This window comes from Erpetoichthys calabaricus, chromosome 1 (assembly GCF_900747795.2).
Source record: "Erpetoichthys calabaricus chromosome 1, fErpCal1.3, whole genome shotgun sequence".
Classification (NCBI taxonomy): Eukaryota; Metazoa; Chordata; class Cladistia; order Polypteriformes; family Polypteridae; genus Erpetoichthys; species Erpetoichthys calabaricus.
Window position 1 is genome coordinate 280,039,955 of NC_041394.2, and position 115,038 is coordinate 280,154,992.

Sequence of the window (115,038 nt, forward strand, 5' to 3'; positions counted from 1 at the left end):
AACCTAAATACAGTAGGAAAGGTATGTTGAGTGCCCACTGCTGTACTGATGCACATAGTACATGTCCTTCATGTGATCCATTTTGAAATGGTCACCAAGGCACAGTCTGAAGCAGAAGATACTGTACAAACTTTGTTAATAAACTGGATATTCTCCATATTTCTACTGAACCTTGGGAGCCTGTCCATGAAAATCATACACACGAGGAAACAAGAAGTCCAAAATCTACATTGAAGAGCAAATACGTAAACACAACACTCGCTCAAACTGGCCTGGCTCTGCAGCTTTGGAACCCTCATCCTCTTACAACTCCTTCCAAAAGATATTAAAAAGAGTTTCCACTAATGTGTTTTGTCCACACTAAAGGCCAGGTTTGGCAAACTGCCATCCACTGTTCAACAGCCAGGATGGAACCCATAATGCACCTCCCAAATCGGAGATTCACCTATTGGACAGGGGCCTCCATTTCAGCAATGGTTTTCTCAGGGAGGCTGCTTAGTGCAGTTAGTCATTAACTGGTAGACCCTTTTATAGGATCAGTATTGTCACACGTGCAGAGGACACTGAAAACCTGTGCTAATCAACACGCAACAGTTTGCCACTCTCTGGCTCAGGGGTCTGCAACCTTCACTATGAAAAGAGCCATTTTGCCCCCTCTTCCTCCAAAGAAAAATAGTCTGGAGCCGCAAAACATAACACAGCTGATAAACTTTTAAAAGTATTAATCTTTTTTAAGATTTTACATGTTACAACCACGGAATACAACAAACAGAAGTGCAGTGTGCATGTGTAGGGCTACTTTGAAATAAATTAAACTGAACTATGCAGGCCTATTTGGGTCCTTCCTATACCTGTGTAAAATTAAAATAAAAACTAGCCCACTTTAATATAAATAAAACATTTAGCTGTAGCTTAGCAGCTTTAAAAAAGTAAACATCAAATTCCATTTCAGTGTGCTGAATCAACTGAAGCACCTGAACATACAAAAAAACCTACATCAGCTCCGGGTCCGAAATGAATGTGTTTTGTTTTTCTGAAAAATAATAGCTTATTAAATGCTATTGTTGTCACCTGTTTAAAGTGACTTCTGTTTCTGAAGTTCGCTGCTGATCATCTCTATGTCAGGGCTGTACAATGTGACTTTGACCTTCACACAGGACTGCAGGCTCATGTGTGAGGTGGGAGAGATATTTGGACTTTATGAAGTTCATGCTTGAGAAAACTTGCTCACTTAAGTATGTTGAGCCAAAGATGGACAGGACTCCAAATGCATATTTTTTCATGTTCATATACGTTTCGGGAATGGCACTCCATGTGTCGAAAACAAATTTGTCGGGTTTGGAGAGGTTTTAAATATCACTCCATTTGTGCTCTTTAGCGAGAGTAGCCTTCTGACGGGTGACTTCTTCAAGATCCGCTGTCAGGCATTTGAACTTGGACACCCATTAATCTTTATCTGCTATGTCGTCCAGTTCAATTTCTAGATCGGGCTTACTCCTGTGAATGAGGATGTGTTCAGCAGGGATGGGTCGACGTCCAGGGAAGGAGAGTGTGTTTTTTTCCTTTCTGAACTCACTGAATCTTTCTCTAAATGCAGCTTGCATTTTCTGAACAATTTCCCGTTTGTTTTTAAAGTCGGAGAATAGATGCTCTGATATTTTTATGAACGATTCTTTCATGTATTCTCCGTCTGTGAACGGCTTACCCCTCCTTACGATCTCTTGAGCTGCCACAAAACTAGCAGCTGTAGTTGACTGTGTAGAAGTGATCCACTTTTTGAAAGTGTGTTTGCTCTGTTCAGCTTTCCGTTGCAGTTCCGAAATTGCTCTCTTTCGCTTATCTTCACTTGGGTATTTTTCAGTGAATGCTGAGGGCTTGTTTTGAAAATGTCTTTCAACGTTACATTTTTTGTTGTTCGATAATTTATCGCCACATATTAAGCACACCGGTAAGCCAGCGTCGTTGGCGGTGAAGGCAAATGCTTCTGTCCACGCAGAATTAAACTCTCTAAATTAGATGTTAAAATGTATAACAGTAGTAGTAGTAGTAAATAAACATATATATATATATATATTATATATATATAAATACAATTTAAATTAAGAAATTGCCATTATTCATTTTCATGGTTTTTATTTTTTTGTCAAGGCCAAAGGGAGCCACTACAGGGAGGCTGAAGAGCCGCATGTGGCTCCGGAGCCGCGGGTTGCCGACCCCTGCTCTGGCTAAAACATCGGCCTTTCATACCTGAAATAACAACTTTAACCTCAAAGTTCGATTTCTAATAGGATGCAATGGAAAGTTAATGTGAAAGTATTTACCACTTTAAGACTTTCCACATTTTATTGTTACAGCATCGAAACTTGTTGTATTTAACAGACCCTACAGGGGTTTATGTAAAAATGTACAAATTTTAAAGATTTTTCCATATAAATGAATGGCAACAAAGGATTTAACAACAGAAAGGCAGGTTTAGAAAGGGTACAAAATGGGAGACCTAAACTAAACCCAATATATCAACCCAAATCCAGTGAACAAGTGCCAAGCCACTCTATCATGTTCTCTTTCTGAAGATGGGAACCGATACTCCAGTCCACAAGTTCAAATACATTGTACCACTCTTCCGCACAACACTGAAGAGGCATTAGCCAAAATACCCCAGCACAATATGCAGTGCTTTCAGCATTTCTGGTCGGCTGTCATCCACCCTAATCACTATTGCAATCATACTCACAAAGATGGATCCAACCTCAACAAAGTCTTCTGGCACGGACTCTCCCAATGTGGAAGTCACCACCAGGTTTAGCAGTTCCTCCCATCTCTCAAAAGAGTCCCTAGTTGAGGTCAATGTCTCCCCACCTCTTGCTGGCAACAGCCTGTGCAACATCCCTCCACACTTTCCTAAGTCATTGAATTATTCACTGGAACCTCTTTGAGGCCATCTGAAAGTCATTCTTGAAGTACTCAGCAAATCCTCCACTATATGTGCCACTTTTTTTGGCTTATTTGTGACTCTCAGACAAATCTGGAGCCCCTCTTGCTGATATTACACTGAAGGCCATCTTTAACTTGACAGCTTCCCTTACTTCTGGTGCCTTAGTTAAACCCATTTAGACTGTACATCCTTGACCCCTCCCAAAATGAAGAATCAGCAGTTCTGGAGGTGTCACTTCTCTAAACTAATAGGTGATCCTCCAGTTATGGGTACAATAAAAAGCTGGTCTGGGGTTGGCCTGACCCCACAAAAGGTGAGCTGGAAGTCAGAGATGCACAGAAGAGTTTCAGACAAATGACCACAGGGAGGCTTGAGATACCTTGGACTCTGGAAGTATGTTGGACATTATGAGCACACTCTCACCACCTGTTGGGGTCTTCCATATGTGTCCAGCCAATGCTTCACCCAACCGAGCCAGATGACAACCAAGTTCAATTTGATTATGATGTGTACATGATACCATTATATTTTCTATAGTTGACAGTTTCCGACCTCTCTTTGCCAGACTTCCCAGAACAAACGGCCTCAAGTCAGATGGCACAACTACTAAAGTCAATTATGACCTTTGGTACTCTGACCCCAGGCAAACATATAAGGATTGTTGTGTGTAAAAATTGTTAGGAGCACAAAAATACAGTGGACAAAACGAGATGAATTGTTTCTGGAACAACCACCATTTGTACAGCACCAAGCTAGTGACTTGTAAATATTACTACACCCACCCATCACCTCTCCCATGGTGAATAGAAGAGAGAAGGACAAACCTTCATCAAGATGTTAGGGTCCATAGACAGTTTTATGTATGGATATCAGTAATTACATCCAGCTGGTGTTTTTCCAAACTCTCACCCCAAGCCCTGGCTCATCTGCCAGAAAAGTTATATTCTATGTGCCAAGAACAACAGGCATGGCACCTGACAGTCAACCTTTGCCTTATGGGTGATGAGCCCACATGGTGGTTCTGTGAAGCCTGATCAGACTGCATAAGTCACCTGGCCATCAGGAGCTCATTGGCGAAAACCTGCTCCAGGCAAGGTTGTCTTCTTGTTCAAAATATTAAGGTGGTTAATTTAGGAGTTACTCTTTGCCAACATTAGACGACTTTGCTGTGGGTAACCCAGGGAAGAGCAAATAATCCCAGCGAACACAACTTGAAAGGTCACTGTGGCACAAATGACCTCCCCACAACCACCCTAACAGGACCCTATTAAATAATTACTGTAAATAAAATAGATTTAAATTATTGTATACTACAGTTCCATACTTGCACACCATCCCAAAGTACTTTACCATGAAGTGTGAGGCACTCCCAGTTACTGCTTTCTTCTTTCCTTTGAGAATTAAGAGAAATGACAGCAATTCTCCACCCCCTAGCAATTCCAAATGATTCATGGTAATGGAACATGTCATTTTTTGCCCTCTCAGCAGATGGCCTAGATGCCATTTCTTAAATGTATGTCCAGCTAGCCATGGTCACAGAGTGGACTTGAATTACTGTGATTCTCTTGGTCCTCAAATGAGGCACTTGGTGCCACTGCCCTACTGCCAAGTTGTTTTGTCTGCCTATGGTGAAGCCATCTCTGATGAAGGATTGCAGGAATCATCAGGGACGGGGGTCTTTTCAGCGTATTGGCTGGCCCAGTGCAGTCTCAGCTGTGGAATGGCCAATAGGGGGAGGCAGCTTGATGGCCAAGGTCTCCAGGACTCTGAACAAATCCAAATGGTATTACAGTACGTGATATCCTCTATTGACTTCTGCTCTGTACTTGTAATATTTCTATTGTAGTGAGGATTACTTGTGTTCTGTTCTATTCTGTGTATTGTATTGACCACATTTTTTGACACCCACTGCATGCCCAACCTACCTGGAAAGGGGTCTCTCTTTGATCTGCCATTCTCAAGGTTTCTTCCATTTATTCCGTACAAGGGTTTTTTTTCTCGTCTTTTTGGAGGCTGGGGGGCTGTCCAAACGCAGGGCCTTTTAAAGCCCATTGCAGCACTCCTTGGGTCATTTTGGGCTATACAAAAATAAATTGTATCTTTGCCTGCGTTAAGTCTATAACTATTCTATTCTTTGCATTCAGAACATACAACTTAAAAACACATGCATATTAATAGCAAAAAGGTAAATATTAAAAATGTAAATATAGCAATAGTTTGCAAAATATGTTCTTAAAATACAATTTGAATTCACTCATTGTATGATGCTCTGAGGTTCCCACCACATTGAGGGTTGTTGAAAGTGTGCATCACATCCCTGATTCACTGGCCTTCAGCCATAAACTATCATGTACACTCAAGTGAGAAAGCGTATAGCCCAGGCTAAAATAACTTCATTAAACCCGTCTTGAAAAGGTGACTGTCATTATTTCACATTGTATATTGTATTCAATGTTTGCAAACGAAATGAAAATAAAGAGGACACGATGAAACAGGAAGACACCCACATGATAGAATCTGCACACACGCACAGAACCGTGACACTGATGTCAAACAATAAACTATGAGAACAGGACACTACCAAACTGAGATATCAGCCTCAACTTTCCAAAGGTAGTGCAAGAATGAATGATTTATAACACCTATGCAGTATCAACAGCTCCTTATCATTTGTATTAATGGGAACCTTTATTAAAAATCTCCCAAAACACAAAACATATATGTTCATATGAGAAGAGAATGAGTAAAACCAAACACCACTCACAGATGCCTCTACCATGTACATACCTGGTTGGATGAAGCGTTTAAGCGGACACTTTTATTGTCTCAAAATACAGACATCACTCCAAATTTGCTTAGAAAATTTAGTAATAAAAGTCAAGCTGAAGAAGAAAAACTACAAGCATAGACAGATAAGAGATTGCTTAAAAGAAGAAGTTCTTCCTCATTGCTTTTACACAAGACCAAAGCTGTTATAAACACACAGCTCTTTGTACATTTGATGAAAACTACTTAAATACTAATAATACATTATGTTCCACAAGAAGTGCAAGATACCATTATCTACAGTACATACGCAGTATCAGCAGCTCCTTATCTTTTGCATCCATGTCAGCGTCTGTAGATTACCCACCCATTGTGCCTACATGTTCAAAATGTATAAAGTTTATTAGTTGACTACACCTCTATAAACGCCAATCTTTACATTACAGATCTTAAGAAACCCCACCCACAAAGACTTAAAACCTAAAAATAAAGACACCTCTCCATTTCCTTCATAAAACTACAATATTTCATTGATGCTAACCACCCTTACACTGAAACAATCACAATTATGAGCAGGTCAAGAAGAAGAAAAACAAAAACAGACAGACAGACAGCTGGCAGAGAGATTCAGGAAGGAAAAATGTACTTCTGAACATATTTTACACAAGCCTGTCATAATGTTCCAACATCAAATGACATTCCTTGTGTTTACGACTAACAAATAGGCAAATGCCAACAGAAACAGATTTAAACATTTACTCCAAAAAAGAAACTGATGCCTATTCATTTCAAACCCTGATGTAGATCCGAATATCTTCTATTCCCTTTTATTGGAGAACGAGGTCCACGTGATGGGTCTGTGGTTGGGACTGGAGCTAGAGGGGAGTAGGATGGCCACCATACACGGACCAGACAGGAAATAATTTCTATAGTTTGGGATCTAGAAACACTTGATTAAAATACCAGAGCAGAGGATGATATGCCATCAGTGAGTGGTTGTCTATTTATTAACTTGTGTCCCCAAAAACAATTATCCTATGGTCATGAAGAGGGGACAGTGGACACCTTGAGATAATGGGCTGGGAGTCCTCCGGGCAAAAAGGCCATAGCAAAGGGATTGTCTCTTTTATAGATGGACCTCTGCTGTGCATCAGGAGATTGCTTGTTCCTTTTAACAAGACCTGAGGACTATAAGGAATAGGAGAACCTTGAGCTGCTATAGGTAGCCCTGAAGGGATGGTAGCCTTTAACACTAAGACTGATCTTTTTATTACAGCTTTATAATTAGACTATTTGGTTAAAAATGGTTAAACAAATTTCTGCATCCACACCTATAATGACTTAGAAGTAGGGAGGAGGAAGAGAGAAAAATGTTTGTGTGGGCTCGGCAATATTTACATCGCCCATATACAGGCATATGATTGCACTTGTGAGCCTAAGTCTCTTTTAATATTAAGCCTCTGTTTATTACAGGCAGTGTGGGATAGTCATTAAGGCTTTGGACTTCAAACCCCAAGGTGGGGGGCTCAAATCCCACTACTGACACTATGTGACCCTGAGCAAGTCACTTCACCTGCCTGTGCTCCAACTAGAAAACCAAAAGAAATTAAACTGGATGATGCATCTCTAATGTTGCCACTTTGATAGAGGCATCAGCCAAATTATTTAATATAATAACTGAATAAGTTCTCTCTTTGGGTGTTCTAAGTTGTATTATTTTTGAAATACTTTTAGGCAAGTTATGGATAATGTTGATCACAAAATGAGGCAACTGGTCATATTTAAATGTACACATGTGGTAAACAGACTGGGAGCTTCCCGAATTACAACATTCAGTCAATAAATCTAATTTCTGAATCCACTCTGATAATGTACCTTGATTTTACTTAACAGATTACATATTGTCCAATAACTATCCAATATCTCCTTTTAAAAAATCATGATGTGTGTTAGTGTAAGCACATATTTTGAATGATTTTTTTCTAGAAGCTTTACTAAAAATGTAAAACACCTTTTTTTAAAAGCAATGTCTTTATTTTAAGGATCGCTACAAACACATTATTTTTGACAATATAAATAGCTCAAATCATAATAAAATGATACAATGATTATAATAAGTTAGCTAATTATTTTTAGAATTGACAAATTAAATTAAATCCAAACATTAAGAGGACTGAATATATACATCTTCTGTGTAATGTATCTTTAACATTATTTTAGAATTACAGTGTGTTGTGTATATAGAATTTAGTAAGTCACCAACTAGGAATAAGGTGTCTCCAGTTCTTCAATAAAACACAAATGGTTTAAATAAGTGGACCAAAAAAAGTGAACATTTCCCAAAAAGGGATCATATTTACACAGGAGGCTGACCGTGATGTCGAAGTCCAGTGTAAGGCCATAAAAGCTGTTGTATCGCTACCCAGGAGTCACCTGTCCCGACGGGGGCAGCATCTGCAGCTGGCTGCAAGGCAAATCCTGCAATAAGGCCAATAAAGGCAGCAAACAGCACAATCATAAACAGAGAGATCCAAAGTCCTTTGGTGGGTTTAGTGAAATTCTGTCTGTAATCAGCGATATGTGAAAACAGGCTGCTATAGCTGTGAAAAGAAACATTTCATTAGGTTACTGTGTTCCTTGTAAAGTTTACTATTTTTAAAGATAAAGCTAGAAAGCAGGAAACCTCAACCAGGAAAAAAAAGCAGACGGCCTTTGGGTTTGTTAAGTCATGTGAGCACACCGCATGGCTCACTTCCTTAAGTCAGAAATGGCAAATCCCACAGTATGCTCATATTTTAAAGGAGGAATTGAAAAGCTGTAGCTAGTCATAAGTCAATAGCTTCCAGTCACAAGAAAAACAAAAAAAAAGGAAAAAGCAGCTGAATCAAGCACCAGCAAACTTCCATTCTGCAAGCTTTTTATTCAAAGCAGAGTGGCGGAAGAAAGTATTTAAAACTAACATTGTGGAGGCAATTGATATTTTATTCCCCTTTTCTGAGAGGCTTGCTTTTCGTTCCTGTACTTCCTCTCGCTTTTCCACTCTCGGAGTGATTTCTGTTTCTTGTTCAGGCCTGTAAACATATTGGTATTTGACAAACAGAATCTGTTATTCTATGATAACCTGCTTTACTTGATTTTCATAGCAAAAAAAGTTTAAAAGTAAGCTGCCAATCTAAGTAAGTGGGTATAGACTATTCCACTTGCACATTGAATGGCACTGTTAATGAAAAACCTAGCTTAAAAATAAAACAAAAATATGTTAGGAACTGATAAGATCATACACTACAGCGAACATGCTGAAGGGATGCTCATTCAGCCCATACAGGTCAGCACAGAATTCTCAGCCTTACATTTTTATACGATTTAGCTTTTAAAAAAACTGCCATAGAAAGTGCTTAACAAGAACTACAGTATATGTTTACAGATGATCACAGCCTTCATTTTCCACTTTTATTGTGATCACATTGTACGTCTTGCTAGCTTACACAGTTAGCACTTAAGAAAAGCAAATACTCTGCCTTACTCTTTAACAAAAATCCTTACCCTTTGTTTAAAGAGAGCTCATCGGCCTCTGCCCATGTGGACGTGCTAATGAATCGCTGTAATGTGGGGCGAGTGTATTGCTTTCCACCCAGCCCTTTCCTGTAATTTAATACCAAATATATTAATAAATATGTGATATGCAAACAGCAAGGTGTGCGTTATAAATAATCGTACAAGTAAGCATACTGAAGTGAAACTCTCCTTGCTGTTAGCTATTTACAAAAATAATTAGGGGTTCAGCTACTCCTCGTACTCCAAGAAGTGACCAAAATAAGGCAGCCCAGCCCTTTTGGCCGTTTCATTTCAAAGGGACTGGCAGCCTTGAACATATAGACTGGCGATGCCCCCTTCATATGATTCATTAAATCCTGCTTTGCTCAGGGATAGACCGCTAACTCCAACTGGGCAAAGCAATCTGCAAGATTCCTTCACTTAATTTGAATTTTGGCAGACTTCCAGTTTCAAAACTCTATGTCGGTCTACACTTGTGTCTGGGTTCATTATTCTTATTATCTTTTGCTTACATAAGAATGATGTAACCCAAATACAGTACAAAGAATTTTAATACTTAATTTCAGAAGCAAATATTGAAAATGTAAAACAAATGAAAACAATTTGTAACCTACACAAATGTTTTTGTAAATTTACATAAAAAGACTGGCATGCACTGGTATTTATGTAATCAGTCAAATTCTATTTTATGCAACTCTGGGACACCTACCATGTATGAGGCCGTCTGGACTGCACATCTCCTCCTACAGTTTCATGGAGCTTAGGCTTCAAGACACAAATTTTGACATAGATGAAAGTTAGAAAGCATACATTCAAGCAATGAACTTCATTCCGCAACTAAAGTCATCATGATTCTATAGTGCCTACTACATGACATACAGAGGTTGCCAAACAAAAGGAAAATGATGAATAAAATTGTGTATCAAATGCTACAATATGCATGTGTGTACTTTTTCAAAGCAATGTTAACACTACGTTGAGATGCATACTATATTTGGATTCTGAAAAATAAGGATTTGCAAACAAACATGGAGCCTAATCAATAATGATAGACTATTGCAATGGAACTGTTTGTGGATGTAAGTGCAGTAAAGGGAGAACCTTGTAGATATAAAGATGGCTATTTGATAAGCCAGCTTTTATTTTTTTTTTATATAAATTATTTAAAATACTTTTCTATGTATAAATATATACACACACCACATATAATTTTTTTATATACATATATTTTATATATACACACACACACACATTTATATACACTGTATTAATATATTTTTTTATGAGTCATTAAAATTACCTAAACAACTTCACTATCTTTTACTTTGACAAGCAGTATTATCAAATATAGGCTAATTTTAAACCCACCAGAGGTGTGTAGTAACTATTAAATAATGGCTAATACTCATGTTGCCTCATAGATCTGACATCCTGGGTTCCTGGATATTGGACCCCACCTGGTCATCATACCATTTCACGCCTTGCACCTACTGTAGTGCCACCAGACTGTTAGATTCTGCCCCCCTTGCCCCAACAGAACCAGACCCAGAACAGGATAAAGCAGATGTGAGAAAGGTATGTTTGTTAAAGACACAAACCAACTTCTGATTAAGAAATTGGATTACGGCACTGCAGGATCACAACTGAACACTGCTGAGCATAAAGTGATCAGCAATTTAGTGAAACTGTAACAAGGAAGTTTTAAATGCAAAGCTCATCAGACTGTTCTCTGTGAACCTGGCTGTGGTTAACATGCATCACAGAAAGCTTCAACATTTTTCTGAAGGCTTGTGACTCCCTCCAAAATCCAATGTAGTGAAGTTACAGAGGTGGCAGCATGAGGATTTCTCCAATATTTTAAGAAACCAAATTGGAAAAATGATTTTATTAATATTTCTTACAACTAAAGATTTCAAAGGCCTGAATGTGTTTTTAAAATACAGTGTAGTGTGACCCTACAGGTATGCATTTGGACAGCAATGGGAAAATTTGTAAATGTTGGTGGTACAGATTCAGAAGAGACAGAAATGTCTCTTCAAACAGAGAACAGTTGCAAGAGAAAACTAAGCAAGTATTCTGCATTACAGGAGGACATTGCAGGCCTTCAAATAATCGCTTGACAGTATTATGCAAATAGGGACTGACAAGCAATCAAGGGCTGAAAGGCTTGCTTTTGTCAAAACGTCCTTATGCAAACCACAAAGCTGCCAGTTCAGTCTCAACACTTTTTGTGCAACTTAAACTGCCATTGCTGCAAACACACACACACACACACAAAACATTTTTCTGTGAACAATGCTATCATGTATTTACTTTTATGCACAGTAACTCACACTGGTTAAAAAAGTATAGGTCATTTCAAGTTTGTTTTTACTTATATTTTACCATATGTAATAACTTCCTGTCTTGAGTATGTGTTGCTTTGTTTAAACCAACACAGAACTCAGATTAAAATAAGTTGGTTTAAGCAAAAAAACTTATTTGCAAGTACACTTTACCTTTTACTAAATAAACATTCAGAGATATCAGAGAGCTGGGCAGGAAATCATTTTAAGGCATCTGAAAATATGGTTCAGACATTTTAAAATAGCTATGTGCATTTTCTCTCAGAACATACTGTATATTAGGAGATCATAAAATGCATTTAAGATATGAGACTTTAAGATAACTTAACAAAAGTTCTAAATGTAATTTGGCTTGCCATGCTATCTGTCCTTCATACATTACAGGCAACATTAACACTATAAATGAGCTGCAGTTTTAAGGAAACATACTGCTCACTTGCTTACCTAAATTTGCAACAAAATCAAGATATTTTATTATAACAACTATTGTATTGTGAAAGATTACTGTTATGTAACCCGGCACTACCTGAAAAAAATTAGCTGGTATTATTGATCCAAATACTTGAAAGTGAAGAAAAACCTAATCAGATCAGAAAAGTTGTATTCACATTACTCCTAATTATAACTGTTACTTTATAATTTTACAGAGTCATTATTGTCACACTTACCAATAGTGACAATTTTATACATCAAGGCACAGGCATGTTTCTGCTCAGTTTACTTACTCTCCAGCTGTCCCACTACTTGTAGACCCCATCCCATGGTGCCTCCCTCAGGCTGTCTTCTGCTCATTTAAATTTTGGTACTCACAGATTTCAACATCACCTTACTCTACAGAGTCATATCTTCCCCCACATTTAAAAAAGCTCTCATATAACACCACTGCTCAAAAAGCCCCCACTTGACCCAACAGGACAGTCCATCCATCCATTTTCCAACCCACTATATTCCTAACTACAGGGTCACGGGGGTCTGCTGGAGCCAATCCCAGCCAACACAGGGCACAAGGCAGGAACCAATCCCAGGCAGGGTGCCAACCCACCGCAGGACACACACAAACACACCCACACACCAAGCACACACTAGGGCCAATTTAGAATCGACAATCCACCTAACCTGCATGTCTTTGGACTGTGGGAGGAAACCGGAGCGCCCGGAGGAAACCCACGCAGACACGGGAGAGAACATGCAAACTCCACGCAGGGAGGACCCGGGAAGCGAACCCAGGTCCCCAGATCTCCCAACTGCGAGGCAGCAGTGCTACCCACTGTGCCGCCCAGGACAGCCTTATGCCTTTATATTTAAAACTATTGAATGTGCTTTCTAAACCCAATTTTCTTCTTTCCTTTAGCAGAAGGATCTGTTAAGTTCTAACCAATCATAGTTTAACAAAAGCCATTCCATTGAGAAGACCTGACCACTGTAGACACACTACAGCTAGCTAGGGCTGCCAGTATGTTTGTCTGTTCTCATCATTCTCAACTTATCTTCTATAAATTTTATTGTAAATCACCAAATCTTTCTTGTACTCTTTTCTAGCCATAACTGAGACTGCTCTGATATTTTGAGTCATATCTCTTGGACAGATCCTATCGGGCAAGGTTATGAGGTGTCAAAGTTACATTAGACAAGCACGTGTATAACACCAAGGATCAGTACTAGACCTACTCCTTGTATAGCTCCTCACTAGAACCTATTACCAAGTCATATGGTTGCTTATATCACTGCCAAAAGACAACACATTCTTGGCTAGAATCACTTTAATATCTAAGGAGACCAGTTTTCAACAGATTGATGACTTTCATTTAGCCGGAGATAACCCTATCATCCCACCCTACCCCTTGATTCAACAGAGTATCTTTGCAAAGCACAGCTCAATATCATTAGCTCCTACCAAGGCACCCTGCAGCTCTGGAGAGCTGACCGATGACCAGCTAACTCCTATTAATACAGATTCACTCTGAATGATATCAATAAGATCAGACACATCCGACTAAAATATGCAACTAACCTTCTTGTCCAAGCACTGGTTATGGTGTGATTTGACTACTGCAACTCCTTACTGGCAGGGTACCTTCACATACTATCAAGCCATTACAGATGTTCCAAAATGCAACTAAGATGAGCGCATGCCACTCTCAGAGCACATGACTAGCTCCCTGTAGCAGCATCCATCAAGTTCAAGTCATTGATGCTTGCTTGCAGTTTATGTTTCTACTTGTAACTATTTGGAAACCCTTATGACATCCTATACTCCTTCCTGCCCACTGAGGTCTGATAATACATGTCATCTGGTGAAATCAAGTCCACAAAGCATCAAACCTCAATCCAGGCACTTTTCATTTACAGGCCACCACTCATGGAATGATCTGCCCATACTCAGCTGTACACCTGGCTCCAGCAGTGTGAGTTTGAAGACTTTCCAGTTTTGTGAATACCTTACTAATTTCTAATGTTTTGATGTGAGATTTCCTAAGTTAAGGTAAGGCTCAATGGTCTTTTGCTTTAATTAAAGTAAAAGTTGCCTACCTAAATAGGTTTACAGCATTTGTCAGTTTTTGGGTCAACATTTGTAAAGTAGTCTTGTTACAACTCTTTCAAAACAGTTCCCAAGCCGATGTTAATTAATTTCAGTTTTGATATTATAGTTTTAATTTTATTTTATAAAATTAATTTTTATTTTGTTCTAGTTTTCAGTGGAGTCAACAATTTTTATTTTATTTAGTTCTGTGTTTAAAATTTGTTTGTTTTATTTAGTTCTGAATTTTTTTTATTTAATATTAGTACAATTCAATGATATTTTAATAACAAAAACGAGAACTAGAACTAAAAATAGTTTGTTTTACAAGAACGAGAACTGAAATTAAGGCAGAGAAACAAACTAAATGTAAATAAAAATTATTGATAAGTGAACGAACTAAAATGAGAATGAAAACTGAGTAAAAACGAAAAAAACAGCAATAGCATTTTCGTTCAATCGTGCATAGGGGTTGTTTGTAGGTCGTTTGTTTCAGTCAACAAAATACACTCACAGTTCATAATGCCGTTAAACACAGCTTGACTATCAATGATATATGATATTATATATATATTTTATACCCACAATGTGCCTGGCCGGTTTGTTGCAGTTGGGAGGAAACTGCAATGGTATTAATAGAGTAATATTTTGAGATCTCAATGTTTAGTTATTCCTGTTCAAATACTACATATTCTTAGTTCTACCTGGGTCTGGGGCTGCCATTTTGTTTGGCACATTGTTATAAATAAGCTTGTTGTCATCTGCAATGGGAAAAGGTGGACAAAAAGGACAAACAGAAGAAACCATTTCTGTCACACTTGCCATGATGCTGGATTCAACTGACATACAGTCTGCTCTGTTCAGGACACAGGCAGCATTTGGCCAGTTCCCTATTCCACAGATTCTTTAGGCACAGTTGTTATTGTTGGTAGTTTCGCAAAGTTCTGTTGTACCAGTTGCTTGATTTGGCCACTTCACCTCTACTTGCTAACCTATGGACATTTTCTCGCATTCACCAGTCTGTTAAGTGTAACATTACACGATGTTACACACCAGTTTTTCACCTTTTCATTTAGTCTAAAAAAACACTTTTTTGGTGTGTGGGGTTAGCAGTACTGTACAATGATACTTTATAGAACAACCCTCGTTTTCCAAAAAAAATAATTTTTAGTTAGCTATATGAAACTTTCTACAAAGGCAAACTTGAAGTGTTCACTCATCATTGAGGTGGTCTTTATCTTGAATAAATGACACTTATTGGCACTATTATAAAGCAGAACTTTACTCATTCCGGTGAAATTTTTTATTACTGGCTCCATGTGCAAGTCTTCAGCCTTACTGTTTTAACTACGTATGTATCCTTTGCTTTTATTGGTATTTCATAAGTACAAAGTGGAAAGTGAGCAAAAAGTTTTGCAATAATAAGAACAAAAAATTTACAGTGTTATTAATCTTAATCATATTATTAAAAATATGACCATCAAAAGCCACCCTTGAAATTTAATTGCTTACCAGTTCAAAATGAACAGCATTTCCAATATTTCTGGGAATTGCAGCAATGCTCACTCGTCTTTGAGAGTTAGGCTGTTTAATAACACATAACAATGTTAAATACCATCTTAATTCCTATAAAGAACAACTTCCTAAAACCATTAGGAATGTAGTCAATAAGTAGAAAAAGATTATAAAATAACTTACTTGGGAATTCTATTTTTCACTTAAATTTTATAGTATTTAGAAATAGGAATCACAAACTTAATACTGATGTAATCTGTCCAACATTGGACTAATTTTATTCGAGTACTTAAGCCTGTTGTTTGAACCACTTCCCACCGTAAGGGTGGTCATAATGGCAAAAAGATGAGCAGATTCCCTAGTAAATTCAGGCTTTTCTGGAATACCAGGTCATCAGCAAGTTATTTACTTCCAGACTGCCTGCATCTAAAGACATACTCAATACGATTCTCAATGGAGCTTCCTAATAAATACGAATCACTTCAAATGCAACCTCACAAGCTGTGGGAGCAAAAGCTCTACTGCATTTGGAGATACTCCTGGACAGTGGAGCTGCTTAAATGTTAATTTTGGAGTGCTTGAAAGTAAAATGCAATTTTTTGGTCACTACCTACAGCTAATGACCATATTAAAGGATAAAGATGCAGACTGAGTAGTAAACTGTGAATTTCTATTGAAAATTGTGATCTTGCTTTACAGTAACAATTGCAGCCACTGCTCCAATCCATTTGTTCATCTTTGAAATCCCCCACAATTCTCAGTGATGATCATACTTTCAAATTCAAAAAAAAAAAAAACACAACACACTGGAAATGCACAACTGTGCAACGATGCTTCAGGGAGCAATATCTCACTTTCCAGACCAAAAAAATAAAATTTTCTAGAAAGATAAACTTGACATGTTCACTCATCACTACTTTGGGTGTCCATTACTCCAGTAATTACCCAAATAGCTTCATGGATACATACCATGCAATTGCATGGAAACACATCGAAGGACAGCAACAAAATGATGTTGTCAACATTTTTCATTCTTGCTCAGCCTTGCCCATTTTTTAGCAATATCTTCAATTCGTACACTCAATTTCTTCAGAGAAATTTCCCCCTTCCCCCCCAAAAAATATACTTCATCCATGAAAATAACATGCAGTACACAACAGACTACACATATACAAAAGATAATTAAGATAAAGCTGTGACCTGCACCATATTTAAAATCTATTCAGATAAAAGTTTTAAAGCAATAATAAAGACACAACTCAAAAAGTAATTTATGCAGTCCTAAGAAAAAGGAAATGTGAATTGACTTGCCTTGTTATACTGAGAATTTGGTAATTTCTTACCCCCCAGATTATCTGCAAAATAGATTGAAGATGACATAGAATAACAAATAATGCAATATTAACCCTCTCTCTCTCTCATTCAAGCATGTGCACATTGTGTGGACAATTTCCTGCACACAGGAAGACAATGGTCGATTTTTGGTTCACACAACTTCAGTTACCTCTCTCTAAGTAGGAGCCAAATGACCTCTCATTCTCCAGAAGATTCTGTTTCAGCTCCTCAAGTTCAGCATGCTCCTTTGCGTACATTCGTTTCAGATTCTCCACATGCTGAATCATGATTTCCACAGCTTTGCTGACTCTGCTTTCCTGAAACCAGAATAACCAAAAAAGCATAAATAATAGATAATCAGAATACCCTCCTCTGATGCGTATCATTTCTGCAGCTAAACTCTAGCTTCATATTGACAAAATGAAACAGGATCAGATTTTAACAATGAGGAATATAACTATTAATATCAACATGTTGCTATTCTAAAGATTACTAAAAAACACCCAGGCATCAAAATGGCATATTTATGTAAACTAATGTCACCTTTCCAAGACCAGTAGCAACAAACAATGATTAAGCCTAAGTGACAAATTACTCACGAACTTCCCTTGCTACACTGAAATGGGTTAGTTCTAAAAAAATGTCATTATGACTGACACAAAGACAACATTAAGTGGTAAACCAAGAGGCAGGTCATACAGTACATCTGTTGATTACCAATAGAAATGACCAGCACTGATCTCCAGTTTGTTTGGTGACAGCCGGCGCACCATATGTCTGTGTTCTTTGAAAACTTTCCTGGACTTTATATAGTTCAACTTTAGTAATAACGTTTATGCCTTAACTGGGATGAAACTTGCTCTGCAAATAGGATTACAATTATATGAGATTCAGCAATTAAGAGAAGTGTATTTTGCCTACAATAGGGTTTGCTACCTGGTGAATTGCTCCAAGCATTTCAGAGTTTGTTGCAACTCGATTCATAGACTTGATAAGAACATCAATGTTTTTTTGGAGTCTGTCAAGGATTTCTCCAGTCTGATTGTTATCCTTACAAAAAGGGGCCAGAGCCTATATAATGAGAATGAAAAAGCAGGTTAGGTTAAAAGGAAAATACATGTGTATTATACAGTCACTCTTTTTCCTGAACAAATGTTTAGCAGCATTTCCATCCAAAAAAAAAAAAAAAAACTGCAGTAACCCCATTCATTCAGTTTCATAGGGTCACTGTGAAGCTGGAGCCTGATCCAGAAAGCATCTGGTGTAAGGCAAGAACAACCCCTGGACAGGATACTAGCCAATTGAAGTGTGAACATTCCCACACACACTCACTCTAACTGGCTTGTCTTTGGACTGTGAAAGGAAACCCACACAGACACGAGAACATGCAAACTCTACACAGGGAACACCTAGGACATGAACATCCGTCTCACTCTCCTTATTGCTAGGCATCAACGCTACAATGTTGCTGCCCTACAGTACTACCATTTAGATTACATGCATATAAATGTTGCAGCAGTAAACAAATCTTTAACTATTAAACATTAGTGGTTTCATTTTTATGTCTAGGAAAATGACAATCCAGTTTAATCCAACTTTTATTGAGACTCATTGAAGAGAAGCAAGGCAAACGGCAGCATTAAAATACCAAAGTAGAAGTAGAACAAGGCAAGTGCTTGAAACACACTTATTTTGCTTACAGAAGATTATGACCTTACCTCAATTAATTCTTTACAACTGTTAACTTCTTTCTTCAAATTCTCTTCAGCCAGATACCTAGATCTTTCTTCCAATCTGAACCTCTTCTCCAAAGTAAACATATCACACTTAAAACCCAGTGATAATCGATGAAATTCAGCCTGAGGGGGGGAAAAAAAAAAAACAACTAGCAAGTGAAACTTTCCCAATTTTTCCACAAGAAAATCAAAATTCTAAGAATCTCTGGAATCATCTTGATATGGACAGTCACTCACTTCACCAAGTTAATGTTGTTATTTAAAAATACAAATGGATCAGGTTTGATGGGGTTTAAAAAAAATCTCTAATATTGGCAACTGATGCTACAGCAAACATAAAAAAAAGTTATCTTAATTCTCTTTTTCAGAGCATGAATCGCTTATAAGAAAAGGTTTCTGAAGTTTATTGTGCACCCCATCACCATTTTTACCTTTTCACTGCAATTATCCATCTCAGGAGCTGTACTTTATTTATTAAAAGCTACCATTGAGAGAGGAAGAGTATCTATAATACATACACATATATTCATACACATGTACACAAATACAAGAAAATGAAGACAACATAACAGAAAGCAGTCAATACTGCGCTTCGCTGGCTTCCTTCAACAATCAGTCTAAATGATAAACCAGGAAATTGTAGCAGGTAGAAGGCTGAAAATAAGCAAACAATCTGATGCTAACTCACAAAGAGCATTAGAAGCAAACTTTTAAATTTTCAGTAACCCACCAAGTAGTACTAGGGTGCTGTACAGTGTTAGCCATTATGAATGTAGAGAAAAGCCAAGCAAAATGACACCTTTTATTGGCTAACTAAAAAGATTACAATATGCAAGCTTTCGAGGCAACTCAGGCCCCTTCTTCAGGCAAGATGTAATCATGTAACCCACCAAAAAATAAACTGCACAATTTTCACACACACAGGTTGTTTTAGAAAAATAGAACAAGCAGCTTTCTGAAAACCACTTGAGGGAGTAAGCCTTACAAAATTTTAGTTTTGTATTCCTCAAGTTTGAAAAAGACTGGATGCAATTTAAAAGTAAAAATCACTCACCTCAATTTCCTTGTCATTGAGGTCACTTGGAGATGCACTAGAGAGAAAAAACTGTTTAATCAAATATTTTTCACAAAAAATAATAGGTTTTTAAATTAATATCAGGCATGAGTCATCAAAATATAGTTAGGCATCACTTACACTTATGTATTAAAATGTATGCACATGAATTATACACATAACCAAAACAGGATGTGGACTTAACATGCAAGATTTTACACAAACCTATCAAGTACATTCACCAGACAAAAGTTTAGCTCCAACAGATCTTGCAAAAACTAGTATTCAGTTTCTTAAAATCAGGGCATAATATATAGGACCCAGCCCACCGCTCCAAAAAATGCTGACCCTGTTCAAAGAGTTACCTATCAAAATGTACATGCTATTATGGCTTTAGATTGGCTTTAATACCTAGGAGTATATAAAAGGAAATACAGTTAAAGGGAAAAAAACAGCACATCACCACTAACATTACAATGAACTCTTTCTGCATGGCTGTATCCATAAAAACAACAATGAAAGTCGCACAGTTGGTTTCTAGTAATGCCTTTCAGCTCCAGAGTCCTGGATTGGAATCCTGACAAACAGCTTGTGTGGTCACTCATTTTTCTGTGGAGGCATTTCTCTACTTTTTCTCCCCCACAGGATAGAATATTGGGCAACTTTAAACTACCCACATGTGAGTAGCAAGTGATAGTGTGCCTTGTGAAATAACTACTTCCCTCGTCAAGGTAAGTTCCAGCCTTGTAGTCTGTGCAATTAAAGTGATATCTTATTTGATAGGGTTATCATAGCCTCACGTGTGCTACTGTCTTGCTATTTTTTGAATGACAAGTCAGGCAATTGCCTGGTCCACCAGTAGCTTCAACAAAAATGACTGATCTGTGGTACTTTTATGAATAAGTATAGCACATAAAGTAGTTTTCATAATATAAAAACATTAAAAGGAATCAAGTTTTTTTCTCTGTTATAAAAAGAAGAGAGTTATTTTTATATTAAATATATTCTGAAAAAAATATATAAACCTAAAAATTAACAATCATGAAAGCATAAACTGAAGAAACCTCCTACCATTTCGTAAAAAGAAAATTTAAGCACAGAGCAGCAAAAGGTTAAGTTTTGATCTGAGAATTAAAACATGCTGAATATACTGTAAATTAAAATTTTTACTTATGGAATTTGATTTTATTTGTGTTCCCCACTCCCATATTGTCTACCATTTACATGTGAATTCTAATATTATTGGACTTAATATTGTCATGATTTATGTTAATCAAAATGCAATTGCTAGGTTTTATTGTGTATTTAACTTATTATTTTTTAAGTTTTTAAATAATGTATCGTTTAACTCTGTCACTGCATTACAGCTGGTCTTTAAAAAGCAGCAAATTTGGTGTACAGGCCATTCAGTGCTTTTTTAATTCTATAGTGCTATATTTCAAAACATAGTACTATTTGCCATTTTATATCCTTTACCGTGTGAACTGTGGAGTGTAAAACAGGATGGTTTTCAGATGGCCAGTTTTAATTTTTTTTCACTTTCTACAACTTTGTTTTAAACCTTGGGCATTGCATAGGCACTTTTACTTTAATGAAAGAGAATATAGGTGTGATTTAAATGGCTGCTTTAATGCAATTTCTACGAGGGTTGTAGGTGTGAAGCTTTGGGATTGTAAAAACCAATTGCGATGCAACTATTTTTTCAAACCATGGCATTCAGAGGCTTAATGGGCTGCTTGCCATAGAGCATTATCAAGGTTTCTTCATTGTTTCTTTTGAGATACTAAGAACAACAACAAAAGAAGGGCAAGCCTAGAGGTGGCAATGGTAACCCAAAATCTAATTTGTTTAGACAATCATGAATGTATTATAATTAAGGTGGTACGCAAATAAAGCAATTTATTGCTGTAAGTTTAGAAGGCAGCAAAAAATAAATTGACAAGAGTTGAGAAATAGCAGAATAGTTAAAAGTCTATTTATTGACCCAAGATTAAATTAGACACATACCATGTAATACAGTAAGCATAAACTATAACAGCAGCTACATGATTTTCTGGAACTGGACTGACAGTTCAATTCATAGGCCAGTATGAACAAATCACCACATGAAATCAAAGAATCACAAACAAATCGTTTTTTCATACGATTTGATGGCTGGAATCCATGCCTCAATTTTCTTTATCTGACAGCAAAATGGCCTAAGGGTGTTAGTCAATCTCAGAGCATAATCTTTCTCTCTTACATGCTCACACATATGGAGTAGAATTGAGAGATGCCTATCGACCTGACTTGCACATCTTTAACAGGAAGAAAACCACAATACTTCAAGACTGACCAATGCAAATGCTAGGAGAGTGTGCACACCAAATGTGACAATGAGCAAGTCAAGATTCAAACCCAAGATTCTGGATTAGTGGGACAGCAGCAGAAATTTCTATACCTATGCCTGCCTCTGTGCAACTTTGACATAAATCCATTATTGAAATAATGTTTCAATTATTGTATCAAATATAGCATTTTACTTGCCTCCCATTGTCATTTTTCTTTGATGCAGAAGCTTCATTCTGAGTTTCATTTTCAGTGACAGATGAATCTGAAAGAAAATGTTATATAAAAAAAAACATGACTGTTACTGTAGGACCAACAAGCTTAAAAGAACAACAAGTTGGAACATTCATACAAACCATCTCATAAAATGAAATGCACACCAGCTGAATACTCAAGCTGCTGGCAGAGCAGTGTCATTTACTGTAATTGGTGTTAAAGGCTGAAAAACATTAACAAGGGTAATCCCACTGGATTGCTTTTCCAAGAAAAATTTTAAGAATGAAGTGGCTGTTGCTTTTCGCTTTGGTACAAATCTCTATTGACAGATGCTTCCAAGACAACTAAATGTCACTGATGTGATGACTAAAATGTGCAAGTTAACTAGTGATGTACTAGAAAACTTATGGACATGTACAGGTAGTTAAGCTCCTTTACACAGATTTTATGAACCAAAAGTTGTATAGGATGAGACTTCTTTCTGGAGCTCAATCAATCCTGAAAATACCAGTTCCTCGAAATTAGGACTGTGACAGAGACCCCTTTGGGAAGCAGGAAGGACAGGGCAGCTGAAGCACAAAAATCTCCAAACTAATACTATTATTACAATCATTTTTGATAGGGAACATTAGTTTTAAATGGGCCATTATGGATTTTTTTTTTTGTTGTTGCACAGAAGGAATCAAAGATTTATAGGAACTTAAATTGCATTTACACTGCTATTACTCATTGAGTATCGTGAATTTTACATTTTTTAAAAAGGCCAAGTGCTCATTGACATGCTTCACTTTGGCCAGCAAACAACAAACTGATGAATTCATTCGAGAGGAGTGACAGACTTTGGCCTTGAAGCTTGCAAATGAGCTCTCAGGATCAAAGGTTGTATGAGCAGCACTACTAATGTCATTTGATATTAAATGTACTTACATGTTCAGATTTGCTTTCTCATCACAAAGCTGAGGGTGAAAATTTTTTGTTGTGGATCGTCACTGGGTATGAAACTTTGCTTCATCTATTAATCAAAGGGATGAATCTAACTATATGGAATGACATCTTCCAAGCTCTCATTGGAAAAGAACATTTAAGGTTATCCCTCCAGCAGAGAGATTCATGGGCTCAATTTTTATGATCCAGAAGTTGTGATTTTGATAAACACAACACTATTACCTCAGATCTGTACCATTAAAAGCTTAGTTTCAGAAACTTTTAAGATTATATTATATATATATATATATATATATATATATATTACACACACACATATATACAGTGCATCCGGAAAGTATTCACAGCGCATCACTTTTTCCACATTTTGTTATGTTACAGCCTTATTCCAAAATGGATTAAATTCATTTTTTTCCTCAGAATTCTACACACAACACCCAATAATGACAACGTGAAAAAGGTTTACTTAAGATTTTTACAAATTTATTAAAAATAAAAAAAATTGAGAAAGCACATGTACATAAGTATTCACAGCCTTTGCCATGAAGCTCAAAATTGAGCTCAGGTGCATCCCGTTTCCCCTCATCATCCTTGAGATGTTTCTGCAGCTTAATTGGAGTCCACCTGTGGTAAATTCAGTTGATTGGACATGATTTGGAAAGGCACACACCTGTCTATATAAGGTCCCACAGTTGACAGTTCATGTCAGAGCACAAACCAAGCATTAAGTCAAAGGAATTGTCTGTAGACCTCTGAGACAGGATTGTCTCGAGGCACATATTCTGGGGAAAGTTACAGAAAAATTTCTGCTGCTTTGAAGGTCCCAATGAGCACAGTGGCCTCCATCATCCGTAAGTGGAAGAAGTTCGAAACCACCAGGACTCTTCCTAGAGTTGGCTGGCCATCTAAACTGAGCGAATGGTGGGAGAAGGGACTTAGTCAGGGAGGTGACCAAGAACCCGATGGTCACTCTGTCAGAGCTCCAGAGGTCCTCTGTGGAGAGAGGAGAACCTTCCAGAAGGACAACCATCTCTGCAGCAATCCACCAATCAGGCCTGTATGGTAGAGTGGCCAGACGGAAGCCACTCCTTAGTAAAAGGCACAGGGCAGCCCACCTGGAGTTTGCCAAAAGGCACCTGAAGGACTCTCAGACCATGAGAAAGAAAATTCTCTGGTCTGATGAGACAAAGATTGAACTCTTTGGTGTGAATGCCAGGTGTCACATTTGGAGGAAACCAGGCACCGCTCATCACCAGGCCAATACAATCCCTACAGTGAATCATGGTGGTGGCAGCATCATGCTGTGGGGATGTTTTTCAGCGGCAGGAACTGGGAGACTAGTCAGGATAAAGGGAAAGATGACTGCAGCAATGTACAGAGACATCCTGGATGAAAACCTGCTCCAGAGCGCTCTTGACCTCAGACTGGGGCGACAGTTCATCTTTCAGCAGGACAACGACCCTAAGCACACAGCCAAGATATCAAAGGAGTGGCTTCAGGACAACTCTGTGAATGTCCTTGAGTGGCCTAGCCAGAGCCCAGACTTGAATCCGATTGAAAATCTCTGGAGAGATCTTAAAATGGCTGTGCACTGATGCTTCCCATCCAACCTGACGGAGCTAGAGGTGCTGCAAAGAGGAATGGGCGAAACTGGCCAAGGATAGGTGTGCCAAGCTTGTGGCATCATATTCAAAAAGACTTGAGGTTGTAATTGCTGCCAAAGGTGCATCGACAAAGTACTGAGCAAAGGCTGTGAATACTTATGTACATGTGATTTCTCAGTTTTTTTTATTTTTAATAAATTTGCAAAAACCTCAAGTAAACTTTTTTTCACGTTGTCATTATGGGGTGTTGTGTGTAGAATTCTGGGGAAAAAAATGAATTTAATCCATTTTGGAATAAGGCTGTAACATAACAAAATGTGGAAAATGTGATGTGCTGTGAATACTTTCCGGATGCACTGTATATACACACATATATACATACATATACACACACACACTTTTTAGTAAAATTATACTTTAGCACTAGTATATAAGAAACAATCCTAAGATACTTCAGTGTATGTCTAAAAAGAACACCACAGAAAATGGAAAAATATTGTAAATATTTTAGAAGAAAAACAGGCTGTTCCATCTATTACAGGTCATCTATTAATTTTTCTAAGCATCATAAACTCCCTCATCCATACATTTTCCAAACTTGCTTTACCCCGAGCCGAGTCACAAAGATTTTAAAAATCCAAGCCACTCCTGGTAACTTGTTTTAGGCATCTTTGTATGAAAACAAAATGTAAACATTTCAGATAAATCAGTTGAAGAGCTCATTACAGTGTAGCAGTTTAATAGAAATGATAATTTAAATAAAGGGAGTTCAGTCTCATTTGCATTTTAAATCTGAGACTTACAGTAGTTTTAGACTTTCTTTACAGAAAAATATACATGGATACGCATTCAGAGAAACTGGTTAAATTTTCAAATGTATGGATAATGCTATAGCTACAAAAGAAACGGAACACTAACTGCTCTGCAGCCATAGATAATCATCAAAATTTTGGCTGCTTAAAGCCTGTATTACAGTACAGTATATAAACATCACGTGATTCAGGGGAAACTTCAAAGCTGATAAAAAAAAAAAAAAACAACAAAACTAATAGAATAACTGAAAATTAGAGAATAGCATTTTAATACATATGGCAAAGTTTACACACAATTGAAGACTATGAGGTTCAAGTGCAATAAACACAGATGCCTCCTTACCAGACAAGAATAAGGCCTTCTATGGCTCTTTTACCAAATAATGCACAAACAGCTGATGAAAACAAACGTTTTAGGTAAACCAGGATGAACTACAGAGATTCCTGATGAGAGTGAAAAATCACAAAGCTGCAGATACAGAAAGCATCACAAACATACATACACACACCCCTACATACAAATGCTTCATATGCATTTGCTCGACACACATATGATCAATTTCACAGAGTGTTCATAGCTTGGAATAATTTTGACATAGACACCAACTATTACTATACAAGAAACATTAAATAGACATTCAATGTATTCTGAGAGAAAAGAAAACTAATTCAAAATAAAACACACACCTAGTAATTAGAAAATTATTCACGCCTTAAGTTTACAAAAAAGACAATAGAATCAGGTGGGGGAAAAAAAATGTACAAAAATCATTCTTCTTAAAAAAGGCAATTGGGGTGCTCTGAAGAACTAAAGACCAATCAGCTTGTGTTCATATACATGTTACCTCCATGAACTGAGAAATTAGATTTTTGCAAGTTATTATATTCTACAAAGAATATCAACCACTACTTTGACTTACCTTCACCAACTTTAATAGGATCAATTCCTTTTCGTACTTGTTAGAATACATGAAATTCTACATCAACCCACTTAAATCATAATACACAAATGAGACATACTAAAAAACACTGCACTTGCAGTGACATATGGACATAAAGCCAGGGTAATAAATGCTAAAAGAATACAAAAAAAAAAGTCACTCCAAGAAGAATGGAATGACAAAATGCTCAGCATAACTGAGGTGGGAAAAGGAATACGCGGGTCTGGAATTTGACAAAAGTATGCAACATAAATAAACAAAGTTCTCCTTCCTTGACAAATCACTACAGAACAACAATTTTAGATTGTATACCACATCATCATCAGTTTAACAGCCATTAATGGAAAATAGAAATATCAAAAAAAAAAAAAAGAAAGAAAAAACCTGCTCAAATATCAAAGTACAAAAGCTTCAGCTCTAAAATCCTGCAGCACATCAAAAGACAGTTGGAAAGATGAGGCCACAATTTTGCACTACATAAATTCAGGCTTGTATGAAGGTTATAACGATTATTATATTATAAATATAGCACAGAGCCAATCTACATTATGATACTTTATATAAGAGGGTCCTGCATATTGTGTGATAAAGTATGGTCCTTACAGTGACTCAGCATAGTACCCAATAATATAATATATAAAAATACTGAGATATCATTTAGCACTGTTTTATGTGGGTGTAGAATAAGAGCTTGTGAGGATGCAGTGAATGTCTAATGCAAGAGAACATGCACATCAAGAAAAAACAAAAAAACAAAATGTATTTCAAAGATTTAAGCAACAATGAAAGAGTTCAATCTTTCTTACCTTGCACAAACAAAGGAACATTAACAGAAAAATATAACACTCTTATTACAACTCTTAAGACAAAGGCAAAATTAGCCAAATTAACATGTTTGCAGTGAAGACTCCGCAGTGATTTGAATCAAACAGAGTGTTCAGAAAGTGAGTTAGTTTGGAACCAGTTATTTTGCAGAGTTGTTAAACTTGTTAAATGTCCCTTGGAACATTTATTTGACTCATTGTTGGTTTTTAAACCATTATTAGAAGTGGCCAAAAAAAAAAAAAAAAGAGTTAACAATAATAATTAAAATAATGAAATAAGAATACGCAACTAAAACGTAATGCAAGATTATACTATTATATAAACAAAAAAAAAAAAATTTTCTGCTAAGAGAATTACCTTTATCTGAAATAGAAGAACTCTCGCATATTTGTCCTTCATTCTCCTGAATAGCATCCATATTCTTTACCATTGCCTAGAATAACAGATTTACCATAAATTTGTACAGTTTATACTGTTAATTGCTCACTCCATAGTTTGCTTCTTTCTGATTACAAGTATTCTGAGGTTAATTAAAGAAAAAAAAAGTGGCTCTTGTGTCTCATTTTACAAGATCAGTTCAGTTCATTTTACAAGTTAAGGACTCATTAGGTAAATTACTCCAACTTTAGAGTTTCCTGACTGGAACTCTGACATCAAAATCATTATGGGATGCAATATAAAAAGTGAATTACCAAATTTATTTTAAATGTAGTTTGTGAAGCCAGTTTTTCTGTGCTCACCATGCTTTTATCAGGACTTTGGAGGTCACCATCAAAGAGTTGTCTGTCTCCTTAGAACATACAAGACCAAAATATTTATATATAAAAAAAAAAAAAAAAAAATTAACAGAAAATTAAAATTTACAAGCAATGCATATTTAATCAGTTTCTAGTAAATATTACAGAGCAGGAGCAGCTGAAAAATTACTAACAAAACAGAAATGAGCTGTCGTGATAAATAAAGCATTAGAAACACTTTCTCTTGTTCTTCACTCTTGACGGTTACATGCAGAAAAGTAAACTAAGTTAACTCCTGAATCCTTGTAGTCACACTATATATTTGTAATCAGTGGTTTAACTTATTTAGCACACATGCACCTACCATGAAACTGTGTGCTCACTCAGGTTATAGCATATGCACAGACAATGCAATTTACAGCCCAGGTGGTTGCACATTCATACACTTGGGAAGAGAGTAAGTGATATTAAAAGTTTAAGTTCATTTAAATGTGATAAAGCAATAGCTACTAGACGCTCAACTTGAACATATCAGGACACCATAACAGGTGTACAGAGAATAAAAAATAAATAAACAATCCAGCAAATAGCAGTCCTGTGATCAGAAACACCCCGGTTATAAAATGGGCCAACAGTTTGTGTAGCAAAATGGACAAGTTGTGATCCTTCAACTACCTTGGCTACACCTTTGCTCAGAGAGGGTAAGACACAGACAGCTTTAATGACTTACAATGCAAAATCGGGAGTTGATTGCAGTGAACTGTGCATACTGAGGAATAGGAAAGAAATTGCATAGCTTCATGAAAAGCTTTGCCTGTTCATACTCGAGGAAGACCAGGATACAGAGAAATAAATGACAAGTTAATCAAACCATTGTGCTTTTTATCATCAGTACAGGTAGAGAGTGGTAAAAAATAATAAAATGACATAATAAAATGTATTTTCTAGGCACACATCAGGTCAGTTGGCATAATTAGTAACATCTAAGTTCAATTAAATATCTAAACCAATGGTTCCCTAACTCGGTCCTGGGAACCTCGTGGCTGAAGGTTTTTATACCAACCAGATTCACAATCAGGGATAATAATCGATAACTGACCTAATTTTATTAAATGTCTTTAAATGTTTAAGTTTCTTGTTTTCCTATTATTTTCCCCAATTGTTTGTGTAGTTTGCTCTCTTTATTTAACCCTAATTGTGACAATTAGCAACAAGCAAAGAAGGCTGCGACTTCTTCAGAGTCAGACCCACCAATTAGTAAATAATGAATTAAATAACCAGAACACCTGGAAAATCAGGATGAAAATACTCTTAAGTTAAAAAAGCCTAAATATTCCCCATAGAACTACCTAGTACATTTTAATACAAAATTTGCCAAACTTAGTTTTATCATTTTTACATTGACCCCAAAACGCAGAAACTAGGTAATGACGACTCTTTTAATTAGGCCATGAGTTCGATTAAAAATGGAAGTTAGTTGGAACAAAAAATCTGCAGCAAGAGGGGCTGCCTGGCACCAAGTTTGGGAACCACCGATCTAAGCAGCAGATTAATTCTCCATGCCACACATATACATACATATACACACACACACACACACACTAGGGGGTTCGCCTCCTGCTTGCTTCGCTCGCCAATCCCCATGGCCTGCGCTATGCACCAGACACTTTGCGTCTGCCACTCGCATTGTGAAGAGGGGGCTGAACGCACCCCAAGGTGAAGCGGTTGCTCCTCCAAAATCCCCTCTTAAAACGGTAATACAATGGGAAGAGGTTTTTTTTTTTTTTTTTAACCTCCTCTTTTCTCAATCAGCTGCTTGCTGCACCTTGTGCGGCGCTTCAAACATTTAACAGCCTGCACAGCAGCTGTCCTACTGTTTAACTTATTTCCGTCCCAGGGCATGGTTAAATCTTTTGGCACAAAGTCTCGTCTCACAGGAAATTTTAATATATATTATATATATTCAGTTTGTGCTGCCAGACTGAGGAGTAACTTGTTTTTAGGTAGGTGTGCAGGGTAAAGTGGCCATTTATTGTATGTGAAAAAGAAAAAAAATCTCTGCCCTTTCTGATAATGGTTTATATCCTATCAGTAACATCTTCTTAATTAATGCATGAAACTACTTATAAGGTTTTGCATTATTTTTTGTTTCTAAGGCACTGATGCTTACTCAGGACAGCATAGGTGTTCAAATTCATCAACAACTAATTATGTTTTTCTTACAAGAAGGTTGTGCTGGCTCAACAACCACATTTAAAACAGCCAAGTATGTCACTCAGGGACAGAAGAAAGACTAATTGGTTCTGCTTTGTTCTCAGCTTCAGACACAATCATACTCAACCCAATAAACTAAAATTAATCAACATGCACAATGCCAGAATGAGGTTCTAGAAGAAACAGAAGCAATAAAAAAATATAAATCAATAATTCTGTTTCAAAGTACTGATTCTGACTCATTATTCAACAACCTCCAAGAGAGAGTTATTAATGCACAGCAAACCACCCACCTAAAGTGTAAAGCCGCTAGTCTATTTCTATACCTTTACTTTATAAAACTGCAAAAGTCAGTAATCACCAACTGTCTGATGAGGGTGTGTCATCCCCTGCAATTGGCACCCCCTCATGATGTTGTGCCACTCTCTTCATAATCCATCCATCCATTTTATAAACCCACTTCCCCCTAAGCAGGGTAACAAGGAAGCAGAAGCCTATCTCAGCAATCAACTGTAAAGGGTGGACAATATAAAGACATTTTCTCCCACCTGAAACTTCACCTATTCCAGCATCAACTTCAACTTTATTTCGCACGGAGGCTTCTTCTGGACTGCCACTAGGAAACAAAATAAGACTTAGTTACAAGTTAACAGTGAAAAACCCAAATTTGCGGGCAATAACACAGCTGCCACGTCATCATACAAACCTAGTGATCAGTAGCTCAGCATCACCCATGTGATCCAATTTGGTTTCCTGAAATTAAAAAGTTCATACTTTGACATTTAAACAAAACATTCTACATATAAGTTAGTAGATAAAGGGATATAAAACAGAAGAGGCCCTTTAGGCACATATGGCCGATAAATGAGAAATCTTTGGTCTGTATATACTTATCTTAGAGTTCCATCTTATCTTTGCATAAATCTGTTTGATGTTTAAATGTTTCACTGTTCTCATTAGGTTCCCGTACAGCCAACTTACAGAATATTCTGCTTATTTTTGGTTATGAAATAGTACTCATCATAGCCCATTATAGAAGTGTTGGGCACATTAAAAGTGACTGACTCTTTACAACACAATGCTTGTTTAATGAAGTACAGTCAGACTTTGCTCTCAACTTGTTTTCGGTGTGTTTTTTTGTTTTTAAACTTTGTAATTCTATCCCTGCTGTTGCCGCTCCCAAATTATTTTGAAAACACAGTTCAAACTGTGCAATGACAAGGTAATTTTTGCTCTTCAGTAACAGAATATCTTAAGATCAGATGGTTATATTTGAGCACAGTTAAATTCTTACTTTCATGTATTAGTCAACATGAAACACATTGTTAAGCTACTGGGTGTGGATGCTGGTATTGTTCTTCATTCCCAGGCAGGTGATATGTTATAGTAATTATCAAGAGAAAATTGAATTTTGGTTTGATGTTACATGCTTTTCACTTACCTAAGATAATTTACAAATAGTAACAGATTTAGTCCTCAAAGCTTGTTTGGTTATTGCTAGAATGGCCTAATATCTCATCTAGATGGTTAAAAGCCACCAAGGTCTCAGATTGAATTACATTACTCAGTAGTTTTTCTTCATAGTCTCATGATCCTTAATTTGAAGAAGTGCTGTTTGGTTTCCATTTTGACCACACTTCCCTCCTTCATTTACATTCATGCCAGAACATGCTATTTAATAACCTAATATCCTCAAACCTGCTTAAGGGTTGCAGAGGAGTGGAGCCAATCCTATTCAGTTTAATTGCACAAAATATAAGGGGAGATTGAAGTGCATTTCTACCTTTGGATTACCTTAATTTTATATTTAAATGTTTAGGAGGCATACAAGAAATATGTGCAAAAATAACATGATCCCGGATTGTCAGCCTTTGCCTCTATGCATGCACACACACACACACACACACACACACACACACACACACATTACAGCTGTCCCTGCGGCTCCGCCCATGTAGTAGTGAAACAGGGCAAACTTTAAAAATCAAAAAAAAAAAATGAATGTGATTCTGGTGAAGCAGAAGGTATGCATGTTATAATGTTAGCACCATATCTGATCCTTTTCAGCTCCGACGGGAGAGCATCCCCCACATGGGGAGAAAAGCACGTGGCCATGATATCTCTGGCAATCAGCAGCTACCCTAACTCTGATCTCTCTCTCAAAAACGTCAAATGTTACTCCTTAATCTGTAGCTGATAATGTCTGTTAAAGAAACAGGTATCGCTAGCTAAGTGGAGGCAAGGTATGCTCCAACACGTGGAGAGATAGACCAACTTGAACAGAGGCTGGTGCGTGAGTGAGTGAGTGCGCCAACACCCCCTTGGCCTGCAGCCGATCACATTGATTCATGCAAACAAATCTGTACTGTAAGCGAACTATGATACTTAGCGCAATGAGAGAAATCACAAAATCAACTGGAATGTTCAAGCAAATACAGATAAAACTAACTACACGATGCTACAGCACTAGTGAGTCGCTGGCACTCCGTTCACAGATTGTTCCTGCCTCGCGCTGTATTCTTGCTGGTGCTGACGCGACACTGGAAGGATAGATCGATAGAATAATTAAATACGCACTACGATGTTCCTTAAGCTTACGGTGTTCTAAGCTTACAGATGGCTTAACGTTTATTACAGAGCCAATTGAGTGGCGATTGGGTATTTGGAGAAAAAAGTAAGGACAGGAATTGGAGGTTAGTACGTTTGAAAGACAGTACTGCTACAATAAAGTATTTCATCAAAGGTCACGCACGGCGCAGCAAGCATCTTGCGTGAGACATGAACAATCACTGCGCCATCTTGTTCCCATGTTTAATAACTTGCTTTAACTCCTATCATCATGAAAATGATATCACATATACATCTCAGTATTTTAATTATTCAGACAGCTGTAATATCACGAATGTAATGGATTCTGTGTCCTGTCAGAGGAAGAGAAAGCCCGGAAGCACGTAGTGATTCACACACAGAGCACATAGAAGATCAAATACAAAAAGCATTTAATGTGCCACTTTAGTTACGGTGGGATTGAGAAATTAGTAAATTAAATGATTTTAAGATGAAGTTTATGATGTTCTACTTTAATGACAAAATAAACTACGTGATTAAAGTGGAAATTTAGAGATTAAAGATGACATTTCATGCTTTTCCCCCCCACTGTGTTCCTTTTTTTTCCTCTGTACCCTAATAAGCTTTCATATGACACTCAGACGGTGGGCCACGACTCACCTTTTCACAGCGACTTTGATATGTGACAACTTGCTTTTTTATTTCGGGCACTGTGCGACTTTGTGAACGTGAGCTTTCGAGTTTCTCCAACACGCTATGTCACTCGATCAACTTCCTTTTGTTATTTATACCACTGTTTAAACCAACAAATAGTAAGTTGTTCCTTGCCTCCACTTGGTATTTGCTGAAATTCTTCTATTTTCCCCTCTTGCTTTTGCCATTGCCTTTTCACAGAAGGCTATTTATATTGCTTTGCATATTTAAAGAGGCATAAATTCTGGGAGGAGTTGGGGGCGGGACAGAAGGCACACGCACGTGCGTTACTTTTCACATTGACCGGGATTTATGGAGCGGAAGAACGTGGATGTTGGCAAACGCAGATTTATGCATCTGGATTTTTTTGTGCGTAAGCACATTTCCACTTTTGTGCTTACGTCATGTTATACTGTAGTGCGAATTCTACGCATGGCGTTATGCATGAGGCCCCTGGTGATTGGAGTGTTCTACAGACCACCAAATTCTGATAGGTTAGATATTATTTAATGAAATAAGATATATGTGCAACAAAGACAACATAGCGATCATGGGTAATTAACTTTCCGATCTTTGATTGGGAAGCCCCCATCAAAGATACAAAAGAGGAAACTGAAAATGTGCAGATGGCAAATGACTTTTTTTCACCCAGTTTGTCTCAAGCCCAACAATTGTTGACTCCTGTCTAGATCTCAAACAATAAAGAGTAACAAGAACAGAAGTTAAGGATACTTTAAGCAAACAGTGATTACAACATGGTAAAATTTCCTATAAGCTTTGAAAACACACAAATTAAAATGAAAAATGAAGACTTGAGGAAAGCAGACTTCGTGTGAATGAGGAAATATTTATAAAACATTAAAATGGGAAAACAAAAAACTCATACTATAAAAGGCTGTTGGTTCTGATTCAGGTACAAAATAAATTTATTCTGAAAAGCAATTAAACAAGACTAAAGATTCAGCCAAAACATATAAATATGAGTAGTATTAAAATGTAAAACTGTTGATAATAAATAACATAGAATACTGGAGACTATAACAAAAAAGAGAATTTGGGAGCATTCGCTGATAGATAGCGTGATGCTGCACCCACCAAACAGCAAGAAATTATCTATATACTGTATTTATATAAAAAAAATAATAAAAAAAAACAAAAAACACCCACTTTAGCAATTTCTATTTTGGCTTCTCTTGATATTTTTGAGAATCCACATAAGCAAGAAAATTTTTCAGTATTATTCCACTAAAAAGACAATATAAGAATTTAAGGTGGCTTTATTGTGGAAGCCAAAATGAGCCCACACTTCCACTCTGTATACTGCTGCAGCAGGTTTAACTCTCTGGATTCAGCCATCGCTGGGTAACATCACTAATCAACTAGGTTTGTCACTACCTGTGTTGCCTACTGATCTGTGCATGCATGCGTACTGAAAGCCTACATACAGTACGTCAGCGGTGTGTACTTGCGTTACTTCCGGTCTCAGTTTACGTTACATTAGCTGAAGACAGATTACAACACTGCTATCTAGCATTCAGGGGTTTAAACATAACATGAAATGAACCCCAGTGTGCCTTGAATTTCTGCCTGTAAACTAGTAATTAAAAAAAAAAATCAACGTTTTTGAGAATCAATAAAATATCACAAACTATAATATTGCAATACTTAAGTGTATCTATTTTTGATCCCTATATTTCAACCAAGTATTTATAAAAGGAAGAAACAAATGGAATGCCTCATGAGGAAGTAAAAACAAACCGAGTTCATAGATTTTAAAATAGAATTTTATGTGCTTCAAGCCCTCAACATATTGAAGACGAACAAAACTCCTGGACCTGATGGGATCTTACCAACTGTATTGAGAAGAAGTAGTCACTTCAGAAAGGAGAAGTAAGTACCTGTGGACTGGAAAGATGCAAATGTGACGCCAATCTACAAGAAGGGAGACAAAATGGATCCTAGCAACTACAGATCAATTAGTCTTATTTCTGTGCCATGCAAAATTAAGGAAACTATAACAAGAAATTAGAAAAATTAATTAGAATATTTTAATCTATGTAACAGCCAGCATGGGATTATGAGAAGAAGGTCCTGCTAAACAAATCTTTTAGATGTTTTTGAAAAAGCAGCCAGCATACAAAATAATTCATCTAGACTTTCAAAGACCACCAAAGATTAACTAGATTTCAAGTTGGTTAACAAAAAAAAGGGGGTTTGTCATCGGACCATTACTTTTTCTATGTTATAGTAATGACACAGATTCTGGTATAGTCAGTAAACTTGTCAAATTTACAGATATTAAAATTGAAGGGATGGTAGACACTGGGAAGACAGCAAAAAGAATTCAAAATGACTTTGACAACCTTCAGAACTGGGCAAACTCTTGGAAAATTCAGTTTATTGCAGAAAAGTGCAAAGTGTTACACATGGGCAAAGGGAACGTCAATTACCAATAAAAGATGGGAGACACTGTCATATGGGAAGCAACTTCTGAAAAGTATTAAAGCTTATATAATTAAAGGCGGCAAATAAAATGTTAGGTTATATCATAAAAACTGTAGAATTCAAGTTAAGGGACGTTATGCTCAAACTATAGAATGCACTTGTACTTACTGGAGTATTGTGTGCAGTTCAAGTCACCACAGTACAGAAAAGACATAGCAGCACTTGAAGCTGTGCAGAGGAGAGCAACCAAGTGCATCCAAGGACTTAAGGACATGTCCTACTCTGACTGAATCGGAGAATTAAACCTAATCCAGGTATTTAAAATCCTCAAAGCCAATCCAGGAACGTCCTTTCAGGTTAAGGATGAATCACATACTCAAGGTCATCAGAGGAAATTAAAGGGTGAATTGCATTTAAAACTAAAGCCAGGAAGCACTTTACACAAAGGTTGTGGGACTCTGGAGCAAACTACCAACATGTCACTGAAGCAGAAACCTTGACAACCTTTAAGGAGTATCTGGATGAGATATTGCGACAGTTTAGTTATTAGCTAAACAAATGGGCTAGATGAACTAAATGATCTCCTCTCATTTGTCAAATTTTGATTCCCTACTGTTTAATACAACCTGTTAGCAAAAACCATAGAGTAGTCATTTGTAGCACTGTTTAGCTGTTATTGTAGAGCACTCTAAACTACTTTAAAATGTGTGAAATTGTGTAATACAAACTAGCTGTGTTACCCAGCTTCATCTGTGAAATTTTGTAAAACAATGGGCCTCAGTTAGTGTTGTGTTAATCAGTTGTTATCAAAGTACAATGTAATGAACTAACTACAATAGTATACAATATTTGTAGTTTTTTTTTCTTTTTTATATAAACATATTATTGGCAGGAAGTGTGTTGTAGTGGTTAAGGCTTCGCTCTTTAAACCCTAAGGTTGCGATCTTAAATCCTGCTACCAACACTTTGTGACCATGAAGTCATTTCACCAGCCTGTGTTATAAATGGAAAAATAAAACAAACAATTGTATCTAAAATGTTGTCACCTTAGATAAAGGCATCAGTTAAATAATAAATAGGTTACTGAAACTGCTTAGTCTTGAGTATACTAATTATTTGCATAATTGTCCATGAAGAAAACACACTTCTATTAGTTTAATTCCTGCTTTTTTTCCAGCTTTTCCTAGTCACTTGACTTCTATTGATGTTCTTGTAAAATTGTTTTGCAATGGCCATGTATTCTTTTGAACGGACAATTGGTAATCAGTAAGAATCATGTGAGATCTGTGTATATACTGTATTATCAGATGTTTACAATTTTAAGTACAAGATTTTTCATGTTTTTTGCCAGTTGTATGTAGTTCCCCTTTAAAGTCCACAGACATGAATGTATAGGCAAAGCAGTGCCTGAAGTGGACATATGCAAGCATCAATACCCAATGTGATAGGTTAACGTGAAGAGTGACAGTAGCGATTTCTGTTTCTTCCCCATTAGAAATTCCCATGTCATAAAGACAGCCATTGGATTATTTCACTCTTAAGGTATCACAATTAAGTAGTGGGAATTCTCAGTTAAATTTTTCTTAAATGCTGCAATCAAAGAGTGGGTGTGCAAAAGGGCGGGTTGGTCGCTCTTGTAGTTTTCAGTGCTGTGATGTGGGCCTGCAGCTTGACAGAGGAACAGACAACTAAAATAGGAGCCAATATACATCTACAGTAAGAGTGCCAGTAGTCAACAGCAAAAAAACAGCACACTGAGTTTTACATTTTCTTTGAGCTTTGCTAAACTTTTTCCAGGACACACCCCCATATTCTGTCTATTGGTTAATGGTGCTATTTGCATGAGCCGCTTCTACTTTGTCTTTTAAATAAAGTACAGTGTCAGTGCAGTGTATGTATGTTAGCATAATATTAATAAATACAGGCAAAACACCCCTAGACTAAATGTTCTTTTTTCTATAACATTGCTAAATTTCAATCAAATCAAGGAGACTAAAAAGAATAAAAGATGCTATCTTTTCCAACTGTTCACATCAAATGGCTATCAAAAGACATTCATCAAACAATGCTTACATAGGAGATGCCAGAGACCTCAGCAAACAATATACTCTAACCTGACCACCCCATCCCACACTTTAATCATGGGGTATCAGAACGTACAGTAAGTATCCTTTTCCAGATCAGACTTCAAAATAGCACACAAGCCTACAAACACTCAGCGCACAGTCCTTCATAATGCTAAATGTAAGAAAATCAACAGCAGAGACACAGAATGTGGTTTACATACCATGTGATTCATGCCCAACTGTATACATGGGACAAACATCAAAAACACTTGCAACACAAATGCAGAAACATAGCAATGCTGTTTGATTTACACTCATACAGGTTCAACGAGACATGCATTTAAATGGGACTCAATACAAGTAAAATTCTAAAAGTGCCCAAGAAAATGCCATTAACATACATTTAGACAAAAATTCCGAATATGCAGGCTTGAAAAGAAAAACATACACAAGACTTTATGACCAAAACCATACCTCATTAATCCCCCCACCAGCACATTTTCCTTTCCTCCCTACCTTATTTGATATATATTGGCTTGGATTCCTGTATGTCTAATCATTTTACTTGGATGATAACTCCTAATAGGAACGGAACGCTTAAGAATAAAAAACTATTTTAACATACACAATTCATTTTCTTCCTTTGTGGATTTTCAACTACAAGTATTTACGTATGTACACACACACACAATTTGTTTACAGTACTATTGTATAGAAAAATAAATATTCTCTGATTCCTTTGAAGGATTGTGCCTTTTTAGTAGTAATGGAATGGTTTTAAAATATTAAAAATTCTAAGATTTCACCCCCTTTGTCCTTGCCAGCATGCATTTCAAATAAAACCACAAAACAAACCTGTTCTAGATTGAATTGCATTGCAAATAAATAGTACTGTCCAGAATTACAAACCAATTTAGAAGCTTCCACACTAAAAAAAAAAATCCAAATCAAGTAAATGCCAAATCACTACCAGGAATAACTAACTTATTTGAGTATAAGGCAACTTGAAAATTAAATAAGTCGGTACTGTTTCCGATAGAAGAAAGCAAAAACAAAATTTAAAAAAAAAAAAAAAAAACACCTCAAATCAACTAATTATCTGCTCAACCTGCCAACCTACCATCTACCAATAAATGGCGGCTTAAAGCACATACAGTCCTACATATCATTGTTGACTTCAGAAAATACACAACCAAGGCTATTATCCATACAGTAAAAACACAATAGACTAGAAGACCTCTCAGGTAATACAGTATACCAACAGAAAACATTTCCAGAGAGAGTAATTGGTCAAAATAAGCAAATCCAGTTTGCATGCTGTTCCCCATTGAGGTTAACCCTTAAATAAGTAAATATATATGTGTATGAGAAAGCCAAAACATTTTTAAAAATGGCAGTACCACCTTTTAGAAACATCAATAGACAGGAAAAAAAGTGCTCACCTGGGAATCCATTTTGCTGGAAAAGCTCAGGTTTTCAGCATCAAGAGTGTCCAGGGATAATTTAACTTACCAAAGAAAAAAAATATTCCTTTACAGGAATACATGTTACATTCAATACTCTTACATTAGAACTGATAACCTTTTTCCCTTTCAAAAACTAGAATGTTAAATTTAAGCCTCTAAAAAAGTATGGAAGATGAAAAAGAAAAATATTCAAAATCTTTATTGTTAAACTGACACCCAGCAACCGACCTATACAAAGAACTCACAGAACAGAAATCACTAAGTGAAAATACTGCTTTGCATTGCAAAGGTAAGGAGAACAGCAGGAAGTACAGTATGTAAAAGTTTAACCATCACCAGTTCCAAAGCCAAGGGTGAAAGGGCCAGATGACAGATAGTTGTGTATGTTTTTCATGTTACATACATTTACTTGCATAAACGTGTATAACAATTTGCATTTACAGATGTACTTGTAAATCATGCATACACACAAGTCTACTACAAGCTAAACACGTGCAAACTCATAACCGGCCATGTTACATATGTAATGAACTAAATGAGCATGTTATAGTCTAACTTGTATACACTGATACAAAGGCCTGTGGAGTCAGTACACAAACATTTGACTTGGACTCCAGCTCAACTAATGGTACCACCAATTCAGACTACTCAATTTGTAATTTAAGCCAATATACAGTGCTGGTCAAACGTTTGGGGTCACCCTGAAATGTGTGTTTTTTTGATAGAAATATACACCTTTATTAAGATACCACTAAATGGATTTAAAAATCTAGCCAATGCACTACTGCTATTAATACTTGAAATGACAGATTTTAAACTTATTATTCTTATATGGCTACAAAGCTCCCTTTTCAGCAGTAATTCAGTGTCCCAATGTTAAAATTACTTAGTTTATCCTTAATAGTCATGTGTTAATGCTACCTGGTTATTAGAGAAACCTTTCTAACTGCATTAGTACTACTGAAACCCTTAATTATATTCACATGTGTTACAAGGTACTGGTATTCCTAAAGTTGGTTCAAAACTTCATACTAGGTTCAAAAATGGCAAAAATGAACAGCTTTCTCAAAAAATATGTTATTACTTTTTTGCAAAACGAGAGTTCTTTGATGTGACAAACTGCAAAAAAACTGAAGATTTCATACAAAAAAGTGTCTATTACTGTTTTGAGAGAATGGGATGAACTGGATCTAACCAGTATAGAAAAAGAGGGGAAATGCTCAGAATGGCAGTTGTATAAGAGGACAAAAACAGAGTATAGTTTGAGAAACAAACACCTACTTATCATTAAACAAAAGACAAAGTTACAAAATTTTTAAAAATGTTTCATCATAAAGTTGGAAGAAAAAAAATAGTTTACTTGTATTAGTATATGTGAATTTGGAAAATACATTATATTACAATTTCCATTTAGACAAAATAAGTACATTTTTTCCCCAACTCCAGTAACCCAATAATTGCTTCAAACTCCAACTGAACAGACCTATTGATATATATATATATATATATATATATATATATATATATATATATATATACACACTTTTTACTGAAAAAAAGTAAAGTAGGTACACTAAAAAAGTAAGATACACAATGTTATAAAAATAAAAAGCAAGTTTTAGGTATGTACAATAACAGAAAACTACACTAACAAAGTAGGTAGGTCTGAAATGTTTTTATATTTCTAACATCAGAATACTAGCTCCAAAATGGGCTATAAAATGTTTACATTTTTTAAAAATATAATATATACATGTAAGGACAAACTTGTGTGTGTCAGTGCAAAGACCCATTTCAACATGCTACAATTCAATAAACAAAGAGCGGTAATTTTTGGATGAGGAAAAAAAAAAAAAAAAAAAAAAAAAAAAAGAGACCACCACCCACACCATACTAACCTAAAAAGTATTAATGACAACACCAGTCTTAGCTCTGATGACAGTGGAAAAGTCTATTTGTCCTCATTTTTTGGCCAGCCATATTTGGTGTAGTGATTCTTAAACTGGTCATGGTTTTCACTAATAAAAGGTTCATGTCATGGACCCTTTTAGGTATTGTAAGGCCAATGCAGCTACAGGTGTAGATGATGGTTTTCCACATATTCTCAAAATGAGCAATGCTAGTGATGTTAAATTGGTACAACTGGGCAATTAGATTCAAAATAAGAGGGGGGGGGGGGGTGGAAGGGAACAATATATTGATTTTCACACTGGCTTGTGCATATGAATGTTGGTGACATTTAAAAAAAAAAAAAAAAAAAAAAAAAAAAAAAAACACAAAAAAGAATTTCCTCTTTATTTTAATGCATCTTATGCATTTTATAGTATTAGGTGTGGTTTTTTGTTATCTGAATTAAGCCTCTCTGTTCTTTCCAGCATGATTTTTCAAGGATTACTGCAAAACAATTGTCTTCTGCAACTTACACGTATTAAATACATCGACAAAATTAATACTTGGGCTCACTGACAAGATAAATTGCTTGTAGGTTTTTCCTACAATGTTAACATTCAGAGGTTCTTATATAAGTAGTTTATCATTTACCTTTATTTATTTTTTTTATAATATTTGAGAAAGCTCAAATTTCAACATTACTGAATCTAAATTTAGTGATCAAAAATGGAGGATAAAATTGTTAAATTCATATTAAAAAGAGAAATCTTGAGTGAACATTCTCTGCATCTAAAAATTCTTCTAAGACTGCTTATTCAGTGGGTCACATTCACTTTAACGGAATACAACTCCATCAGCAGGTGTGGAACACTCCTTCGTTCATACAAAAACAGGTCAATTTAGATGCTTTATACGTACGAGAGATTTTTAGGTACAGGCTGCTCACTGGAATAAATGGATGAGAAAAAAAAGGCAAATACTGAGTTTTTCACTTTCATTTCCTGGAAGGAAAAAAAAAAAAAATCACATTTGTACACTCAAAATGCACTCCAATTCTAAGGATCACAGTTGTGTATTCTGCTCAACTATTAAAACACTATAATGGCAAGAACCTAGATTGTTTAAGATGTAAAATGCAAATCATCAGCCATTACAAGACACTTTCTCCGACGCACCACTACTCTGACAAAGTGACAAGAGTAAATCTCTAAGGATATTCCTGTCAAAGCAGAACACGCAGAACTACTTATTTGCAGTTCTCTCAGCAATCCAGTGCATTTGCAGAGCCGTGAACATGCATCTATCATTTAGTGATATCACTTATTCCAACATTAGGGCCAAGGCAACCCAGCTGCACTGAATACAAGATGTAAACCAGCTGTGAATGTGTTACTCAAAAACTGACTCGCTCTTCAAACCAGTCTAATTTAGAGTCACCACTTTAAAGTAACTTTTACATACATCATTAGGATGTGAGAGAAAGTTAGTATACCTGAAGATTGTGACCAGGGCAGTATTATGTTATGCCAATAACTTGCACAGAATATGAAAATGATATGCAGGCAAACATGACCTTGTACCTAAATTTACTTCTCATGAACAGAAATTTGTCAAATACATAAAAACTATAGGGATGCTGACCTATGTAAGAGACATTTTTTTAAGTTAGCGTGCACTTAAGAGTTTTACAATTAGACGAGACTGAAAAATACATTATTAATAAAACATAGTATATTATTGCCTTGCACCAGGATTTAATTTATCAAAAATAAGCAAACTTTATAGGGAAATGAGTGGACAGTACATTTGACTGGTTAATGTCTTTTAGACAACAACTTTTAACACAAAATTTTATAATATAGAACAATATCTGCTGTTCTGACAGGAGAGTAACACACATAGGTCAAAATAATGTTTTAATTTTCTAAGTAACAATATTGTTCTAGAAGGTGATATAAGGAAAGAGTGCAAAATCTGGGCTTACATTGATGAAGTAAAATTTACAGAGATAACAGACATTTAGGCATAAACCTGAATGATTGGTCACCTGTCATTATCTTACAGGAAACCAAAGAATCATATTTCCTGGATGTAACAAATTTATTGCCATCATAGGTCCTCCTTGATGTACTCCAAGCAAAGCCATTTAACTGTTGTGGCTAAAGAAATATTTTAAAACATAATTCTGCCACCAGATTTTCACAATATCAGACATTTTTAGCTGTGAATGTAAAACTAAAATAAAAGTTAAATAAATACAGAATACAAAAACACATTAGCAGGTCTAATTTTTCACCAGTTGGAAGACTCTACTAAGCTACAGGTAGGTAGGAGAAGAGAGGTTGCCAACTCAGGAATTTTACAAGGTTTGTATTGCTTCGTTGTTAAATGACCTTTAATGACCCTTGTTGTTAAAGTGATTATTCAGCAACAATATGCTGATCTTTTAGGTTGACCTAGACAGTCTCTCGATCAGTGCCACTATTTTCAAAAAGGATTTCTTCTGTGCGAAAAGGCAGGTGAATTATTGTCAACAAAACAGACACCTGAGAAATAAACAAAGTGGATTGCTTTCTGTTGTAGAGTAGAAAGTTACAAGGGTTAAAGACATTAATATATTTTAATTAATTTTGGAACCCCTGAAGCTCAGGTTAGCCTTTGTGTATGTATGGTTAAGAATATTTACAAATAATATTTTTCGTTATTTAAAAGTAATTTTTTCAGCTACTTTAAAATGTGTATACTTTTAGCTTTTTTATTTCATTTTTTTAGTTAACTATTTTATTTCAGTGAATGAAAATTTTCTTCATTAGTTGGTTTTGATTTTAGTTTTCGTTAACTATAATAACCTTGCAAAAGAACACATGGGAAAATGGTGCCATACAGCATGCGTCCCATTTTTAATTGTTGACCATACTTTAATGGTTTGTTTCTTATTATACAGAGAGAACAACTAGGAAAAATCCTTACAAGTAAAAAGAAAATTAATGAGATACACCTCTCATTGTATTTTACCTTTGGCAGTCTTTCCTAGTTACATGTTTTGAGAATGTGGTTTAAATAAATCCACTGTAGCGGCAAATGCCCATACTGCTACCTGAGCAAATGCTATCAGTATTTTAAGGATGATTATTATTAGTGATGGTTGGAGATTAGTTTTTTACAGGATGTGACGATCAACAAACAAAGTAGGATAAGTGTGGAGTGACTCAAACAACAGATAGCTGTATTCCAAAAAAATCTATTTTTTAGTTACCAGATGTTACAAATAAAAAGAATAAAAACCAAACAGTACTACTTATGCTGTATATTTTGTTAAAGCCATCATTTTCATGATATCTTTTCTTGGCACACTAAGCTAGGATGCTCTCCATTGGAACTTCCTCCAGTTCCTCCTAAGGAATTCCCAGATGTTCTGAAACCAGTCCCAAGATGTAATCCTTCTATCATATGCTGCCGATATACCTACACTCTCTCCTATTACTCTGTGCCTGGCATAACTTGTTTGGTATGCTCTTGGAGGCACCACCTTCAAAGACTTCTGTTATTCTGGAGTAGCCTTGGTTGTACTCAGGTATTCTGGAACTGCCAAGCTCCTCTCCCTATTACAGCAACCCTGCATAAGACTACATGTTGGCCACTTGTACCCGTGATGTTTATTCTCTCTCTTATCGTAAGCAAAAAAGTAAACAAAGTAATTTGCAATGCAAAAAAATTTAACCTGGGGACTCGGCTTCTGCTTCAATGCCATAATCCAGAGCAACACTCAAAACTAACACTGTATTGCTTCATTGGTTAATCTAACAATCACTTCAAAGTTCACCTGTGAGCAAGACTGAGGTACTTGAATGTCTTCACTCTGGGTAGCTACACAAACTTTTCCTTTAGGGAGAATGTAGAGAAAAGCCAAGCAAAATGATGACATCTTGCCTGAAGAAGGGGCCTGAGTTGCCTCAAAAGCTTACATATTGTAATCTTTCTAGTTAGCCAATAAAAGGTGTCATTTTGCTTGGCTTTTCTCTACATTCATAATGGCTAACACGGTACAACACCCTAGTACTTTAGGGAGAAGATATTCTTTTCCTGGAAAGGACCATTACCTTATATTTGGAAATTTCAATTCCCACCCCATTGAGATCACAATCTGCTGTGAACTGTTCCATAATGGAAACTGTAATCTGATGAGGCCAAGAGGAAGACATGATAACTTTATTGGTAAAAAGAGATGCAATACTTTGGCTGCCATACTGGATACCCTTTAAAACAATAAAACCATGGATAATAAAGGAGACATGACACTCATGATGGAACAATGCCCACATTAAATTGGCTTTACTTAGCACCAGTCATGATAGCACAACTCTTACTCTGTAAATGCAGTGTTTGATTGGTAAACAGAAGTGGACACTAAACCTCATACTCTTACACTTTCTCCTTAAAAGATGCCATAGGATACTTTGGCATTTTTCTGCAACTTTAAAAAGGGACAAGTAAATAGGACAGACAAACTCATGTCCCCTCAAGCAGCTATGCAAAAAAATTAACAAATCCATGTTATTCCACCTGGCCCAGTGTTTCAAATATTGGATGGAGTCTCCATTCCACCATCATAAACTTTCAGGGAGGAGAGAAGAATGATTTCTAAGAAACTTAAATGCGGTCTAGGTTTCTTTTTGATTTTTTTTGGGTGGGGTGGGCGGAGTTGCCTCCATTATTACATTGAAGTGTTTATCCAAAAATCAACCTCACAATATTCAATTTATTTAGTGTTTCTTTTCTTCAACTTTGCCACTGTGAGCTTTTTTAACATGGTAAACTCAGCCATAAAGAATGGTCCTATGCTTTTCGCATGACTTCCATCAAGGAGAGCTTGTTTAGGAGTTTCTCAAAATGCTCCACTCATTTCTCAACAATACCTATATTGGTGATCAATATTTTTGGCTTTATTCTAGAAACAACATTGGGGACATCCCATCTACTCTGCCCAAGTTAAACATTTCCAAGACCAATTAAAAGTAATTTTTTATGGTCTCACAAACTACATTCATACATGGGACTCTCTTTCAGCCACTACTACAGCAACCACTTTTTTGCCAGGCGGTATGTTTCAATATTCAGCCAAACCAGTGATGGTTTGTCTCGCCACTAGTGTCAACCATTGGGTCTTGGGGTTGCCGCTGTGACCACTCCACCAACAATAATCCTGCAACTTGTTCCATCTGTCTCCACTTGGAGTCAATGCACTTGACATCTCAACATGAGAATAAAAAAGAAAAAAAAAAAAAAATCACCAGCATTGTAGAGGTGTAGAGAGACTTCTGAATAAAGGCATCCACTAGTTGTAGCTGGTACCCTTACTACTCATTAGGGTTCCAGGTCTGTCCAGAAGGCAATCCATCTATCTTAGTCAGCTTGCCAATATGTGATATGTTAACATTCAAGTTTTGAAAATGATGCAATGATAATTAAACAAAACATATCCTGTAGATTATTTTTCTTAATTAGTCATTAAAAAATACGATCTATTGGAACAAGCACCAGCCAGTTGCTTTATAACTTTGCCAGAAATCAGATGGCAAGAGTCTTTTGGGAAGTAAACCGGTCTAGAAAAAATGCTAATGTTTACAACAGGTCACACCATTAATTTTCTGATTTTCTTTTGAAAAGGCTAAACAGTCATTCACTTCAAAACTGATGACCAGTAGGGACAGTTGTCTGAAATTCTGATGAAGATTGCCTAAAAACAAAGAAATAAATTACTATACAAAAATAAAGCAAAGTCTGCAAGCGTAACATAAACCAGGTCTTTGAATGCTCTTATTCAATTTAGAATTACCTGTAGTTCTATTAATTCAAATACCAGACCTTACAGACGTAGGCCATATCCATTAATTTGCTAAACTTTTCACCAAGCATCACGATGCGTCCATAATTTTACTGTCTTGAATTTCTTTTGGGGCAGTTTCTAATATTTCAAACAATCAAATATTCCCATTACTTATGGGGCAGAAGTAATGGAACGTATTACTACATTTGGTCTATGATTAGGTGCTGCTAGGCTATGACAAATGTTTTTCAGGTAAGGAAGAAAATTGTAAAGGCAAGATGGTTACACTCACTTAGAGTGGTGATGTGCAGTATGTTGATGAGAACGAGCACAAGCAAGTAAGAATTTCATTATATTTTGAACATATGAGAAGAATGAACCAAGTAAACCTATGAAACCAAAATAATGGTGGGTTTTTCACTTGGTAAAGGACCATCAAAACTCAACCTCTTGGTCTGTAATAATTCAGATCACAGAAAGACAAAGGATTAATAAATAGAATGCAGAAATGTTGAATAGAGAGCCAGAGTATTAAGGGGGATTTTCATTTGGTCACACTAATCATTAATGTTACCACACTGAAATAATCCTTCTATAGGAAATAATGAAAAAAGAAAAACTTGGTTTAAACTGCAAGGAGCTAGGCACCTTTTATTAAACTCCTAGCAAGGAAATATTGCTTAAAAGGAATATTGATGCATTCTAATAGTGTTGCAACAATATAATCTTTATCATCTGTAGCCATCTGACTAGATCAGGCAAGAAATTGAGAGTCCTTTTTTATTTGACACAATAGTCCTCTAATATTAAGAAGGCATGCACCTGAAACATTAACTAAAATGAAAAAGATTTGGCCTGAAAGTCAGTATGGGCTTTTGCTACAAGAACATGCAGAAACCATCTAGTTGAATGTTGCTGAATTTATTCCATGTGCATACGTCTTGCAAATGAAACCATGAAAAATTATGGTAGGTGCAGAGCTTCAGTTTCAATTGCTCATGGAAGTGTAGTGACCATTGCACTAGTGTCTTTTTAACCCAAAAACTGCACAATGAGAAAATGAATGACACTTTGATGTAAAAAAATCTACTTCTTAATTACCCAAGGGCTACTGTACCTTCAGAAAGGTAGGGGCTATTCAAAACAGATGATAAAAATGATACTACCTAATACAAACCCACTTGTCATTGTTCAACAGGTGATTGACCATAGTAACATTTCTTTAAATAATGCAACATAAAACTTAGTAAATTTAATTTACTAAGGTTAAGTAAAAAAGTAAAAAATAGTGTATTAAAGGTTTTTTATTTTACTTTTTCAGTGAACCTCGACCCATGTGCATATGAAAAACATTTATGTTAGCCACCAGAAAGGGTATAAATGAAAAGGGGGAAAAAAGCAAATTTTGGAATTAAAGAAAATCCTTCTTACACTGAAAAACAGATTTTTTTTTGTAAATAATGAATGTTTATTCATTCTGCCTGAAATTATTTTTGTTTGCCATCCCACAGCAACCCATATACAGTATAAATTGCCCAAAAGAAAAGTATGTAGTCCTCATGTCTGCTCCTCTCGTGTTAAAAGGTTAGACCTTGGGCAACACTATTAATGCTCACAGTTTTATTTAACTTGAACTTGAAATAGTTAAGCATGAATGTAATGTTTCCAAGTTCTTGGGAGTAAAATAATTTATGTCAACCGCACAAAGCATGAAAAGTTTTAAGTATTAATTGTTGACCATAAAGTAATTTTACAGAATTCTCATTTTTTTATGCTGTAGCAACCCTTAAATTTTTCACACATTAATATTTCTGAAGTGAATGATGTTATGTCACATATAAGAACATGAAGCAGCTTGGCTGGGCGGCAGCAAAGAAAGCGTGAAATGAATTCAAGCAGTAGTAATGAGCTGTTAATTAATGAATGACAACTGTGCTTGACAAAACAACGAATTTGGGATTAAAAGGTTTTCTAACTGAAAGTGACTTTAATCCAATCATAAGAGGTACTACCTTTCTTCATAAATCTAGTTACACTCATCGTATCTGAGGATATTCTTGGACACTCTCACTGTGGCACTTTGCCCATGGAGAAAACTATGGGCTCACTCTGCAAAATTACCTTCTTAAAATCACTCTGAAACTAGAAAGGTTTTGAGGCATTCCCTCTTTGGGGAGCTGAAACATATCAATCTCTTCTCTTTGTGGTCCGGAATGCTGAAATCCAGTCCAATCTGAAGGCCAGGAGACAGGTATTACTTCATGAGGGGAACTTCAGCATTTAAATTCTTGTGCCAGAAAGAGTAATGCTTTCCCTATGAAGTTAGACAACACGACAAAGGGCCTAAATGAATAAAGCCCTACACACCACATACAAATATATATATATAAAAAAATCATATAGCAAAGACGAATGCAAGTTGAGACAAATCCTCCACTTGCACCCAAGGCAGTAACAAAACAACAACTCCACAGAACATCAGACATTACCTTTAAAGACTTGGTATCACAAAACTATTTATATGTGCCAAGATAAATTAGAACTCTAAACAGAGAGGCTGGCTGGCTGTTTACTTCCTATGTTATTGGTTTGCGTTTCTAGTCAGTCTGCATCCTGTCATACTGTGTGTGTGTGTGTGTGTGTGTGTATTATACCGGATTATTTAAATAACTTCTGGCATTACCAAAGGCAACACTGATAATTAACCAAGTTAAAATATCTCCTCATCTTCTACACTTGTTGAATAAATAAGAGAGCAAACATTACACATTATTAGCAACAGACAAGAATATGAACATGGCTTGAGGCAAAAACTAGAATAGAGATGAAACAGACTGAATTGCTTATCAAAAACCAGAGTGTCAAACTGTTATTGCAGTTAGAGGACCGTTGCCACAAGCTCAATTCTTCAACCGAAGCCAAAACACTAACACTGCGACAGACATGGAAAACTGTGTTGTTAACAGAAAATCAGAATTTAAAACACTAAAGCAACATTGCTCACTGTTCAAATCCATAAGCTTGTAGGCGTAATGGTGGGGCACTAGATTTATAAGCAAGTTTTTGTGACTTGAATCATGGTCTTTGTTATTCAACTATCAAAAAAATATTCAGATGAAAAATTTTACTTTAACATTAGGTTTATAACTGAAGACATTATATCAAGGAATAAACAACCTAAAACCATTTTTTTTATTTTTTGAAATTAAAATAGCACAATTGGAATACTACCTGGATCTCTTCAAAAATATAATACTTTCATTACACTGATATACTGTACTCCACATACTGCATGCCCGTCTTTATCCGTTACATCCTAAGAATCAACTTTGAAGAACACCTTCAACACCTTTAACAATTTACCTTCAGTAGCATTTAGGAGAGTCCGACTATGGCAATCAGTACAGGTTTAAAAATAAGTGTGCCTATCAGTCCTCACCTCCGCTATGCAATTCAGAGCAGGTTATGTAACATTGTACCTCAACTGCAATTAATTTATGTAGTGTTATGTATCCTGAACATGTATGTCATCTTGGATAAAGGTGTCAGCTAAAAAATGATAATTAGATGGCTTTATACCATACCTCTCATTTACTTCTCAAATATAGCATAAACACTTGTAACTTCTCTTGTAGTTAGAGTGAACATTGCCAAAGACCCACAAATTCCTGCTATTTTGCATGTCTACATATACAATTTGGTTTTGAACAAAAAAAAAAAAAAAAAAAAAAAAAAAAAAAAAAAAATTGGTCTGAACCATGTCCTCGTCACCTATCCATTCAAGATGCTTGATGCTACTTCAGTTCAAGGTTTCGGAATCTCCAGTTTTCTCAATGCAGTCTGTTCCTATTATATATTAGAACAGTTATATCCTATGCAAGTAGATCAGTAGCTGGAGGTGATATTTTTTTTCTATTTCAATCCTTGATTATCTTGGATTCTCAGCATTTTCCTCCATACTTGCAAAGCAGAGAACAAGCATTTTCTTTGGAAGTGTTTTTAATCTTCTTTAACTTAACTGGTGTGTCTTTTGGAACATTGCGATGCCTACTACACACAACCAAGAGATCTTCATGGTACGTGTTAGCTAGACACCAATTTTACTTCTCACTATAGCACTTGTGAAATCTATTCATACCAACAGGAAAAAAAAAAACTGCAAAATTCTCACTAATGTTTGGTGAAGTCTGATGCAACTTATATTTCTAAATACCAGGGAGGTCTACTTTTGGACTCCTTAAACTTGATCAAGCAGTTTTGTATAGACATTAAATAAATTTACAAAAAGATGTCCAACATTATGAGAAAATTCACTTAGCTTGTATTAGATTTGGGACATACCTAAAACTATATATTTCAAAAAGTAAAAAGTCTGCTTAGAAATATGCAAATCTCAAAACGCAACGCAAAAAATACCTAAGTTATAAATCGTACACCATTGGAACATTAACAACCCATAAAAATGATAGAGTATGGAATACAAGCAGAGTAAACCAATGTGTCTGTCAGTCCCACACAGAGCAGCAACACAGACTGCTGTGTTTTGCTCAGATATCATACATGTCACTCAGAAACTGATTTCCCCCCACAATACCTGTGTGACAGTACCATGTGTTTTATTTCTGCTACTGACTACAGATTTCTCCTTTGCTCCCTGAGACAGTGTGAGTGATCTAAACAGATGTTATTCAAACTAATTACAACTGCATTACATTATCACAAGCTTTTTGTTTTTAACCTTTAGCAAAAATCCAAACAATTTTTGAAGTGTTACAATATAAATCAATTGAGACTACACTTTAAACATATGTGAAAGAACATTTGTTTTCTGCATTTCAATATTTGCAAACCTCTGTTTAACAGACTGGTTCTCTCACTTATATCAGTTACTATATCACAGACTCTACAGGAAGGGCTGCTTGTGCTGATTAGTGCATAGTGGAAGGATATGCAAGTAGAACTTCTGCTTTTCACTTGCAGCTCATCTGCAATCTGGTACATTCGGTTGTGCCAAACACTTGTAAATGTCTGAGTATTTATGCAACTAGTACCCACTTTATTTTTGCAACAATCTTATTAATTTTTTAATATAATGAACCAAACATTTTAAGAATCTACTTGCAAAACAAGTAATTAAATAAGACTTAAAAACCAGTATCCAAAACAGAAAAAAATGGAATCAAAGAAAAATGCATGTGTTGTAGCAAGGAAAACAATTCTATAATTGACATTTTCAAATTAAAATACAAATGTTTCTAAACGAGTCAGTTTTCTCAAAATAGTGTAAAATATTTATTGCATATTTTAAAATGCCAATTAATTTCTTTGAATGAGACAGCAAATCATTTATGAATAAGTTTCATATTTATGCTCATTATAAAGGTAAACTTTAACAGTAGAAACATCAGTTTAGTTTTTTTTTTATTGTGCAAAAAACACTAAACTTTGTTCCAACATGGAATCATAGCATAAATACTCAGGATCAAAATACTTGCTTTGATAGCTTAGATCATTATGCTGCAGCAGAATATAATTTTTGTCAGTGGGTATTATATAAAGATTCTTACTGAGCACCACCATAATCAAAACGTTATAGCAGAATCTCTCTCCCATGACAAAAATATTACTCTTTTATCCAAGTAAGAAGCCCATCGTTAGACTGTCTACCACATTGACTGATGCACACTCTCACATTCAGCACAAACTTAATTCCTTTCTTTTTATCTTTTGATTAGCTAGGTCTAAAAGTGTAATTAATAGGTGGGTATAAACAAACTTTTCTACTACATTTAAAACTTTCCACTACTGAAAGTTGTATCACATGCACACTAATCCTACTATAATTTCAGTAAATATGCACATCTGGTCCTCCATCTCTCCTGAAAACAATGTATTTTGTCTACTATTTTTTTGGATAGTTTTAGTGTTACAATATATTGCAAGAAGCAATACTTATAAGCCAGAAAAGATTGTGCCATTGAATTTAAAAAGATGGAATGTTTCCTGCTAAGCTTAATTACTTCCATAGTGACTTAACTTGGTAATCAAACTATCATATAAAGTTTTTCTTGTATACATTTTCAATTTATATTATGATATATTAAATTAATACGCAAGTATGTGAAATATTAAACATACATGGGGGGGGGGGAAACTCTATATCTTCCTACCTGGCAGATGTGTCCAGATAACAAAGCCTCTTCAGATGAACAAGCAGGGTCTAAAAGAGAATTGAAACAAAACCTCTGTTTGTTTAGAATGTCAGGAAAAGAAAATGCTCACCTGTATTTGCTTAAGTATGATATTCAAATTGAGCACTAGAAAACTACATATTGTAACTACAAAAAACACCCACACAGACAGTATTAAAGAGCTCCAGATAAGAAGCATTGGGATATTATAAAGTTAGGATTACAGACCACAAAGTAATAAGCACTGGGTTTTACCTTTGAATAACAACAAATAGATTCTGGAAAATGGCACTATATTCACGTTGTATTTTAAAAGAGATGTATTCTCATTTTCTGAATATCAAAACGTATGTACAATTAAACCTAACAATATTTTTAAAAATATATCCTGCCTCCCTAATATGGTTGTCATGACCCACTAGTTAGCATAAATGCACATTTGAAAATATCATCTCATGTCTCTCATCATGTTACAGAAGTCAAACATACACTTTTAATATATAGTTAAGATGTGTGTATTTAAACATACAAAATATCTGGTTTAAATAAAAAAAAATAAAACTCTCAAAAATGATTGAGTAATAGATGGGTTCTCCGATAGCCTAATCCTTCTCTCTGATTAACAGACTGCTAAACTAATGCCTTTTGTAATTCTATCATTTCAAAAACAGTCAGCAAAGAATTGACATAAAACTATGTGAACAAGATTAATGGTTTACAGCTGAAGAACTTGGGCATTGTTAGAATTTTAGGCCACTGGAAAGATTTATTGCCCAGGTGTTTGAGGTAAACCATGACCACTCAAAATATCCTAAACTTAAGAAGCCTGTATACTACAAAAATTTACCTAATGAAAATCAGCTTTGGAATAGTAATACCTTTTATTGGATACACCTCTATGAACACATGCAGAATTCTGAATGGGCTAAAAAAAGACAATCTCCACAACTGTTGTAGTGGAACCATGAATGAGCACCTAACTATTTGATAGTTATATCTATAAACTTTAAACATACATTTTACTGCACAAGTCAAAAAATGCATGGACTTTCCAGTACAGACATTTTTCATCTATTATGCTGTCTGAACCAAAAAACAAGGACTAGATTTGGACAATATCAAGAGAAGCACAACTCCTTAAACTTAAAGTCCCTAAGCTTATTATACATTTTATTTTAGATGCTATTTTCAGAATGAAAGGCTAAGTCAGAGAGTAGTAATATGAACAAAGGTGACATTTTAATGCACATGATCTGCAATGTCACTTTTGTTCCATTTTAAGATATTTTTACAGATCCACTAAAACCTATTACTTTTTGCCCTTTATTTTGGATAAATGAGGGGAAAAAGTGGAATGTGTTATATGAAATCAAAATATTTTGGGAAAATATACTACATGTATACACAGACTATTTTGCTATTTAAAATGTACTGAAAGATTATTATACAAAATAAAGTTAAAAAGAGCAAAGGGCAGCTGAAGAGAATATGTTCAAACCTCTTTATGTGCTGGAGTAGAGAACAAGGATAAGAAACTGAACTGTACTTTTAAAATAGGTTATGCGAATGCAAAATATTTACAACATACTTTTACTTACAGAAAGCAATCCAAAATCATATTGTACAGTCCTAATAAAATGTTGCAGGCTAAAAATATAGCCTCCTACATGCTAAAAGATGTGTTAACAAAAACAAAAAAAAAAATTGTACAAAAAAGGTACAGTATACCAGTAATTAGACATGATAAACACTGAAAGCAGCTTCCAGAAATATCACTAACAGTTCAAATCAATTTTTTAAAGGAATGCTCACTCACTGTGGTCCACAAATTTGACCTAGTTATGCAGTTACTTTAACAGCTCATGTTGACAATTAACAGATCATATACAGTTTATTAGAAATAAGCATTTTTTTGAAAAAATAATTAAATCTTAATATATGTAATACCCTTTAGAAAGGAGAAAAAGCAGGCAACCAAAAGATAACTAAAAATATACAAAGTTTAGTAGCTATAGGCTTCATCTGTTTTGTTTGTTTTATTTTTTTTTTTTTTTTTTACAATATGCACATTAATATAAAATAGGACTGGCATACCACAAAGAGAAATAAAAAAAAATGGGTGTGCCATGAAAAATGAAAGACTATGAAGCCAAAATTAAAAAGCAGTAACTTTATTTAGCATGATCAATTTACTTCAAAAGGAGGGCTACTTCTAAATGACATGAGGAAACCTAGGAACATGCATTCTTTAATGTGTGGTTGCATTGTTTCCAGATAATATAGCTGATCAAAATGTAAAATTAGTACAACAAACAAGTGGTTGGGGGAAAAAAAAAAAAACAGAAAAAGCTTATACAGAAAAAAAAAAGAAAGAAAGTTCCTCATTTTCATGCAGTCACTTTTACATTGCTTTTTTGTACTTGCCTCTAAAGTGTGAAAACAGAAAACAAGGATTCAGATACGTACACCTAGTGACTAATAAAATAATTCTTTCATTTACATTTATTGTAAATCAGCATGAGTATTTGGTTTGTATTCTAAGCTATTTTTTAAATAAATGCATTTACTGGCCCCAGATGGTGATTAAGGTTTAGACAGTCTCCACTAATAAGAAACATAAATGCAGAAAGGCTACTTACTAAACTCGTCCTTGAAGTTATTTTGAAGTGCTTGACAACCAAGCAACAGGGGAGATTGATTATCCACAAGTCCTGGGCTGCTAGAAGTCAATCCCATTTGTTTACATCCTCTGGTCTCCTCTTCTGGTACATTTGGAAGCTGCACACATGACACAGACGCAGAATAATTCAGCAAACTGTAGCTATTATTGCCCATAAATGTTTTACCCAATCTGCTCTTAAACAATGCCAAAGCCTCAAAAAATCAAAAGTATCTTTTCTTCTGCAATTGTTACACTAGAGGTTTTAACTACGCTTTCAGAGAGGTTCCTTAAAAATATTCACCCATTTGTTTGACTAGATGCAGCAGCAACAAGCTGTCTAAATTCAGCGATAAAACCACCCACATTAAACTCCCACTCAGAAAACTTAACTTCCTCTGATATCTGTGGGTCTTTAAAACCACTCCACATCAAGAGTTACAATCTGCTTTTCTCTGTAATGTTTGGAGAGGAATTTGTTAGCATCAGCAAGGGGAAAAAAAACTGCATATTATATATACATATATATATAATCTGAAAGCAGGCTATTGCATGGCTAAGACTCCTCTACCATGAGATCTGCTGGCTCTGTTTGACTTGCAGCTTCTTTCATCTCACAATGGCTTCTCACAGAATATTCGGCTTCCTCTTGCAGGCGCTTCTGAGCCTCCAGTTCTCGTAGCCTGTAAATTGTGATAAAACCACAAGTTTAAATTTACAATTAAGAGAAAGTTGCCTATATGTTGGGTTTCTAACATTTGTCCTTTTCTGAAATCTGAACTGGAAAGAGAAGTTTAACTGGGTATGCTTACAACATTAAGGTTTTTTTTTTAAATAAATATATAGTTTCAACATTGGTGTTATTCTGCAAAGAACTGCGTAACACATCCATCCAATCACTTCTGTTTCTGGCTATATTTGTTTTACATGAAAGGCTGATTTTTCCATAGCATCTAGTGCAACAACAAGAGCAATTTATGTTTGACAGTTTTGTTTGTATCAAATTAAATATTCTGTAAACCCACAATAAAATAAAAATTTAAAATTTAGGATCAATCATTATTGGAACTAGAGGGTTATAGTTTCGCTACCCTCGACACGAATGTTGCCCTACAATATTTAAGATTTAGGAAACTTCTTTGCCATGCAATGGAGTGGTCCTTAGTCCATGGTTAATTCCTTCCTTGCTTCAGAGATTGGCACAAATGAATTTAATGGATGGATAACACATGTAGCATTATTACTACATAGTGCATTTTTAGATTTTTATTAAATGTAAGGCTGAATTTGTAACTTGCTTCTGTGGTGCTGTATGATAGGTGTATCTTTAGAAGAAGAAGAAAATTCGTTTTGTCAGAGCAGCTACGTTTTAGATTGCTATAAACAGAAACCTTCAAAATGAGTGTGCAATATGACAAGTACATATGAGCATCCCATAAAACAGAAAACAGGTTCAACAGACAAAAGTGAATTACTACTTGGAGCCCTCCTATTCCATTCAAATCAGTGGGATGGATGTGGTATGTTGTTCCCAATAAAGTGATGCAATGATATAATAATAAAATTATAATAGAATACAAAAATCACCACACCAAGAGGAAGGCACTTTAGTCTATTCTTTTTGTATGCAAGTACACAAAACCAACAGAAAACTGGTGGGCACTCATTACTGGGCTCACTCGTAACAACTGGTTATTCTCTATATCTTATTCAACCATTCAGTTCAATGAGGAGAAGTGAAATAATTGTTTTAATGCTGGGGTTGGGTAAATTGTAAACATTTGCATTTTACTTATAACCATCAGTGCTCTTTGCCGAGAAGTTACATAATGAGACAGTTAATGATTATTTGCTGATATATCACAGACATATGCAAATCCTACTCAGGATGTCTGCATGCTCCAGCAGAGAGGAAATGCACACATGTAAAATCTTAACTTATAATTGTAGAAAATGGCACAACAGTATCAAACATTGTTTAGAAATAAGACATTAACTTGAAATCATGCACAACCTGCAGGAGAGCTTATACAGTATATTAGACATAACTTAACAAGCATACAACAAACATCAATAGTGTTCATGAATTTAGCAGAACTACCGCACTGCAGCTAGTAATAAAACAAATCATCCATCCATCCATTATACAACCTGCTATATCCTAACTAAAGGGTAACGGGGGTCTGCTGGAGCTAATCTCAGCCAACACAGGGCAGGGTGCCAGCCCACTGCAGAGCACACACACTAGGGACAATTTGGAATCACCAATGCACCTAACCTGCATGTCTTTGGACTGTGGAAGGAAACTGGAGTACCCGGAGGAAACCCACGCAGACATGGGGACAAGCGAACCCGGGCCTCCTAACTGCGAGGCAGCAGCGCTACCCACTGTGCCACCCTAAAACAAATCAATTGTTTGTAAAAGTACCTTTCCATAGTAAACACCATTCCATGGGGCTGTACCTATACAGAAGGTCTGCAGTACATAGTTCTTTACATATATGTAAAACTTTTGAAACATAGGTGGGTATCAAACTGGAAAATTGTAGGTTCAAAACCAGAACAGACACACCATGTTACCTAGAAGACCAGATTCAGAAATAGCACCAGCAGAATGAGTTATTCAGAAAGTATAAACCTAATTCTAAACACACTATTTTAAAATACTGTACCAGTCTTTCATAGGTTTCACACAAACTTAAGACATCAATTCTGATAATCATTATTGAATGTGCCAGACAAAAATGCATCCAATACACAAAGTCTCATAGGCACAAGTTTAAAGTATCTGGTAGGGCACACAAATTATAAACTAGTGGACTGCTTCAGAAAATGCAAACTAAATTTTACTTTCGCCATGACTTTGATGAAAGAGCCAGGTAATTATACAAATTAAAATTTACCAAGCATAAAGCTAAGAAAAATTAAGTGCATATACTGAGCACAGCAAAAATGGAATCTAAATATACAGTAGTGCAAACTGGACTACTCAGAAATGGAAACATGAATGGCATAACTATCAGAAAACACCTGCAAATCTATTTAAAACTGAAGGTTAAATGCAGTCTTCCTCACATGGTTGACCATGCATTACAGTATGAATTTAACTGACATAAATGGTGAAAAACTGTGCAAATGTTAGTAGTTGCAAAAAGTAAAACATATTTTGGGGTAAATAAGTCACCACTGAGGCTGAATGAGAACCTAGTTTTGAAAAATGGTTGATTAGGTATATAGGTAGGTATACTGTATATACAGTACATATATGTAAAAGTCCCAGAAAAACATCTCAACTAGTGGGGAAAAAAAAACAACCAGTAACTAGCTCAGACAGGGGCCATTCTTGAGGGGTGTAAACCATTATGAAGAAAACACTGAAGTTAAGAAATGTGAATCTGGACTAAATGTGTTTCTATTAAAAGACGGTAACTCAGAGAAAAGCCAAGCAGAATGACACCTTTTATTGGCTAACTAAAAAGATTACAATATGCAAGCTTTCGAGGCAACTCAGGCCCCTTCTTCAGGCAAGATGTAATCCTTGATGTAATCCCCTGAAGGGGCCCGAGTTGCCTCGAAAGCTTGCATATTGTAATCTTTTTAGTTAGCCAATAAAAGGTGTCATTTTGCTTGGCTTTTCTCTACATTCATAATGGCTAACACGGTACAACACCCTAGTACTTAAGATGGTAACTCCAAAGAGTCTGGATGGTAGAATCCTAAAGAAAAAAAAATAGCAAGGAACCCCTCCCTCATATCAGGTGTAAAGTAGAAAGGGGATTCGAGTCAGTTCTATATTATCCACACCATAGGCAGCAGCATCAGGGACAGCAGTCTCAGTGACCCAAAAGAGGGAAGGAAATTAACAGAGTGGGGGAGAAGAGAAAGTAGACCAACTGGCCCTGCTACAAACCTGGTGCAAAATACTTGTGAACAACTGAAGAAATAGTGCGCACAGCTGTGCTTTATAACTTCTTCCTCAATTTATTGTGGTGTAAAATGAATACAAATCCTATTTTAAATTATGGCCATGAGGGAGCACAAATGGGTAACTTAACTGTTAATATATGCACAAAATATAGAACACCTCTGAAATACAAGTAGCATAGTCCTTTCAGACAGGACCTCAACATTCTAGACAGCGCTACACCGCTGAAATTGCTAATTACGATTTAAAACAATGAAATTAAGACAAATAATGTCATACTTGTTTCTACTTTAACTTATTGAACACAATCTAATAATAATAAAGTGGGATAAGATTTCAAGTAATTCCATGGTTTAGATAGCTATAGGACTCAGAATGTTGTCTCTCTATGAAAACAGCTTTTGCACCAAAACAGATATACCTTTCAGAGATTTCATTCTACCATTTCTTCTTACCAAAGTCTAAATAACAGTGGAAAGCTTTAAAAATCTAACCTAGAAGACAGATCTTTCTTCAAAGTGGCAATTTCTGCTCTAGACCCTTGTATGCTGCTTCCCATTTTAAGCAATTCCTTTTCAAGCGAGGATTTGTGTTGTTCCAGCTGTTGAAGATTTTGGATCCAAGTGTCTCTTTTCTCTTCCATTTCTCTTGTTAGAGCCTATATACATAAATTCATAAAATGTTTCACTGTAAATAAACATTGTCGCATTAAATATGGTCTCACTGTGACCATCTTTATACTCCAAATATCTTTACTGAATCATTCCTAATGAATGAATTCCAAATTAAAATAGAACTTAATCATTAAATAACCAAGAGCTGAATATATTGAAGTTTTTATAAAAAAAAGACCTATTTAAGTTGTTTTAAGTCATGTTTACCCAAGAATACATGCAATTTGTCTTCTCGGTTGGATATACAAAAATAGGTTGAAACTTCACAAAATTCAGAAATGCTTATATCATTTCTTGACAGCTACTTCAAACAATTAGCCCTTTTCACAAAATTTAGAAGTGAAGGATTGATGGGTACAGTGAGGGAAATAAGTATTTTATCCCCTGCTGAATTTGTAAGTTTGCTCACTTACAAAGAAGTGAACAGTCTAATTTTTATGGTAGTTTCATTTTAATGAAGAGAGATAGAGTATCAACCAAAAATCTGGAAAAAACACATTACATAAAAAAGTTCATTTTCATGTCATTGAGTGAAATAAGTATTTGATCCCCTATAACCCAGCCAGAAGTCTGGCTCCAAAAGATTACAATCAAATCAATCAATTACAGATACTTCTGATCTCAACTCGTTATGTATATAAAGCACACCTGTCCATACAATCAATTTCTTCCATTCCAACCTCTCCACCACCATGGGCAAGACCAAAGAGCTGTCAAAGGATGTCAGGGACAAGATTGTAGACCTGCACAAGGCTGAAATGGGCTACAAGACCATCAGCAAAAGCTTGGTGAGTAGGTGACAACTGCTGGTGCGATTAATCGGAAATGGAAGAAATATAAAATGACCATCAATTACCCTTGGTCTGGAGCTCCATGCAAGATCTTACCTTTCTCATGATCATTCTCACCCCTTGAGGCGAGGGATCAGCCCAAACCTACATGGGAAGAGCTTGTTAATGATCTGATGGCAGTTGGGACCACAGTCACCAAGACCACTACTGGTAACACACTATGCCGTAATGGATTGAAATCTTGCAGCACCTGCAAGGTCCCCCTGTGGGACATATCAGTAGAACACCAACGTTGAATTTCGGCACAGCAACAATCTTAACATGCAGCACAAACTGTATGTAGTCAACAGATCAGATAAACAAAAATGTTGGGGATGGAAGAAATCTTGGGAAAGGCAAGTGAGAAAAAGACACCATTTCACATAGGCTGGGCATTCGATGGTTGTCAGAAAATCGAGGTAAATGTAATACAGTACACAAAGAACACAAGTAACCCTCTTCAGAAAAAAAACACAAATACAGTGAAAAACAATTTTATTGTCTAGGAGTGTTAAAAATGAAATATTAATGTTCTAATTTAATGGACTGCATTTGTGCTTTAATGCATAAATCAGAACATGTCAACAATAGCCTTAGAGGCACACTTAAAAAATGTATTATTCATTTGTTTAATATACTTAATTTATTAGTATTTAAATACAGTGAACTGTATGTTTAGGACAGACTTTCAAGGACAGACTTTTCAAATTAAAAAAAATCTGTAAATAAGGACAAATTACACAAGAAACATTTACCACCATTGTACTCAAAATGAACACAGAAAAACATAAGATGTAATATGTACATACTGTATTTCACTAAGATATATTTTCTCACAACTGCACTTGGCCATTTTTAGAATTTGCAGTTGCAAAACCTGAACAAATAAGGGAACTCCTTTCTGATGAATCATACTGATATGCAATGAATGTGAACCACATGAAAGACACCTTTGAAAATAAGCATCCACCCCATTATGAAATCTTACCTCAAGTGTCTTCTTTTGTACTTCATTTCCTATTTGTGTTTCAGTTAGGTGTTTGAAATATGTTGCCACCACACCAGCATCTTGAGAAAAGTCACTGGTCTTGAGGGAAAATGACATATCAATAAGTGCAGGGGAAAAAATATATATAACAAGCATGCCTAAGAAATCCAATTAAATACAGTATACCAATAGTTATATACACTCTGCTTTAAAATTGTAATTACCGTTCTTTCCACATATTCAACTTTTTATTGAAGAGTGTCAAGCTACATTAAAGTTCTCTCTTTGCAGTAACATTTCTTATTGTAAAAATATTATGCACAGGCCAGCTGTTTAATGCATACCATATGGAAGACTACAAATATGGTGATGTAAAATCATATTTAATAAATCTTATTTGCACATATTTGGCAGTTTGAAAAACACCTAGATACAGTGAGGTGTAAAGTGACCTCATAAAAGATAAAATTTTGCAAAGTGCTACAGTGACTATAAAAAGTATTAAGTACTTTCAATACCTCCTTGGAGGTTTTCATATTTAATTATTATATAACATGGACTCAAAGTATTTAATTCAGCTTTTATGACACTGAGCGAGCAACAGGAAATGACTCTTCCAATTCCAATGTGAAAACAAATCTTGCAAAGTAGTCTAAATTAATAAGAAATGTAAAACACAAAATAACAAAAGGCTGAATATATGTGATCAAGATAGTATTTAGTAGGTGCACCTTTGGGAGCCATGACAGCCTCATGAGAGTTTATTACATCATAGCCTTAAAATCCAGCTCTTTAGATGGTATAACCAAATAATGAGTCAGCCCTGAATTTGAATAATCTTTCCTTTAGGAAAGTTATTTTTCCAATGAAAAGCATAAAAGTGATGCTGCCAATGACACTATGATCATCATTTATTCTTAAAGCTTTTTCTTTGAAGTTTCACATATACATCAATGATATCCAGCTATTTAAAAAAAAAAAAAAGTTAAGTAGCTGACAATTCCAGTAATTAAAATCCTAAGATATTTTAGTAGACCCAGGGACCAAGGTTTCTGCAGTATGCCCCTCTAAATAAAGACTTTATTATGTCAATATCTAAAGTTGCCTCCACTGCAAATCTTGTGTTGAAAAAGAGAGTTTCTCTTACACATACCTTGGCTTTTATTGCTGCCCATTGTGTTTGGCTCTTACAGTGATAGTAGAAATAAACCTAATCTTAGAAAGTTAATGCTTAAAGTTAAATTCATACAGTGTTTGCTTGACTTCTATAGAAGAATAGCTATTTGAATATGGTATAGTCTTTAACCCACTGTAAGTTAATGTGAGACAGAACTTTCTTGCTATATCTACAGTACAATGTGTTACTTGAGTCAGTTGTTTAGAATGTTTAAAAAAGGTTAAACTGTAAGCAAACTTAAAAAATTAAACAAGATATAAAAGCTTTAAACAGAACTTTTCTTTCCTTTGCCATACCAATTTCTCTATTTTTGTGTGAACTGTTTTACTTTGTTTTAAAAACTTTAGTAAAAATTCAAAGATATTTTGTCTGTGGAATCATTTCAACACATCAAGCTTTTGCCAGAATCTCATGAAGCATACTGAAGCTGAAGAACTTTGGTAATTTTGGGTAAATGCAGCTACAATCATTTTTGTTCTGAAATTCTCACATTCTGGCTAAGGTACTTTGGCTTTGCAAATATCTTTTTTCTCTCACTGTGTTAGTACGCTCAGCTGTTCACAGCACATGTTAAACATAACATTAAATTAAGAATAAGCTGCCTTCATTTTTCCATTCCTCACCAATTTTTGGATGATGTTCTTAAATTCAGCACACATTTGGTCCGGTTCAGGACTTTGTAAAAACATAAAAATATCTCGGTCCAAAGTTTCATCCAAAGAAGATATTGATGTTCTCTCTTTTCCATAAGGCTGCAAACAAAAACCAAGGTCAAAAGAAAACAAATAAAACTGAAGACTTTCATCCAAACAGTAAACATTGTTATGCTATAAGTCACTTTACTGGACCGCTAATATTCACAATATTTCATGTAGAGATCAAACAACAGTGTACATGAACAAGCAGGCATCACATAATCTCAGTTATAGATAGTAGACTGAAAGTTATAAACACATCTAAGTGATGAAAAGCTTGGAATCAAATGAACGCAAAATGAGTGTTACTTGATTGTTATGATTAGTATTAGGGGTTAAAGAAATAAATAGGAATGCTCAGGAAAACATTCACTTAGATAAAAGGATATTGCAAAAAAACAGCAAAGAATGGTTCTCTTCCTACACTATTGTAGCACAGAAAGAAAAAAATTTGGTACTGAACACACAGGATATATTCAGAAGCTGCACATGTATTACCCATATACTGTACTTGAGAAGCTAAAAGTGAGCGAGTTTGACAATGAGTTTCACATCATTTACACTGTTGAGTTCTCATAAACTTTCAGAAAGAAATGATTCAACATGATTACTTGAATTGTGTTTTAAATAAGTCTGGACTGTTATACCGTGTTAAGTAAAGTCCTTTAAGGCATAATTGTGAAACTGAAAAATCATGTGACAATACTGACCTTATGAACAGGTAAAAATGTAAACGGTTCACAAACACACACATTGTTGGACATCAAGATCAGCTTATTTGGACAATTTGGCTTGAAGAGGTGGGAGAAAATTCAATGCCATTAAAATGAATGTAGTGATGCAATGCTGAAAGTTTTTTTTTTTTTTTTTTTTTTTTTTTTTTAAGAAGAGACAACTGTACATAAATACTTTTCCTCTAAAAGTAAATTAGCAATCTAATGTGAATGATTTGAAAGACATTTGAAGTTGTTGAAAAGTTACTAAAATCCTGTGTAAATCATTTTCATAAACATTTTTAGGGAATATAAATTTATCTTAATATAAAGTTTAGTTCTAACTGATAATTATATATAAAAACAGAATATAATTAAGGTCAGCAGGCTAATTGCTAAAACAGTTTTGGTTTATTTTCATGTTACCTATTCTACACAAATTCATATGGACAAACTAATAGGAAAAACTACACACAAAACTGCATAACCAATGAGCATTTCAGTGTTAACAGCAAATATATTAACAGACTTGACAAAGTGAATGAGAATTTCTATTTCAGTGCAGCGCAAGCTTATTTCATTAACAACTGTGTCAAAACGAGAGCAGGCAGATGATGTAAAGGACAGGAAGATAAACAGTCAAAGGGCAGGATCAAGTCAAAACCACGAAATCAAAAAGAATCATCCAAAACCAAAATGCTAACCAAGCTTTGACTAGCTTGAAAACCGAAAATTTCCAAACCAAACCACCTGCTTTAAAATAAATCCATAATCTTGGACAATCTGGAAGCACAATATGCCATCCTTTACTGTATATTATCACAATGACAGTATCACATCATATACTTCTGATTATGCCAGCCTAGCAACCTGGTTTACAACTGTAAATAAAGGACCACAAATTTGTGATGGCCACAGCAAAAAGCAAGACATGAAGAAATAATTGTCAAATTGAAACAAACATTAAAATTGAATGACAGAAATTAATTCCACATTAAACAAAAACCCAAGCAGAAATACCTAAAAACAAAAGTAATAAAAAGGGTGCAAAATTAAATACAAATGGAACACAATCATGAGCGCTATAAAGTTTTCTTACAATTGCAAGATGCTTACCAAAGCATGGACCATGTTGCTGAGAAGGAATGAATCTACTAGAATGAAACATGTTCCTTGACTAGAACCAACTAGCATGAAAATAAAATATCTAAAGAGATAATTATCTTAGTAGAAATTAAACTCCAGTCTTTTTGACAAATTTACCAAAGTTAAAAGAAAAATGAGAATGTCACACTTAGTGTCATTTACCTCAGGTGACTGTTGGGCAAGTGTCAGCTCACTATGAAGGGATCCAGAAAGGGTGCGGTTAAGTACACAAACTCCAGAGATGCCCATTGTCCTCCTGTAGTTAACAAAATTAATAACTAGAATAAATCCTAATGTGGTAGGTATAATTGAAATTATTAGGATAAAACTGCCCAAATTTATAGTGAATGTTTTACTCACAGTTTTTGTACTTGTGGCTGCATCTCAACACCTAGCGTTTTATTCAAAGGATATAAACGAGTGCACTCCATCTTATTGAATAGTTTGGTGTGCAAATTGACCTACTGCAACCAATTTTTACCCACTAATAAAACATTTAACGTTACTGTCAATTACAGGGCACGCAATGACAGTATGGTTTGAAATAACTGAACATTTAAGTGCCTTTTAAACAAAACCAACTTGTTCTTGGCATGTTTAGGCCAAGATGAGGATGATTCTTTAGTCCATTTAAAATTCACATTATAGGAACTTTAAGAAAAAATGTTTGAGGGGGGCAGGGAATGTAGGATTGTAGTTTATGTTTAAAAATCACAGAAAAACAAATGAAAATGTTGTTACATAAATGTATAGTTGCTAAAAACACTGATACTTCGAATGTGGATCGGAAATTGTCAGGTCTTTGTTGTTCTAGGGCAGTCATTCACCTACACCAAACAGTTTAAAACTTAGGGTCCGACATCCGAAAGGAGATTTTTTTTTTTTTTTTTTTTTAACATGCAGTCTTGAAAAATTCTGCATGCATGTTTAAAAAAATGTTTTCTTGCACTTTCCTGGTTTGTGATGTCATTTATACTACTTACGTTGCAAGATCCTGCTGCACTAACTGGATGCGAGTCTCAAGTTTATTCTTTTCATTCCTCAGTAGCTGCCAAAAAAACACACCAATTAGAGCAAACTATGAAGCCAAATTTAACACACAAAACCTTATAGCCTAAAACAGGTTTGTACGACACTGCATAATGCATAGGGACACTCTTTTTGCCTCTTTGCGTTGAGCATTGTTAAATTAATCAGTATTTGGAATAAAGACAGCAAACTCTACAGACCAGAGCACATTTATAAAGAATAAAAAAAAGAAAAAGGCAAAGCTATGAGACAGAATATAAATATATATATTATATATAGCTTACTTCTATTAGTGAAGAATATTCAGAAATTGTACCATGAAGTTCTTCAATGTGGGTATTTTTCTGGAAAAGACAGAGGTCACTAAAAATGTGGCAACTATACATTAAATTAGAAATGAAAAATGAAGTAAAAGGACACTGTACTAGCCTTTTAAAATTATATTACTGTATATATTTTTTTTTAAACATACACACTTATATAATATATATATAATAAAAATTAAATATAGTACTATATTTGCACGAAAGGGGAAATTTAGCTAAAATGAAATAACACAATGCACATATTTAATATAATTACATATTATATAGTAATCTGAATTTTACACATAACTACTCCACCAAAAATACATACTAAATTCATTCACCAATTAATGACGAACTGTTCCTGCATGAAAGAAGACATCTCTTCCTTACTGTACACCCTCCACTCCCCCAAGCAACAGAAAGTCTCCAGGGGCCTCATGTATAAACTGTGCGTACACACAAAAATGTTGTGTACGCCCGTTTCCATGCTCACATCGCGATGTATAAAAACTAAACTTGGCGTAAAGCCATGCACATCTTCACAGCAGCTCAATCCTTGCTGTACACAAGTTCTCTGCTCTGTTTTACAAACTGGCAGCACCCGGCATCAAAGCAGTACTTTTGTTCCTGTGTGGTTTCCCTTTCTTTTTTAGATCCACATCCCATACGTGGTTTTATCAAATACAAAGTAAACAGTAGTTTCAGTATTTCACAATTAAGGGCCAGAAGAGATTTAGTTACAAGAACTAGACGGACAATTTCCCATTAATACTTCTGCAGAGACAATCTGTAAAAAGCTCTTTATGTGGGAGTTGCAATCTAGCTGGGAGTACTTAATCATCACAGTCTAACACCAAGCTTCAGGGAGATCAATCAGTGCAGTTATAAAACATAAGCAATTGTGAATCAAGTTCACCTGCTCTGGTACAAATTAAAGTTACAACAGGTGCACTGGAGATGCAACAATAAGACAACCCCCCAAAAAGGGAATGGTTTGGCTACTGACAATTTCTTTTTCTTCATCATTCCCGACTAATTCTACTCTAGTCTTGCATTTTGCTAGTGTCCTTATTACTATTAGTAGCATGAGACAGTACCTGCAGCCAATTTAGGTTTCATGAGGTAGTCCAGCTCATCCAGGACGGTGCATCCATACGTGCAGTCACAATGTTTGCTGCGTCTCCCAGCAGTCTCAAAAGCATGGAGGAGATATCAGGAAATGGTCCATTACACAAGGAAAGTTGGACAAGGCCATAGAGTGCATCAACAAAGCAGCAGGACTGGTATCTGCTCATTTGTGTGAGAAGGAACAGGAGGAACACTGCCATAGCCCTACAAATGACCTCCAGATGGCTACTGGCATGCATGCTTCTGACAAAAAGTCAGAAAGACTCCATGAGGGCCCAACATTCTCTTGTGGGATCTGTGCTCAGAGGCCATCACTGTGAAAGTTCACCTGAGAATACCACAATTGCCAGATTCGCAATTGGCAACCTGTTCTCTTCAAAGATGAGAGCAGGTTCATACTAAGTACGTGTGGCAAAATATAAGAGACTCTGGAGACGCCCAAGGGAAAACTATGCTGGCTGCAACATCATCCAGCATGACTGGCCTGGCAATAGATCAGTGATGGTCTGGGGATGCATATCCTTGAAGGGTTGCAAAGACTTCCACATGCTAAGCAACAGTACCCTGACTGCTGTTAGGTACTGGGATGAAATCCACAGAGCCACTGCTAGACCTTTTGCTGTTACAGTGGGCCCTGGGTTCCTCCTGGTGCAGAACACCACCTTGCCTCCTGTAGCTAGAGTATGTAGACAGTTCTTTGATGAAGGCGGCATTGATGTCATTGACTGGTCCACACATTCACCAGACCCGAAACCAAATGAGAACCTCTGGGACATTATGTATTGGGAGGAGATCCCCCAGACACCACCCGTCGTCTCATCAAGAGCATGCCCAGACTTTGACGGGAATGCATACAGGCATATGGGGGCCATATGTACTACTGAGTTACAGTATGAGTTGCTGTGATGAAATTCACACAAGTTGGATCAGCCTGTGATTTCAATTTTTGACTTTGATTTGTGGTGTGATGTTGAATCCAACCCTCAGTGGGTTGTTGATTTTGGTGTCCATTGACCGTTGTTACATCATTCTGTTCTCAACAAATTACACAGCATTACTCAGTAAAGATTTTCTATTTGAATATTTTGTTCATCGAGATATAATGTGCAATTGCATTAATGCTTTCGCATCCTCATCTATTTTATACACCAGTGCTTTGCTGCATTTAAAGTCAATAAACAGTATTTTGCTCTTACTAATGTTTAGTTGTAGACAAATCTTCTTGGACCAAGAAAAAAAAAAGTCCTTCACCCGACTCCTATACTTTATCTCACCGCCCCGCCTGTCAGTACACCTCATTAATTTCAGAATCAGAGAATTATATATATGGTATGTTTATAATCCAAGATGTACAGAAAAGGTAATAGACAGGAGTACTGTATGTCATTCTAATTATATGAGATCTTTCGAGTTTTATATAGTCCAGTATGTTAAAGGTGGGTTCTTAAGTTCCTAATTTTAAACTTTAGTTCCACATCTCCTAGATTATACAGTTTGCTAGTTGGCACTTACATTACGCAGTAGGACATTCTTTTCACTAAGAACACTTTCCAAGGAATGAATTTGCACCTGTAATTCAGAATACACAAACCAAAAAACAAAAATTATGGCATATAAAAGTACTGTATAAATTAAAGGCTCAAAGAAAGAAGTGTTTTTGTAAATGCATGTTGACTGCATTGAAACAATAAAAATTTAAACATGGTGTTAAATCATATTAACCAAAGAAAAAAAGGCTTTAAAAAAATAAATAAATAAATAAATAAATCTTTGCAGCCCATCCCCTACATTTAATCTTGAATTCATGGATAAACCTTAAATACTAGTTAGAAAACAAACAGTTGAAGGTTGGCATACCTGCTACACATATAGTGTACTCTTTTACTGCATGAAAATTACATATTTTAACCATCCAACCTTCACTGTGAACATTAAATGGTAGGCCTGTCTACTTGCAAGACTATAATTTGCAACTTGAAATTCTCAGGATTATTTCTTTTTTACATGGCCACTGATATTAGATTAATTAATAAAAATAAACACTAAGCAATGAGAATACTTTGGGAAATTGAAATTTTGCCCCTGTAGTATATTGTTAAATGTACCTGAAGATCAGCATTGATGTTGCACAAATCATTCAGTTTCTTTTGCAGGCTATTGATATTCTCTGTATTCCTTAAATTCTGTTAGAACAGGAAAATGAAAACATGAATGATCAGAAAACAAACAATTACACTTGCATATTTAAAAAGAAAAAGGCCTCTGAAGCTTATTTCTAAGTTAGACTAGTTTCAAAATCTCAAATTGTGACACCGGTAAGCATTGGAGGATTAAAGTTGACAAACGGATTTTCTTTAACAAATGGGTATGGTGAATTTATTTACTCAATTTGTCAAAGGTCTGTACTGTCTACAGTATGTTGCCCATAGCATCCTGAAAAAGAACACATCCAAAAGTGGACAAGAAGAGGTATTGACATCCTAATATTACAAAATCAAACATGTCTTTAATAAGACACAATGTTTTGCATTTTTTTTGAGATAGTACATCTATTGAGAGTTTGTGAAGCTGTGTTTTGGTGTTTATTGCAAAAACTGTATTTGAAGTATAAGCGGTCACTGCAGTTCATGTGATGGATCCCATCTGCTCACTAAAAAAAAAAAAAAGGTCTCATCCGGTACGGGAGATGGACATCTGAGGTGGAACTCCGCTAGCAGCGGTGTTATTTTTTTGATTTTGTTTTTTTATAAATTACGAGGTATCCTGCATTTACTCAGCCCATGGGGTTCATTTATAGTTTATAGAAGCATATGTAAATATGAGTTTGACTACAAGAAACGGAAAAGACAGCTAAAGCTATATCCAGAGATTGACCTCGAACATAGGTGAAAACACAGATTTCCCGGGACTTGTTAACGTGCTTCATCATCCCCAGCCGAGGGCACAAGTGGGAGCGAATGTGAAAGCGATTTGGGCCTGGGTTGTTCGATGATTCCAGAAGGCACAGTGAAACTGAACTTGGCCTTACCTTCCGCGTTGTCATCTACCCCATGCAAGCCAACAACATCGGCTGCAGCTGGGTATGTAACTTCACCCGTGGAGTTCGGGGAAGACCGAAACGATCTGTGCAAGCTGAATGCAATGATCGCCGCAATTGCCACCGTTCAAGACATAAAAGAGCTCCAGGATAATATAAAGGACACAAATGATATAAGGAAAAAGGACATAAAAGATAAGGATATTAAACACCAGGAAACCCGTTTAAATAATTGTTTTGAGGCAGCCTTTAAAAGGTATGCTAGAAAAAATTGAGGAAAAATACAGGAAAATGCATTTAAATTTGAGAATAAGCTTGGAGCACTTGGTGCTCAGTTTGAAGACATTAGGCAAAAATTCACGAAATAGTGGAACTGCCATGTACCTCCGACAGAAAAAGCAACGGCTGCAAATTCTGAATATAAAGTGCTTAGAGACAGACTAGCTGCACTGGAAGGAAGGAATAATATCAGAATCGAAGGTCTCTCTGAAAATCGTGAAAGTCCAAATCCAATGAAATTCGTAGCTGAACTATTATCTAAAATAATTGGAGGATTTGAAATAAGACACCGAGACAGAAGCAGCTTACCGCATATGCGGATCAAATACCTCAAAGCCTAGGACTTATCGTGTGCTTTTAAAAATTAGTTTAAAACTACATACAATGTTACTTCTCAGACAGAAACAAAAGATTATATATTTGAAAATAACCGCATTCGCATTTTCCCCTGATTTCTCACCCTCAACTACTAAACGTGCCACATTTTACAGCATTAAACAGCGCTTACGGAAAGCAGAGATCAGATGCTGCCAAACTGAAAGTGGACATTTAAGGCAAGTTCCATTGCATTAGGGCTTACTATCAAACATTAATCTGCCTTATTCAGGTCTACTGAATAACATCATTCCCTGGGTTTACTCTCTCAAACTGATTACATTTTATGTTTATAGTATTTGGACTATATTGTCAATAGATATCTTTAGTTTAATCCTCATGTGCCATTGCTGGGGGGGCTTGTTTTGGACGTGCTCCATCTCTAGGTATGTCAGAGGACAGGGACTTTGTGAAGTATGGTTCAGCTATGGGGAGGCAAAATGGGGGAGGGGGAGAGAAAGAAAGAGCAAGCCATTTCTTATCTATCCTATTAATCCTTATAATTGTAAGCACCAACGTAACAATAGGCTTCATGACAATAACTACTGGAAAAATTTGAAATTAAGGTCAAAGCAGTCTTATATAATAATGTACTCTCTTAAATTAAGACTACAGAATGTCAACAAAAGATCACCAAACAGTTAACTTTGTGAGGTGGAATGTTAAAGGTCTCAATCAAGAATGAAATAGAAAAAGTATTCTCCCACCTAAGTAGCTTCCCCCCCCACAGGAGACCGACTTAGTAAGCAAGGATCAGGTCCAGGTGCACAGAGACTGGACTGGCCAAATATTTCATTCCAACTTTACAAAGTAAAATAGAGGTGTGGGAATTCTTATACATAGAATGATGTCATTTGTAGTATCAGATGTAGTATCTGATCCTGAAGGGGGATATGTGATCATCATGGGTAATTTACTTAACTGTAAAGTCATTTTGATAAATATCTATGTACCTAATGTGGATGATAGGGGCTTCATCCAAAACGTATTTGCATCCATTCCCAATGTGAACACGCATAAAATTATAATGGCTGGGGACTTTAAATGTGTATTAAATACAGACCTAGATAGGTCTCCTGCCACAGGGGCGATGACATCTAACACTGCAAAGACAATTACATAGTTTGTAACTGATCACAACTTATAAGACCCCTGGAGATTCTTAAACCCAAACTCAAGAGCATATTCCTTCTACTCACCTGTGCATCACTGCAACTCAAGAATTGATTTCTTCATAGATTTCTTCATAGATAACAATTTCTTGCCCATGATTAAATCTTGTAAGTGCAACGCTATTGTTATCTCCGACCACGCCGATTTGATCATGGAGCTAAAATCACTATGCCCCACATACTCATCTTGCAGATGGCATCTTAACACACATATTAGAAGACAAGAACTGTACAGAATTTATATCCAAGGAAATAGATTTAAAAAAAAAAATAAATTCTCTAAGGTTCCTGCGGGAATACTCTGTGAAACCTTGAAGACTTTAAGGACAGATTATCATCTCATATCTGTCCCACAAAAATAAAATCGGAAACCAAGATATTTTCAGAGCTAATCAGTGAAATTACCAGAATAGATCAAGAACATGCCAGCTATCTGAATGAGGAACTTCATTGGAAAAGACAGGTTCTGCATTCAGAACTCAACCACTTAACAAAAGAAACAGAACTCATTTCTAAATCACATCATCATTACTATGAACACAGGGAGAAAGCTAACAAGATCTTAGCTCACCAAATCCACAAGCAGGAAGTTCGCAATGCAATCCCAGCAATTACCAACACCGACCGAGACAAAATCATTGTCCATAAAAATATAATGCACACATTTAGAGACTACTATAAGGCCTAATATTCTACTCTGATTAAAGAAGACCCAACCGAAGGCATTTTTGGATGCATTACAGATACCACAACTAGATTACTCAGTGCAGAAGAAATGGACAAACCTCTGGCACTACAACAATTACTAGATGCTATTTCTAGATACTAGATACATTTCTCAATTAAGTTAGCTCCCCTTTTATTAGCAACATTACAGAAGCTAGAGACAGTAAAATTCTACCTTAAACTTTTCGGCCAGCATTAATTACTGTGTTTCCCAAGCAAAATAAGGATGTATTACAATGTACATCATGCAGACCAATCTCACTTCTGAATAAAGATGTTAAGATACTAACCAAAGTCCTTGCCACTAGGATTTGAGAAAATTCTTCCTATGATAAGATCACAAGACCAAACTGGATTTATTAAAGGTAGACACTTAGCTTCCAATCTTTGTTGCCCATTTAATGTAATATATTCACCCACAAAGTCTAACACCCCGGAGATATTATCGTTGGATGCAGAAAAAGCATTTGATATGGTTGAATGCAACCACCTTTTCACCACATTAGGAAAATTTGCGTTTAGCCCAAACATATGTGCAAGGATTAAACTGCTGTATACCAGAAGCTTCAGTTTGTATTAACAACATTATCTCAGACTACTTCAAACAAGAACATGGTACTAGACAAGGAAACCCCTTATTACCACTGCTTTTTGCAATTGCAATAGAGCCACGGGCAGTTCACTATCGAAACGCTTATGAAATAAAAGGGATTATTAGAGAAATTTCTCTATATGCAGATGACATGGTACTGTATATATTTGATCCACAAAATACTGAGCCTGTAATCCTAACAGCACTAACAGAATTTCAAAAGATTTCTGGTCTCAAAATTAATTTGAATAAAAGTGTGCTCTTTGCAATGAACTCTCCAGCACACAATTGTAGATTGGACACCTTCCCTTTTATCAGCGCAGATCAGTTTAAATACCATGGGGTAAATATCACAAGTAAACAAAGCTCTTTATCAACAAAAGTTTGCTGTCTGCATAGAAAAAATTAAGCAAGACTTGCATAGATGGTCCACCCTTCAACTCACTTCAGCTGGAAGAATTAACATTGTCAAGATGAATATCCTTCCTAAGCTGCTATTTCTATTTCAAAGTATTAAACTATACATCAACAAATCATTTTTTTGGACGCTAGATTCAATCATATCCCCATTTACTTGGAATTCAAAACATCCACATACTCAAAAGGCGACCATACAAAGACCTAAAGAAGAAGGTGGCATGGTTTTACCTAACTTTAAACTTTAAATTTTATTACTGAGCGGCAAATATACAATATATAAAAACCCTCGACATTGACACAAATGGATGAATATACACAGGCCTGGCCCACAATAGAAATAAAATCCTGCAGCATTTCTCTATATTCCTTGCTTTGTACCCGAGTAAATACAAGATAATCACCAATATACTAATAACCCAATTGTGTTTCATTCACTCAGGATATGGAACCAATGGAGGAAGCATTTTAAGATACAGAAGCTTTTTATCTGTGGCACCTCTGCAATATAACCAACATTTCCCTCCCTCTCAAACATACGTAGCTTTCAATGTTTGGAAAACATTCAGGATTAAATCACTTCGAGATCTGTACATAGACAACGTCTTCACATCCTACAAACAATTACACTCCAAATTTAACCTTCAAGCAACACATTTTCACAACCTACAAATTAGAAACTGTTAAACAAAATTTTCTCAACTTTCCTCACCTCCCACCTACTTCTTGGGTCTTGGGGACTCAGACATCATCTCTGTAATATATAAAAACATCTTAAAAGTCCCTCCCTTTCAAAGATGGGAGGCACCAAATTCTGCGAGCTGTATGGAGTTTCCCTAGTTTCTGTGTTGGTTTTTCTCCCTGTCAAAATGGGCACAGAATGTGTTTTTGTATGCTCTTTGATGAGTTTAGTATATTGAGTTCTAATACATTCTTAGTATTTAAATTACAGTTTTAAAAGTATTTTCTTTCAAGGCTCCCCTTTCAGTCATAATTGGTGCGGTCATGACACAAGTTCTAGGAGATTATAATCAGCTTGACCACAACTCAGGAAGGTCAGACAATAGTGTAGGGGGTCTGCAAAGTTGGTCCTGAGGGCCATAGTGGCTGTAGGTTTTTATTCCAACAAAGTTCTAAAACAGAAGTCAATTCACTTATTGCTCAAGCTACATTTTAAATATCATTTTAGTTGTCTTGCTTGTTAAGATTCCCCACATTTAATTACTCATTTTAGCCTTAAACAGCTGCATTACCTGTTTTAATGGCTCCTTATTAGCAATAAGAAGTAAATGACAAAATAATCAGCAAGTTCTCCATTTAACTTGTTTTCATTTGCATCTATGTGTATTCATCGTGAACTAGCTGGTTTAATAAAATATTTGTAAGGAAGCCAAACAGAAAAAACTCAGGGACTGAGAGTTACTTATCCGCTTCAGGCTACAAATCATATGTATGTGGTCCTTGGAAATGAGAGCAAAAAAAAATTACAATATATACGTATAGGTCAATCCTCTTCACTTATGCTTACCTGTTGGAGAGGCTGCCCAACCACACAATGCCCTATCACTCCAAATCAAGAGGGGACAGTATCAAGTATCAGTATGGCTACTGACACACAAGCAACATTAGATAGAGATAGAGATATAGATACTTTATTAATCCCAAGGGGAAATTTACAATACAATATACTACATATCATTATATACTATACTATGCTACCTCCACCAGAGAATATGGGATGAAGAATTGAGAGTGGCACTTTTGTTCCTATCCTGATCTCTCTGCCTACAGTGTCCGAGCCAAGCAATTGCAAGAAGCTGCTATGTGCTGCAGGACAACTGGAGATGCATGCAGAAATTCAAATGAACAGTTGCATCTTTCCTTTGACTGAATTAGTATTTAATTCATTGACTTGTTTTATTATGTTAATATGTACACTGAATGGTACAACTACAATATGTGCAGAGATCAAGGGTTTTGCAGATATAAATTGAAATTAGACAGATAAGTGATTGAGTAGCCAAATAAGAAATTTTTGCATTATGAACAAACACACTCCTCATATTAAAAACTGCATTGAAATCAATGTGTTTTCACAACTTTTGCTTTTGATATAAAACATACTGTTTAAGTTATGTAAAGAAAGCAAGAATTGTGTTAAAACAGCTGTTTGTTGGAATTCCTACAATAAATAGACTATTTTCCACGTTTCATCATACACCGTAATAATTTTTTTTGTTCAAGGCACGAATGTTAAATGAATCACTTCTCATCAAGAATGCAATTTTGAACTTGACACTAAAAATAAATTCAGCATACCCAACTACTTTAGAAAAAAAATCATCTGTCAACTTTGACTCACATTTCCGACAACTATTAAACTAAGATTTCACAGAAACAGAACCAGTCTAAATATAATTGTTCTTTGTCAATCCATCCGATTATATCAGGGATTCTTTTACCATGAATTTTATAATTGTCTGTTGTTCAGGTGTACTTCCTGTGTAGCTTAGAGACCGTTATAAAGGATGAACATCATAGGGCTATATTACATAGCACAAACCTAGACAACTACCGGGGGGGGGGGGGGCCAAACACCTTTTTAAATTTCATTATCCACATCAATTGAATTTGGCAGTTTAGTTCACACTTCCACTATGTTTGTTTCCCCCTTTACTTATAGTTTTCACACTACAGTTGTAAGGACAGCACACCTGGCAGTTCAGCTTTCAAAAGTCAGTCCAATAAACCCAGTGATAATAGGCCTTCCAGTAGGGACAGACATTGACAATATTGAGACCTACTGGCCAATTCCATACTAAAACTAACCTGTGTTAAAAAAGTCATTAATTTAATGCTTACATGATTGCAATTGCTAATATTAAAAGACAAGCAAGCATACATGCATAATTACCTTATACTGTATTCAAAACACACATATCATTAAATATTAATTGCAGCTCCCAATTCAAATAATGAAAACCCATTTGAAAATCTAAGCAGCATAAAGCAGGTGGTATATTTATTGGGATAGAACATTCCAGGAGTATTTAAACAAACAGTAAATTTTATCCATGCTAGGTCCAAGAAAATGTATTTCTTTATTACATACACACACCATGAAAATGTACTTGGTACAGACATACCTCTTCTTCAAGCAAATTTATTTGACTGATAAGAGACTGGTTGTCCTTTTCCTGCAAGTAAGATTACACATTTTAAACAATCAAGAATATTCTTGCAGATTTAGGTTGGTTAAGTAGAATGAAACTGACAGAGGTTATTCTTCATTTTTAAATAAATACCAATGACATGCTTATGGAAGCAGGTTAAAAAAAACCTTTTAGCAATATGCAATAATTCGATTTTACAAAATGAAATCTGAGTAATAGGGAACACAGTGGGCATAATGCTTTTATGGTTTAACTGTCCAATACACATAAATCACTTTTGGAAAATACCATACCCTCTGAAGAAAAAAAAAAAATGTAAGTAGTACAGAAAACTCTTCAGAGGTATACAGAAGAAAAAAATGGTACACTTTATTCTATGCACATTTAATTGGACCAATTACATCTTTTGTGCACAAGTTGCAAGTGTAAATCCCATCCAAGTACATGTTGTAGGTCTAACACAAGAGTCTACACTGTCAGAGTCTGAACTGCTTAGAACATATAATCTACTGAATTACCAAAATTTCAATTTACAGTATTTTTAATTTTCCACCCCCTTCCTCAGAATATTAATTGCTGTATTGGAGACATTTTTTGATTTTGTAAACAAAAACTACAGATACATTCACAATAAAATGTCTCATTAATGTGTTCATTGTCACATTGCCCTCAGGGCAGAGTCAGAAATTACAGAACAATAAATGCAGAAACCCACATCAAGTTCCTATGTAAAGTTCATCTTAAGTTTAATCATCAAGTTAGATACTGATTACATTTCATTGAATAAGTATTTGTTTATAACAAACTAGGGGGCTTCGCTCGCCAACCCCCGTGTTTGGTTTTCCAGATACACACTTTTAAGATTTTTTTTTCTTTGAATTGTTGCTATTTCATTAGTTTCACTTTTATTTCAGAACTTCTGTAAAAACAATATTTGTAATCTTGCGAGTCCCAATATGCTGAATCTTTTTAATGAGGTCAGGACAGGTTTCTCTGTTTGGAATTTCAGCACAGACAAAACGATCTACATCATCAGCAGTTACTTTTTTACTTTGTAAAAAAAAAAAGTAAATAAATAAAAAATAAATAATAAGTAGAGTTCTGCATTGGACTCCTGTCTGTAAAGTCGTGCTATTTTCCTCTCACAGTTCCAAAAGTACATGGGGGTTACCAAGGTGATACCCCAGCTTTTGTCTAGGTTTTTGTACAAGGGCTAGACAGAACGTTTTTAACTCCTGGGGTAAATTTTGCTTTTTAAATAAGCAGACAGATAAATATATATACACTAACAAAGTAACCAATAAATGCATGTGCGGTAAACTCCGTTTTTGAAATTTTCAAGATTCTTTGTCACATGCATAGTTATACAGGACAACACGCAGTTAAATGCATCCTGATCCGCTTATCAAAAACTGTGCAAAGTTAGAAGAATATCAGATTAACAAAAAGTCATGGATTGAAAGATAACAGTATAGTAGAACATAAGAAATAAGTAAAATTATGTGAATAAAATAGAATTAAGTGTTAAGGTGCAATAGTGTAGTAATTATTGTGCAAAACCAAAGTTAGACTGGTGCATAGTTAAATGAGGCAGTTTGTTTGTTTGCGCTACTGCGATCTTTACTTTCTTTTTTTTATATTTTCTCATTTTCCTACTTTCATATCCTTTAACTTTCTCCACGTGTATAGCGCTTTTTTTTTTTTTTTTTTTTAGCCTTTCTAATTTCACTGGTTTCATAGTCTCTAACCTGCTCTGCATGTGTTTAGCGCCAACGTTTGTAAACATCTTTATGAAGTTCTAGTTTGTCATTTTACTCAGTCTTAATTCTGAGCCATACAGTACAATACATAGAACAGAATAAATCCTCAATACAGTATAAAAATAAAAATTCTAGAAGTACGGAGTACAATTTCACATTAGATCCATCCATCCATCCATCCATTGTCTCCCGCTTATCCGAGGTCGGGTCGCGGGGGCAGCAGCTTGAGCAGAGATGCCCAGACTTCCCTCTCCCCGGCCACTTCTTCTAGCTCTTCCGGGAGAATCCCAAGGTGTTCCCAGGCCAGTCGAGAGACATAGTCCCTCCAGCGTGTCCTGGGTCTTCCCCGGGGCCTCCTCCCGGTTGGACGTGCCTGGAACACCTCACCAGGGAGGCGTCCAGGAGGCATCCTGATCAGATGCCCGAGCCACCTCATCTGACTCCTCTCGATGCGGAGGAGCAGTGGCTCTACTCTGAGCCCCTCCCGGATGACTGAGCTTCTCACCCTATCTTTAAGGGAAAGCCCAGACACCCTGCGGAGGAAACTCATTTCAGCCGCTTGTATTCGCGATCTCGTTCTTTCGGTCACTACCCATAGTTCATGACCATAGGTGAGGGTAGGAACATAGATCGACTGGTAAATTGAGAGCTTCGCCTTGCGGCTCAGCTCCTTTTTCACCACGACAGACCGATGCAGCGCCCGCATTACTGCGGATGCCGCACCGATCCGCCTGTCGATCTCACGCTCCATTCTTCCCTCACTCGTGAACAAGATCCCGAGATACTTGAACTCCTCCACTTGAAGCAGGATCTCGCTACCAACCCTGAGAGGGCACTCCACCCTTTTCCGGCTGAGGACCATGGTCTCGGATTTGGAGGTGCTGATTCTCATTCCAGCCGCTTCACACTCGGCTGCGAACCGATCCAGAGAGAGCTGAAGATCACGGCCTGATGAAGCAAACAGGACAACATCATCTGCAAAAAGCAGTGACCCAATCCTGAGCCCACCAAACCGGACCCCCTCAACACCCTGGCTGCGCCTAGAAATTCTGTCCATAAAAGTTATGAACAGAATCGGTGACAAAGGGCAGCCCTGGCGGAGTCCAACTCTCACTGGAAACAGGTTCGACTTACTGCCGGCAATGCGGACCAAGCTCTGGCACCGATCGTACAGGGACCGAACAGCCCTTATCAGGGGAGCCGGTACCCCATACTCTCGGAGTACCCCCCACAGGATTCCCCGAGGGACACGGTCGAATGCCTTTTCCAAGTCCACAAAACACATGTAGACTGGTTGGGCAAACTCCCATGCACCCTCCAGGACCCTGCTAAGGGTATAGAGCTGGTCCACTGTTCCGCGACCAGGACGAAAACCACACTGTTCCTCCTGAATCTGAGGCTCGACTATCCGACGGACCCTCCTCTCCAGGACCCCTGAATAAACTTTTCCAGGGAGGCTGAGGAGTGTGATCCCTCTGTAGTTGGAACACACCCTCCGGTCCCCCTTCTTAAAGAGGGGGACCACCACCCCAGTCTGCCAATCCAGAGGCACTGTCCCTGATGTCCATTAGATGTTGCAGAGGCGTGTCAACCAAGACAGTCCTACAACATCCAGAGCCTTGAGGAACTCCGGGCGTATCTCATCCACCCCCGGGGCCCTGCCACCAAGGAGTTTTTGGACCACCTCGGTGACCTCAGTCCCAGAGATGGGGGAGCCCACCTCTGAGTCCCCAGGCTCTGCTTCCTCATTGGAAGGCATGTTAATGGGATTGAGGAGGTCTTCGAAGTACTCCCCCCACCGACCCACAACGTCCCGAGTCGAGGTCAGCAGCGCACCATCCCCACCATATACAGTGTTGACACTGCACTGCTTCCCTTTCCTGAGACGCCGGATGGTGGACCAGAATCTCCTCGAAGCCGTCCGAAAGTCGTTCTCCATGGCCTCCCCAAACTCCTCCCACGCCCGAGTTTTTGCCTCAGCAACCACCAAAGCCGCATTCCGCTTGGCCTGCCGGTCCCTATCAGCTGCCTCCAGGGTCCCACAGGACAAAAGGGTCCCGTAGGACTCCTTCAGCTTGACGGCATCCTTCACCACCGGTGTCCACCAACGGGTTCGGGGATTGCCGCCACGACAGGCACCGACCACCTTACGGCCACAGCTCCGGTCAGCCGCCTCAACAATAGAGGCACGGAACAAGGCCCATTCGGACTCGATGTCCCCCACCTCCCTCGGGACATGGTCGAAGTTCTGCCGGAGGTGGGAGTTGAAGCTACTTCTGACAGGGGGCTCTGCCAGACGTTCCCAGCAGACCCTCACAACACGTTTGGGCCTACCACGCCTGACTTGGAGCCTGTACATTGGGGTTTACCCCAGTGGACGAGAGGGTAGCCTCCCTTCGCCTTCGGGTGGGGGGACGGGTCCTAACTGTTGTTTGTGCGTATGCACCGAACAGCAGTTCGGAGTACCCACCCTTTTTGGAGTCCCTGGAGGGGGTGCTAGAGGACATACCTTCTGGGGACTCCCTCATTCTGCTGGGAGACTTCAATGCTCACGTGGGCAATGACAGTGAGACCTGGAAGGGCGTGATTGGGAGGAATGGCCCCCCCGATCTGAACCCGAGCGGTGTTTTGTTATTGGACTTCTGTGCTCGTCACGGATTGTCCATAACGAACACCATGTTCAAGCATAGGGGTGTTCATATGTGCACTTGGCACCAGGACACCCTAGGCCTCAGTTCGATGATCGACTTTGTGGTCGTGTCGTCTGACTTGCGGCCACATGTCTTGGACACTCGGGTGAAGAGAGGGGCGGAGCTGTCAACTGATCACCACCTGGTGGTGAGTTGGCTTCGATGGTGGGGGAGGATGCCGGTCAGGCGTGGTAGGCCCAAACGTGTTGTGAGGGTCTGCTGGGAACGTCTGGCAGAGCCCCCTGTCAGAAGTAGCTTCACATTAGATGATATCACATAATATGATTTGTTTTAAGTCCTGGAGACCTCATTCATCAAGCTGCCTCCCCCATTTTGCCATTCCACATCTGAAATAGCGCTAATCCGATGAAAGGACCCCTCATTCCCACGTCCCCATTCATCAGGGATGACTTTACCTTAGGCAGGCAATCTACAATTTAAAGAGATTATTATTTTCTTGTGAATTGTTATATATGCATTATTTTCACTTTTACTTTAAAAACTTTTGTAAAAACAATACTTGTTTATTTCCTGCCCCGCGCGAGGTTACATCTTTCTTCCCAGACGTATAATACTACTCGTGTTGTGAAGGGTGTTGCAGCTGAATGTACGCTAAGGATATGCCTTTGGATCATTTGCTGTCTTTTTGCTGCTTGCTGGCTGCCTCTTCTGCCTGTCGCATGTCGTTGTTTTAAGAGCTGGGAACACATGATGCCTGCAGAGCCGGCCTTAGGGCGAAGCGAAGGAAGCGACCGCTTCGGGCCCACAGCTGGAGGGGGCCCACTGCACTCAAGGTGTTTTTTTTTTTCCTGTGATGCGACGCTGCTGCGGAGGGCCCAATGGAGCAACAGATTCCTTCACTCCAACCTCTATTACTAATTTTTTTTATATATATAATTCACGGCAACATATTCCATCACTTAATTACTCCATGTGGACATCTCCACTCGACACTCCAATCTTCATTACGCTTCACTCAGGCCCGCACGCCTGTTGCCGCCTCCACGGCTCATCTGTGCCTCTGTCCTCAGTAGGCGGCCATTTATGCTTTAGTCAGGAAAATGGACTAGAATTAGCAGAAGCTACAGCCAGAGAGCTCGCTAATGAATTGGAGATGCCTTCCGAGGATGTCGCATTTCCTGCAGTAACCAGTTTACGCAGGAGACAAACAAAGCGCCATTTCGATTATGAAGTCCGGGATGAGTTAATAACTGATCTAAAAGAAAAGTTTCACACAGAATTCTCTCTTGTCCTTCTGGATCAAGCAATCATGTCCATGAATGAGAGGTTTGATCAAATGAAACAGCATTTCGACAATTTTGGATTTCTGCACAATTATCAGTTAATATCATCCATGGATGATAATACCTTGATGAAATACTCTATGGACTTGAAAATTGCATTAACCGACTCGAAGAATTAATAAATCAGACATTGATCCACATGCACTATGCAGTGAAATTCGCATGTTTGCCAATTTAGTTCCTAGCAACTCAACAGCCATGTAAGCACTGGAATATCTGTAATGAGAAGGAGTTGGCAACTGCCATGCCTAATGTTGCTGTGGCTCTCAGAATAGCATTGACTGTGCCTATAACGGTATCTTCAGTGGAGAGGAGTTTTTCAAAACTCAAGCTTATCAAAAATTACTTGCGAAGCTCCATGAGCCACGAACGTCTGAATAGTCTGGCATTGATTTCAACTGAGCAAGAGGAGATAGTCGAATCTCTTGATTATTCTGAACTCATTCATGAGTTTGCCAGTTCCAAGGTTCAAAAAGTGTCTTTTGTGTGAAATAGATTCCAATATCTGCTAGTAAGTTATTTTATACGGAAATCTGAATATCTCGAAAGTATGAAAACAAGCTTTAAAACCGAATAAAAATGTAAAAACAAAATAATGTGGATCTTATCCTCATAAAATAAAAAAAAATATATAAAAAATATAAAAAGCAGAAAAAAAAAAAAGTGCTTGGCCTAGCTATTTACCGCCACGTGCTGCCTGGTGGAAACAGCAAAAGCTGGCTAAAATGAAAAAAAAAAAAAAAGTGAGGGTTGTAGATGCCGGGAAAACGCATTTCTGCAGCTCAGAATGCAGGAAATCACTTGGCAGCCAGAGCTCTGCCCTGGACCCCCTAGCTGCAGGGGTCGGCTCGGTATCAGTTTGCTTCGGGCCCGAAATTGTCTAGGGCCGGCTCTAATGCTTGCCTGCCAAAAGCAATCCAACAACTGATAGCTTAGAGGTCTGTTGACTTGTTTTAAAAGATGGCTCACTGCCTGGTCTCGCGTGACGTTGTAAAAGCAATACCGGTCTTATTTCTGGCCTTGGGCGTGGTTGAATTCTTTCTTGCAGGATATATAACCCCGCTCGCGGGGAGGTTAGCTGCCGTCACGCTGCCCTTCGATCTTTTTAAAGCCTGTACAGCCGCTGTCCTTTTTGATATGGCCCTGGGACAATCTCTTGGCACCAGGTCTCATGTTTATAGTCCCCGCGAGACGCACTGTGGCAAGTCTCCTTGGTCTCGCGGGTCTTTAAAATGTCTTTCAAGATTATCACATATCGTATAATTTTATATATAGAGAGACAAAAACACTACTGAATTCTGGGTTGGACTCTCAACCCACTTTACTGTATTGTGAGAGTCAAATATTTATACCAAATTTTTTTTTATTTTTTTTATAAAGTATAAAAATGCCTGAAGACTATTAATGGAGCTTAGGTTACAGTTTATTTTTTATTTATTTATTTATTTTTTTACAATATTAATACACAGATCAAATGTGTCTTACCAATTGTTTACTACGAGCAGCACTTTTGACTCTGTTCTCTTCTGCTTGGCTCAGGTTTACCTTCAGCTCCTCAAGTTCTTCTTTCAGTTCCTTCATTTTTGTTACAGCCTGCTGACCACTACAACATCACAAATAAAGGGGGTTCCAAATGCATCTATACACAAGACTAATATTTAGCAATGAAGGTGTTCTTATAATAAACATATTTAACACTATATACACAACAAAAGTCCAAAAACACCTAGAAAATGCAACAGTTGCAATTAACCCTGTTTTCATTATATTTTAGGTCTCGACATTACAAGATGTTAAATTATTTTTTTTTTTTGTTTCCCCCCCCCACACACACGCACATGGGAGGCAGTCTACGGGTTTAACTGGAAATAAGATGCAGAGCCATGGGTTCATGAACAGTACTAATGCCTTTTCTCCCTCTTCCACAGACCACCAGAAGGAAAGCCCAGCTAAGACTCCCAACTTTTGCTGCAACATTACGCCATCCAGGAGACCTCATTTCCATCTGGAGATCCCACTCCTTCCTGTCCTCCACCTAAAAAACCCAAGCCTTCACTCTCCTATTCAGTCTGTATTGACCAAGTCTCGAATGACTACTTGTGGCTATCATTTGCTGTTACTATATTATAGGGGGTGGACTCCCAAAATCTTTTTGTTTTTGTCTTGTTCACAATATATACATTGTCACACACATGCGACTAGGAGGATGTTGTATGGACCAAGCAAAGGTAATTCCACGCCAGGCTGACATCTGAAGATCATCACTTCCGGTTCCCTTACGTCACTTCCTGTCTGGTCCCTTAAAACCGCCATCTTTACAAACCCTCGACAGTTCTGTTTTGGACTCCATACTGAGAATATCTCTGTGCTATTTAAAGACTTTTTGCAGCCAGGAATAATATACAGGTGACTGCCCCAAACCTTTTTAAGTGTGTCGAGTCTATTCCTTTTACAACATCTATATACGCATAAATATATATACACACACACGCGCGCGCAAGCAAGCACATACACACATATACACTGAGAGTATCCATAATTCAAAATGCCAAGGACCAGAAGTATTTTCAGATCTTGGGCTATTTGCATACACATAATTAGGTATACAAAAAAGGTCACATGCAGCACTTCTGAACTGCTGTGCAGGAATTATTGTATCATCTACCATGCTCAGCAAATTAAAACTTCATCATCTGTACCACCTTGCAGTGATTCACAGTGGATACTTAACCTGCATAGACACACACCCAAATTTAAAATTCTGTGAAAAGGCACTATATAAATTATAAAAATTGGAGTACTGATGGGCTCACACTCTACTTCCTGAATTTTCAGTATATACAGAATGTAATTATACCGAGTGTGTAAAAGGCTAAACATTATTGTAGAACTTTTTCTTTGAATTCTAAGAACTACAAAAACTGACAGACTTCATAAAATAAGTTTTTTTTTTTTTTTTTTTTTTAAAAGAATATTAATTTGAACAGTAATATTCAACATTTCCTGCTGGAGATCTACAAAAACTGTATTTGGTCTGCTAACATAGCTAAGCCCAAGTTACATTGTATGAATCATATAATGTCAAAGAATGGGTCAAAATGTGTCAGTTTTAATGTATAAAATGCAAAGTTTTGCAGGCTAATGAAATATCTGCTCAGAAAAGGGCACTTCAAGCAAAACAAGTGCAGTTTTTCTTTGGTACACTGTTACAGCTCTGAAATCAAACAATCTCTACCTCTCCTTGCAAAAACACATTACTAACAAAACCTTAAAAACAGACTAAGGTTCCACTATACTAAAAAGTTTAAAAAGCTTAATAAAACACACATGCTAAAGTTCAATATTTAAAAGGACATTTATTCAAATTATGGTCCGTTTTTATTATGCCTTAAACCAATAGTGCAAATATCCACAGAAATTTACACATACAAAGTACTTCATTTATATAGGAGAATTCTACTGCAGTTTCTAGTTCAGCAAAAATTAAAAGAAACTGTTTACCCCCAATAATGTATAGCAGTTTCTCAAAATACAGCTAAATGTAAATTAAATAAAAAATAGACAATTAAAAATAAAAGCTCATTTAAATTTTAAGACCCCATTTGCAGGGAGAGTTCTCTCTCTTCCAGCCCCCTAACGGATACAAAATATATACCTTCTTGCATAAGCACGGAGTTTCTCGATCTCTTCAACCAGTTTGTGATTTGCTTCTTCAGTTGTTTCCACAGCATGTTTCATCTTTCTCATCTCATCCAGCAGTTTTTGGTTATTGAACTGAAGATCAGCAACACAGTAAACCAAGTCAGAGGTCTCTCTAAAGTTATAAAAAAAAAAAAAAAAAAAAAAAAAAAAAAACACAATAACAGGGTCCTCATGTTATCATGAATGCACGAGAAACTTGCAAATACACTATATATAGAAATGAAGTGCTTCAAGTGAGCAGCATAGTGAACTATACAAAAGCAAAACAAATACATTCTTTGGCTCAGCAGAGTGGCTGCAGTATCTTTCCACAGAAGACCATACTTGCAAACAGTTGAAATTAAAAAAAGCAGTGCACTTACTCTTTAAAGTTAATATAGCAAACACACTTAGGGAGTCAAATGTGAAGACTAAGCAGAACAATTTCTAAGATTTAAATAGCATACAAAAAGTTCGAATTATTTGACCTACAGCAAAAAGAACATGATTTTTACCTGTGAACTATATATTTCTGAATCTTCCGATATTCTAGTCAAATCCATAAATAGGTACATACATTGTTAAAACACTATAAAATTTACACTTACAAATCTCCTCTTGAGACTTCTCCTCCAAATGCTTCTAAACTTCCAATGGTTACATTCAATGGTACAGATCTTGCTGCTTTGAACATATTTAAAGTATAAATAGCATTAAAAACATCCAAATTACAATGTTTGACATTAAGCAAGTTTACCAGGTCAATTTCTGATACCAACTCATTGCTCAACTCTGAGCAAGTGCTCAAACTATTGAAAAACAGTATTTACTCTCCTGTACTGTAACTTTTTTGGTATGATGTATAAAACTTGTTTTTCCGCCTCAACTTTGGAAGATGTTTTGTTAAGTTTTCAATGGGATGAAACACCACTAGTGTACACAAATGTTCATTCAGTCTTGGTGAAATAGAAATTAATTCTTACCCAGGCACTTCTGTTCTGCTATAAGAAAGGAGCACTTATAAGATTTTTAACTTTTTTATAAGGGACATCTCCTAGAGACAGCAGACAAACATCACAGTACACAAAACTAAAGATCTAATCTTTAGTCAATGATCAGGTCAATATGGATTAGTACAACATTTAGGCTTAACCTGAAAACACACATGAATTTTTTTTTTTAAAAAAAAGTAAGAAAACTGAAAGCACCTTTATTGTTTATTTTTCATGAGCCTCTGTTCATTTTGTATAAAATCCCATATCCAAATATACAAGTGAATAAATATTTGAAAGAAAAATTTAATTCAGAAGATAAATTTTACTTTCATAAGTGGTTTTGTTTAGTTTGTTTGAAGCTATCATTGTGCCCTAAAAGTGAGGAAGATTAATTGGTGGCTTATTATAAAATGCCTTTTATTTACTTATAGTATACTGAACAGGCATGTGTGTCTTTTACTGCTCACTTTAATTTACATCAATATTTATAGGGCAGATTTAACTCCCAATCCTCTTGTATCAATTCATTTAATCTAAACCGCCCTTATTTTTGTTATCTTGGAGACAAGGAGAATGCCTGGAAAAATACAAGTGGACATTGGAAGTGCTTCCTTGTTTTCGTAAAAATATGCCATTACTGTACTCAGTAATACTGTAAGAAAAATGCAAATAAACAATTTGTGCACGTCTGTTCATTATTACTTTTTTTTTTTTTTAATTCTATATTTTTGTGTCTAACTTTTAACCAGGTCAAAGCTACTTAAGGATACTTTATATGTCAAACACTGGTATGCTCAAAGTATTTTTTACTGATTACCACCAGACTTATGTCCAAGTGGGTGGAAAAGAAAAAAAAAAAAAAAGGTGTGGAATCTTCTAAGTTAATAAACACAGGGAACAACTAATTCCATTAAAATTCCACGAAATTGCAACGTCAAATCTAAAAAGTGTGATGCAAGCAATACGAAAGTCAAGGTTTTAGTTATTTACAAGTTCAGGTTATATTATTCCTTAGATTAATATTTGGTTAGTATTTCTTTTCATTTACTAACCCAAGCTTATCATTCATTTTTTCTTTTAAACCAATTTATACTAAATATGTAATTAAAAAACAAACATACATTTGACTCTTACAAAATTATATTGAAAAAAATAAGTGTTTTCCCAAGAAAGTCGAGTGGAATCTGTAGTGTAATGGACGCTAATTTGGAAATTGTCCATTCAAATGTGGCATTCTAAGCCGATAACACAGCACAAACAACTAAGTACAAAAGACTAGTGATCATCTAGGACAATGCTTACCTTTTATGTTATGTGGTTCCTAAAGTAAACTACACCAAGAAGACAACATTAGCAAATATAGGAGTACCAGTATTTAGCACACAATCAATTTCCTTACAGAACTGTGTCTATTGTGAACCACTGTCAATATGCTATTGGGGTGGTTTTGTAAAGAGTATGTAAAAATGGAAGAGAACCCATGGAAAAAGCTAAAGTCCACAAGACATTTGGGAAAAGATCTATTTTACCAAAGCACAATAACAAAAAGCCATACAGCAAAACTGTGGCTTACACACACGCATAAAAAAAACAGACCTGGAGTGATCCACTAAAAGCAAAAACTTCAAACTTAAATTATTTTTTCCAAAAAGAATGGAAGAAAGTTAGTGTGCAAAGTTAGTAGATTGTTAGTAGATTGCACGCAGGCTGCTCTTTTATGCTTGGAAGTGTGATTGTGCAATGCAAAAAAAAAAAAAAAAAAAAAAACACTGAGGAGTCAAACATGTTTGCTTCTTGCCCTACTCCCATAGGATCAGCAAGAACCATTAAACTGCGCAGATTACATTTTCCTATCAACACATGCAGGATTAAATGTATTCTTATGTCTTTATGTTTAGTGATTGTCATTTGATTGCATACTATGCACATACTTAATCTGTTCCTCACTAGCATTCACAGGATATCTGATGACGTACGTACAATCAAACGGACCACACATGGCAATATTGCTTCTCAAAATAACGACAATAATTTTGCAAAATAACTTTTGTTGAGTGGTGGTAGCCACCTTCTGTAGACTCCAAAGATATGAACAACATGGAATAATTTTGCAAATAACAGCGTAATTCTTCATATTCAAAAAAAGTTTTCCTTTTTTAAATAATTGGTCCAGTATTTCCAAATTCAGTATCTTAATCCTGAGACATCACACACCTAATTTTAAAAAACAAAATGTTAGATTTAGTTGCCTGGATCTGGGCTATAGATTCAGATCCAAAAACATAAAACTCTGGACAAACCAGACGGATTCCAATTTGCCTTAATTCTGTTTACAGTTATATCTAAATTATTAAATGTGAGTCCTTGTTAAAAAGCTTCACATTAAATACAATGGAATAGGCAATCTCTAGTAATATTTATTGTAAAATGTAGAATTTACATTTAATATCAATTTAATTTTAAGTTTTAAAACAGTTCAGTTTAAATATTTAAGGACATTTTTCTTTGTAACAAACATTTTCAGGCACAAACTGCAAACAGAAATTCTATACACAGTTTAAGGCTCTTACCTGGTAACAGATTTTCCCTCAATATTTGTGAGGACTCTCCAGTCGTGCTCGCTGCTAGACTTGTGTTTCTGCAAGACACAAAAATAAATAATCAAAAAATTTCTGTAGTGCTTAAATCCATGCTGTATAGCTGCTCATGTCACAAATAAGCCACTCTGGACAAAACATTATACACAGAGCTCTGTAAAGAAACTTGTATCTGAGGTTTGATATTTTTTTTGAGCCATTACCACAAAATAAAAAATTTTAAAATTAAAACAGTAAACATTTAGAAATACAAGAAAGGGATGCTGGGGGGAAAAAAAAAAAAATCAGTAAACATTTAGAAATACAAGAAAGGGATGCTGGGAGAAAAAAAAAAAATCAGTAAACATTTAGAAATACAAGAAAGGGATGCTGGGAGAAAAAAACAGCATGGGATGAAACCATTCAGTCCATCATGCTCATTTATATAGCTAATAGCTGAGGTTTCTGCTTCCACTATGTGACTTTGTGTAAAGAACTGCTATCCGGCTTCATTCCTAAATGCCCTTCCGCTTAATTTCAACTGGTGTCCTCAAGTACTTTATTCACCATTAAGTTGAAAGAATTGTACTGGATCTACAGTACTTTATCAATGCCTCCGAGGATTTTGAAGACCTGAATTAGGTCCACACACAGTCTTCAAGTCTGTCAGAGTAGGACATGCCCTGGGATGTACTTGGTTGTTCTTCTCTGCACAGCTTCAACAGCTGATAAGTCTTTATTTGCAATAAAGACAAAAATCTGAACAAATCTCTTAATTGTCCTACATAACACTACAAATGGCATGCATCCCAGCAAAGTGTGCAATTAGGTCCATGACAAAGTAACCATTTTAGCAGAGCAAAATTGACTTGGAACAGAAAGTCAACCAAAAGTGAGGAAAAATACAGCTGCCCAACCTCTCAAATTTTAAACTGCATAAGGAAAATTATTCTTAAAACACATGTAAATCAACAAGATACCGATTTATATATATGTTAAGGCAAGTTTCCTAGTAGAAATCGCTACTGCAAGGAAAAAAAAAAATTCTATAAAAGAAAAGGTAGTGGATACATATTTAACAAAGGGCAAATGGTAAAAGAAAAGAGAACTCAAATATAAATATACAGATTAAGTAAACATCTAGGGCCTTTGTTACTTCGAAAAGCAAGTCAAATCTTTGTGACCTAAGTGAACCACCTGCTCAGCCTTTCCTTGGATATTGTAAAAATTAAAGTACAGGTGAATGTGCATAATTCAGGAGCAATATTCACAATTCTACCACTGTCTGTTCAGGTTTTTCTGTGGATGCTCTATCACCAGTATCCCCCAACAACAGATCCAAAAGACATGCTAGTTAACCAGGACCTCTACATATCAGATGTGAATATGTGGAAGTGTGGGTATTTCGCATGTACGTATACCCTAGGATAGGCTAAGCCGAACTTCAGCCTTGACGAAGAGGATATCCCAGGATATGTCTAGTCTGAAATAGAAGAATGGGTTAGAAAATCAGTATCGAAAGCCAAACCTTTACCCAAGGTAAAGTCATCTCTGATGGAGGATTGCAGGAATCGTCAGGTAGAGGGGTCCTTTCATCGGATTAGCCGTCTCAGTTGTGGAATGGCCAATAGGGGGTGGCAGCTTGATGGCCAAGGTCTCCAGGACTCTGAACAAATCCAAATCGTATTATGTGATATCCTCTATTGACGTCTGCTCTGTACTTGTAATATTTCTATTGCACTATTATATTGAGGATTACTTGTGTTCTGTTCTGTGTATTGACTACCGTTTTTTGACACTAACTGCACACCCAACCTACCTGGAAAAGGAGCCTCTTTGAACCGCCTTTCCCATGGTTTCTTCCATTTTTTTCCCCCCTACAAGGGTTTTTTGGGAGTTTTTCCTTGTCTTCTTAGACAGTCAAAGCTGGGGGGGCTGTCAAAAGGCAGGGCCTGTCAAAGCCCATTGTGGCACTTCTTGGGTGATTTTGGGCTATACAAAAATAAATTGTAATTGTAAGGTGCTGGAGAAATCAAGAAACATAATACTCACAGTGCTGCCAGCTTTGTCCAGGTGAGAATATGCCTTGTGGAGCAGATACTGTAGATAATTGTATCCTCCACCCCAATCTTTGTCTGACAGGCAAACTGTAGTGGGTCCAGGTGGTCTACCAAAAGATGACTCATAGTCCAGGACCAGCCTCTTAAAAGTCTAAATGATGTAAGTGCCACTAGTCTGTAGTCATTAGGTGAAGAGATGCCAGACTTCTTTGGAGGAGGAGCAGTCTTCAGTTATGTCCACACTGATGGTAACAGGTGGGCTTGCCACTGGCCATTCCAGTTGATGTGGGAGGAGTTGATGATATAGTAGAGATAGTGTGAGGAGACTGGTCTTTGGGGGGATAAAAAGTGGCAGTGGGAGGGAAAAATCTATATTAAAAAAAAATGGTTGAAGGGGTTAGCTTAGTCCACATCCCCTTCTAGCACCTGAGCTCTGGAGTGCTCAAGCCCAGTAATTATACCCTGTCCATTCCAGACATCCTTCTTGTTATTCTTAGCGATTCTGTTTTGTATTTTAGCTGTGCAAGCATCCTTTCCCTTCACTCAGTTTTTTTTTATTATCATATGCTGTATGTCCTTCAGAGCCTCTGTCAACAGTCTTGGATGCTCTCTTTTTCTCATTCGGGAAACCTTTTTTTATCTCCATAGTAATCCAGGGCTTATTGTTTAGAAAGGAAACACACTGTCTTTGTGGGTACCACTGTGTCAACAGAGAAGTTAACAGTCTGTGATGCAATAATAATAATTCATTAAATTTATATAGCGCTTTTCTCAGTACTCAAAGCGCTATCCATACAATGACACAGTACCACAATATTGTACCCATGTGACCTACACGTAATTTACCAGTCTGTCATTTTGAAGCAGTCAGTCACCGCCATTTCAGCATGCAGGCTCCACATCTTCACTATTCAGGTGGTAACAGGCTACCGTCTAATAACAAGCCGAGAGTCATCATCAAGGTGATGGTGTTTCAGCTGCTAGGTCCTCATTTGCGGAAGGAGGAATATAAATATCAATAAGGATGATGTAATTTATATCCCTGGGCAAAGAATGTGGATGGACTCCGACAGCAAGACAGACAGACAGACAATCCACCCACCATTAAAACAGCATCAGGTATATTAAGTTTAAGTCATCACTCCGTAAAGCACAAAAATGTCACTGTGCTTGCATGCTCCATGGCTTGCTCGAAGTGCAGACAGTTCATTCAGAGCATTTGGCAGTGAATAAACATTGCACCTTAACATAGACGGTAGATCAGGGGGGTATTTTTCGTACGTCGCTTAAATCATCCGAGATCAGGTGCCTCATCTTGGATAAGTTAATGCCCGTGACACTCATCCGGGATAGGTCGTTTTTCAAACGCAGCCGTGTATTTGATTAGTCAAGCTGGATCTAATCATACCAGATGAATGCGCGTGCCCGCACTGAGTGAAAAGCCCATATACGAGGGGGGACCCAAAAATAACCGGAATTTTGTTGTTGTTAGGTTGGTACTTGTAGTACGTGGTTGGGCCGCTAGGGCGATCTAGTTACACTCCTCACAAGTCAGTCTGCCAAGTGCCATCAGTCTGGAAGGTTGTGCTTGTGTTCAGTGAATTTTTTTGTAAAAGTAGGTTGCGCAACAGTGTGAGAAGGAAACGCCCTGATTTGTGGGAGTCGGGTGATTGGTTCTTTCATCATGACAACGCTCCATCTCACACTGCTCTCAGCATTCGCCAAATTTTGGCAAGAAACGGTATGACAACCCTGAACCACCCACCCTACTCACCGGATTTAGCTCCGTGTGATTTCTTTTTGTTCCCTCGGATGAAAAAAAGACTTGAAAGGAAGGCGTTTTGCTGACGTCGAAGAGGTAAAACAAGAAACGACCAGAGCATTAATGGGCATTACTTCAGACGAATTTAAAAAATGTTTCGAACAATGGAACAAACGGTTAGATAAGTGTATTTCCGCCAATGGAGAGTACTTTGAAGGAGACTAATTGTAGTTTGTACAGAAAATTAAACACGTTTTAAAAATATTTCCGGTTATTTTTGGGTCCCCCCTCGTATACTGAGTCTAGAAAACATGATCAGCAAGTCTTTGATAGGCTGTAACAAAATGACGAAAGAACGGGCGCATTTAACACACACACACACGTGGCGCAAGACCTTTTATTTGAAGGACATGAAGAATTTCAAGATTTAATATGCACAAAGGGTAACACTGCAAAAGGTGTCAGATTAATTATTATTTAATATGCCATAATTCCAGATCAAATGTGAGCACAAGGAGAACATGGGAACAGGTTAAAGTGAAGTACAAGAATATACTTCAAACTGGTAAATATTGGTATATAACTAAAGAATTGTTGACATAAATAATCATATATAATATGAAAAACATTAATTTTAAAGCTAATAAGAAGGCAGACAAGCAAAAAACAGGTGGAGGTCCACACGGTCCACACCTAACCCCTGTAGAAGAGTTGGCTCTCCAGCAAAATGCCTATCGCCCTGTTTCTGAGGACATTCCAGGGGGAAGCTCCTCCTCAGAACCAGTGGCAGGATGCAGTGGTCACTTCATTTCAGGTAAAGGATGGTCATTGCATATATTTGTCCTCCATGCGTGCCATAGGTATGTTTCATATAGCCCTCTTTTTTGTTGGGTCATTTGCAGGGAATATCATATCCCTTGAACCTTTGTCTGACCAACGAGATATTGACGAAGGTCAAATATTTGATGAAGACACTGTGTCTGATTATTCATAAGGAGGAGAGGTACATTTTCCAAATAATGTTTGATCAAACTCCACTCTGATCAGTCCCATGTGCCCCAATCACATTTGGAAATCCTGGGTAATGAGAATGTTAGGCCGATTGCGAGATTCTTTATGGAACTGTGGGTGTTTTTACCTGTGTATTACCTACCTGCAATGGCGTGCAACGCCTCTTTTATTGTCTGCACACGCAGGTGTCCAGGAAACACTATGAAAACCCGAAGGAAATATTTCAGAGCCAAACAGACTTTACGAATTGCCTGGCAAACTGCACTTTGATAGATTTTCCGCATCGCCTACAGTATATAAAAAAAGTGCCGCTTGTAAAAAACCTCAAAGCAATACATACTGTCTGTGTGGTTGTGAGAGCCTGACTTCGCCTAGTATGACTTTGAATATAAGGTGCTAATAAATCTTTGAGGTACAATATTCCCCCTCGGCTAAAGCGGTATCTTTCAAAAAGAATTTCCTCCAGGAGCAATAAAGGATTTTGTCAATCGCGCAAAACCCCCTCTATATGAAATTCTCTTCGTTTAATTTGCGCAACAATATCAATTGGTCGCTCATTCATGAACGGCGAAGCCATTACTGGATGACTTCCACGCACCGTCACCGATTAAGTGTGTAAACTAATCCTTGTTTATGTAGAAAAAACCTGCTCCGAGCAGGTTTGTGGATTAGGATGTGTTGCTATGACAACACTTCCAGCAAGAGTTTCGAAAAACCGACAGATCCAGGATCAGGCCAAATTGTCAACAATTACATCCGGCTAAATGAGTAATCCACGTACGAAAAATACCCCCCAGTTCTAAATCCTTTTTGCTTTGTTTATACACAAAACAGACAAGACAGAGTAACAAACACAGAGGAGGGTGGCTGTTTATTGGTTATATAGAGTTCAGAATTTATCTTACAGAAACAATTTTTCAATAGTAAGCCATTAAATATAATGTCCAGTGCTGTGGACATGTTGTTGCTCCAGGTGCAGGTGGAGTTCTCTTGTATCAGAGTGCACATTAGGTTTTTGCCACAGGATCATTTGTCTATGGTGTGGGGTCAAGTTGCCTTCCCTAGCTCACTGTTTCACTCGGTCATGTCCACTACAGCTTCATTGGAAAAAACGTTACTATTTCTGGCACAAGAGTGTAAGGTACTGATGAGGTCTGACAGACTGCTACATCATTTTTTTTTGCAAAAAATTCAGGAACTTACACATTTCAATCATGTTTTGCCTACGCCAGTAAATTTGGCCGACTTTAATCAACATCAACCCCAACTGGGACAAGTAGTATAATTTACTGAATTTATATAAATTCAGTAAATTATGTATATACTTACACTGTATAAACAGGACACATTATTGCCAATACTTTAATAAGGCTATTTTCTTAAAGACATTTGCCAAACGATTACCCTTTGTTCCTGCAGTCCTCAATCCACTCCTTCATTATAGCACGATAAGTGTCAAGGTCAATAGAGATGTCCCTGTGCTCTGGATCCAGCATGTTACATAGCTCCTCCAGACCACTGTCCTCAGATCCTCGGCTGGTTGTATGACGAAGATAATCCACAATTCTGGACACAACGACCTTTCCTACAAGATAAAAAAAAAAAAAAAAAAGGATATTTATAATCATCTTATTAACCCATTTATTCAGGGAAGTGTTGTTGGGCAAATGGATCCTACCAGAGCAAATATTTGGAACAAGGTAAGAACACCACCTAGACAGTGTTCTAGCCCATCGCAGAGTGAACACACACCCGCCTATCAGGGGCAAATTTACCATTACCCATCCATCTATTTTGCAAGTCTTTGGACTGTGGGAAGAAAACAGGGCACTTGGAGGAAACTCCAATAGACACCAAGAGAACATGGAAACTCTGTATTGTAAACATCTAAGAAATAATCACAAAAAAATATCAAAATAGTAATCTTCGGAGGTTGGTGGCAGGATTGGCACTCCAGCCATTGTAGAAAACCTCACACTGTTCCAGTGTGGTGCGGAGGCGTTTCCTGTTGCACAGCTGCACTCTGGTCCCAATCTAGGTGGTTCATCATGTTGTGGATGTGGCAACATGCTGCAATCAGAGCATGCTCCCAACCCCTCCCTCTCTCATCCCCTTTCACTCAAAGTCAAACATGAAAGTGAAAAGAGAAGCAAAATTTTAATGACACACTGAAATTTTCTCAGATATTTTTTAAAAGAAAGAAAACTATTAATAAACCTGATAATGATTATGATGCATACATTACCAAATAGCAAGGCATATAGTACTACTATTGCATCAGAGATTAGATATCCTTACGATATGAAAGACTTGTCAAACACACAGGGTTTCATCAGCAATGGAGTTTTTAAATACTTTGTGAAAGGCAATGTATACTACTTTGCAGTCCATCTCTTAACACTCCCAGTAGTTTTGAATTTACAGGAAATTCATACTATTTGGAATGACAAGATCATTTTTAAAATTTCATGGTTAAAACTTACATTCGTTTTATTTTTCATGAAACAAAACCACCACCACCACAGTTCAACACAACAGAAACACCAGTCTTTGAATAAATTGCTAAAGACCTATTTCTTGACATTAAATAAATCTTTCAAGTGGCTTACATGAAAACTTACAGTAAAACCTGGTAAATATTCTCTATTGTTTCCTACCACATGCGAGCTGGTGACTGTCTTGGCATTCACTCCTGGGTCACAAAAAATCTCAAGCTAGCTTCTCAATTGAAAAACTCCCTGAACATTATGTAAATGGTGATATTGCCTTTTCTGTACACTAAGGCATGGACACAGTAAACAGGTGTTATGGGTTATTTAAATAAGAATAAGTATGTTGCACCAAATTGTGATTAAATTAACTGACTAGCCCAATATAAAGGACTGAAATTAGGTTTGTGTGTTTATGGTTAAAGTAGGCTGCTTTGGCAAGATAAGGATGAGGTCAACATCAGCTCAGGCAACCTGTCAGGCTGACTAGTTGGTAAAGATACACCTTTATAAGAAGCCCACCGAAACTTAGATTTAACTTGCAGACGTCTGGTATGAACTTTTCAACTTAGTTTTAGAAAATTAGTATGGACAGTGAAGGAAAAAATTAACCACATCCCTCTCCACAGACAGTGTCTATGGTCATTTCTTCTCCTACTCCAGGAGACAACAGAAGGAAAAAAAACTCTTGTTATGGTATATGGGTTAAAATTCTTCCAATGGAGCAAGATAAGATGGCAAGATACTAGTGTACAGCAAATTACACAAAAAAGCAGATGCCTGAAGATGTCCCTGACAAGGAGAAAAAGATTGTTCTGGCAGTCAACAAGAGAGGTGTGCGCAATTTGTAATATTTATTCTAGATGCATGGTGTTTAACAAAATATTAAGGATGAGGTTATTTCATCTAAAGTTAACTGCTGCAGTTTATCATCTAAAAATATAAATGAAATGTTCTAATCTTAATGCTGTCTTAGATCATGTAGAGGCGAGTGCTGATGTGAATACTGGTATACTTTGAAGATTTCTAGCTGTGATAAAGGCAAAATGTACTGGAGGTACTCTGTCTACAGTATATAGTAAGGAAAGGTTTGGAAAGCTGACCAGGTTTCTTCTAACAAGGTCTTTAATTTGCATGTAATAAAATTGCTTGGTAAATAATTATATACATATACAGTACAAAGTACTTATGGCAAAATTATACAAAGGATACCAAGACACTGCCACTATCAAATCTCCAAAACTCAAATATAAATTGAAAGAATAGAATTCCTCAACACAGCTAACCCAAGAGGTACATGTTCACTTCAGTCTGACTACAATAATTTTCTCATTTATCTTTGCAACCCAGTTGTATTACTGAAAATATGATAATATCCTGCTACACTCTGCTCTACGATTTCTGAAAAATTAATTTTGTCCTTGGCCTTGAAAAATTACAATTCCAAGAATTTTTCTTGAGGATTCACCTATATAAAGTACGACACTGTGCAAAAGTATGAGGCACCATAGATTTTTTAAATACATTTCTCTTAGATGTTAATTATTTTTTTCTTCTACACTACTGTCAGTAGAAAAGATTAAACTTGCCATTACGAAAAATTAATTTTCCAAAAAGTAAATGATTCAATTATTTTTTCTTTAAAGGAAAAAACATTAAGAGCACTTTTCAGTTATAAAACAAATGAGTTTGTAGATATACAGTATAACCCAGTGCACGATAAACGGTAACAAACAGATACCATTGATTAACAACATAAGTTGATTGAACAAAACTGATTAGCTGTCCTTTACCAGTTTTATTTCTTCTAAACCCATCTGTTTCAGTTAAACGAAAAATTAATAATACTTGGCAGATAACAAAAACGAGCAAGACTGCCAAAGTATGCTGAAGAACATGTGCCCATAACATGCCTAGAACAACCAGTTAAAATTTCCCCATAAAACTGCACAACAGTGTACCAAGGAGAACTGCTGTAGCCTTATACTGCTGTGTATAGCAAATTTATATTTTACATTTTTCATTATTTGACATTTTCACTTTTCATAATCATTTTACATGTACATGACTTTTGCATAGTACAGCCATAAGTAAATTTTAACACACACACACGCACGCACACCAGCTAATGAGGAGTTAATTAAAATAAATCTTTAAAATATAGTGCGCTAACGATTTCTAAGTCCAGACTTCCACCAGACCTGTGACAGCTTTAACTGGTTAAAAGTAAAAGGAACGACCCCGAGAAGTCAAGCGCCTTTATTCTCATAACACTATCAGAGTGCTGAGTAATGAACTAAGGCAATGGATTTCAAACCACAATGCTGCCAGTTCAGTCCTTATATCTAACTCATTGAGATCCTAAGCAATGTTACTTAACCTGCATGTCCTTCAGTTTAAAATACTTTTACTACATTTTGTAACTGTAAAAGAGATTAAGAATGACATTAATTATGGAAAAGGCTGTATCAGCTATCTGCTTGCATGACAGTGTGTTATGAAATCTTTGTATATCCGTTTTTTAAATATGTTTATAATAAAATCAAGACAATTTTTGTGACAGTGAATAATGTTAATGAGATCAATATTCTTAATAGGACAATGCCACAACATTCACTTTTTACAAAGACAACCATTTAAAACTGATTTACTACTCTGTATTCCCCAATTTAAGTTTCAAACTATCATCACTGTAAACCAAATAAGAAGCAGGCAGTCAGGAGCAAAGCAAAAAACATCCTTTTGCTACTAAACACCTTGGGCCTCTTGTATAATGTCATGCGTAGAACTCACACTATAACATGGCGTAAGCACAAAAGCGGAAATGTTTGTACGCACAAAAAAATCCAGATGCATAAATCTGTACGAACGCCAACTTCAAAGTTCTTCTGCTACATAAATCCCGGTCAGCGTGAAAAGTAACACACATGCATGCTGTCCCGCCCCAACTCCTCCCAGAATTACGCCTCTTTGAATATGCAAAAATATATAAATATCCTTTAAGCTCAGCCTTCTGTGAAAAGACAATGGCAAAAGCACGAGGGAAAAAATAGAAGAATTTCAGCGAATACCAAGTGGAGGCAAGGAATAACATACTTAAACAGTGGTATAAACAACAAAAGGTAGTTGATCGAGTGACACAGCAGGTCAGAGAAACTCGAAAGCTCAAGTTCACAAAGTCACACAGTGCCCAATATAAAAAAAATGAGGTTGTCACATATCAAAGCCGCCGTGAAAAGGTGAGTCGTAGCCCATCGTCTTGAGTGTCATATGAAAGCTTATTAGGGTACAGAGAAAAAAAAAAAAAAAAAAAAGGCACAGAGTGGAGGGAAAAAAAAAAAAAAGCACGAAATGTCAACTTTAATCTCAAAATTTCCACTTTAATTACAACATCATAAACTTCATCTTAAAATCGTTTAATTTACTAGTTTCTCAAATCCCATCGTAACTAAAGTAGCATGTTAAATGCTTGGTTTTGTATTTGTACACTTCTATGTGCTCTGTGTGTGTGAATCACTACGTGCTTCCGGGCTTTCTCTTCCTCCGACAGGTCACAGAATCCATTACATTCGTAATATTACATCTCTCTGAATAACTTAAATACTGAGATGTATACATGATATTTTCATGATGATAGGGGTTAAAGCATGTTATTAACCATGGGAACACGGTGGCGCAGTGATTGCGCATGTCTCACGCAAGATGCTTGCTGCGCAATGCGCGACCTTCAATGAAACACTTTATTGTAGCAGTACTGTCTCTTTCAAAATGTACTAACCCCCAATTCCTGTCCTTACTTTTCTTTTTCCACATACCCAATCGCCACACAACCAGCTCTGTAATAGACGTTAAGCCATCTGTAAGCTTAGAACGGCGATTCTTCAAAAATTTCAAGGAACATTGAAATATCGTCGTACGTGTTTAATTATTCTATTCATCTAACCTTCCAGTGTCACGTCAGCACCAGCAAGAATACAGTGCGAGGCAATCCATGAACGCTAGCGCTGCGGCACCGTGTCATCACATGTTTAATTATTAACAATATAGATTATTTAAATGAAGTTAAAGTTTTAGCTATATGTATAGCTATGTTTATTATGTATAAACAAACATACTTTGCTGCATTTCATCTTAAAAATGATATCATCACCACATGTAAATACTTGCTTTATAAAGTGGCTCAGGTTGTGCAATATTATAACTGTATTGCAAGTTTACAGTGAGGTAATTATACTAATAAGTACAAACAGTTCTACAAGGAGCACTTGATGGACTGATTGAGTGCGTTTATAGTTCTTGGGATGAAACTGTTTCTGAACCGCAAGGTCGATACAGGAAAGGCTTTGAAGCTTTTGCCATGCGAGAGCAGTTCAAACAGGCAGCATAGGCGAGGCAGTGTATGCTTGATGCTGTATACCGATAATTCTCTTTCTGATCAGCTGCTATAGATCTGTGATTCCCCACTCAGATATAGTAATATAAATATTCAGAGTGGTGAAGTGAGAGTAATATGGAAAAAGATGATCCTCTGTGGTAACCCCTAACAGGAGCAGCTGAAAGAAGAAAAATTAAGGTGCAGTGAGAGTAACCATGCTAAAGCAGCTATGGTATTTGGAATACTTTGACCATTCTGTGGACCATTATATTGTTACAGGTTAATTACAATCAGATGCCTTAAACTAATAAAAAATATGCAGTTAGTTTCAGTGTATATGATAAAGCCGCGTCAGGGATGTGGATCTAAAAAAGAAAGAGTAACCACACAGGAACAGTAGCACTGCTTTGACGCTGGGTGCCACCAGTTTGCAAAACTGAGCGGAGAACTTGCGTGCACCAGGGTTGGAGCTACCGTGAAAATGTGCGTGGCTTTACGGCAAGTTTAGGTTTTATACATCTCGATCTGAGAGTGGAAACGTTCTTACGCAACATTTTTGTGCGTACGCACTGTTTATACAGGAGGCCCCTTGTGTGTGGAAAACTGTAAATGTTACCCACCTCTGCGCAGTGTGTCGCAAGCGTAAAAAATGGTATCAAGAAGATCCTCTTCAGAAATTAAGCTTACTTCAGTAGAGCCATCAATTCTGGTTTCAGTTCTTGTTCTGGAAGCTGGATAGAGACCTAAATTCATTTTGGCAATCTAAGCACTTTAACTAGTAACAAGAAGTCATTTAAACTTTGAGTTGCTACACAATAAAAATCAACTTAACACACCTGAAGCATTATAGTTATAAACGGTTTAGAAGATGCTTATAACAAATCATTTTGCAATAATTTGAAGCCATCTAATACATTTAACAGAATTTAAGAAGAGAGACATTAATTTAATGAAAAGCAAACTGTGTAAACATGTCTTATGTATCACTAACAAGAAACGATGACAAATGATAAACTATCAGTGCTGTTAAACATAGCCCTAGGGTAACCATTCAACTTGTCAGATTACACAGTTGTGTAATTAGAACTTGATTTCCATTAGTAAGTGCACTACTGTGTATGTGCAGTGTTCTTTTGTACATTTTCCTCAATCAAAATACAACTGTGCATTATTAGACTTGGTTGGACAAGTTATCAATACAAAAAGCAAACTCTTATAAATAAAAGGATATTTTTGGAACAGATTACTATCTACTAGAAAATATGATAATACACATCATTCCAAACTTTGCATACAATGATCCTGCTTTTCTACTAGTCATAAAAGAGGTAAAAATTTAAGGCTTCATTCCAGCATTGTATGACTGCTGGCAACATTTCAATAAATACAATATACTACCCACATGCAGTTGATCTCAGGATTTTTTAATTTCTAATCTGAAAAGCAACGAAACATTACTTAATTTGTGGATAATGAACATTTGCCACATTTTCATAAGGGTTTCCACCCAGATTTCAAAGATGTGTTTGTAAAATGAATTAGACTATATGACTACATCTAGTCATAATGAACCTATCAGTGAGTTTGCAATGGACAAGCAGCTTGTGTACACCTGGTTTATGCCCTGAACCTGTTATTGCTGGGGTAGACCATGGTTAAAGAAAACGGATAAACAGTTTATGAGAACATTTTTCTGTAGCTGATGCAAATTCTGTTTAAAATTAACAAAAAACATTTACATTAAGATGTAAATCGTAACTCATCTGAAAAACTATCCTTCATGCATTTACTTTGCAGCCATGAGTCTCTTCTTTTAATGATCATGAGGCAGAGCAACAGCTTTTTTTTTTTTAAATGCATATCTAAAACAATTAACCTTTCTTACCTGTATCTTCTCCTAGGGAAAGCCTTTTAACAACAAAAGACTGGCGGGATTTTTGTGAGTGTACACGAGAGCTTACATTACAAAGCATTGGACTTCCCAAATTATTATCCAGTTTATCAAAAAATATACTTTTGCACTCTGCACTGTTGCCGATGGAAGACTGTTGGAAAGTGAAGCAACTCTCCCTGGGCAGGGTGGCAGGAGTAGAGCAACTGCGTGTCCAGGGCCAAGGAAGTGTTGACTGGTCATCTTTCATACTAGAGATGGTATAAGTGGCATTAGCAGGAGACTGGCGGTTTATACTCCACTGAAGGCATGATGATTTGTCTGGCGTTTCCCTGTAGTTTAATTTGTCACCATCAGGGCTTGAAAAGAATAGCAAGTCCTTTTCATCTTTTATAGTCCTGTTCTTGAGTATCACTTCCAAATTTTTCTTTGGATTAGTCTGTGGGCTATCAAAGTTACGAGATAGGAATTTTGGGATCTGCAATGTTGGATTAGCCTCCTGATCCAGTCTTTGAATTGTCTGGATTTTTCTGCATATGCTGTCTACTGGGTTGTGCCGCTTCTGACTTGATCCATTTTCCACTGCCATATTCATCATCTCAACATGTGCAACATTAAATATTTGAACTTTGTGTGCTTTTCCTGTACTGTTCTGTGAAGAAGAAAAAAAAAATGTAATAAACCACCGATCAGAAAATAAAAAATTGTCAGGATTACAACTATGAATTACAAATCAGTAATTTACATTTATATGGACACACCTATGTAATATAAGAAGCATTAAATATTTTGAAGTATGTCAAAGGAACAATAGAACCTAGTCTTACTTGCTTTTTATGTAAAGATACAACTTCAGTATTGACTTTTCAATTACTATTTGCATTAATTATCTAGAAGAAATCACCACACTAAGTTTTAACCCAACCTGAAATTCTCAGCGTAACTTCTGAGCTTTGAAACTGTTTCAAATACATGTATAATAGCTAGGGTTTTAATATGTCTTAACTACATTCAACTTTAAGATATTAAGTCACTAGACCTCTGCTATAAGGAATACAAGATATCAACTATCCACCATAGCCAAAACATTGCATCTCCGAAGTTGTTTTTATTTTTCCAGGGTGGATACAACCTATTACTTCCATATAAATGCAATGTTCTCTTTCATAAAAATCTAAATAGGTTTCCCTAGAGCACTTGTATATGCACATAAACAAATCTGCATTACTTTATCTGTAATGCATTTGTTAAGTCAACATAATAAGACTCACAAGTGCATCATTCTTCAACAAACTGTAATCATCAGGCTTCCCAACATATTTAAGCCGGCTTCTAGAAGACTGTGTGCCTTTAGATGTACAACAGTTTTACTGGGGAAGATAGAATGGGAAGCCACAGATAGTGTTTTCTGTAAATGATATCTGTTCTAAAAGGACAGCCTTTTTAAAACTTTGTAAAGTCTAAAATTAAAATGAAGTTCTATGATCACAAATTATACCTGTATCTGCCAAAATGCTTCAAGAGTGTATGCAGAAATATCGGGAAAGGAGACCAAGCTGCAAAGAACATGTCAACATTTGCTGGAATTGCTAGGTTCAGCTTATCACACAAAAATTTACAGTAATGTTTATAGTGTACTGATTTCTCTCTTTTCACATAATGCTCAAGTATCAGTTCATATTTATTTCAGAAACCTTTTCATAATGTTGGGGGGGAGGAGACTAGCTTTATGTTTCTAGTGGGGATGCAGACATTTCCATTTTATGCTCTTTTAGTTCTCTGCTTGTAATCTATATTTAATCACCAGCAGTAATGCCACTCAAGAAGACATCTTTGTTGTAAAAAGAAGTGGCTATCCATCCATCCATTATCCAACTTAATATCCTAACTACAGGGTCACGGGGGTCTGCTGGAGCCAATCCCAGTCAATACAGGGCACAAGGCAGGAAACAAAACCAGGGCAGGGCGCCAGCCCACCACAGAGAAGTGGCTACATAAATCCAAATATAGCATTAACATTCCTTTTTGATCAGAGGGCTTGCTTTTACAGAAATGATGGTTGGTTTGGGAGAAATTGTGTGTCAGTTAAGAGAACCCTAAGACTAATTTTCTATTCAAAAAGTATGTACAATGCTACCTTCTACTATACCTTATTTACCGTAAACACCTTTTCTGTAAAAAAAAAAACAAAAAAAAAAAAACAAAAAACAAAAACAAAAAAAACCAAATGCTTAAAAATGTTCTTTCTGTGCCCCTTGACCTTGCTGATACTGGATTTAAACCAGAAACTCTCACCCACTGGATGTACAGTAGGCACAACATAATTTTAACATTTCTTATAAGTCAGTTCTCATTTTTCAGTGTCTCTGCTTACTTAATATAAATATTCAGATCCTTGTATCTTTACAGTTTATTTCCTGCTGTCCTATAATATGACTAGTAGCTTTAATTTGTACTTAAATGTGCTGCAATGCTCTTCTTGCAATGCAGATACCAAAAGGACACACACTCTCCCAAATTGCCTCCCATGTCTTGTACTCCAATAGAATTCAATGTAACCCAGCAACTTACTTGCCTTTCAAATCACATTTGTACAGCTGTAAGTCTTCTGGCACTCTCAATGCTGATGTGTATTTAACTCCACATTACGAAGTGTGTGATTATATAAAATATTTTCAGTTCATTGTCCCAAAAAAAAGACACTAAAGTAAAATTCCACTCATGTCAAATGATCTAAGTCCATGTTTAATTTGGAGAATATGTACCTCTACTTGTAGTTCCACACCATGTTACCCAGTTCAAAAATGGAAGCATTACATTTATGAAGAAGAGACTGTTAATGGTGAATACTGGTGTCCAATTGTACAAATTAGTGGAATTAGAATTTTTTGCAGGCTGAGACCTACAACACAAAACAATTATAACAACCATGTTGCAAAAAAGCATATATATCAGCAAGAGCCAGAAAGGCAGATATAAAACTATTTTGGAACACAAAAATTGAATATAAAAACTGAAAAAAGACAAAAATTCATGTATTTCTTTAACATTCAGCTACACTCTTTTTGAAGAAAATCTTTGACAGCATTGCTTTTAAGAGATGCCACAAGAGATACTGCACCTAAAACACCATCCATATGAAGGATTCAGAAAGACAACAGGTTCCATAAATAACTGCAAATCTGCTATATAATAAAACACTAAGGTCTGTGTGTCCAGTTCCTCAAAGCAATCAGTTTGGTCATTCAGGCTTTGGTGATGCACCAGAAGAGGAAGTGTGAGACGCACAAAGAGGAGTAAATAAGTAAAAGGCATGCTGAGAGAGCCACCTTCAAAGACACCAAGTATAAAACCAGACAGGAGGCAGAAAGGTGTCTCAAAATGAATTACAGAGTCTGAGAGGCAGGCTTTAAGAGAATGTACTCGACAGCAGGAGCACCTGTGAAAAGAGGTTCAGAGACGCAGAAATACAGAGCTAAGGTGCCAAGGGTACATATAGCTTAATTATTCTTTGACAGGTACAATGGCTAAGATTTGTAAAATACCACTGGGTTCATGAATCAAAAAGGACTGTTGCTAGATACAATGACATACTGTACCTCAAGGTCAGGTTTTCTTGATCTGTCAGGATCCTGTGAGGTTGCTTACTGCACATTAAAGATTTCTGATTTGTCCACCTTTTCAAAGTCCAAAGAAGCAATTTCACATGCAAAGAACTCTTCCCAGAATTAAATGGTTCCTCATCAAGAAATGATTTTATGTGGAACCACACCACCCACTAAAGAACCACTATTTTTAAGAAAATATTGAATAAGAAAGTGTAATCACATGTTATAGCTGCAAAAACAGTTCTGATTGTTTTATAATTATTTTCGTAATGTAAATTATTTATGCAAAAATTTTGACAACATGTGCAAATGGATCTGATCTAATATCTAATGCTCATCTTACAATTTATTTTATACTACAAGAAGTGTGTGTTTTTGTAATACTTACTTTAAATGGCGACCAAGTAATTTATTGAATATTTTATATATATTTTTATATATTTTTAATTTAATTAAAGTTACTACTTTAGATGAACAATGTATTAAAACTATAAAAACATATCATAGATTAAACAAAAAATACACGCAGAGCGGCGCTAATAAAAATAACTTAATTCCTGTTCCATATATCAATAACGCACATAGTATTCATCTCTGCTCCTCCGAAACATTGAATATGGCTCTATTAAATGTTAGAGCTTTAACTAACAAGATGTTTTTTATCAACGATCTTATTAGTGATAAAAAAATAGATTTTATTGCACTAAGTGAAACGTGGCTTAGCTCAGATGGCGCAGCTGTTTTAATCGAATCTGCGCCTCCGGATTACAGTTTTACTCGTGCTGATCGCCAAGGAAAGAGGGGTGGAGGACTAGCAAACATTTACTCAAGCAGGTTAAAATGTAAAAATATCAGTTTTGGTAAATTCAAGTCTTTTGAGTATCTCGCCATTATTATTCAGGGAGATTCTCACGTTTTAGTATTATCCGTGTATAGACCTCCAAAATTCAACGCGTCTTTCTTTGAGGAATTCTCTGACTTGATGTCAATCTTAATTACGAACTATGACACACTCTTAATAGTCGGCGACTTTAATTTTCATATAGATAATCAATGTGACCAGAAAGTAAAAGAATTTATGAACCTCCTGGACTCTTTTGATCTGAGACAGCTTGTTAATCAGCCTACACATAAAGCAGGTCATACGTTAGACTTAGTAATTACTAAAGGACTAAAAGTTGATATGAAACAGGTCATTGATACGGGTCTATCAGACCATTTTCTTCTACTATTTAATATAGAAATAATGATAGAAAACACTCATGAGAAGCATATTGTTAAAAAACGTTTCTTTGACTCATCAGCAGCTTTAAAACATTCTAACCAATCAGTCCGTTTATAGTGCCAACTATAATAGCGAGGAGAATGTAAATAGTAAGGTGGAAAGATTTAATACTAAAGTGAGGGCTGCTGTTGACTTAGTTGCACCTGAAAAGACAGTTAAAAAATCTTCTAGCATTGTTATACCATGGAAGACCCAAAGAGTGTCTGATTTAAAGAGAACATGCCGTAGAGCTGAGCGTAAATGGAGGAAAACTAAACTAACTATTGACTATGAAATATTAAAAGTTAAAATAACAGAATACAATAACACAGTCCGTCTTGAGAGGTGCTGCTATTTCTCTAAGATTATAAATAACAATGCTAGTAATCCCAGAGTCTTATTCTCAACAATTGATCATCTGTTAAACCCAGGTAACTCAAAGGAATGCCTCCTAAGTACTTCCAGTAAAACCTGTGAGGCTATCGCTGTATTTTTCAATCAAAAAATTAATGATATTAGAAATAACATAGTATATCTCCCCAACACTAAGGATCCTCCTAAACCCCAGTACCCCATAATAAACAAATTAAAGTGTTTCACTAGGATAGATTTACCTGATTTACATAAAATAATTTCTCAAATGAAACCCTCCACCTGTGCCCTTGACCCAATACCAACAAATTTTTTCAAAGAAGTATCGGGCGTGTTTAGTGATAATGTTCTTGACATAGTAAACTCGTCATTAGATATGGGGGTCTTCCCAGACTGTCTTAAGACTGCGGTAGTTAAACCCCTACTTAAGAAAAATAATCTCGATCCCTCTGCTCTTGAAAATTATAGACCCATCTCTAACCTGCCTTTCTTAAGTAAAATTCTAGAGAAGGCAGTCATTATACAGTTAAATGAGCACCTCAATAAACATGCTATTCTTGATAAATTTCAGTCAGGTTTTAGAACAAATCACAGCACAGAAACTGCACTCGTTAAAGTAGTAAATGACTTGCGGGTAAATGCAGACAGAGGCTATTTATCTGTTCTCATCCTCTTAGATCTGAGTGCCGCATTTGACACCATTGATCATAATATTCTTAAGAATCGCCTTAGTCAATGGGTGGGCCTCTCTGGCAGTGTCTTAAATTGGTTTGAATCCTACCTGGCAGGGAGAAAATTCTTGGTTAGTTGTGGTAATTATAACTCAAAGACACATGATATTCTATATGGTGTTCCACAAGGCTCTATCCTGGGTCCACTGCTCTTCTCAATCTACATGCTTCCATTAGGTCAGATTATCTCAGGGCACAACGTGAGCTACCACAGCTATGCTGATGACACACAGCTGTATTTATCAATAGCACCTGATGACCCCAAATCTCTTGATTCGCTAACACAATGTCTAACTTGTATCTCAGAATGGATGAATAGTAACTTTCTCAAATTAAATAAAGAAAAAACCGAAATCTTAGTGATTGGCAATAATGGATACAATGAGGCTATTAGAAATAAACTGGATGCATTAGGATTAAAAGTCAAATCGGAGGTAAAAAGCTTAGGGGTAACCGTTGATTGTAATCTGAATTTTAAATCGCATATTAATCAGATCACTAGGACAGCATTTTTTCACCTAAGAAACATAGCAAAAGTTAGACCTCTTATATCATCGAAAGATGCAGAGAAATTAGTTCATGCGTTTGTTTTCAGTCGGCTAGATTACTGTAACGCACTCCTCTCAGGACTACCCAAAAAAGACATCAATCGTTTGCAACTAGTGCAGAATGCAGCTGCTAGAATCCTTACCAGGAAAAGAAAATCCGAACACATTTCTCCAGTTTTGATGTCACTACACTGGTTACCTGTGTCATTCAGAATTGACTTTAAAATTCTGCTTATGGTTTATAAAGCTTTAAATAATCTCGCCCCGCCTTATATATCGGAATGTCTGACACCTTATATTCCAAATCGTAACCTCAGATCCTCAACTGAGTGTCTCCTTAGAATTCCAAGAGCAAAACTTAAAAGAAGTGGTGAGGCGGCCTTCTGCTGTTATGCACCTAAAATCTGGAATAGCCTGCCAGTAGGAATTCGCCAGGCTAATACAGTGGAGCACTTTAAAAAACTACTGAAAACACATTATTTTAACATGGCCTTCTCATAACTTCACTGTAATTTAATCCTGATACTCTGTATATCTAATTCATTATAATAACCATTCAGAATCTGTACTAACCCCTACTCTCTCTTCTGTTTCCTTTTCCGGTGTCCTGTTGGTGGTGGCGTGTGCCACCACCATCTACCCAAAGCACCATGATGTTCCAACAATGATGGATGGATTAAAAGCCAGAAATCTGTATGACCATCAGCATCAAGTGACTCCGTGAAAAACCCAAACTACAAAGAGGACTATTTCATTTATGTTAGGTAGAATGCCCAAAGGGGACTGGGCGGTCTCGTGGCCTGGAACCCCTACAGATTTTATTTTTTTCTCCAGCCTTCTGGAGTTTTTTTTTGTTTTTTCTGTCCACCCTGGCCATCGGACCTTACTCCTTTCTATGTTAATTAATGTTGTCTTATTTTAATTTCTTATTTTGTCTTTTATTTTTCTTCTCTCCATTATGTAAAGCACTTTGAGCTACTTTTTGTATGAAAATGTGCTATATAAATAAATGTTGTTGTTGTTGTTGTTGAATATAGTCCACAAAAAATGAAAATTACAGGAATCTGCCTTTACAAAAAAAAAAAAAAAAAAAAACCTCATACCCGTAGCAGTGTGATAGATTGGCTAGGTTTACCAGACCACTAGGCCACTGATGATTGGAATGGGATGAGAATTAAAATGATGTTTACTGTTAAATATTAAAAAGTGTTGAAGTGGTTCTTCACTGCAGTACTACAGGGGAATCACTTTTGGTTCCCAAAAGATTCATCCATATGAATGTTTCAAAAAGAACCTGTGTTTAGAGTTGTATCTGGTAAAGTCCCCTGCTGCATACAATAACACAGCCAAGTTCAGGTTCTCTTAATCTATTAGTACTTAGATAATTATTAAAGATTGGTTTTTTGGGCTTTGAAAAGGTTTGTAACAAATGTTATACAGGTAGAACCCTTACCAGGATGAAATGGCAGTTTGTCAAGCAGTGGTTCTACAAGGAACCACACTTTCCAGTAACATGCCATTAAAAAAACTAATATTTTTAAGAGTGTACTGTAATTAAACACATAACAGATTTTGGGTTTACTGGAACATATTTCAGGAGCCACAGATGCCTCTATGCCTGAGCTTGAAAATGCCTGCTAACACCATCACGTCCCGCTGCGATGACCTTACTTCAAATGATGTCTTCAACGTTACGTTCATTTTCTAATATTCATCACCAATCATGTTAACCCTGTTCATTACCATGGCACCAAATAATTCTAAAATCTGTCTTGTGTCCGAATAAGTTAACCTTTACAATAGATCACCGGTGCGTGTATGCATTGGTACAAGTTGTGTTATCAGATACAGAACGATGTAAATTTAGTCTATCAAAGACCAATTCCGCATAATCAACATAAAGTTTAACAAAAGGGACGGGCATGCAAGAGGTATTGCGAAAATATATACAGACATTAAGAAAAAAAGTTCTCACATTTTGGCTAATGATGAGATACACAGTAAAAAACGTTAAATAAAATACATACGCCGTTTTCATATTTAAATATTTCAAAAAACCTTTTTGTCATTATGATGTAACTACTTAAATGCCCCATATTATGTATAATGCATTTACGTGTTACAAAGTTAAAGGATAGACCTGAAGCTGGCTAAAGCGTGTCGGCGTAAACTGTCCGTAATAAAAGCTGCAGGCGTTACTGTACACAAGAACCGCCAAGGGTATAAAGGTATACACGAATTTATCCCGGCCTCAGGATCCAAATTGCCCAAAAAACAGTTAATTTAATCGAACGCTTCTGGGAAAGCGACTATTTCTCTTGAATATACGCCTACGTGCCGATACTTTCCATTCATGCACAAACCAAGTCACAACTTAAAGATGCAAATACAAACTTACCTTTCCAAAAACTCGCCTTTCAACACATCAGCTGTTACCTTGTAACTTTTACAAAAAGCAGCGCGCCACTGCACGAAGCAAAGATGACATAGGAGAGTTTAACACCTGCAACACCGGATGTCTAATTAACAGGTCGACACACACCGTCCTGTGACGCAGGTAGCTAGAATTACGCAGAGGGTCTTTAAAGCGTTGCCACTTTATATAGATTTAATTAGATCGGTATTTGATTATGGCTGTATAGCTTGTGGGTCAGCATCGCATTCCAGTTTTAAAAAGTTGGATGTTATTGAGCGTCAGGCTTTGAGAGTAAGCTGTGGTGCTGTTAAATCCTCACCAATAACTCTGCGGTTCATGGGACAAATGCCATCAAAACTTCGGAATTTACAACTTTCGGTACTTGTATTGGGTAAAAACTAAAGGGCATAAGAATGATCATCATGTAATTAGTATATTGAGAGATTTTTGGGACCATCATAAAAAGTATTATCAGTTTTGTGTGGGTGGGTTCTGCACACGCTGAAAAAATGGGGTAAATGAATTGTCAGATTAGTCCAACAGTTGTAACCTCACTGTGGTCTTTTTCATTGACATTAGTAGACGTCAGGGTGTATGATTTAATAAAAGCAAATAGTCAAGGTGTCTCTGAAATGACAATAGTAAACACATACAGTATATTACTCAAAATTATTATGGAATATTAAGGACGTTTACAGATGGATCCAAAGATAGCCTGATGTTAAATACAGCATCAGCTTTTTGTATCCCAGAATTTTAGCATCAGCTTTTTGTAAATGAACAAAAGACCGTCTGATTATTTGTCAGTATTTACAACTGAGCTGATAGCCCTTATTTTGGACCTACAATGGATTGAAGAATTTAGTCCAAACAGGGTACTTATCTGTTTTGATTTTTGTTTGCTGTCTTACAGAGTATTAAAATGAGTAATTCTT

The 115,038-nt window shown here is 36.5% G+C and overlaps 1 protein-coding gene across 1 annotated transcript; it reads right to left on the reverse strand.

Moving 5' to 3' along the window:
- Positions 1 to 7,713: 7,713 nt before the first annotated feature.
- lrmp (lymphoid-restricted membrane protein) lies at positions 7,714 to 114,237 on the reverse strand. Its single transcript, XM_051930351.1, has 35 exons — positions 114,086 to 114,237; positions 105,159 to 105,816; positions 103,894 to 104,004; positions 97,814 to 97,994; positions 91,571 to 91,638; positions 88,614 to 88,689; positions 87,980 to 88,138; positions 85,810 to 85,927; positions 78,544 to 78,594; positions 70,905 to 70,982; positions 70,312 to 70,368; positions 67,648 to 67,707; positions 67,318 to 67,382; positions 66,497 to 66,590; positions 64,404 to 64,532; positions 62,604 to 62,702; positions 60,606 to 60,769; positions 56,758 to 56,869; positions 56,167 to 56,305; positions 53,507 to 53,556; positions 31,088 to 31,134; positions 30,930 to 30,997; positions 28,123 to 28,220; positions 27,788 to 27,863; positions 22,286 to 22,352; positions 19,760 to 19,796; positions 18,688 to 18,828; positions 17,906 to 18,040; positions 17,139 to 17,286; positions 16,946 to 16,989; positions 15,632 to 15,703; positions 9,966 to 10,021; positions 9,245 to 9,343; positions 8,662 to 8,772; positions 7,714 to 8,301 (listed from the first exon to the last, which is right to left on the reverse strand). The coding sequence occupies exons 2-35, from the start codon at positions 105,760 to 105,762 to the stop codon at positions 8,058 to 8,060; spliced, it is 3,858 nt and encodes a 1,285-aa protein (XP_051786311.1). The 5' UTR covers positions 105,763 to 105,816; positions 114,086 to 114,237; the 3' UTR covers positions 7,714 to 8,057.
- Positions 114,238 to 115,038: the final 801 nt, after the last annotated feature.

Coding starts and splice junctions, on each gene's coding strand:
- lrmp (XM_051930351.1), bottom strand. CDS start 105,762: ATGATGAATATGGCAGTGGAAAATGGATCAAGTCAGAAGCGGCACAAC. Junction 67,708..70,311: donor AGAATGTCCTACTGCGTAAT/GTAAGTGCCAAC, acceptor TGTCTTTTCCAG/AAAAATACCCACATTGAAGA. Junction 64,533..66,496: donor TTGCCCAACAGTCACCTGAG/GTAAATGACACT, acceptor TTTTGTTTGCAG/CCTTATGGAAAAGAGAGAAC.